This window comes from Sinohyriopsis cumingii, chromosome 17 (genome assembly GCF_028554795.1).
Source record: "Sinohyriopsis cumingii isolate HCF-2022 chromosome 17, ASM2855479v2, whole genome shotgun sequence".
Taxonomy (NCBI): Eukaryota; Metazoa; Mollusca; class Bivalvia; order Unionida; family Unionidae; genus Sinohyriopsis; species Sinohyriopsis cumingii.
The window spans coordinates 34620716-34764894 of NC_142977.1; the positions used below are offsets into that span (position 1 = coordinate 34620716).

A 144179-nucleotide genomic window follows, 5' to 3' on the forward strand; every position below is an offset into this window, starting at 1 on the left:
TAATGGAAAGGATATGAGCCGCGGCGTTTTCTGGACCTGCATGTGTTTGAAACATGTGCTTTCAATTCCGCACCAAAGAGGCAGGTGTTAATTTCAGTAATGAGTGTTCCAAACTCAAGACTGTTAAAGGACTGAAATTCCATCAAGAAAACAATGCCTCTATTTGTTTTCACTTACAACTAGGATGAACTCTCGAAAGATTCTTTTTTCCTACAACATAACTTACATTATTAACCAATCCTGGTCAGCCAAATCCATATATCCTCTATTTTAGGTTCACCCATTTCCAGGCTGGTTCTCATTTTTCCATACAATTAGTACCGTGTGTCCTATAGCAAACCGCCTTTTGAAGGCACGCAGAAGCTGGCGACATGCTATAGTAATTTTTTTTAAAATAATTTTTTAAAGAAGGGAAAGTCAGAATATTTACTAAAATTATCAGTTTTTCAATTGTCGCGAAGGCAAGTCTTGTGTAATAGGCCTCACACTTAAATATACATTTTAAAGCGTGCAAAAAAGAGCAAGGCGATGTAGTTTGCAAGGTATTCATATCTGAATATTTATTTTAAAAATAATGATTTAATAAAAAAATATCGATCTATATTTGTCAGTCTTATGTTACACGGTTAGGCTGGAATGAACAGTAACAGAATAAATAGTGAAAGCAACAAACTCTGAAACATTTAACAAATAATTTATTTCCCTGGACAAATATTGTAACAATGAAGAAAAAACATTAGAACTTACGGTTTTAGGAATCAAATCCAAAATAATCCAAGAAAAACCCAAGAATTAAATTTATGAAGTACTAATAATGAAATATTCTAATGAATTCAAGTTCGAGTCCCGACGAAAAAGCCAAGATGGAAGGCAATAACGTATACTGTATCCTTTGTGATATTGTAAGGTCTACAGTTCTGTGTTATTCACAAACAATAATCCAGTGTTTGAACTTCCCAATAAAATTTAATGAAATGTCTTTGTCTAAGAATTATGTATGAGCACTCATATTTCCAGGGAAAAGAATTAATCGTTTTGAATCCAAATAATTCGAATAAACATTAAAATTTAATTCCCAAACTGGTCACAAACAAACGAACACATTGACATCAAGAGTTTTAAGCCCAAACTAAGAAAAATATCTATAAACAAAGATTAAACAGTAACTTGAAACGCAAAAAAAGTTCCCGGATGAGTGTCAACTTTCCAGAACCTTCGAGAAGTATTCAAGTCTAAAAAACCAGCATGACCTTGACAAATACCAATTATTTTACTCTAAGAAAAAGATAAAAATAAAAAAGTTGTTTATTTGTTTCTGAAATCAAGGTCGGGAACTAGGTCAGCTTTAGGTGTATACAACTGGAGAGTCAAGGTCAAACTATTTTCTGAAAAAATATCAAGTTACATGTAAACAAAACTACATTATTTTGATATATAATGATATTAAAAATTAAAAGATTCTAATACTTACAAACAATAAAACTAAATCGAATATAAATTAAATCAAATCTTGCCAATATCATCAAAACTAGAGCATTTTATACATTTTACCTAGGAGTGGATGGAAAATTTGAAAATGGAAGTACAACTAAAAAAGTTGGAATTAGAGATAAGACGGGTTCAGTTTCAGATAGAGTGATATAGAACTCTTCGATATAAATGGTTCATAATTCTCCATAATAAAATCAAATTGGGGTTTATTAGACCCAACAAATAAATTACTTTCAATACATGACAGTGACCTTGATCTGTTACAAATAAGATAATTCGGAATATATCTGTCATGATTCTGATGCCTAATTTTCAATTTGTAGCAGTCAGAAATAAAGTATCTTTTGTTCTTAGAATAAGTACACGTTGAAAGAAACAAGGATCTTGAGTCAAGCTTATCTGAGGCTTGATTTTTAAAATTTGTGCCAGTTTGAGATTTAGAAGGGTTTGTATTAGGTTTAAATAATTTTCGGCCAGAAGACTGATGAGTGAAGTATTATTTATAAAAGAAACTTTATGAGTTAAGGAATACTCACGAGCAGCACAAGCAGCAGTTTCCAAGGTTTCGATTTCGTGCTTTTCAAGATATATCTTAATGTCATTATGAACACAGTTCTTAAACTCTTCAACCAATGCGAATTGTTTGAGACTTTCGTAATCTTTATTAACCTTTCTAGAAGAGCACCACCTATCCAATTTGAACGAATACGTTCAGTCATTACAGTCAATTAAGTTACCACAAGAGCAAACTCAGTTATAACAACATCAAATTAAGTCATTACAACAGTTAATTCAAGTATATTCAGTTATTACAACGGTAAATACAGTCATTACAACAGTAAATTCAAGTAAATTCAGTCATTACAACAGTAAATCCAGTCCTTACAACAGTAAATACAGTCATTACAACAGTAAATTCAAGTAAATTCAGTCCTTACAACAGTAAATTCAGTCCTTACAACAGTAAATACAGTCATTACAACAGTAAATCCAAGTAAATTCAGTCCTTACAACAGTAACTTCAGTCCTTACAACAGTAAATTCAGTCCTTACAACAGTAAATTCAAGTAAATCGAGTCCTTACAACACTAAATTCAGTCATCACAATCGTAATGATTTATTTTGTCTGCTTTATATTTCTGCATAATTCAACCTTTAAATGTGAAAATCAAACCAGATACGTTATTTTCCAAACATCGGATGTTACTTCACATCTCACTTTCAGCAGAATAAATTTAATGTTTTTCGAGATTGACTAGATATATTTTATATGAAACGTGTCCTGTCCGCTACAGATAAGGCAATTTTTGCGTTTAATACTCGATGAGAAACTATGGCATTTTCAAGTTATTTAACCAGGCGACAGGGTGAACATTGCCAGACAGTAAGGTGATATCCAATGGAACCCACTTTTAACACGTATTTTCAAACATGCGAGTATGTTCTGCGGCAGGTGCATGCTTTGCTGTCGTGTTAACTTTCAAACTAAGCTTTGCAAGGTCTATGACTAGCAATGAAGTGCGGCACACATTAGAACTGTTCTCACTAAAATAATCTGTCGATTCAGATGGAGTGCTTTCCAAGGTCTATGACTAGCAATGAAGAGAGGCACACACTAAGGGGATATCCACTTAGAACGCAAGCAAAAATCTGGCAAAGCTTGAGCCCCCCCCCCCCCCCACCGTACAGATGCGTACTTTTTTAAACACCCCCCACCTGCGTACGTACGCTTGACGTACCCCCCCCCCCATTCTATAGAACGGCCTATGTTTAATCCACGCAGAAACCACAAAGAATTAATAATAGTAACGTGTTTAATAAAACAGATAGTCCACCGACGTTGAATGTCTGGCTGCATCAAAGAAAGAAGCTGCGTAACTTTAAACAGTTTGTCTAGTGTCCGCTAAAATTCAAACGCCGACTGAACCCAGTCGAACAGGTTACGTATCAGACAAATTATTATCGAGGTTTCAGCCCCACGTTTACTATGGGTACGTATATTATCAGTAGAGCCTCCCCGATACGCAGGCGTACGCATTTTGGTTACCCCGTTCCCCCCTCCATGCGTGCGTACTAAATGGACGGCCCCTAACACTGTACTTGTTAAAATAATCTGTCGATTGAGATGCAGCTTTTCCAATGTATATGACTAGCAACGAAGAGCGGCACACACTAACACCATTCTCGCTAAAATAATCTGTCGATTGAGATGGAGCATTTTCCAATGTCTATGTTTAGCAAGAGCGGAACACACTAACAAAGTACTCGCCACAATAATCTTGCGACTGAGATGGAGCGTTTTCCAAGGTCTATGACTTGCATCGAAGAGCGACTCATACTAACACTGTATTTGCTAAAATAATTTGTCAATTGAGATGGAGCCATAGTATCTGGCAGAGTGCTGAGCAGAATTAATGTAGTTTCTAACTTCACTTCAATTTGATGGATAAATCACCACAAGCTGTCATTGTTACTATGTTTTTTGTTATATCTCTGTCATGCGAAGGAGTAATAACAGGGTGTTGAATTATTTATGCAGTTTAGAAGAGTAATGCCAGGGTCTTGACTTACTTATGCAGTGCAGAGTTGAATTACGTATGCAGTATAGAGGAGTAATGTCAGGGTGTTGAATTATTTACGCAGTATAGAGGAGTCATACGAGGGTTTTGAATTACTTATGCAATACAGAAGAGTAATGTCAGGGTTTTTAATCTCTTATGCAGGATAGAGGAGTAATGTCAGAGTGTTTAATTACTTATGTAGTGTAGAGTTGAATTACTTAAGCAATATAGAGGAGTAATACAAGGGTTTTGAATTACTTATGCAGTACAGAGGAGTAATGTCAGGGTGTTGAATTACTTACGCAGTATAGAGGAGTCATACGAAGGTTTTGAATTACTTATGCAATATAGAAGAGTAATGTCAGGGTTTTGAATCTCTTATGCAGGATAGAGGAGTAATGTCAGAGTGTTTAATTACTTATGTAGTGTAGAGTTGAATTACTTATGCAGAATAGAGGAGTAATGTCAGGGTGTTGAATTACTTATGCAATATAGAAGAGTAATGTCAGGGTTTTGAATCTCTTATGCAGTATAGAGGAGTAATGTCAGGGTGTTTAATTACTTATTCAGTATAAAGGAGTAATGTCAGGGTGTTGAATTACTTAAGCAGTATAGAGGAGTAATACGAGGGTTTTGAATTACTTATGCAGTAAAATGGAGCAATGTGAGGGTGTTGAATTACTTATGCAGTATAGAGGAGTAATGTGCGGGTTTTGATTTACTTATGCAGTACAGAGGAGTCATGTCAGGGTTTTGAATTACTTATGCAGTATAGAGAAGTAATGTGAGGGTGTTGAATTACTTATGGAATATAGTAGATTAATGTCAGGGTTTTGAATTACTTATGCCATATGGAGGAGTGATGGCCGGGTGTTGAATTATTTATGCAGTACAGAGGAGTCATACGAGGGTTTTGAATTACTTATGCACTATAGAGGAGTAATGTCAGGGTTTTGAATCACTTATGCAGTATAGAGGAATAATGTCAGGGTGTTTAATTACTTATTCAGTATAAAGGAGTAATGTCAGGGTGTTGAATTACTTAAGCAATATAGAGGAGTAATACAAGGGTTTTGAATTACTTATGCAGTATAGAGGAGTGATGTCCGGGTGTTGAATTATGTATGCAGTATAGAGGAGTCATACGAGGGTTTTGAATTACTTATGCACTATAGAGGAGTAATGTCAGGGTTTTGAATCACGTATGCAGTATAGAGGAGTAATGTCAGGGTACTTAATTACTTATTCAGTATAAAGGAGTAATGTCAGGGTGTTGAATTACTTAAGCAATATAGAGGAGTAATACAAGGGTTTTGAATTACTTATGCAGTATGGAGGAGTAATGTCAGGGTTTTGAATTACGTATACAGTATAGAGGAGTAATGTCAGGGTTTTGAATCACGTATGCAGTATAGAGGAGTAATGTCAGGGTGTTTAATTACTTATGCAGTGTGGAGTTGAATTACTTATGCAGTATAGAGGAATAATGTCAGGGTGTTTAATTACTTAAGCAATATAGAGGAGTAATACAAGGGTTTTGAATTACTTATGCAGTAAAGTGGAGCAATGGGAGGGTGTTGAATTACTTATGTAGTATAGAGCAGTAATGTCAGGGTTTTGAATTACTTATGCAGTATACAGGAGTAATGTCAGGGTATTGAATTAATTATGCAGTATACAGGAGTAATGTCAGGGTATTGAATTAATTATGCAGTAAGGATGAGTAATGTCAGGGTGTGAAGTGTCGAATTTTTAAATGTATTGAACATTAAAGCTGAATGCATTGAGTATTAAAATGTTATCTCATTTAAGCCAGGAAAGTCTTTGTGAATGGTCACTTCGACCTTTCTTCACCACACCCAACCCCTGCATCAGTGTTAAAACTTGAAAGGCTAACATTTATGTTCCAGTGAGATTTGAAGAGGGCATTGTAACGCTGTCCTGAGAAAGTAACACTGAGCTACCAACCATAACCGCTCGATAGGAATCCATGTCAACTTATCATTTTCAAAGGGAAATTGATATACCCCGTACTTCACAGATTCTATGCTGTCTAAATCTGACGGAAGAAATTATTATCTTGGGGAAAATTTAGGAACTGCTGCTTACGATTGGGCAGAACCAATTAGGGCGTACATTTTAGAAGTAATGTGAATTTAAAGTGACGACCTTAGTCGGAATTCTTTAGTCTTAATTTCCTGAAAGAGGCGTAGTTTTGGCTCCGGAGGAAACCTAAAGAGAATAGTGCTTTCCTCGTTAAAAAAGAAAGGGACCAGGTGGCTGTCTTGTGAGAAAAGTCAGGGTTTAGTGCTAGGACGCACACGTTCTGAAAGAAAACAGTATTAAGGAAGAGCTTTCTGGGAGAGAGACGGGACAGTACCGAGACGGAAGTTCGAGACAAAAAGAAGGACGAGGTTAGAATAAAGGACTAGGAAGAACAGGAAGGGACACAGAGTAGAGAATTGGAAGTCGAGGAAATATGAAGACGTTGATACACCCACGGTGAAGGGAGGAAGGTGATACAGATCGGTCGTGGACATTGAGCGCTTTCACCACTCGTTATTATTAGGGAATAAATCCAAATTGGACACTGCTATTAAATTATGTTTACATGATTTAGATTGAATTGGAATTCCCACATTTAATTTGTTCTGCTTAAAGTTGTTATTTTGCCTGTCAAAGGGGGCTCATATTGCTTTATTTCTTCCCAGTATTCTTGCTCAGTTTGCTGTTGAAAATCTATTCTTTTTCCACTCGCACCGGGCTATAACATCGAGGTAGGTCAGCCAAATCCAATTAACCACCCCACTTACCACGAGGACGACGTTACACAGGGTGTTGAATTACTTATGCAGTATAGAGGAGTAATGTTAGAGTTTTAATTACTTATGCAGCATAGATGAGTAATGTCAGGGTGTTAAATTATTTATGCAGAATAGAGGAGTAATAACAGGGTTTTGCATTACTTGTGCAGTATAGAGGAGTAATGTCAGGATGTTGAATTACTTATGCAGTATAAACTTAAATTACTCATGTATTATAGATGAGTAATGTCAGGGTGTCGAATTACTTATACAGTACAGAGGAGCAATGTCAGGGTGTTTATTTACTTATACAGTTTGGATGAGTAATGTCAGGGTTTTGAATTATTTATAAAGCATTGGGGAGCTTGTCAGTGTTTTGAATTACGTATGCCGTAGAGAGTTGAATTACTTATACAAAATAGAGGAGTAATGTCAGGGTGTTGAATTATTTAGGCATTATCGAGGAGTAATAACAGGGTTGTGAAGTACTTACGCAGTAACGATGAGTAATGTCAGGGTTTTGAATTACTTATGCAGTATAGAGGAGTAATGTCAGGGTGTTGAATTACTTATGCAGTATAGAGGAGTAACGTCAGGGTGTTGAATTACTTATGCAGTTCAGAATTGAATTACTTATGCAGTATGTAGGAATAATGTCAGTGTGTTGAATTACTTATGCAGCATAGAGGAGTAACGTAAAGGTGTTAAATTGCTGATGCAGTATGCAGGAGTAATGTATGGGTGTTGGATTATTTATGCAGTATAGAGGAGTAATGTCAGGGTTATGAATTACTTATGCAGTATACAGGAATACTGTCAGGGTGTTGAATTACTTATGCAGTGTAGAGGAGTAATGTCAGGGTGTTGAATTACTTAGGCAGTATAGAAGAATAATGTCTGGGTGTTGAATTATTTATGCAATATAGAAGCGTAATGTCACGGTGTTGAATTATTTATGCGTTAACTATGAGTAATGTCAGGGTGTTGAATTGCTTATTGAGTACAGTGGAGTAATGTGAGGGTGCTCCATTACTTATGCAGTATAGAGGAGTAATGTCAGGGTATTGAATTACTTATGCAGTACCGATGAGTAATGTCAGGGTGTTGAATTGCTTATTGAGTATAGAAGAGTAATGTCAGGATATTGAATTAATTATGCAGTAACGATGAGTAATTCAGTGTGTTGAATTACTTATGCAGCACAGAGGAGTAATATTAGGGTTTTGAATTACTTATGCAGCAGAGTGGAGTAATGTGAGGGTGTGGAATTACTTATGCAGTATAGAGTAATGTGAGGGTGTTGAATTACGTATGCAGTATGGTGGAGTAATGTGAGGGTGTTGAATTACTTATGCAGTATAGAGGAGTAATGTGACGGTGTTGAATTACTTATGCAGTATGGAGGAGTAGTGTGAGGGTGTTCAATTACCTATGCAGTATGGAGGAGTAAAGTGAGGGTGTTGAATTGCTTATGCTGTATAGAGGAGTACGGTCAGGGTGTTGAAATACTTATGCTGTATAGAGGAGTAATGTGAGGGTGTTGAATTACTTATGTAGTATAGAGGAGTAATGTGAGGGTGTTGAATTACCTATGCAGTATAGAGAAGTATTGTCAGGGTGTTGAATTACTTATGCAGTATAGAGGAGTAATGACAGGGTGTTGAAATACTTATGCAGTAACGATGAGTAATGTCAGGGTGTTGATTCAATTATGTTGTATAGAGGAGCAATGTGAGCGAGTTGAATTACCTATGCAGAATAGAGGAGTAATGTCAGTGGTTGAATTGCTTATGGAGTATAGAGGAGTAATGTCAGGGTTTTGAATTACTTATGCAGTATAGAAGAGTAATGTCAGGGTGGTGAATTACTAATGCAGTATAGAGGATTAATGTCAGGGTATTGAATTACGCATGCAAGATGTATCTATCTATCTACATCTCTCTCTCTCTCTTTATATATATATATATATATATATATATATATATATATATATATATATATATATATATATATATGTGTGTGTGTATACATACATACATACATACTCTTATGTTACATGTTTAGGCACTAATAAACATTAATCAGAATTTTAACATGGTGGGACTATATAGCGTCAAGGGAAATTGAACATGGTGGGACTGTCTAGGGACAATGGGGAATTTGTATCGGACCTGTCTAGGGACAATGATGGTAGAGGGCAAAAAACAACAGAGATAGAGACAGATATACACTAGTACAAGCCTGAGATTTATATATAAAGCATTAACAAGACCTGAAATTTTGCTGAGGTGTTCAACAATTTGCATAATTGTAATGATGCTATAAATAGCTATAATCAAGGAAAAGCTCAACGACAAAATGGATGTGACTAAAGGTAACGCTAAAATGACGAAATTGTTCCAGAATAAACATATCCCCGAAAATTAAGTTACAATAGTTTAGACTAAAATGGATAAACTTAGTAACTACTTACAATATCAACTTGTGTGACCATCGTGGATAAACACCCATCTATCTATTTATAGCTATGATCAGCTGAAATTCCTATGAAATCTCACTATGTATTTATAGCTACAACTTGTGGGTTATTCCTTTGGAAAACCCCACTATCGTTTTATAGCCTCAGCTTGAGTGACGTTCCTGTTTATGAACTCTAGTAGATATGTATAGCTAAAACCTGTGGAAAACCCCATATTTATAGTTTCAAAATTTCTAGCGTCAGTGACGTCACTGTACTGGAAACTAGGGGATAAATGACAACAGTGTTGCAAGTGGCTGACCTGAATACACGCTACTGTAGGTAGGTAGAGTGTATTTGATAGGGATAAAGTGAGTTTTATAGGGACAAACAGAGACCAATACATGCACACACACGCACACACAACGTACGCGCGCAGACATACACACACACACACACACACACACACACACACACACACACACACACACAAGGAAGAGGAAAAAAACAACCCCCCAAATATGCTATCAACACAGAGGGAAGCGGAGAAAACCTAAGATATACTATACACACGGAAGGGAGGGAAAACAAACCCAAATATACTATCCATACAAACGTACGCGAACGCGTACAAACCCCAAATACACTATAAACACAACGTCGCTAACGCGTACAAACCCAAAATATACTATTCACACAACGTATGCGAACACACACACACACACACACACACACAGAGGGAAGAGGAAAAAACAAACCCCCAAATATAGCATCAACACAGAGGGAAGCGGAAAAAAACCAAGATATGCTATCCACACGGAAGTGAGGGAAAACAAACCCAAATATACTATCCATACAAACGTACGCGAACGCATACAAACCCAAAATATACTATCCACACAACGTCGCTAACGCATACAAACCCAAAATATACTATCCACACAACGTACGCGAAAACACACACACACACACGCACACACGCCCAGAGGGAAGAGGAAAAAAACAAACCCCAAATATACTATCTACACATGGAAGAGGAAGAATACAAATCCCATACCTACTATTCACACAGAGGTGAGATGTAAAAACATAAACCCCATACATAAAATCCACGTAGAGGGAAGAAGAAGCAAATAATCCAGTATACACTATCCTCAAAGAGGGAAGAGGAAAAAGCGACAATATACTAACCACACAGAGGGAAGAAAAAACCATTATACACTATCCACACGGAGTGAAGAAATAACCCATTATATTTCATCAACACAGAGTGAAGAAGTAAAAGTTTTTTTGAAATCACCTAAGCCCTCAGCTGCAATGATCAACTCTGCCAAACACTTAAACCCCACCCCCACCCCAACACTACAAAACCCATTTAATCCCTTATTTTATGGCATCAGTGTGTGATTTTATGAAACATCAAGACACAAAATGATGGATTAATAGACCAAAACATGATCCAGAGGGATAGAGAGAGGTGAAAGAGCACAATTTCATGAAGTGTGAGTAAAAACAAAACACGCCATCCTTATTATAGAATGTCAAGACCAAGAGACACTTACGTTTTCTTTCTGGTCTATTCTCTTTTAGAAGGTAGTATGAAACTTCACATCAGGCCAACGCATCGGCTCACATTCTCAATTTTTCCATTTCCATGTCTTCACTGGCACAAGTTCTTCCTTATCTTCAATTTCTTCTTCTTCTGAATCCCTCTCCTCTTTTTCGTCTTGTTTCTGTTTCTTCTCTTTCCTCTTAGGGCACTCTGAATCCCAGTGTCCTTTCTCCCGACAACGATAATAGGTATCTTGACTTTTGTTTCTCTTTCTTAGACGAAGCAGGTATTCTGGGGACAAATACCCATTTACCTTTGCAGATATAGCAAACTTCATCAGCACTTCTACACTTTCGTATGACTCTCATCAAATCAACTACCAAAAGAGTAAGTTTTGTTGCCACTTTCGCCTGTGAATTATGCTTTCTTATGACTTTTAGCAAATATTTGACCAGCAGGTCGATCTGTGCTGACTCTTCCGTCTTCTTGATCGTTTGAGAGTGGAATGAATACTCTGACTCTAAGACACTCTCCCTATATACAGGGACCTGCTTCGTATGAAACCTAGTCAAATGTAATTTTGCAATAAGATGAAACGATTTCATTGAGAAAGTAAAAGGCAATGACGTGCCGTGTCGCCTCACACAAGAGCTGAAGTGTGAGCTCAGATCCGTGTCAGCGATTTCGAAGACGACATATCTGAGCTTTAATCAATGCTCTCCACTTGTGCCACAAAACCACAAGTCCTGATTCACGCCAAAAGAAATTTCGTTCGGTCCATAAAAAATAGCATCACATTTGAGAAACGCAAAAACGAACTTCCAGAAAACTGAGAACGACGGCTTACACCTACAACGTGAAATGTATGAGTTCAAGTAGTGCGTGAAACTTCGTCAAATTAAATTTTTATAGTCAAGACGAAACGATCTATTTTCGAAGAAGAAAACAGACACCAAGCGACAATGGCGATCCGTGTCACACAACACTTTTCAAAATGTATTATTAGAGGTTTGTTCTAGCGATCTGCACGGTTAAATTAAATGGTTTACGCCAATGGTTTCTATTTGTAATTAAATTTTTGTACAAACGATATGTATGTAAGCGAAAGCTAACACACACACACACACACACACACGCACATGTTACTACATTGGGTGACAATAGAACGGGCAGTGCTTTAGTCTGGAGTGTTTTGAGAAATGGGCAGACTTAACATTACATTGGAGAGAGAAAGAAAGAATGGTAAAGAAAAACGTAGGTCACCATTTTGGTTTGTTATTTTTTGCGGTATTATAGGACAAAGATAACTAAGACAATCTCACATTCTATGTGAGAAATGTTCATTGTTTTCATTCATTCATCAATTTTATATAAAAAAAAAAGGTATTGTGATATCTATTGTCAACTGACTGCTTAACATTTTGCTGTATATTTCAAATTTAAGAGATGTCCTGTGTTTCGTAGCACACGCGACTAACAATGTTGAAGAGCTTTCACAAATCTAAGGCGGGGAAAAAAGCAGCACCAAAACGCGCTTTGTTCTAGGAGTCACGGTACTAATTCAGTCCCCATAGCAAACCTATGCAAACCCCATGATCTTCAAAGTTCAATAACTTACAGTATTTGAGTACTCATGATCAAACCTATATTTATCAGTATAGATAAAACCTGGATGTCAGCTTCTGTGTAGAGGAAAGGATATGAGCCGCGGCATTTTCTGGACCTGCATTTGTTTGAAACATGTGCTTTCAATTCTGCACCAAAGAGTCAGGTGCTAATTTTAGTAATGAGTGTTCCAAACTCAAGAATTTTAAAGGACTGAAATTCCATCAATAAAACAATGTCTCTATTTTTTTTCACTTACAACTAGGATAAGCTCTCAAAAGATTCTTTTTCCTACAACATAACTTACATTATTAACCAATCCTGGTCAGCCTAACCCATATAAATACTCTATTTTAGGCAGGCTGGTTCCCATTTTTCCATACTATTAGTAAGTGTGTTCTCTATCGACAGCCTAAACTGAGAGAAAATAGGTCGAACATTGGTAAATTTGTTTCTGAACGCATGTTTTGGTTTTAGAATTCAGAGTTAAACATAGGCAGGGTTATACAGTGCAATGACACTCGCTTTATTCTTTTAAAAGTCATGTGTTTGTTGCCTTTCTGAGAAGAAAAAAAAGCGGTAGACCTAATGTTGTAAACTTTTCCGTGACACATTGCGGTGCCAAAATAAGGATAAAGCTAAGATACATGAATTGTCCAAGCTCGTCAACTCAAGATTTTACTTCATCCAGCGATTTACTGATTAAAAAAAAATCATCGTTATACAATTGTTAGGGTGTAAGATTTGGGAAAAAAATGACATGACAAACGGAACAGCTCACCTATTTATGGTAACTACTGATCACATTTTTTGGAGAGGTATCTTCAAAATGAACAAATACTATTAAGATTTCAATAAAAACTACTATAAGAGAGAGAGAGAGAGAGAGAGAGAGAGAGTATGTTATTCCTACTTTTAAAAAGAATTACGACAATTACGTTTGTTTTTTATGGCATATTTTCCCTAAGAAATTTTCAAGGAAACACACATTACACTTAGAAAATAAAATCCATCGGAAAAAATCCACCATTGTAAAATATCACCAGAGTGAACTGCTGACAAATGCGACTAAAACGTACTCACAGAATAGTGCAATTAAACATCATTCCTTGATGAATTTTGCAATAAGACTGACACAATTTCCATGGGATTGCCCATGGTACGATTGTTCGTGCATTAGTTTAATTTTGTAAAATATTTCTTTTTTATAAATAGTCTATAGGATAGACCCAGTAAAGCATGACCATTCTCGTCACTGTGTGAATAGCTACACAAGTCAATTCGAAGTGAACGGGGTAAGAAAATAAGTATAGCCAATGAAATGGTTTACAACGGGTGATGCATTGTTTTGTTCTAAGGCTGTGTGCCAAAAGTGTGTGCGTGTTTTGGAAAATGGTAAAAACTGGATATACAATTTTCTCGTGACACTTATAAAGTGAAGAGTCTGTGCAAGTGTCAAAAGCCAAAGTCATATAACTTTTGTATTTTGTACGGCTTGTAAAGATTTCCACTTTAGAAAATGTGAGGTATCACAAGTTATTATCACAAACAGAAGTGGAACATAGGGGCTTGCAAGAAAGAAAATAACTCAGGCAGTTGGTGTCATCAAGAGTGCTAGAGACGGTACCCGAACTTGCTTGCTTGCTTACTTGAATTAAAGTGATTTTCGCTCCAATGGAGCATGTATCACTGGTTTAATCACGCACCGCGTGATTTTTAATTACTCCTGGGGAAGGAAAGAGAGCCTCATCCCCCAGGCTTTTATGTACTCACAGAGTACTTTTAAATTTAGCCACTCAGGTGTAGGACTAACTAGTCCTTAACAACCTGACTGAAAGGCTTTAAACATGAGTGGGAATAGTCTCACCACACACTCATTTTTTTTAGTTGGATTGAAATGCCTCATGTGTCAACCCAAGCAATATGTAACGCCCGCTACGATTGGTCGGCAACGATGACGTCACATTAGGACACATGGGCGTGTGGCAGGTGGAAATCGTTCCACATTCTGCCACGTGTACGATGTCCGAGCGTGGTAAAGGAGGAAAAAGGTGCTCAGCAAGCCAGCCATGGATGTTAAGTACTCCCCAAAACGCCAGCACGTACTTATTTCAAATCAAGTCGTGTCACCAAAAAAGAAGACGTGTACGACATGGAAATCATTCTCAAACACAGAACCCGTAAAGTGGGCAAACGAAGTGTCAAAGAAGTCAAAGTACGTTGGAAAGGATATACACCCAGTTTTGATTCTTGGATTGGCGCTTTGCAAGTCATCGACTAGAAAAAGAAGTGACCATCATGCCCTTTCACACAGACTCAGCTACTGCGACCACTCCTTCACCCAGTTCTTCTCTGCAAGATTTACAGAAACAACCCTTGTGGGTGTGGTGTGGAGAACGTGTGCCTAAAACGCAAATCGTCTTTTTCTGCGAAATCTTCGTGGTGTATTGTGTCATCGGTGCAGCCATTGCCAATTTGAGTTTGCAACAAGGAGACAAACAATTGTGGACCATTTTATTGAGCAGTTGCATCGGTTACCTGCTTCCCAATCCCTGCCTCAAATTCTCCTCGAACGGGAACAACGGGAACCTTGTGTCCAGTGCCAGTTACCACTCCAACAACAATAACCCCATTTTAGGCTGAGACACTCCACTGACTTCTAGTAACCCCTCGGACAGCCACAGAACTCTGGAATCATGAGTCACACTAACCAATCCTCACTATTTGCCCGTCAGTAAGTCGCATTTGGGCACTGTCAACATTGCTATAAAAGGAGATCTGGGACAAAATATTCCATACTCCAAAGAGTTAGTTACAGTGAAACTCCATTTTCAAAACGGTTCTCTAACGAATTGTAAGTCAAGACAGCGACGAGGGACATTTCCACCCTATAAAATCCAGTCAGATTCGTGTAGAACTTCAGTTTGCTTCAAATCTAACAGAGAGGGTGAACGTCATCCTGTATGCAGAATTTGATAGTACGATAGAAATCAACAGTTTGAGAGAAGTCATTCTAGACTATTAGAAACCATGGAAGACTGTTATCCCTCTTTACCTAGTGGAGAAACTTTGGACATGGAATGTGAGGAGACCATGAAAGAAGAACCTCAAGACAAAGACGAAGAAGTCTCATGATGAAGTCCCGATGGCCAGAACAAGAAGCCCATTTAGTCTCCTGTTTTGCTATAGTCTTAGCAGAAAAAATGAAGGAATTGATCAAGAAAGATTGCTATGGATGTCACAACGATCATCCCAGTCAAATTCAGCACGATAAATGCCTGATGCTGAGTCAAGAAGAAAAATTGGACGAATATCTGGACGAAGCTTGGAGTCTTATCTCGGAAGAAGAAGTGTTGCAACAGTGGTATAAAGGTTTGCGTGAACATTCTTGTCCTCCATTAACAACTCAAGAGATCCATCGCATTGAAGCTCTCTTGGATCAGAGTTGGGAGACGAGGCGAAGAAACCGTTACTTGTCAGACATTTTTAAACAAAAAGTCAGGATCGAATTGATCACTTATCATTACCTGTGAAGAAAAAACCCACACAAAACATGGATACCTGGGAACTTTATTACCTTTTGAACCACAGTTCGTACACTGCTTCTTGGAATCCTGTCGTATGTGCTAAAGATGAACACCTCAAAACCATCAAGCTTATGTGATGAACACGGACGATAGTCATCTCCCAGGAACCCACTGGGTAGCCGTCTACTTTCCTCAAAAAGGATGTGTGGAATATTTTGATTCATATGGAGTGTCTCCTTTGGAAGACGATATCATTGACTTTATGAGAAGAAATGCTCAGACCACCCGATTCAATAATGTGAAATTACAAGGCACAGATTCCTTGGTGTGTGGACAGTACTATGTGTACTTTCTGCATCATCGCATTATGGACTATTCTTTAGAACATTTAGTGACTCATTTTGACCCTCGTTCTTCTTCTAGAAACGACGTGAAAGTAGATCGATGGTTTTGTGACCATTATGCTTATCTTTTGTCTCAAGCTAGGAAACGTAGTGTCCATCAATGGCCTAATGACTTCCAACAGTGGAAATCACAATTTCATTCACAACGTTGTCAGCCATGTCCAAAATAAAGTGTTAGTTAAAAAATGTTTGTGAGTTGAAAAAATGTTTAATGTTAAATTGAATAGTTATTGTTAAAATGGTATAGTTACTTGTTAGTGTTAAGTAATTTTGAATAAAAAATGTTGTGTTTTGAAAAAAAAATGCCTTTGTGGTTTGTTTTGCTATAGGAATCTTGATTCATGCTCTTTGACTTCTTACTATCCCTCTCATGACACTCATTGAACGTTCCGACTCGAAAACCGTGTAGGGATGTTTTCCTTCACGTCCGCGCTTTGACAATAACACCGGGGGCAGTCTCCAGTCTAACCATCCATTGTCGACTCATCCTCCTACGAAGATGTGCTCCAGACTAGCTAAGCTAAACGAGGCCTACGTGAATTTGCATAGGGTTAGACACAGTCTGATACCGAAGCAAGAAGAGATAGAGAATGTGAGAATCCTAAAAGTCACTGAAGACCTGATAGAAGAGCTCTTCAGAGAAGAAATTAAAAAGGAGAAAGAAGAATGGACAGAGAAGTACAGACTTCAGAAACAGCAGAGAGAGCAGCAACAGCAACGGCAGTAGCAACCTGAACCTGACAGAGGCTTTGTCGACTGTCGTATCGATACCAAAGAGTTCTTCTTCTCTTTCCGAAGAAGCAGACCTTATCCTTGAAGAAAGCCTATCGTCAGAGGAGGCCGCCATCTTAGAACCTAAAAGATGGCTATAGCTTCAAGTTCACACAAAAAACCACAAAAAAATTGGGGTCAGAGTTCTCCCCCAATTCTACAGACCAGACTACACTGGATACCCCCTCAGTCAACTGGTAGAAGCCGCTGCTTACAGTGCCGCCCATCATAGCTACTCATTTCCTGATATCAAGAATCATGAGACTAGGAGTCCGGAAAAGATCGTGAGGGCGAAAGAGACACGTGGTACATTCTAGCAGAAAAACAGCCCTTTTTAGGGCTCAAAAAGATTGCCTTTTATTAAATAGGGAACCATATTTGGCTTGGTATCCCTCCTTGACTAAACTATTCTCGAAACAAACTTGACCCATTGGAACACCGCAACAAACTTAACTTGTTAAACCTAACAGTGACAAAACTTGTATATGTCGCTTAGACATATTAATTTAAATAAGACCAGCATGGCTATTTTTATGTACACTAAGTACTAATATTAAATATATACGTTAGGAAGTAGGAAATTTAACAGAATCGTTAGATTTGAACTAATTGCACAGGCGGCTAACACATTATTGGTACTTTTTATTGTCCATTAGCAAAAACTGGACTTGATTTGAAATAAGTACGGGCTGGCGTTTTGGGGAGTACTTAACATCCATGGCTGGCTTGCTGAGCACCTTTTTCCTCCTTTACCACGCTCGGACATCGTACACGTGGCAGAATGTGGAACGATTTCCACCTGCCACACGCCCATGTGTCCTAATGTGACGTCATCGTTGCCGACCAATCGTAGCGGGCGTTACATACTGCTTGGGTTGACACATGAGGCATCTCAATCCAACTAAAAAAAATGAGTGTGTGGTGAGACTATTCCCACTCATGTTTAAAGCCTTTCAGTCAGGTTGTTAAGGACTAGTTAGTCCTACACCTGAGTGGCTAAATTTAAAAGTACTCTGTGAGTACATAAAAGCCTGGGGGATGAGGCTCTCTTTCCTTCCCCAGGAGTAATTAAAAATCACGCGGTGCGTGATTAAACCAGTGATACATGCTCCATTGGAGCGAAAATCACTTTAATTCAAGTAAGCAAGCAAGCAAGTTCGGGTACCGTCTCTAGCACTCTTGATGACACCAACTGCCTGAGTTATTTTCTTTCTTGCAAGCCCCTATGTTCCACTTCTGTTTGTGATAATAACTTGTGATACCTCACATTTTCTAAAGTGGAAATCTTTACAAGCCGTACAAAATACAAAAGTTATATGACTTTGGCTTTTGACACTTGCACAGACTCTTCACTTTATAAGTGTCACGAGAAAATTGTATATCCAGTTTTTACCATTTTCCAAAACACGCACACACTTTTGGCACACAGCCTTAGAACAAAACAATGCATCACCCGTTGTAAACCATTTCATTGGCTATACTTATTTTCTTACCCCGTTCACTTCGAATTGACTTGAGTAGCTATTCACACAGTGACGAGAATGGTCATGCTTTACTGGGTCTATCCTATAGACTATTTATAAAAAAGAAATATTTTACAAAATTAAACTAATGCACGAACAATCGTACCATGGGCAATCCCATGGAAATTGTGTCAGTCTTATTGCAAAATTCATCAAGGAATGATGTTTAATTGCACTATTCTGTGAGTACGTTTTAGTCGCATTTGTCAGCAGTTCACTCTGGTGATATTTTACAATGGTGGATTTTTTCCGATGGATTTTATTTTCTAAGTGTAATGTGTGTTTCCTTGAAAATTTCTTAGGGAAAATATGCCATAAAAAACAAACGTAATTGTCGTAATTCTTTTTAAAAGTAGGAATAACATACTCTCTCTCTCTCTCTCTCTCTCTCTCTCTCTCTCTCTCTTATAGTAGTTTTTATTGAAATCTTAATAGTATTTGTTCATTTTGAAGATACCTCTCCAAAAAATGTGATCAGTAGTTACCATAAATAGGTGAGCTGTTCCGTTTGTCATGTCATTTTTTTCCCAAATCTTACACCCTAACAATTGTATAACGATGATTTTTTTTTAATCAGTAAATCGCTGGATGAAGTAAAATCTTGAGTTGACGAGCTTGGACAATTCATGTATCTTAGCTTTATCCTTATTTTGGCACCGCAATGTGTCACGGAAAAGTTTACAACATTAGGTCTACCGCTTTTGTTTCTTCTCAGAAAGGCAACAAACACATGACTTTTAAAAGAATAAAGCGAGTGTCATTGCACTGTATAACCCTGCCTATGTTAAACTCTGAATTCTAAAACCAAAACATGCGTTCAGAAACAAATTTACCAATGTTCGACCTATTTTCTCTCAGTTTAGGCTGTCGATAGAGAACACACTTACTAATAGTATGGAAAAATGGGAACCAGCCTGCCTAAAATAGAGTATTTATATGGGTTAGGCTGACCAGGATTGGTTAATAATGTAAGTTATGTTGTAGGAAAAAGAATCTTTTGAGAGCTTATCCTAGTTGTAAGTGAAAAAAAATAGAGACATTGTTTTATTGATGGAATTTCAGTCCTTTAACATTCTTGAGTTTGGAACACTCATTACTAAAATTAGCACCTGACTCTTTGGTGCAGAATTGAAAGCACATGTTTCAAACAAATGCAGGTCCAGAAAATGCCGCGGCTCATATCCTTTCCTCTACACAGAAGCTGACATCCAGGTTTTATCTATACTGATAAATATAGGTTTGATCATGAGTACTCAAATACTGTAAGTTATTGAACTTTGAAGATCATGGGGTTTGCATAGGTTTGCTATGGGGACTGAATTAGTACCGTGACTCCTAGAACAAAGCGCGTTTTGGTGCTGCTTTTTTCCCCGCCTTAGATTTGTGAAAGCTCTTCAACATTGTTAGTCGCGTGTGCTACGAAACACAGGACATCTCTTAAATTTGAAATATACAGCAAAATGTTAAGCAGTCAGTTGACAATAGATATCACAATACCTTTTTTTTTTATATAAAATTGATGAATGAATGAAAACAATGAACATTTCTCACATAGAATGTGAGATTGTCTTAGTTATCTTTGTCCTATAATACCGCAAAAAATAACAAACCAAAATGGTGACCTACGTTTTTCTTTACCATTCTTTCTTTCTCTCTCCAATGTAATGTTAAGTCTGCCCATTTCTCAAAACACTCCAGACTAAAGCACTGCCCGTTCTATTGTCACCCAATGTAGTAACATGTGCGTGTGTGTGTGTGTGTGTGTGTGTTAGCTTTCGCTTACATACATATCGTTTGTACAAAAATTTAATTACAAATAGAAACCATTGGCGTAAACCATTTAATTTAACCGTGCAGATCGCTAGAACAAACCTCTAATAATACATTTTGAAAAGTGTTGTGTGACACGGATCGCCATTGTCGCTTGGTGTCTGTTTTCTTCTTCGAAAATAGATCGTTTCGTCTTGACTATAAAAATTTAATTTGACGAAGTTTCACGCACTACTTGAACTCATACATTTCACGTTGTAGGTGTAAGCCGTCGTTCTCAGTTTTCTGGAAGTTCGTTTTTGCGTTTCTCAAATGTGATGCTATTTTTTATGGACCGAACGAAATTTCTTTTGGCGTGAATCAGGACTTGTGGTTTTGTGGCACAAGTGGAGAGCATTGATTAAAGCTCAGATATGTCGTCTTCGAAATCGCTGACACGGATCTGAGCTCACACTTCAGCTCTTGTGTGAGGCGACACGGCACGTCATTGCCTTTTACTTTCTCAATGAAATCGTTTCATCTTATTGCAAAATTACATTTGACTAGGTTTCATACGAAGCAGGTCCCTGTATATAGGGAGAGTGTCTTAGAGTCAGAGTATTCATTCCACTCTCAAACGATCAAGAAGACGGAAGAGTCAGCACAGATCGACCTGCTGGTCAAATATTTGCTAAAAGTCATAAGAAAGCATAATTCACAGGCGAAAGTGGCAACAAAACTTACTCTTTTGGTAGTTGATTTGATGAGAGTCATACGAAAGTGTAGAAGTGCTGATGAAGTTTGCTATATCTGCAAAGGTAAATGGGTATTTGTCCCCAGAATACCTGCTTCGTCTAAGAAAGAGAAACAAAAGTCAAGATACCTATTATCGTTGTCGGGAGAAAGGACACTGGGATTCAGAGTGCCCTAAGAGGAAAGAGAAGAAACAGAAACAAGACGAAAAAGAGGAGAGGGATTCAGAAGAAGAAGAAATTGAAGATAAGGAAGAACTTGTGCCAGTGAAGACATGGAAATGGAAAAATTGAGAATGTGAGCCGATGCGTTGGCCTGATGTGAAGTTTCATACTACCTTCTAAAAGAGAATAGACCAGAAAGAAAACGTAAGTGTCTCTTGGTCTTGACATTCTATAATAAGGATGGCGTGTTTTGTTTTTACTCACACTTCATGAAATTGTGCTCTTTCACCTCTCTCTATCCCTCTGGATCATGTTTTGGTCTATTAATCCATCATTTTGTGTCTTGATGTTTCATAAAATCACACACTGATGCCATAAAATAAGGGATTAAATGGGTTTTGTAGTGTTGGGGTGGGGGTGGGGTTTGATCATTGCAGCTGAGGGCTTAGGTGATTTCAAAAAGACTTTTACTTCTTCACTCTGTGTTGATGAAATATAATGGGTTATTTCTTCACTCTATTTTGATAGTATATATATAAAGGGTTATTTCTTCACTCCGTGTGGATAGTGTATAATGGTTTTTTCTTCCCTCTGTGTGGTTAGTATATTGTCGCTTTTTCCTCTTCCCTCTTTGAGGATAGTGTATATTGGATTATTTGCTTCTTCTTCCTTCTACTTGGATTTTATGTATGGGGTTTATGTTTTTACATCTCACCTCTGTGTGAATAGTAGATATGGGATTTGTATTCTTCCTCTTCCATGTGTAGATAGTATATTTGGGGTTTGTTTTTTTCCTCTTCCCTCTGGGTGTGTGTGTGTGTGTGTGTGTGTGTGTGTTCGCGTACGTTGTGTGGATAGTATATTTTGGGTTTGTATGCGTTAGCGACGTTGTGTGGATAGTATATTTTGGGTTTGTATGCGTTCGCGTACGTTTGTATGGATAGTATATTTGGGTTTGTTTTCCCTCCCTTCCGTGTGGATAGTGTATCTTGTTTTTTTTTCCCGCTTCCCTCTGTGTTGATAGTATATTTGGGGGTTGTTGTTTTTTTCCTCTTCCCTCTGTGTGTGTGTGTGTTCGCATACGTTGTGTGAATAGTTTATTTTGGGTTTGTACGCGTTAGCCACGTTGTGTGGATGGTATATTTGGGGTTTGTATGCGTTCGTGTACGTTTGTATGGATATTATATTTGGGTTTGTTTTCCCTCACTTCCGTGTGGATAGTATATCTTGGGTTTTTTCCGCTTCCCTCTGTGTTGATAGTATATTTGGGGGTTTGTTTTTTTCCTCTTTCCTCTGTGTGTGTGTGTGTGTTCGCATACGTTGTGTGAATAGTATATTTTGGGTTTGTACGCGTTAGCGACGTTGTGTTTATAGTATATTTGGGGTTTGTATGCGTTCGCGTACGTTTGTATGGATAGTATATTTGGGTTTGTTTTCCCTCCCTTCCGTGTCGATAGTATATCTTAGGTTTTTTCCGCTTCCCTCTGTGTTGATAGCGTATTTGGGGGGTTATTTTTTTTCTCTTCCTTGTGTGTGTGCGTGTGTGTGTGTGTGTGTGCGTATGTCTGCGCGCGTACGTTGTGTGTGTGTGTGTGCATGTATTGGTCTCTGTCCCTATAAAACTCACTTTATCCCTATCAAATACACTCTACCTACCTACAGTAGCGTGTATTCAGGTCAGCCACTTGCAACACTGTTGCCATTTATCCCCTAGTTTCCAGTACAGTGACGTCACTGACGCTAGAAATTTTGGGGTTTTCCACAGGTTGTAGCTATACATATCTACTAGAGTTCATAAACAGGAACGTCACTCAAGTTGAGGCTATAAAAAGATAGTGGGGTTTTCCAAAGGAATAACCCACAAGTTGTAGCTATAAATAAATAGTGATATTTCATAGGAATTTCAGCTGATCATAGCTATAAATAGATAGATGGGTGTTTATCCACGATGGTCACACAAGTTGATATTGTAAGTAGTTACTAAGTTTATCCATTTTAGTCTAAACTATTGTAACTTAATTTTCGGGGATATGTTTATTCTGGAACAATTTCGTCATTTTAGCGTTACTTTTAGTCACATCCATTTTGTCTTTGAGCTTTTCCTTGATTATAGTTATTTATAGCATCATTACAATTATGCAAATTTTTGAACACCCCAGCAAAATGTCAGGTCTTGTTAATGCTTTATATATAAATCTCAGGCTTGTACTAGTGTATGTCTGTTTCTGCCTCTGTTGTGTTTGGCCCTCTGCCATCATTGTCCCTAGACAGGTCCGATACAAATTCCCCATTGTCCCTAGACAGTCCCACCATGTTCAGTTTCCCTTGACGCTATATAGTCCCACCATGTTAAAATTCCCTGTGTTAAATTCCCTTGAAGCTATATCGTCCCAGGGTTTTTGCCCATGTTAAATTTACATAGAGGCTAAACAGTCCCAAGATTTTTTCCCATGTTAAATTCCCTTGAGGTTAAACAGTCCCAAGATTTTTGTCCATGTTAAATTCCCTTGAGGCTAAACAGTCCCAGGGGTTTCCGTATTGTTAAATTTCCCATTGAGGCTAAACGGTCCCACTTCACTACTCACGTGATAGATTCAGTTAGTTTCACCTGTCATTTATTCTCAAAAGAACAACACTACAGACACAGAAAACATGCGAACCTGTGTGTGTGTGTGATTTTGGATTTTGAACGTAGCTTTAACAATTTTCCAGTCGTATCGCAACAATGTCTGCTCTGTGGCAGTTTATAGTGATGTCTCGCACTGGGGCACCATTCCGCAGACATAACATCATGTCCTAACCAGTCATATTACCCTGATACCAGGCGAACCAGTCCTAGCACTAACCTCTTGATGCTTAGCTCTAAGCGGGGCAGCTGCTAGTACCATTTTTAAGTCTTTGGTATGACTCTGCCAGTGTTCGAACCCGCGACCTCCCGCTCAAACCACCGGAGCGGTGAAATAAAAGGTAATAAAAACAAAAACGAGCGACCAGTAAAAAAAAGAAGAACAAATATATCAAACAAATAAATTAATCAACCATACCTTCGTACCGCGCATTGCACGACATATACTGAAGAAATTTCTTCGGAACTTGCTAACATTTTCTACGGTGCGCTCGTTTCATCGATGCTCTATTTATGTGTATATGAAAGGTGCATGATGATGTTTATTCTATTTTGTTCATTAAACGGCAATTTTAGCACATTATTATCTATATCATGCCAAAGAATGATAGCTAAGTGCTTTTACCAAGAGCACACAGAGGCAGCCGATCTGGGATGACCTGGGTGGGAATCGACCCTCAGAACCATGAATTACGATTTAATCGCTCTGCGAACTAAGTTACCACGCTCCAAAAATACAGGATGAAAGAAAGAAAAAAAAAAGGATTAATATAACAGCAATTGAGCACATGACAAATCAACACTACACTTTCCTATATCCCGGAGTGTGTAGTTTTGACGGTACCAAGATATGTGATATCTCATTTAGAGTATTATTTTCGTTTATAAAAACAATAACCTTAAAACGTATTAGAGGGTACCTCTTTTTAATATATTCATTGAAATGTATTTAGACTTTGTATGCTCTATTCAGATATAAATGTTACTATAATTTATTTGAAACTTGTACTTTAAAGAGTGACGTGTACAGTGAGGATAACTAATTAGCAGTAAAACGATACACTGAGACTCTAAGTCGACCGTAACATGCCTGGGAATTAACACAGAGCAGCTCAAAATATAGTATCCATGTTCCGCGTGCTTGTTTCTTAAAGATCTACATGTATTTAATATCCAGTTTTTAGTAAGTAAATGTCTACTTCCGTTGCTTCGAATATTTCATTATAGCCACCGTCCCGTAGCCGATAGCATTTGACATAAGTATTGATGAAATTCTTATGTAAGTTAACCATTCTTTCAAATACATCGATAGACTGTGACACTTAATTGTTCTCTCAAATACACGTATAGACTGTGATGCATAATTTAATTTTGAGATAGGTAGACTACGTTCGGCAGAATATTAATGAAGCCTTGCAACTTAATGCAAGCCGTGTTAATGCAGAAATCATTATCAAATGAACTTATCACACTTTTGCTTGCACGAGAGAGAGAGAGAGAGAGAGAGAGAGAGAGATGCATAATATTCTTTAGTATCATCCTGTGAACCATTTACGTCACAAAGCCGTCAGTTGGAATACAATTTGCTTTAACACATTGTCTAGAATAACGAGAGAAGATCTATTGACTTTTAATGAATTATCCGAAATTGGACGCGACTAGAAGAGCTTTACATATTTTAATTTTGAGATAGGTAGACTACCTTCGGCAGAATATCGATGAAGCCTCCTTGCTTAATGCAACCTGTGTTAATGCAGAAATCATTATCAAATGAACTTATCACAAAAGCTGAAGAGAGAGAGAGAGAGAGAGAGAGGGAGAGAGAGAGAGAGAGAGATGTATAATGTTCTTTAGTATCATCCTGTGAACCATTTACGTCATAAAGCCGTCAGTTGTAATATAATTTGCTTTAACACATTTTCTAGAAAAACGAGAGAAGATGTATTGACTTTGAATGAATTATCCGAAATTTGACGCAACTAGAAGAGCTTTGGGATCAATAAATTCATAAAACTAATTATTATCACCCTCATTTTTGATGACTCGTCGTCACCATACAGTTGGGATACAGAATTTGAGCGGCAACCATTAGCATCATTTGAACCTGTCTCTATGGATTTCGTACGTACAATCGTGATGAAGAGTGCACCAGTCATGTGAACTTGATCCAATTCAAACATCACTGCTGCTTGAGTGCTTAGATACAGTATTGCCTTCACTAACTGATGTTTTTAATACCTCTCTCTCATCCGGGGAATTCCCATCATTTTTGAAAACTGCCATTGTAAAGCCTCTGCTAAAGAAACCAACACTAGACCATAACGATTTAAAGAACTACCGCCCAGTTTCTAATCTCCCATTCATATCAAAAATCTTAGAAAAGGTTGTTCTATCCCAGCTTGTATCTCATCTAAATTCAAACAGTCTTTTAAGCAATGTACAATCTGCATATCGCCCTTGCCACAGTACTGAAACTACTCTTCTAAAAGTAGTTAATGACATTATCTCTGCGTTGGATAGCGGAAAGATTACAGTCCTCACCCTCCTTGATTTGTCTGCAGCATTTGACACAATAGACCATGATATATTACTTCACCGTCTCCAGCATGTATTTGGCATTCATGATACAGCCTTACTGTGGTTCAAGTCCTACTTGGTCAACAGGACACAAATTGTATCTGGAAATGGAATACACTCCAGCCCAGTTGATCTATGTTGTGGTGTTCCACAGGGGTCTGTACTTGGACCTGTTCTCTTCATTCTGTACACTCACTCGCTCTCAAGTGTCATAGGTCATCATCCAGTGTCTCACCAACTGTATGCTGATGACACCCAAATATACAAATCTAGCCACCCAACTGAAGTTGATGCTACCATCCAAGGTGTAGAGAGGTGCATTTCTGATGTGAAATCATGGATGACATGTAACAAGCTGCAGATGAATGATGATAAAATTGAGGCCATTCTGCTCACAACACAAAGACTTTCTCATTCACATCCTTTACCTCAAACAATAAATATCAGCAACGCCAACATTCAGTTCACATAATCAGTACGAAACCTAGGTGTTACTCTGGACAGTACTCTCACATTGCACCAACATGTCATGAACATATGCAAGGCTGCATATCTTGAGCTGAGACGCATCAGCTCAATTCGCAAATATCTTTCAGTTGATACCACTAAAACACTTGTGTGTTCATTAGTACTTTCAAGACTGGACTATTGTAACTCAGTTCTGTCTGGTTCATCTCAGTATCTACTCCAGAAACTTCAAAAAGTTCCAAACACAGCTGCTTGGATCATACTTAGAGTACCACGATCAGAGCACACCTCCCCTGCTTTGTACCCTACACTGGCTATCCATTCGATCCAGAATCAAACACAAAATTTGTTCTCTGTGCTACGTTTCACTGTCGGACTCTAGTCCAACATACCTATCTGACCTCACCCATGTGTACACACCAGCAAGATACTTACGCTCCTCTTCTGACAATCGTATACTCATTATTCCCACTATGAAAACAAAGTCATATGGACAGCGTTCTTTTGCATACCAGGGCCCAGCAACGTGGAATGAATTGCCCACTGAACTTCGACACAAAGACACAGTGATCACATTCAAGAGGGCTCTCAAAACTCACTTATTTCGACTGCAAGAACAAACTTAAAAATCTAATAATGTTTCCTACCTGAAATATTCTCAGCATGTTTTTTATTTTTTTAATGTTTTTCTAATTTCATGGTGTTTTTTTTGGTAATAATATTATTATATGTTTTTTATATTATCTTATGGATGTTGTCTAATGTTGTAAAGCGCTTAGAGCTTCTAAAGATTAGGCGCTATACAAAGTCCTCATTATTATTATTATTATTATTATTATTATTATTATATATGCTGAATCCAAAACACGCCAAATTGAGATCTCGCCAACCTGCAAACTCGGCGATGCGACACTTTTCAGAACCACAACCTAGCCGAATGTCAGCTTGTGTCTTGCGCACATTGAAAAGATCTGACCAAGAAAGAAATTCAACAAAAATAACTCTCTCTCTCTCTCTTTCTCTCTCTCTCTCTCTCTCGGGATAGGCGAAACTCATTTGTACATAATGCTCGCAGAGTTAATTGGCTTTTGATGGCTTTTGAGCATACCTTTAATGAAATATTGAATTAAACTCTGCGCAACTAATATGAGACATAGGCAAAGGTATTCATGGAATCTATTGCCAATATTACAAGAATAAAAATGGTATTTTGGGAATATACGAAGGAGGAAAAGAGCGAAATATTGAATGAAAACCACCTTTTTATGGGTGTTATCATAGGTGATCATTTCGATCTCTGTTATGTATATTTAATTTATATTGTGTACCTGACTGTTGTCAAGACCCTATCGTGTTTACGAATTTAGAATATTCTGAAAGCAATATGTTGACAATTTGATTGAAATTTCTACTAGAAATAACCCCCATCTGCGGAATTCCAGGACAATAATGTTGCGTCATAAGTCGGGTGAGAGTGTGTATATAAAAATAAATCTTTGCAAACAAGGTCTTCATTCCTGTTTCTTATCAAACTATGGGAGTGTATGATCAGAGTTTTTAGCTGTATTCAGATATAATTCTAGATGAATGATTTAAATCATTCATTATAAGAGCTCATTGGCTCGATTAAAACATTATCTTGCGACTTTGGTGAATTCTTTCAAAGACTATTGGCACATCAGCACATTCAAGACGGCGGTACATCGGCACATGGATGACTTTTGGAATTGATTCTGTACATTGTAATTGCAGACTTGCGATAGGACATTTAGGGATATTTGTCGCCCATGCGTCGATTTTTAGACCACTCCATTTGCTGTAAAAGACCACTCCATTTGCTGTAAAATATTGCCCTTGGGTTGATTTTTATACCACACCATTTTCTGTAAAATGTTGCCCATGGGATGGTTTCCGAATGGTCTTCTTCGCTAATTATATAAAAAAGTAGACGATCATTAAATAGTCATGACATGCCCTTGGCTACGCGTTTACAATGTATTCGATCTCTTCTTTTCTAATTAAATTTTCCAATCGTACTTGTCTCCTAGTGCTGTGCCATTTTGCTTCGAGGTCCTAACTGTGTTAAATATACATACAAAATTAACATGCACTAAAGACACTTTCGACCTACAGCTGAATGCAGAACACAGGAAAGTGCTTTAGTTTGCCAATTAGTTATGTTGGTAGTTCTTAGAGAGGAATATATATATATATATATATATATATATATATATATATATATATATATATATATATATATCAGAAACATGCGATTGCAACGTCATTGGTTGGCCCCTTAAGGCTCTTCAGTTGGATTTACACGAGGAACTCTAGAAAATACATGTGAAATGATTGCTAATGTTATATTCTTGTTGGTTAGATACCAATTTTTCTTTACATTCTGAAACTCAGCAAGGACACTCTTTAAACGCTATGGAATAGTTGGTTGTACGTGGTATATATTCAACCCCTTTCATACGCAGAATAAATTTGCACTTAGTTTAAGTAAGGCTGCAATTCGACATCGTTCACACCAGGTTAATTCCATGGTCTTGTTTTATTTCTTCTTCATCCAGTTTCTCCTCCTTCACTTCGCTATAATCATTATCGTCGTTGTCTCCTTTTTTCTCTCATTAGTATATTTTCTAAAATGTGGATTAATTTTAGAACACCTTGTTTCATATAATGGACCATGAAATTCTTTTAAAACCTTCTTTTTTTATAAAAAAAAGTCTCTAGATGTTTGTATTTAGTGAAGCTCGAAGTATTCCGTTTGAGTGCTGTTTTATTCACGAAAGTACTAGTTGTTTTGGTATAAATGTCTGTCAGGTGTGGCATGACATTCCGACAGGTGTTTTTGCATGACAGTCTGACGGTGGTTTTGGTGTGACAGCCTGATATGTGTGTTGGAATGACACTCCGACAGGTATTTTGGATTGGCAGTAAAAATATGTTTTGGTATTACAGTGTGACAAGTATCTTGGCATGACAGTCCGAGAGGTATTTTGACATAAACGTCTGACAGTCCTTTTGGTGCGACAGTCTGGCAGGTATTTTTCGTATCACATAAGGTGTTTGTGTATTACAATCTGACATCATGATACACAAACTAAATTTAATTCTTTATTTTGATCAATGAAACTATATAGTGTATAGTCATAACAACATGGGGCAATTTTCAGCTTTTTCTTCGTAAGTGCTAGATAGATATAACAACATGGGACTGTTGTTAGCTTATTACTTAAAGAAGCATTAATACAATTCTAGAAAGACAGCACAATGGGACGATTTAGAAAGACAGCACAGTGGGACAATTTAGAAAGACAGCACAGTGGGACGATTTAGAAAGACAGCGCAGTGGGACGATTTTCAGCCATTGTTCAGAGGTTTTGTGATAAAGCCTAGAAAGGCAAAATCAGACTGTTCTTAGCTGACTGTTCAGGCGAGCAGCGCTAACGTGTATTAGGACAGCAAAATGGGACAGCTTTCAGCTGATATTTCAAAGGAATAGTGACAAACGCTAGAAAGATCCAGCAAAACGGGACAGCTTTCATCTGATATTTCAAAGGAACAGTGATAAAGGCTAGATTGATCCAGCAAAATGGGACAGCTTTCATCTGATATTTCAAAGGAACAGTGATAAAGGCTAGAGAGATCCAGCAAAATGGAACAGCATTCAGCTGATATTTCAAAGGAACAGTGATAAAGGTGAGACAGATCCAGCAAAATGGGACAGCGTTCAGGTGATATTTCAAAGGAACAGTGATAAAGGCTAGACAGATCCAGCAAAACGGGACAGTTTTCAGCTGATATTTCAAAGGAACAGTGATAAAGGCTAGACAGATACAGAAAGATCCCTAGCCGAGTCATATCAAAGTCTTACAAAAATTGGTACTAACAGCTGCCTCACTAGGTGCTTAGAGGTTAGTGTTAGGACTGGTCAACCTGGTATCAGGATAATGTATGAAGGTGGGATATGATGCTACATATCAGCAGCATGATGCCCCAGTACTAGACATCACTATAAACTGCCACACTGCAGACATTGTAGCGATATGACTGAAAAATTGTTAAAGCTACGTTAAAAATCCAAATCACATCATATCACACATCACAAATCCAGCAAAATGGGACAGCTTTCAGTTGATCTTTCATAGGAACAGTGATTAAGGCTAAAAGACATAACAAAATGGGACAATTTTTCTCTGATTCTTCAGGCCAGCAGTGATAATGGGTAAAAAGACATAACAAAATAGGAGAGCTTTTAGCCAATCATTCAAGGTAACATTGATAACAGCTAGAGGACATAACAAAATGGGACAGTGTTCAGCTGATTATTCAAGGAAGGAGCGATATAGGATAGAAAAACAACAAAATCAGACCCTATTGTTATGTGAATTGCAAGGAATTCGAACAGTCTTATCAGGTGTCTAAGAATTCTATTATGATTGCTTGTGATTATCTTTACTTACATTTTCCCTTTCCAGCCATGTCCGAAAAGTTTTTGCTTGAAAACAAATTATCAGTGATTATGTTTTGTAGACTGTACATTTGATTCAACACTGATGTGAATATTGCATTTATATTGTTCAGGAATCCATATGTTTTGACGGGAGCAATTTATACATATGAATATGCTGTTAATTTCAGATTTGAGAAATCTAAATGTTATTTAGTAGGGATATAGTACTTAAATTTCACCGAAAGATGTCAACCGACATGTATTTAAATTAAGCCATGAAACTGAAGAAGAACGTTACAGTTTAAAACTATAAAAGTGCTTGTGTTATGGAGATGATCTTCAGAAGGTCATTGATTAGATTATGGGCACACACACATAAACTCATACAGACAGAGGACGTTAATTTTCACGAACTGAAACTGAAACTTTTACTTAGTGACACACTATATGAAATGAGCTTCGTGTAAACATTTATAATAAAAATAATAAAGGGGAATCAAAATCATGAACCACAACTTTAGTTCAGACATATTGACTTCAAAAGAATTACTTCATTTTCAAGATTTTATTTATTTCATGTTTCAAGCCCTACATAATTTTGCTGACCGCGGAAACTACGTGAATGGGGTCGGAAGTTTTAATTGATTTCACATTGTAAGGGAATTAACTCATTTTAACTTGACTTAGATCTGTGTAGCAATTATTACCTCACCATTATGGCTTATCGGCCAATAATTCGTACTCCTTTCAGTGTGCATATATATATATATATATATATATATATATATATATATATATATATATATATATATATACAGTAAATGAACTCATTTTCAGTCTTGCCATAGAAATATGAAAATTTGGAAGCCAAGGATATCTTCACTGGTCAAGGGTTGCAACTCAACTTTGTTCCATATCAATATTATGTTGAATAAAGTGGATTGTCTACTCTTGGCTAGGAATGATTTTAAACGATTGGATGAAAGTAGTCAATGTGGGAGAGGCATGGTAATTCGCAAAAGATATTAAGATACATACCGTCTGTGAATAGCGTGGATGTTTAAAGGAATATCATACAAAAATAAAAGCACAAGAAGTACCGGTTAAGCCACTTCATTTACATCAGCACCAGTTTTAGTTCGATCCCCATTAAAGACGAGTGTCGCAGTGTGTGAGTGCGTTTTCTTCGATCTTGTCCACGTTTCATACCATCATACGCTCTCACCTAGTTTGTCAAACGTTCTCAGAGTAAGTTGCTTTAATATCTGATATGTTCGTCTCCATATTTATTTAAGAATGCTGGACGGAATCATGGACGTATAGTATGTAGACACAGAAAGGAAAGATAAAGGATATATCTTGACTGAGTCAAATTCAAGTTTGATGTTTGATACATTTAATCTGTCGACCTGTAGTGTGCGAACTTCTGGATTCCGTTTTAAGCTTTGAGTACGAGTATTATGTAGTTTTTTCCCCTGTTTCATGAGAGTAGAATTGGATTCTGAGTGAGTAAGAGTTTACTGTAGTTATTTGTTTCAGAATGGGTTTCACATTCATGTCGTAGACTACAGATGATAGTACCATATTATTAATGTTATAGGTGAATATTCACATTCATGTCGTGGACTACCGATGATAGTACCATATTATTAATGTTATAGATGAATATTCACATTCATGTCGTAGACTACCGATGATAGTACCATATTATTAATGTTAGAGATGAATATTCACATTCATGTCGTAGACTACCAATGATAGTACCATATTATTAATGTTATAGGTGAATATTCACATTCATGTCGTAGACTACCGATGATAGTACCATATTATTAATGTTAGAGATGAATATTCACATTCATGTCGTAGACTACCGATGATAGTACCATATTATTAATGTTAGAGATGAATATTCACATTCATGTCGTAGACTACCGATGATAGTACCATATTATTAATGTTAGAGATGAATATTCACATTCATGTCGTAGACTACCAATGATAGTACCATATTATTAATGTTATAGGTGAATATTCACATTCATGTCGTAGACTACCGATGATAGTACCATATTATTAATGTTAGAGATGAATATTCACATTCATGTCGTACACTACCGATGATAGCACCATATTATTAATGTTAGAGATGAATATTCAAATTCATGTCGTAGACTACCAATGATAGTACCATATTATTAATGTTATAGATGAATATTCACATTCATGTCGTAGACTACCGATGATAGTACCATATTATTAATGTTATAGATGAATATTCACACTTATCCAATTATTTATTTTTTAAAATAGGTCAGAAAGCGAATTATGACATACTTCACATTGTGGGATTTTATGAAAAGCCAGATATTGTAGTTGATTACACTCGAGAGTCGACATAATGCTTCTTTACCGGCAAGCAAACTGACGCTGTGTTTGGGAAAGGTCTTCAAATAGTTATAACTATTTCACAATCCTCATGGATCATACGCTGAAATTAACGTCAAGTAATTTGATAGTTATCCGGTGATTTTAATGCCACAAGTCATGGAGTTCGCTTGTCGGAGCAGAAAATAACAATTTACATGACATATTAACGATAATAGTGTTGAAATTATATTTTGCAGCAAGACGAAGTGTGAATAGCAAGTTTATTTTTCATTTCACTGGTTACAAAATCGCACCAAACTTTTTAAATGCTATTTTCCTCTTCATTTATTCTACTGGGGAGGGGGAAAATGTATTGTCCTATCCATCCTTTCCGTTCCCTGCGTCCATCGTGATTTTCGATTCTGTTAAATTACATTGGAATTCATATATTCTGTTTTAAAAATCTTGGTTAATTTGAAAATTGAATAACGTTATGGACTGAAGCCAAACTGTTTAGGGGGCCTTATATAGAACTATATACTTTTCATCTATATTTGTCAAAATTAGACAGCTATGAAATCTTTAATTTTGAAATTTAGATCTGCATATTGAACCAAGATTTCTTCCATTGTACGGTAATGTCACAATGTTAATGTATTCTGCACGCATTGTAAGTTCTTAACTGCAGTTTATGAAGGCTCCAACAAGAGTTACATTCTAAGATTGATATTACACACGAACATAGGATCATCTGTTAATATTATTTTTCTGCGCAAAGAAATCGCTGTACAAAATTTGGAGAGAGTATGATTTTCAAAAGATTTATTCCTTCCTACAAAATGGAACAATTATTAATGGAATGTACTGAAGTCAGGCATCCACGTGGTAACATTGTTTCTGCTTTCTTCGGATTTTTTTTCCCTCTAAGGTTTAACTGAGCGAACGAATCAATTCATTATGTTAACTCCTTATGCCCAGATGATAAAAAACCTAATATGCTTCACATGCAGTTTTTTTTATTTTATTACGAATCTATGGTCTTAAACCAAGTAAGAAAAAAGAGCGGAAACCAACAAGTTTTGTAAAATTCAACAAATAATTTATTTCCCTGGAACACAAAGTGAAAATTTAAAAATAACTTAGAGTATTGCTAATTACATCCCAAATTGTCCAAACGTTCTATCATCAGTCCTAATGATTTAAGTTCTAATTAAATTCCAGTCGTGATCGAAATAAGATCCAGCACTGAAGGTGCTGATGTGATTGTAGTCTTGAATGTACTAATGCAACAGTGACCCGACGTGTGATGACGTGCTAACATTCTTTTTATTAATCACACTAATATAATCCAAAGTGTCCTTATCTGAATTCATTATAATTCCAAGTTGATGTCTCTGTCCAAAAATATTTTTAAAGAGCACTTTGCATTTCCAGAGAATAATGATTAGAATATACAAATGACTTTTCAGTTTCTGTATTTTGATTAATAATATTCCACTACACCGGTACATACAGCTCTATCCATTTAATTTAAAGTATTATATAAAGTAATTGGATCGGACAGTAGTTAAATCTTATATATCTGATGCATTATCTCACGTTGTTGATCTCGTATTTACCAATAGTATTGGGCTATTTTGGTGAATAAATATGTTTAACAATGTTTAGGTATTGTTACTTTAGCTGGTATACGATACTGATGATTGATAAGGTTTGTAATAGCACAGCGTTATATACAGTGAAAATAATGTGTCAGGTGAAAAAAAGATACGTTTTACTCATGGCTCTCAGTTGCTACAACCAAGTCGGTTCTTGCTGCGCCTATGGCAGAGCTAATCAGTGAAAATGAAATGGTCAGAGAGCTTTCATCAAATCTGATAGGCTGGCGGGATGACCAATAGCCAGGCTGCTCCTCTGTCTCTTTTGAAAACCTGTATGTTTATTCATGATTCATAAAGTCTTGCATCGACTTATTACATCGTAAGTTTCAGAACACACACAAACACAGATGTGTATTTATATATATATATATATATATATATATATATATATATATATATATATATATATATATATATATATATATATATATATATATATATATATATATATATATAAAACCCAGTCAAATTATTTTGAGATTGTCTGAAACCATGGAGATACAATAGCCTACATTCTCTAAGGGCCTTTTTACAATAATTTTTCAAATTTTTTCATTAGCTTATATTTCTTAAAACTGTCCTACCTTTGGCTGTACTATTTCTCCCAATATACCTTCTAATATGGCTCCTATATGCGTCCTTGTCAATCAAAACACAAATGCAGTATATACTTCAGTAATATTTCAAGTTAGTTGACAAGAATCAGTTCTTTATTTCGGCCCTGTGCATGATATTTTACAATAGCACAGGGAAACATCAACACGTAATATAAAAGTAAATAGCAACACTATTTTAAAATCGACAACAATTTGACCGTATTGGCAATGGTTCATGCTAAAGTCTTTTTCATATAAATACTAATTAGTGAAATATAGCCATGTTGCAACAAAAAGCAATTAGTCAATCATTTATAGGTGGCATGAATGAATATTATCTATTGCTAGTAAAGTCAGGCTCCAAACTAAATCCTAGCAGTGGACACTGTATTTACCTGTATTTTCAGTCTGACATTTTAACCGCTCCGGTGGCCTTGTGGTTAGAGCGTCAGCCTCGGATGTGGGAGGTCGTGAGTTCGATGCCCGGCCGAGTCAAACCAAAGACTTACAAAAATAGTACTAACAGCTGCCTCGCTAGACGCTCAGCATTAAGCGGTTAGTGTTAGGACTAGTCGGTCTAATGTCAGGATAATGTGACTGGGTGGGACATTATACTACATGTCTGCGGCATGATGCCCCAGTGCTTGACATCACTATAAACTGCCACACTGTAGATATCGTACCGATATGACTGAAAAATTGTTAAAGCTACGTTAAAAATCCAAATCACACACACACACACACACACACACACACACACACACACACACACACTGACATTTTAATAATTGTCAAATATTGTCACAAAAAAGGTCACATACCGAGCGAATCAAATATCTGCATGAATCTGGCTTGACATTCCATGTTTTCCCCATTTCCAATGACAACAGGACAACATCTGTTGTCAGTTGAAAGGATCTTAAATATGCAACACGATTAACTTTTCTTCTAATCAGACAATAACAACATACCACCAAAATTTAATTTCACACTTGCATGGTTTTTCTTGTTTCACATTTGTATGATTCACGATTAAGCCTTATCGAGCTGTACATTAGTACTTTATGTCTCGCACGACAAACGCGACCTCTCATCTAATACAAACACGACCTCACATCTACTACACACACGACTTCACATCTACTACAAACACGACCTCACATCTAATACAAACACGACCTAACATCTAATACAAACACGACCTCACATCTAACACAAACACGACCTAACATATAATACTAACACGACCTCACATCTAACACAAACACGACCTAACATATAACACAAATACGACCTAACATATAACACAAACACGACCGAACATGTAATACAAACACGACCTCACATCTGCTACAAACACGACCTAACATATAATACAAACACGACCTAACATCTAATACAAGCACGACCTCATATCTAATATAACCACGACCTAACATCAAGTACCAAAAATTATTCCTATTTCAAATTACCAAACAATTGTACCTAAAAATATCCCGAGAATTCGCTGTTAGTAAATTAGTGAGGGTCTCGTTTACGAATTTAACCCATGCAATCATAATGCCTCATGAATGCTGTACATTATGACGTCTGCTCATTGGGATTGGTTAATTGCTTGGGTTAAGAAAAATCTTCCCAACACCGACTCCCCATAATCAACAAATAATCACTAAAATCAAAGAAAGCTTTAAAAAAAAGACGTAAATACAAATTATTCATGCCCCAGGTTTATTACAATATTACAAAGTATTCATGCTCCATGTTTATTACAATATTACAAAGTATTCATACTCCAGGTTTATCACAATATTACAAAGTATTCGTACTCCAGGTCTATTACAATATTACAAAGTATTCATGCTCCATGTTTATTACAATATTACAAAGTATTCATACTCCAGGTTTATCACAATATTACAAAGTATTCGTACTCCAGGTCTATTACAATATTACAAAGTATTCGTACTCCAGGTTTATTACAATATTATAAAGTATTCATGCTCCAGGTTTATTACAATATTACAAAGTATTCATACTCCAGGTCTATTACAATATTACAAACTAGTGATGGTGTAATGCTATTTCATTTTGATTTTAATGTTATCGTATTTTAATAAACGTAAAGGAACGATTGGTTTATTTTCCCAATTGCGTTACTACTGGAACACTCTGGAAGGAGGGGTGTGTTCTTATGGCAAATTGTCTAGAAACGTATCGCTTTAACTGACTCTTCTAAATAAATGACCGGTATCTAATTTTCTAAGCAGGCCAATTAAAATTAGTTGCGTATGTAAATTACCGGCACGTGTATGGACATTAAATCTATCATATACAAAGCTGTATTTTAGCAACATTTGAAGATAATAATGCATGGATTGGATATAATGGTTAGCGTATTGTAACATAATAGCTTGTGCCTATGCAATCTCTCAGTGTCAGATTACGATCAAAAAGAATCCTACGTTATTTTATGCTATCTTGTGTTATCAGAAACAGATGGAGCATCATACAAATATGTGTTCAGTGAGACTTGAAATATGATTTTCACGCTGGCACAGCTTGCGTCTGATATATACTGTCTCTATTTACGTTTGTAATACAGTAATAGTTCGCCTGGGAAATAACTCTATATCTACTCATAATCGTTGTACTTTTATTATATATTTCGCCGCAAAATCTGTCCATTGGAATGGATTTGTTTTCTTGCTCTTTGTCAGTACAATTAATGGCCCCATTACTGCAACAAAAAAAAGAAGTTACGACATTTTACGACAATTTACGTACGACTTTTTGAAAACTTACATTGTATGTACAATGTTTCACCTTATGCAGTTTGTCAAACTCATATGGAAACGAAGATATTTTTTGTTTTGATCTTCTTTAACATCTTTCCTGAGCGGGTTGATAGTCACCATTCCTAGGGTGAGAATAGCTGTACACACATGACAGAACGCTCCAACAGACTTCAAAGAGTAACATCATTAGGCTGCAGATTTTCAGGATTATGAACGTACTTGTAAGGGTTTTAGTTTCAATTCTTACTTGTAAGGGTTTTAGTTTCAATTCTTACTTGTAAGGGTTTTGGTTTCAATTCTTACTTGTAAGGGTTTTGGTTTCAATTCTTACTTGTAAGGGTTTTGGTTTCAATTCTTACTTGTAAGGGTTTTAGTTTCAATTCTTACTTGTAAGGGTTTTAGTTTCAATTCTTACTTGTAAGGGTTTTAGTTTCAATTCTTACTTGTAAGGGTTTTGGTTTCAATTCTTACTTGTAAGGGTTTTAGTTTCAATTCTTACTTGTAAGGGTTTTAGTTTCAATTCTTACTTGTAAGGGTTTTAGTTTCAATTCTTACTTGTAAGGGTTTTAGTTTCAATTCTTACTTGTAAGGGTTTTGGTTTCAATTCTTACTTGTAAGGGTTTTGGTTTCAATTCTTACTTGTACGGGTTTTAGTTTCAATTCTTACTTGTCAGTGTTTTAGTTTCAATTCTTACTTGTAAGGGTTTTAGTTTCAATTCTTACTTGTAAGGGTTTTGGTTTCAATTCTTACTTGTAAGGGTTTTGGTTTCAATTCTTACTTGTAAGGGTTTTAGTTTCAATTCTTACTTGTAAGGGTTTTGGTTTCAATTCTTACTTGTAAGGGTTTTAGTTTCAATTCTTACTTGTAAGGGTTTTAGTTTCAATTCTTACTTGTAAGGGTTTTGGTTTCAATTCTTACTTGTAAGGGTTTTAGTTTCAATTCTTACTTGTAAGGGTTTTAGTTTCAATTCTTACTTGTAAGGGTTTTAGTTTCAATTCTTACTTGCAAGGGAATTAGTTACTTGAGTAGCTGTTATTTCTTCTTTTCACAAACATGAATTATTTTTACTCATTCTGTTTATGTCTACATTATTTACTAGACCAGTCTGGTCAAATTCAAGATTTTTAAATAACCGTAAAAGACAGCGGAATGATTAAATTTAAGACCAGTCTGAATCTTTTCATTTATATTTCTGTGATGATTTTAACACAAGAATACATTTACAATGTTTTATTTTATTCACATATTTATTAAGCTCGTCATGAAATCTACTATAATATTGGAACTTGTCATGATACTTTGATGAGTATTTGGGCTTTACTTGACAATACTCTAAGTTCTTTTAAAGTTTCATTTGTGTTATAGGGGAAAACAGTCTTTGAATTTTACAAGTATTAGGGACTCACAGGAAATTAATAAGTAAGAGGAAAAAATGAAATAAGGTATTCTGAACTGTCACCAACTGTGATTTGGAAAGGACCGGAAACAGTCAGGTTATGCTAACATGCTGGCAGTTTGGGTTCGATCAGTCACTTAATCCTATGATGGAATTAGTTTCATCGGCATCACAGAATGACTAATTACATTTCGCATAAATTTTAGTAATTCTGTTTCTAAAAGAAAGTATATCATTCGAATGTCGTGGTCAATTTCATTTTGTTTATGTAATTGATTAAAGTGTTATATTTTACATACGATCTCGTGTTGTTCTATTTTATGTATTTTTTTCAGATCTCAGTTATTCTATCCACTAATTTCATGTTATATATGTTACTAATTACTCAATCCGGACAATAATACCTTGGTTGATCATCTCCTAGATAATGATAACCAGAGGTGAGGGATCATATCGCCCTGAACGCCTTAAAAGTAACATTTCGGTCTTATAATATGAGTTACAATGGTACGCACACAACCAACGTTTTGATTGGGAAGTATAGCGTAAGTTCAGTAACGGTTGTACCATTATCAGTGTACAAAAATACAAAGCCACATCCTTCTATTTACAGAAGGCCTGTAGCACTTGTAGAATAACTGGATGCAGACAGCACGAATTATTTGCGCCGAAATTAGAAACTCATTAACTTTCATGAAACTCCACCAGAATTGTGAGAGATCGGAAATCACTACATGTAACTGACGTATGCCGTGAATCGATGCAAGCAGCTCCACAATGAAAACACTTGGTGATGTATGCAAAATACTGTGGAGAATTTCCGGTTGGGAAATCATGTATTAAATTTTAATAACAAAGCCCGTTTTCACTCTCTCCGGTTGTCGAAGCGATACATTTAGTGTCAACAGTTGGAATTTTCTCAGATTGTGACGATGAATAAATGTTTACTTAGTTAGGATGGTGGTTTTTTTTTTTTTTTTTTTTTTTGTTAGGATATAAAGTGCCGTCTTATTCGGGTTTTTATAGGTGGGATTGTTCGATAAAATAGTTAACACAAAGTGGTAAGATTAATCGGTTACAATCAAGGAGGCCGTTTGTCCTTGAGGGGACTTAAACAGTGGTCTTAGTGATCGGCTCCAAGTTTGAAACGTATAATTTTCTAACTTTGTATCTTTCAGATAGTAATGACGAAATGATCATGAAAAGGTACACTCGGATAGCAAAACATATAATTGTAGATCGGTCATTACGCCAGTTCCTGCATTAGACTTAAAGTTTCGAATGGGAAACCTCCTGCATAATTGGATATATAAATTTTAAATGGGAAATCTCTTACGTAATTTGTTATATAAATCCGTAAAGCTGTAGAATAACCATATACAGTAATATACGCAATTCTTTTAGAGAGCTGAGACAATATGTCCATTGCTAGTCTTCTCTGCCTGTCTACAAATGCCGGCCAATCTCCGCCTACAAGTCAGTTATACCATTTACCAATAACGACCTGTCTCTGCAAATACGTCAGTCATACTATTTACCAATATCTTCCCTTCTCTACGCAAACGTCAGTCATACTATTTACTAATATCGACCTGTCTCTGCCTACAAGTCAGTCATACTATTTACCAATCTCGGCCTGTCTCTATACATCCGTTAGTCATACTATTTACTAATATCGGCCTGTCTCTGCCTACAAGTCAGTCATACTATTTACCAATCTCGGCCTGTCTCTACACATCCGTTAGTCATACTATTTACTAATATCGACCTGTCTCTGCCTACAAGTCAGTCATACTATTTACCAATCTCGGCCTGTCTCTATACATCCGTTAGTCATACTATTTACCAATCTCGGCCTGTCTCTACACATCCGTTAGTAATACTATTTACTAATAACGGCCTGTCTCTGCCTACAAGTCGATCATACTGTTTACCAATCTCGGCCTGTCTCTACACATCCGTTAGTCATACTATTTACTAACATCGGCCTGTCTCTGCCTACAAGTCAATCATTATATTTACTAATCCACGCCTGTCTGCAGAAGACTCATTACCTGCAACACTGAATGATCTGGACAGGCAATGTTTATTTTGAAATTTGAGGGCAGTAATATCTTGTATATTGCAAGAACATCTGCTTTGTTTTCCCTTCTGACATAAATATAATGGATCTACCCCTAAATAAATATTTCCCTAACTGAAATAAAAGGCAAGTGTTGTTATATAATAGCACATCATTCTTCTAAAACGTACGTGTTGTTGTACAGTATCGCATTATTCATATAAAACGTGTACGTGTTGTTGTACTATATCGCATTATTCATATAAAACGTGTACCTGTTGTTGTACAATATCGCATTATTCATATAAAACGTGGTACGTGTTGTTGTACTATATCGCATTATTCATATAAAGCGTGTGCGTGTTTTTGTACTACATCGCATTATTCATATAAAACGAACTTATTGTTGGCCTATATAGCATTATTCTTATAAAACGTATGCGTTGTTGTACTACATCACAGTATTCATATAAAACGAATGTGTTGTTGGCCTATGTATCATTATTCTTATAAAACGTACGTGTTGTTGTACTATATCGCATAATTCATATACAACGTACGTGTAGTTGGCCTGTTTAGCATTATTCTTATAAAACGTACGTGTTGTTGGCCTATATATCGTTTTTCATATAAAACGTACATGTTGTTGGCCTATATAGCTTTATTCATATAAAACGTACGTGTTGTTGTACTATATCGCATAAGTCATATACAACGTACATGTTGTTGGCCTGTATACCATTATTCATATAAAACGTACGTGTTATTGTACTATATCGCATAATTCATATACAACGTACGTGTTGTTGGCCTATATATCGTTATTCATATAAAACGTACATGTTGTTGGCCTATATAGCTTTATTCATATAAAACGTACGTGTTATTGTACTATATCGCATAATTCATATAAAAAGTACATGTTGTTGGCCTGTATACCATTATTCATATAAAAAACGTACGTGTTGTTGGCCTATATAGCATTATTCATATAAAACGTACGTGTTATTGTACTCTATCGCATTATTCATATAAAACTTACGTGTTATTTGCCTATATAGCATTATTCATATAAAACGAACGTGTTGTTAGCATATATAGCAGTATTGATATAAAATGTACCTGTTGGTGGCCTATATAGCATTATTCATATAAAACGTATGTGTTGTTGTACTACATCGCATTATTCATATAAAACGAATGTGTTGTTGGTCTATATAGCATTATTCATATAAAACCGCACGTGTTTTAGTTCTATATCGCATTATTCCTATAAAACATTCCTGTTGTTGTACTATATCGCATTATTCTTATATCAGCCATATTGAACTAATTTACTACATCTAAAAATAAACTGAGAGGTACATTGTCCAGTGGCAATTTATTTGGCTGTAGTCAGAGGCGGTGTTAGGAGTATGCGGGGCCTAGGGCCAACCATGACCGCGCGGGGCCAGATTATCGGTATCTCGATTGGCGCACGAATGTAATTTTTCAATTATTCATTAAAAAAAGTTCCTGTTTTTTAACTGTTGTTTACAATCTAAATAAGATAAACGTGACATAGAAAGTTGTTTATGTTTTGACAGAAATACTACTCTAACCATGTAAACGTTAATTTACTGCCGCGGTCGGAGCAAAACTTCCGAAAAATTCCAATTGAAGAAGTTAAATTCTTGGCTTCGATTCCCGTAGGAAACAAATATCCAGATATTCTTTAGCTTTGAGCGAGGCGCAAATTTTGTCAGGATTCTAATGAAAGAGCCTTTATCAGTTCCACCACATTCTCCAATTTTCGATAACCAACCTCTACGGATGAAAAAGCTAGTACAGTGCAACAACACTCACCTGTTTTGTTGTCAAAATTATATACCGGAACTCAATGTTTTGTTGTCAAAATTATATACCGGAACTCAATGTTTTGTTTAGCATAACCAGCTCTAGTGATTGTATTGGTTCGCTGACGATATGCATGCCATGTCTACAAATCTAGGTGGGGGCCTGAGTGGCCGAGTGGTCTAAAGCGCTCACCGTTACGGATCACTGCCATATCACTTCTGTCTGCATTGGTTCGAGTCCAAGGCTCGGAAAGCGTGGGTACGTGGGAAAGCCTGCCAGTAGCTTCTCGTGGGTCGGTGGTATTTCCCTGGGTTTTCCAGGGTTCTTCCTCCACCAGTTATACTGGCCGCCATGTATAGCCTATCTTTTGCTGAAAAATGGCGCTAAACCATAGAACAACAACAACAACAACAAATATAGGTGTGCTTTTCATCACATAAATTAAATATTATTATATAGAATTAAAGTATGGCTATTAATAAAATAGATTATAAGTCTGCCAAGAACAACGAACGATGCAAATACACCTGATGAACTCCCCCACGCGCGATAGTTGTAAATATTATTGCATTCCAGATGTCAAGGTTCTTTCTAGCGTTACTAACAGTCCTATTATGTAAAGTTATGCATTTTGAGTTAAGAAATAAAGAAAGAAAGAACGCTGGCTTGATTTCATTGAACAAAAACATCCTTTCTCAATTCATATTGTAATTGTACCCCCTGCTGAAAAGAAATGTGTACTTGTCATGTGACGACAGATGTCCTCGTTGTTTATATATATATATATATATATATATATATATATATATATATATATATGTGTGTGTGTGTGTGTGTGTGTGTGTGTGTGTGTGTGTGTATGTATGTATGTATGTATGTATGATCATCATCTGTCTGGAACTTCATGCGAGATTAATAGATTAATAATAATTTATTACATGCCATTGAGCAAAGAAAACCCAGACGGGGAGGAGTTCCCATATTATTATATTCGTGCTTTGTCCCAAATGCATAAGCTGTGTCGATACCAGACACAATGGAGACAATACAGTGGTGATTAACAGTCCACATTTAATAACAATTTGTTATGTTACAGTATCGCTGTACGTTTCATTTCCCGGAGACAAATAAGTGCAAACGAGCGTTTCCCCTGGTTCCAATATCATCCGTTGCAGCTGTGACTTCGATGATAAAAACGTCTCTTGAGCATTATTTATTGTGACACAAACCAATTTATTTATAACACGCATTTTTCCCAAAAGAGCATCAACATGCCGCTTATGTTTATGCAATATAGCCACAAACCGGCATTGTCAATCGTATTGTTTAAAAACAAATACTTTAAAACTTCCCCTAATCTAGGGATCAAAGTATTTGCCGTTTTGTATAGCGTATTTTTTGTTGCTAGGAGTACAAGACATAATTCTGTTGTTTAATCATATACATACATACATACATACATACTTTCTTTTTATCCATGGAGAAAGCAATAAAATTAGAGAAAGTACGCAAACGTTTCTTCTAAAAATAGCCCAAATAATTTACATGCCGTTTTTTTAATACCTATTTGGCAAAAAATGAGATTAAAGTCTTAAATGCAAATTAAATTTGTTGATATTGTCAAGAGTATATGTGATGTGCATGCTGGTCAAGAGTATATGGGATGTACATGCTGGTCGAGAGTATATGGGATGTACATGCTGGTCAAGAGTATATGGGATGTGCATGTTGGTCAAGAGTATATGTGATGTGCATGTTGGTCAAGAGTATATGTGATGTGCATGCTGGTCAAGAGTATATGGGATGTGCATGCTGGTCAAGAGTATATATGCTATGCATGCTGGTCAAGAGTATATGGGATGTGCATGCTGGTCAAGAGTATATGGGATGTACATGCTGGTCAAGAGTATATGTGATGTGCATGCTGGTCAAGAGTATATGGGATGTGCATGCTGGTCAAGAGTATATGAGATGTGCATGCTGGTCAAGAGTATATGGGATGTGCATGTTGGTCAAGAGTATATGTGATGTGCATGCTGGTCAAGAGTATATGGGATGTGCATGCTGGTCAAGAGTATATGTGATGTGCATGCTGGTCAAGAGTATATGGGATGTGCATGCTGATCAAGAGTATATGGGATGTGCATGCTGGTCAAGAGTATATGTGATGTGCATGCTGGTCAAGAGTATATGGGATGTGCATGCTGGTCAAGAGTATATGGGATGTGCATGCTGGTCAAGAGTATATGGGATGTGCATGCTGGTCAAGAGTATATGGGATGTGCATGCTGGTCAAGAGTATATGTGATGTGCATGTTGGTCAAGAGTATATGTGATGTGCATGCTGGTCAAGAGTATATGGGATGTGCATGTTGGTCAAGAGTATATGGGATGTGCATGCTGGTCAAGAGTATATGGGATGTGCATGCTGGTCAAGAGTATATGTGATGTGCATGCTGGTCAAGAGTATATGTGATGTGCATGCTGGTCAAGAGTATATGTGATGTACATGCTGGTCGAGAGTATATGGGATGTGCATGCTGGTCAAGAGTATATGTGATGTACATGCTGGTCGAGAGTATATGGGATGTACATGCTGGTCAAGAGTATATGGGATGTGCATGCTGGTCAAGAGTATATGTGATGTACATGCTGGTCGAGAGTATATGGGATGTGCATGATGGTCAAGAGTACACGTGCTGTACTCGGAGACACGATTAAGAACAATACTTTCTGAGATATAATTCATTTGTTGCAACTTTCCTATTTAAATGTACGTGACAGTTTCAACCTATATTATGCAAACTATCAACGAGTATTGAAAAATACTTCGTCGGTAAATTTCATCATATTCCACAGCAATTGACGTTTTCTTCCTGCTAATTAAGGTTTCCAAGAATGGTTGAGCTTTGCTTTAGGAACCGAACAAGCCGTTTGAAACTGGTGGTCATCTATATCAGCAACGGTCGACTGTTTCAGTAACCACCATTTATTTTAGAAGTTAAGTAACCTATCTCAAATGTAGAGACACTTCTAAAGAGTCGAACTTAGGAAATAATATCTTTGCCCGGTACGACAGAAAGAGATAAACAACTGTCATGCGAATTTAAATCTGGATTTACATAAAAAAATACAAACCGAGCATTCGAATGGCAATCTAAAGCGATAAACTTATTATCGCAATTTATATGCTACACAATTTACTCAACCTTTAGCATATATCGTGGACTCACCCTTTCAAACTTTAATACGTAAAAGAGAAGAAAAAATAGGTAGGGTCATTCTGTAATGGGGTGAATGGGGATAGGAATAAACTACACAATTTTTGGAATGTCGAATCACAAAACAACACACCATAAAATGCTTATTGTGTTCCAAGTAGAAATAAAGTGCACAGCATTTGAATTTTTGTATAGTTATGCTACAGTTAAACAGCCGTAAACGGGAATTTTGGGTTCCAAATATTATCGGAATCCTTTTCAAAGAAACTGTAAACTATAGAAAACTAAACCTCTCCTTTACTGCCCATGTAGATGCTATTATAATTTTCTCTGTTGAGAAGTATCGGTATTTGGAATTCGTGCTACACGCCATTACAAGGTAAAACATTATTCGAGTCTATATAGTTCAGTGAAGAGAAAACCTGGAAATAATACATAGGACAACCATAATCGAAAAGCAAACCGTCAATTACATTTTTGATTTTCTAAAGTTTTTATTAAACCATATGGGTCATTTAGGATAATTCTGATAAATATTGAACATTTCAAATATACTAAATACATGATAGGTCAAACAGAAACAAAGATACTTTTTGACGTAAGGCTAAGTCGGGCCATTGCTATATTAGTGTCAACATTTCCACTTTGTTTACCTCGGTATCTTCATGGTATAACAGTGTCATTCATCCATCCCAAGATGTGTGTTTAACATACGGGTTCTAAGTTTTTGGTTTTGGAAGGGAGGAATTCTCAGAATACCAAATATAACCAGAAATTAGAGAGTTCGATGGATCCATTGTTTATCGCGATTTGAGAAAAACATGTAAGTGAAACATTGATGTCATGGCTGAACATATAGAGAAATAATTGACAAAAAATAATTAGAAAATGTATGCGAATCGATGAATAGGCATATGTGTATACTTGGAGAGTACTTCATCAATACTTTAAGGTTTAAGTTGAAGCATTCAGTTTGAACAATTGGTTAGTGTTCCTTGAAGTGTATTGTATCTGGAAAATGATAAAATAACATAGCTTTCTCGCGTACATGCCTTCATAACCAAATTCAAAGTTGCCTTTTTCTCCAAACTTAGATTTTATTTGATGAAAATGAAACTGGAATTTGGCAGATGGGTCCAACCATATTTTTCCGCGTTAAAAAGCTTTACTTAAGTTTTTATTTAAATATAGTCAGATGTTTATGATATTTTTTCTAGTTTGCGTGATCATTGTACAATACCCGTATCGTCAATATATCATCTCTCAGCTTCCAGCTATCTGCGAATACATCACCGTATATTACTTGGCGCGAGAAAGTAATGAACTATTCAGGATATCTGGCCGTGTTTTGACGGTCAACTAATGTTTTTGAATGTTTTGGGAGTTTTTTCGTTTATTTTTTCAACTCGTTTTTAAATGTCTCAGTGAACGAACCGTATGTGAAATGTTTATTTTTCAACTAAACATGGGTGAATGTCTTTGTTGAACTAACTGTTTGTTAAAAATCTTTATGTGAACTGTGTAAATATGGTCCAGAAGTTGAGAAAGTTGTCCAATTAGAAAACAATGTGATACTGGTTTCAAAACGTTCCTTGCTGCGTGACAAGGTATTCCATCGCTGTATGTATTCCAGTTAATATATACCAAGGTTCTTTATGAACAATAATTGTCTACATGGCGTGTCATGTGTTTATTATAAATTTCTAGCAAAGTAAAACCAGCAGGATAAAATGAATACTTCGTCATTATCATCAACATAGTTAATTTATGAAACTTTAAATCCAAAGCAAAACAATAGCAACGTGTACGACATTTTCTATCAAAACTCACTTAGTATTACCTTATGTTTAACCAATCTTCATAAGAACATTTATCTCCCTCCCCAACAGCAGGGTTACTTGTCTACGGAATCCTTTGGCTGTAAAAGTCATTCTCGTGTCTTGCATGAAACAACAGTTCCAAATTAAATTAGAAACGAGACAATTGGCAGAGAAAGTGCTGTAATGTTTTATTCATTCATGAGCTATACAATACTAATATTGGGGACTTCGTAAGATATATATATATATATATATATATATATATATATATATATATATATATATATATATATATATATATATATATATATAGAGAGAGAGAGAGAGAGAGAGAGAGAGAGAGAGAGAGAGAGAGAGGGAGAGAGAGAGATAGATGCACACATGCGACTTTTGAAGAGATAGGATAAATTATGTGATTTTACAATAGATCAAACATTAACAAAAAAACCGAAAAGAGCAAAATTGTATGAATAAATAAATATTAGTAAGGAGTAAAATCTGAAAAGAAAAACATTATTTCAAATAAATGTGTTATGAATTATATCTCTGTGTATCTACAATTATAGGCATTGTGCTACTTTTATAACATAAATTTTTTATTCCTGTATTCATGTCGTATCAACGGTAGAAAAAAAGTAACTTGTTAATTCAATTCCTAACCCCTATATCGAGATGTTTTCTCAGTGAAGCAAAATACAAAAAGGTAAGTAATCAGCTCGTCTCCGAAGGTTGATTAATAACGGGCACCTGTATCTAAGATTACCTCTGACATATAGGTAAAATGTTTTAGCAACGCCATAAAGATGGTACATCTAATTAGATGTCAGCATTATCTCTGATAAGTTCGTAAATAGCTGAATTCAGAAACACAGTTAACAAGGGGTGCCTAATTATGCTGCCGTTTTTCATAAATTTCATCCTTCTTCCAATGTAATTAATGTTTGGAAGGAAGGAAAATATTTATCAAAAAAATGCTATATGACATAAACCGTTCTTTGAAATAATCAAGATGTTAGCTTTAAACTACGCTCAAGAATTTTGTTTGGAATTTGTTTTGATTAGGGAGTGCTCCAAAAGTAATGATGTGCTATTCTCGACAAATTCCGTTAGTGACTATCTAATAGCAACAACATTCGCACGTGGCCGACAAATCGATTCGAACTGGAATGAAGAGAGGATCTGAAACGTAAAAGCGTGAATTAGATACAAAAATAAAACTCGGGTCGGGTGAATATTGGTGATCAGCTGGGACGCTGGAATAAAGAAGTCCAAAGCGAAGGGGTAACATGGTTGAAGACAAACCCAGCTGTTGTGGATTTACATATTTATTGGTAAGCATACGACACGGACATGTAAAAAATAATATACGTAAGTTATGCCTTTAAAGAAAAAATACCAAGCCGAGTATTGGGCAATATCAAAAGCAAAATGAGATTAGCTTATCAGATTATGATAATCTACCCATTCCGAATAAGGATGGTATTGTCTTCTTATATTTGAAACAGTAACGTCATCAAATCTTGTGTTCCGTCTTTCGACAAAAATCGGTTGACCGACGGATGTAGCCGATCAACAATGAGCAATAGGTCAAATAACGGAACTTATTTGCCTATTGATCGAAACTTACCTTAAAATATAACTTTTTAAGTATTCTTCTAAGATCTATTAAAAAGGGACACAATCTAAAGATTAACTATGATAAGTACGTAAAGAATTGGACATAGACGTTCCGCTAACAAGGGACACCAAAATTCTACATAAAGATTCGCTCTGATACGTATGTAAATAACAGAACTCAGACGTTCCGTTAGCAAGGGACACCCAATTCTCTCTGAAGATATACGTAAAGTGTTTCGATTACACAGGTGTTCACAGATTCACGTACATAACCATCTGATGTTTTCATTTGTGACCAACGCCATCTTTCCATTAACACGTGACATAGCCCAGTCAAAATGAATGCATTAACACGTGACACAGCCGGTCAAAATGAATGCATTTGAACATGCCGATTACAGCAAAAGAAAATCGTACTACATACTTGAATGTATAACACACAAAGAAGCAATATTATAATCATAATATTTGAGACAAATGAGACCACTTATAAAATTGGTACTAGCAGCAAGGAGGCTTGGAGCTCAGCACTAGACGTTAGTGATAGAAGTGGTGGGTCTGGTGTCAGGATAATGTGACTGGGTGCAACATGATGCCACATGTCTGCGGCATGATGCCCCAGTACTAGACATCACTATAAACTGCCACACAGCAGACATCGTAGCAATATGACTCCAATTGTTAAAGCTACGTTACACACACACACACACACACACACACACACACACACACACGCAGGCACGCTCGAGACAAATGTGTCCGCTGCAGTCAGAATTTATCAGAAAGTCTCGACTGCAGAAAGGTACGATTTTCAAAGCTTCATACTAATTAATTTCTTAATGAATTTTAAATCGTTATAAAGACGAAGTATTGGCAATCATGACATTATTCAAAAATAAAAAATCCAGTCAATCGCTATCAACACGTTCTTCACTATTTATTACAATAACATAATAACACACCATGTTCACCATTCTCACCATGTTAATCATGTTTACCATGTTCACCAAGTTCACCCAAATTAATTATTTTAAGGATTCCAAATAGAACATGGAACTTGATATCTGCTGAAAAAAATTAAACCCCAACCAAGCTAAAACATAAACAGTAATTATTGCTTTTTTCCGATTTATCATTTTACTGTATCATTAAGTTGGAATAATCGGAAACAAATGGTCAGCCACACATTTTTAATCATGATTGAAAACATATTTAATTTAATTACTGGAGAATCCCCTTTAAAAAAATTGATTCTATCGAAGGGACTGAATGACTTTTCTCACTAGTCTTGGAATAGTGACTGTGGAAAATTGAAGCAAAAGGTATTGACAACTCCCCATTCATCTCATATAGTCCATTTTGATTTGTTCAAGCTGCGTACAATCCCAATTGACATCAACAGCTGTGATCTGCTTGCACGTAACTATTCTTCTGTTAAAAAATAATTAGACGCCTTTGGTCCATAGGATAAAAAGTATATGATTGGTCTGGAACATATCATTGGACGTGTGCAAAATAAATTTAACATCAAACCGTTAGGGGAGTAATCATTTGTGGTCATTGTCCGGATATTAGACTTCACATTTTAACTGCATGTAAAGAACTTGTATATGGAAGTGGTCTTCATTTTTTTAAATTATAAATGTACCTCATACATCTGGCGTATTTTTAAACTTTTTAAAGCAAGTGGTAAGAGAGGGTAGATTTTCGTGCTTATAGATAGAATAACAGTGATCTTCTAGAAGCATCGTACATAATAATACAACATAAAACGGACCTCAATATCTAATGAAACTGAAAGTAAAACCCCACAAAAAGCGAACCCAAAAATTACCAACAGACAGTCCCCATAACACCACATAGCATAGATGGTAAGATGTATAATAGGATATATATGGACGGACGGACAGATAGATAGATAGATAGATAGATAGATAGATAGATAGATACTGTTAAGTACCACATGATGAAGGACTATCCTAATACACCCTTCTGCATGTCGTAAGAGGTGACTAAATTAAACAGGGCAATTAGGCCTATTTGTCGTGGATGACGGTCAGTGTTTATATACCAACTGAAATGTTCCTAAACTTCTTTTTTTTTTCTTCTAGAAAAGTGAAGTTTGTATAAAATGAATTCGACTTTGCATTTCACGGATTTTACCCATTTTTGCCTTTGTCTCTAAAATATTTATATTACTTTTTGGAATGCTTATCTTTTATCGGCCCTATATAACTAAGGTTGAGTTGGTGCGCCGTTAAATCCATTTATTCACATTTGCAATAAAAATCACCGTGAAACTCGCCTAGCACTACAATCCAGGAACACGTTCAGTACACAGGGGCTAGTTTCGTTGCTTACAATTTACCTACCATACATGTACTGTAGCTATTGTATAGTGCATGAATGACAGGTAAATTGTAAGCAACGATACAAGCCCCTGTGCTTCTGTAGCGTTCCTTAAGATGCTACCGACCGAGACTAACCCGGGGTGAACCGATAAAGAACGAAAAGTAATTTTAAAAAAATGTAAATGTTTGGTAACTTACAATTCTAAGTGAATTGGATCAAAATAAAACAAAGTAATTTTGTTAATTGTTGTTGTTGATATTCTTCTTCTTCTTCTTCTTATTATTATTATTATTATTGTTATTATTATTATTATTATTATTATTATTGTTATTATTATTATTATTATTATTATTAGTATTATTATTAAGCATGAGAGTACAACATCGTCATAACCCATTTTCTTTACTAACTTCTTAAAGCATAACTTTATCAGGATTTAAGTTTTAGTACAAATTCTATGATCTCGTACTCGATGAAGATACGTTTCTCAACGTATGCTTACCGTTCTTTGTGGATTGCATTGAATTTGGTCAAAGGAATTTGGTTCTTCGAACAGATATCACCCGTTAAAGCAGAAACAACAACTTTTGAACATTTCTAAGATAAACTTCTGCTATTATTGTTTTCTCCTTCTGATTTCATTTCTTCGTTATCTAACTATTGTGCAAATTTTCCCCTGATAATCAAACATGTAAATATATGCACTAAAGGTTTTCTTCCGGCTGTCGTGTTATGTGGGTATCTTACTAATTGTTATACATACATATATATATATATATATATATATATATATATATATATATATATATATATATATATATATATATATATATATATATATGTATGTATGTGTGTGTGTGTGTATTTTTTTACCAGGACATTAACGTTCAATGTTTTTATTATTTTCCAGTGTGACTATCCACATCTTTGTAACAGCCAGTGACTAGACTGGAGTCCAGTTGAACTTGTTTATGCTGATAAGAGACTCCTACTAGAATATTGTAGCATCGACCCGCCTTTTTAAAGAACCAGATTAAGTATTGAGCTGCATCATGAGCAATAGCGCCAGCGACATCAACCTTGGATATTTAATATCAATCAACCTCGTGTTCATTACAGTCATCATTTCGCTCTTGTTGGTGTTGATGTATTTGCTTTGCTTTAAGCGAAATGGACTGAATTGGTTCCAAAATCTTTTGATTGACGAAGCTACTAGAAGGTTGAGTGATACAGAGGGACATCTTCAAATATCAGTGGAAGCTGAAGATATAGCAGACGACAAACACGGTGGTCAAGACTACGGAACACGTGGTGTGTCACATTGTCAACAAGCTAGTAGTATACAGGTTTTCGGTATTTCCATTAAACATGTGTTGCAAAACCTGAGAAAAAACATCATTAGGATTACCGATCTTGGTCAAAAAGATACTCAAAGGAAAACTGAATGGATTTACTGTTCTCGCAAGACTATGGGCTCCAGCCCTAGCTCCCCAGCCTATGAACCCGACGAAACGTTTTGGGTACCCCCAAATGTGATCGAGCGAAAGAGGGCAAAGAGCCTTGTACCAACTGTATCCCGCAATGACAGCGAAGAAGGTAAGCGCTTTTAATTATTCTTCCTCGTTTGTCGGCTAGCTTTTTGTTTTGATTTTGTTTGTTGCAGATTTAACAAGAATGTAGATTATGTAAAACATATCTGAGTAAGAAAGTCCCATATAAAATAAATAAAATAATAAATAAACACTATACAGTTGCAGAAATGACCCTCCCTCCACCAAAATAACTATTCTTTAAAGTAAGACAACATTCAACATTAGCACTTCGTGCGCTTTTATTTTCTTAGTGCATTTATAGCTCTGGTGTATCGGCCGCCAGCAGGAAATATAACATAAACAAAAGACAGAACATGTTTTTTCGTTTTTAAATTTAGCTTACCCAAATATGCATTAGCGTGATTTTCAGTTGTATAGGCAGTTCCAGAAAAATTATTATTGCATATATTCAAATTTGCATTCATTTTCCCTCGGCGTTTTATTGGCTAAAACAACAAAACTAAACGCATATTATACACAAACTCTGCCAATGGTATATTAGAAAACAACAATAGCAAAGTTTATTTAAAGGGCCCCGAGTGACCGAGTGGTCTAAGGCGCTCTCCTTTACGGATCACTGCCATGTTTCCTCTGTCTGCGTGGGTTCGAGTCTAGGATTCAACCAATGTGGGAATGTGAGACAGCTTGCCAGTAGCTTTTCGTGGGTCGGTGATTCTTCCCGGGGTTTTCCCGTGTTCTTCCTCCACCATTAATACTGGCCGCCATACATAGCCTATCGTGTGCTGAAAAATAACGTTAACCCCACAACAACAACAAAAACAACAACAACAACATTTAAAGAGCGCATTGCATCTGTCGAATAAAACCTTTGACCTAAAAACTGCACAAAACACACAGAAACACTTTATAATTCGATGCATGTATAGGCGTTGTAATTTATACAAATTTTCTACTAAGCAATTTTTTTTATATACATAAAACGTACATCTTCACGAATACAAACAACTCAAACAGGAGTATTTTACACCTGTCATCCTAAATTGTGCAGGAAAAATTTGAATATCAGCGAAGAAAAGTTATGACATCAAAGTGATGAAAATACGTTATTATTTTTGCGTAAAATCTTTACCCTGTACTACAGATTAAAACGGAACAGCTACACTTTTTAACATTTATACCTGATAATCAAAGTAACATATTGGATACTCTGGCGCAGTTTTTTTTATCAATACATTCCATTGTTGCGTAATTTATTGTATGCATTCTACGAGACTAGAGCGGTATATTAGTTTGCGAGTTTTCATTTTCTTTGCAGTCATGGTCTGCAAAAATAATGATTGCGACCAGCATCAAGTCTAATTTATACAACCATATACTGTAACAAGCAATGAGATTTGTAAGGAAAAGACTCCACAGCGTGACCAAGAGCAAACTATTAAATTCAACCTCACCCAAGAGCAAACTTCTACATTCAACCACGCTCAATAACAAACTATTAAATTCAACCACGACAAAAAGAACTAACTCTTAAAATCAACCATACTCTAGAGCAAACTATCAAAATCAACAACGCCCAAGAGCAAACTTTTAATTCAGCCACGACAAACAGCAAACTATTAAATTCAACCGCGATCAAGAGCAAATTATTAAATTCAACCACGACAAGAGCAAACTATTAAATTCAACCACGACAAGAGCAAATTATTAAATTATCCACGCACAAGAGCAAACTGTTAAATTCAACCACGCCCAAGAGCAAACTAATAAAATCAACCACGCCAAAAGAGCAAACCAATAAATTCGACCACGACAAGAGCAAACTATTTAATTATCCACGCACAAGAGCAAACTGTTAAACTGAACCACGCCCAAGAGCAAACTAATAAAATGAACTACGCTAAAAGAGCAAACTATTAAATTGAACCACGACAAGAGCAAACTATTAAATTATCCACGCCCATGTGCAAACTATTAAATTCAAACACGTCCAAGGGCAAACTAATACATTAAACCACGTCCAAGAGTAAACTATTACATTCAACCACGCACAAGAGCAAACGTCTGAATTCGAACCCGCTCAAGTGCTAAGTACTAAATTCAACCACAACAAAGAGCTATCTATTAATTTCAAAAACTATAAAAATCAGCCACGACAAACAGCAAACTATTAATCTCAACCACACCCAAGTGCAAACTATTAAAGCCAACCACACGCATGGGCAAACTAATAAATCAAACCACGCCCAGGAGCAAACTATTAACTTCAACCAAACCCAAGAGCAAGCTATTAAAGTCAACCACACGCATGGGCAAACTAATAAATCCAACCACGCCCAAAAGAACACTTCTAAATTCAATCCCGCTCAAGAGCAAACTATTAAATTCAAACACGACAAAAAGCTAACTTTTAATTCAACTTCGATCAAAAGCAAATTATTAAATTCAACCACGCCCAGGACCAAACAAGAGCAAATTAGTAAATTCAACCATGACAAAGTGCAAACTATGAAAGTCAACCCCACCCAAAAGCAAACTTCTAAATTCAACCCAGCCCAAGAGCAAATTATTGAATTCAACCACGCCCAAGAGCAAACTATTAAATTCAACCACGCCTCAGAAAAAACCTTTAATTCAACCACGCCCAACAGCAAAATATTAAATTCAACCACGTCCAAGAGCAAACATTTAAATTCAGCCACGACAAAGTGCAAACTAATAAATTCAACCACGCTCAAGAGCAAACTATTAAATTAACCACGCACAGGCGCAAACTATTCAATTCAACCACGCCCAAGAGCAAACTAATACATTCAACCCACACCCAATAGCAGACATTTAAATTCATCCACGCCCAAGAGCAAACTATTAAATTCAACCACGCCTAAGAGCAAACCATTAAATTCAACCAGTTCAAGAGCAAACTATGAAATTCAACCACGCCAAGACCAAACTATTAAATTCAGCCACGTTCAAGAGTAAACTTTTAAATTCAACCACACCCAAGAGCAAACTATTAAATTCAACCACACCCAAGAGCAAACTATTGAATTCAACTACGCTCAATAGAAAACTTTTAAATTCAACAACGCCCACTCATATACAGTTCGTTGCTGTATAGATAGGGTCTCTTCACTTCAAATTTGAAGCATACTACACGACACATTAAATGTATTGCTATTGTAATTGACAGTGGTTGATACAGTTTAGATCAATACTATGCGATGTAAAATTTACGGAATGTTGTCGTCTAAAGCAGACTATCACACATATTTACAAATCAATTCTTCTCGAATGTCTACAAGTTTTATTTTTTTGTTTTAGGTTGTATGCTGCAGATTACATAGTTTTCAATCTCACTGAAACTGAAATGAACCTTTTTAACGCAGATAATTTTCTTTGCAGACATAATAAAACCAGAAAGTATACATTTAAAAATGTAATGGAACAAAGCGCATGAGCTCAATCGCCTATTAGCAATGCAATCAGAACCAAGCTTTGATAGGAATATCAGCAAAAAGAATCACATGCATTTTTATTAAAGACTTTGATTTTATGTTCTGCCTTCTTTATATCAAATGACCATTTGAATTAAATATACAAAATGCATTTCATAGTTCAAGTTATTTGTGTACATACGTCGGTAAAGTGATCGTCAGTAATCCAATACCAATCTAAGACACGTATTCAGGTTTACAATTGTGTAATGCCTATAACGTTCTGCAAACATAATTGATGTAAGAGACTGAAGTGGAATGCATATTTCCTGGTGAATATGTGTCCAACGCGAACAAACTGAAATGAAGCTAAATTTTATTGATTTTCTAGAATTTAGGGTTTAGATGACTTTTGAATGTTAATCTCCTCAATACGTTATTCCTCTGTCGCAATAATCAGAATTGTCAAGGTACGGAAGATCAGAGATAATAGAAACAACACCCATGACACACCTGTGTAAAAATATTAAAATTGATTCCATGGGTCAAGACTCTGGCAATTTATTGTTTTTTTTTTCTTCAATGTTGATCCATATATCAATGATTCAAAAGGATCAATGAAGCAGAAATATGAAAGAGAAAATGTGAACTTTATGTTTAGCGTTAGTTGCGGTCAATGCATATCGATTGCTGTTGATGAAGTGTTACTGTATATCAGGCTATTGGCACGCTATTGAAATTGACGAAGTACTTTCGTATGGTAGGTTATTTGTACACTGTTAAAATTGATGAAGTATTACCATATATTTGGCTATTTGCACGCTGTTAAAATTGACGAAGTACTACCATATGATAGACTATTTTCACACTGTTAAAATTGATGAAGCATTACCGTATAATAGGCTATTGGTACGCGGTTATAATTTAGAGCTTCCGATACTACAATGTTTCTGCAGTTGTTTTTACATTCACACTACTGTTTATTGCGGAGTGTATATTTCATCTGGCCTTAACTTTGTATGCAATTTCCAAGGATGTTTCTCTTCCAAGAACGACTATTAATGGGAATATTTATAAAATAAAATATCGGACCAAAATCTCGGCAGTATAGTATATGTGGGTATGTGACAAAGCTTGCTAGTAGCATCCCTTGGGTTGGTTGTTCTTCCCGGATTCTTCCTCCATTAGATATACTAGCGTTAAACCCACACAACCGAAACAAACCAATTAGTTGTACTCTGTTGAGGACATTGCCGGAGAATGGGGGTGTTGGGAGGAGAGCAATTGCTCCCGGGCGCGATGCGAACGGGGCTCCGTTTCTTGAAGCCGATTGGTTAACAGGGTAATTCTTGCAAAACTTATACTTAGAAGAAGGGGGGGGGGGGAACTGGCCTAAGAACTGTTCTCGGTGGCATAGTAGGTGTGCCGTTAAAAATATTTACCCGCTAGCACAATACCTGATTGAGGAACTGAGAAAAAAAGAAAATACTCTATGTCTGAAATGTTTGTTTTCGTCTTCTTTTACCAGTTTTGATAGCTAATTTTATCTATCTGATTTTAAAATACTTGTTCTGAAAATTACAAAATACATGAATGAGTGACGGAATTGATTCCAGATCATTGTCGTCATTATTGTCATCATAAAAATGACGCTAAAGATGATATCTGCATCTGCTATTATATCTTTTTTTACTCAATTATATTTATCAACATGTGACTTTGATGTATTTTACAAGTATTTTCTACAGTATATCCAAGAATGATGGCGTAAATAATTTCGACAGTCTTTGAAAAAGATATAAATTAAAGTGATTCCATCTTCTCTAATGCCACACACCCTTACTACGTGCAGATTATCGATAGCTGTATGTGCTAACCTGTCTTATATCATCACACCTTTTTCTTTTTATCTGCATACACTAACACATTGTTTATCTTAAAGTGCATTTGGTTTGATTTTATTTATTGGGGGTTGGGGTTGTGCTTCATCTTGGCCTTACTTTATTTAACCAAGGAAAAGATATCAGTGCTGAGCTACAACCTGACCTTTCCATTGAATTCCTGCCGGAATCGGAAACTAACATGTGCTAAATCTAAATACAGACTCGGGCTAATGACGATCAATTTCGATCCGATCGAGAAAAAGCACACAACTTTAACGACCAATGTCAGCTTTCCCTAGAGACTTGATATTTATGACATTAAGGTTTTCTTATCAAAGTGGTACAAAACCTATAATGGCTGATAGAAGTAACCAAATGTTATTAACCGTTGCACTTCATATGAGAAATTGAAGTGTTTTCTCCGTAACGTACCTTGTATTAAAGAGAACAGGTTTGGATACCTTCATTGCTTTTTGTGTTATCTCAGATGGTCCACTTTCTCGTCTAGACCTACAGAATTATTGAGGCTTCATATCAAAAGAAGTAAAATATAAATATTTATTCAAGTAAAGCCTTTTATAAATGTTCAGGTGTTACGTGCATAAATATCTTTGTGGCTTCATTTTGACTTTTAAATTAGAATGTGTTATGTTTTTGACCGAACTTGGAATTGTTAGCCCCCAAATGATGTCCTGGTTTTATCACCACGATATAACTAGAATTTGTCTTTCCACGAAGCGATGGTTATTGTGTTTCATTGCAATTTTAATTAACATGTGTAAGGTGTTATTCTGCAATATGACGAAATGCACAATCGACTGCTATTAGGCATACGTCAATTTTGACAGTTATCATCGTATTCAAATGAAAGATAAAATAACAGCAGCAACAACCAGGGCCGACAAGAGGATGGTGGCAACCGGGAATATGTCCGGGTCGAACACTACTTTTTAATTTTTATAAAGAAAACGTTTGTTTGAACAAGAGCTAGGAGAGGCACGGGTGTCTCTTACCCCAGGGCCAGTGATCGCTCTCTACTGCCCTGTAAGCAACTCAAATCTGCTCTAGTCCTATTTCAAACAAACTTAGCTAATTGTTAGCTATGTAAATAGCCATGAGTGGATGTGAATGGATATTGTATCAATGTGATTTTTATCCCTCAATAACACATAAGAACTGTCAGCACCAAAGAAATTAGTCGTCTGGTGATCTCAGCAATCGACAATTGGTAAAAATTGACCAACGGATGGAAGAGCAACTATTTCACTAAATCAGACAACTACTACTATCCTTTAGTCAGTCAAAAATAAGCGTGGACGACAAAATTCAATAGAGGTTTTCTGCCTAATAATGGTAAGGGGTAAGATATTATTTGAATCAGTAATGAGTTGAAATTGAAATCTTGCTTCTTCCAAACGAATTCATTCTTCTTCCTGTATCGATCATGGTGTGTTCTCTACGTCAGATAATTGTTATCACGTGGTAATATTTGAGACAAACCGCTGAGGTAATGTAATTTTGTAAAACTAATTCAAAATATAATAACTTTCGTTTTTGCTACGAAAAAGTACAAAACGCCAAAAATCTTCAGTCTAAATCCAAATCTGACCCGAATAGTTTTAAAATATTATTCAGATGTTGGTTCCACTAGTGAATGATAGTATCATGACTAATATGTAAGAAATGCGAATTAGAATTAGAGGTTTGCAGGTTTACCGGTATATCGGTGTACCGCAGTATCGTTTTCCAGTGGTACGTACTATGATACTTTTTCACGGTACCGGTACGTCGGTACTTTCCGTCGGTAAGGGTTGTAAGGAAATTCCCGAGAAGTTTGCTAGAGCATGAAATATAATAACGTATTTTCGTTATTCACGACAAAGCAGTTCAAATAATTATCTTGTTTTTGACAAAAGCAGTTGCATCTGTCACAAATTAATGGCGACTATTACAAATATAATTATATTTATGATCCTTTAATCACATGTTTGACACATGTCATGTATGCCGACGCAGTGACCAAATGTGATGTTGTGTATCATATTCTGGCCAAATCCAACTTTATGGAAATATTTCGGATTAAACAGCATATCATGTTTTAGTTATTTACCTCGTATGTGAATGTGTTAAGTACATGTATTCCGTTGTAAGACTGTGAATCATCCTAGGCTTTTATTTTATGTCTGAACTTTACGTCATTTCTCAAGTCCACTAACTATTTTCTCGTTTGTTAAGTGTTTTACGTTTACTGGTTCTCTCTGATAAATATCTTGACAGGGTGTTAACATCCCACTCAAAATCTCCCTGGTTGACACCCCACTCAAAGTTGCCTTGGCTATTGTATCAGTAGTGCAGGCAGCAAATTAAAGGCTTCAGCATCAAAACTTCCTATTTTTATCAGCGGGCTATCTAGTCTCAGCATGATGATTTCTACAGTATCAGCTAGAGGCAAGTTTAATCATCCCACCCTTGTTTCAGCTTTTTGATTACAACTTATACAACAATTAATATACACGTAGCAAAGGCTTCTACAATCAGGTACTGGCCTTTTTTTTGGTGGGGGGGGGGGGAAAGGGGTGCGATTTTCTTTTTCTGAGCTGAAATATTTTCATTTCTTTTATGTCAAGATAATTTATGTTTTCAAAACTATGCCATGTATATAACACTGTGTTGTTTTGGTAAAAGTAAGAGCAAACTTTTTTCCAGCTAGTAACTGGAGGGAATTAAAGAAAAAGTGTCAGGCACTTGCTTGAAAACGTTGAATTGTTGTTTTCTGCAATAATCGTGGTACGTTCAAAAATACCGCGGTACAGATTTTTCCATGGCAGCCAGCCCTAATTAGAATATGAAGTCAAATTCAATAGGATTTTGATGAGGGCTACGTGCAGATTTCTAGTCCATCGAAGGTAAAGAATAATTCTTATTTTTTCAATGACAGTGTAGATAAAATCGAAATCTCTTGGTGAGACCTTTCTATTTAACTTATTGAACATTTTACGAATGTTGACCAGGAAGTGACTGCTGTGAAGTGGGCAGTTGATGATGATCGATAGAGATTATAATATGTTGCATTAATGTGGGAGTTAATTAATTCATCAGCTGTTTAAATACACCAAAAATAATTTGAAGCTCAAAAAAGATGTTGCAAGATGGGCCCAGCATTGCTGATACTTTCCAACAACATACTCAGGTTGTAATCACTAAACAGGTAATCACACATATGAAAAGAGTGACCTGAGATTCTTGAAAGGGATTGTCAGATGACATCAAACGCGGATTTACATTATGAAAAGAGCAGATACCAGAAATCGCTCAATGTATCTGGGCTATCAAGAAATGCAAAAGATCAGGTCATTCATTGCATGTTCCTGACCATCCTATTGTAACCAGACATTCTCATACCTCCAACGTCTTGTTACAAGTTGTGGAACACTACCGAACCTACCTTCCGCGCTAAGGTAGCCGAGGTATCCACTTACTCCATGAAAGACTACCTGTACGAACGCATTAAAACTTTTGCCACATTCTCTAAGCAGCCCTAATTTAGCATAAAGTGATATTCTGCTAAATCCCATTATGAAAGGTGCTGATGCATAGAGGATTTAAAAATCGTCATGCTGTATGAAGTGCAGTTGTCAAATATATGAACAAAGTATTCCAAACAACCGGATAGCAGAGGACATTTAATAACTGAATATTCAGACTGAGTATGAGTGTAAAGGAGCATGCTCTCTACACTGATTGGATTCATTGACGTACTATTTTGCTAATGAGGAACGTCGTTGTAAAAAGCAGTAATTTAATAACATTTTAAGTACTTTCATATACTCCAAAAATATTTAATGGATCATCAAAATCACCCCCATTCCATATATATATATATATATATATATATATATATATATATATATATATATATATATATATATATATATATATACTTTCTGCTTGTTGCAATTTATATACTGTACTTAAAAGATTTTGTGTGACACATTGAACTAGAGAGGTTGGTGACCATTTGGTGACTATGATCAAACTTTTACTGATAGTTAGAAATACCATCCGAGGAGAACGTTGATTACAGACTGCAAATAGTTTGCAATTATACTTCTACATAATGATAACTTTGATGAAAGTGTTATTATTGTTGCGATTATAGCAAAACCTCTGTACAGACCAACAACTCTACAAGTTCAACAGCATTTTGCAATGGAAACGTGAGGTCTGCATGCCAATGCAGTCATTCGGTTTGGAGATTTGTTTCAACAGCTACCTAGACTTTCGTGCATAGTCCTTGCCAATGAAATAACATCGGTTATGTTTGCATACACCGCCATCTCGCTTGACATGTCGCAGAAAAACAGCCAATAAACGAAATACTTGTAAACGATATCCTGGATACAATGATGAAACAGATGAATGCATACATAGCTTATGCTACCGCGTCCAGTTCATTCTTTCAAAGACGGTCAAAGTCCTAATCTCACTTCACGCAGAGCTGCTCGTGCTCATTACTTCTAACTTAGCGAAAAAGGCAGTAGGAACTTATACGGCCTTCTCCGTCATGTCATGAAAGAAACCTCAAATGTAATTCGCCGCGACAGAGAACTATTTTGAAAACAACTTTCGTTCAGATGGCACAACATGAATATGTTGGTTGAAAGAGACAGAGTCACAAACAACTGAACAGTGTCTTAATCAGGCGAAGCGCCGAACCAATCAAAGTTATGAACGTTTCTTCAACTATACCCGAGCTTTTTTCTGGAAGTGTCTTGCCCAAGGAAGTACCACAGTATCTATATACGATATCGTAGCCTCAGCTTGATTTGTTGTGCCTGAGGCCTCGAACTGATCCCATATCATGTAATGGAGCAAAACAAATCACCACTTAAGTCAGAAAAACAAATAGTGTAGAAATCTACTACATACGTATAATCATGCTGTGAAAGAAGTTTGGCTTATTTTGAATTTAATAAGCCCTTACGCGATCCAAAAAATTGGTATGGTTATACTAACCTCACCGTGTCCGCCATGACAGATAACGCGAGACTTTCGCCGTGACCCCATTTCTATACAAGGCTTGCCAGACCATATTTGGATATTCTACTCTATATTATTGTCAATCTAGTGGTGAATAATGGTTTCTTGGTGGAATTTCAAAGTTGCCGATAAACTGTATTTAATTTTAATGCGCAGAATTTCTGACTGAGACCGCGCCATATTTTTACTACGATTTCTTTACGTTTCCAAATAAGGCCTCAAAGTCCTTATATGGCACACAAACAGACGAGGCTGAAAACGGAAGTAATCATTATTTGAACTAATATGGCAGACGATCTAAGCGAAAATATTGGATAAGAAAGGTAAACGAGATTTTACAACTATTTCTACAACGATTTTCGATACTTCCGGTATTAAATAAGAGGACTACTCAATTTATTTCATTATATACAAGGAATATGTTCAAATTGTTGATATGAAGCTAAAAGAGCGCCGGGTGTAAATTACACCCGGGTCACTCTATTGACACATATATGCTCTTGTTAGTACCCCGTCCACGAGGTAGGAGTAGGGGTACTAATATTAGTACTACACAGTATCCGGTGGTTTCATTAGATCCCGCACCCTTTCGGTCACGAGATAGGCAAGCTAGCTACTGAGCTACCGTGTCTGCTGCATCTATATATTATCTCTAACTATATGCAAAAGGGTGCATTGGGCTTGTTCTACACTCGTGAGCACACAGGGATATTTTTGCTTTAGAATGAAAACCCATAACGCAAAAAAACTCTCTCTCTCTCTCTCTCTCTCTCTCTCTCTCCTATTCTTTACTAAGATGGAATCAAGAACCTTCAGAGCTGAATGGAACTGTGTACGTACTTGTTTCATATAACATCTATTTATATATCTGTGTAAGTGTAATACGTGATGAAACATCTGTGTAACTTTGGTGTTCAGAATTCAATATTAATACTTGAAAATGCCATTTCAGGATTGGAGGTCGTTATACAGGCGAGCAAAAGCTATTTTAGTATTTGAAGTAAAACACATATCAAGATTAATACTGCCGCTTCTCACTCTTTAATCATGGAGAAATATAGATCAACGTTCCTACTGTTGTATAGTGTATCATACTAGACCAAGTGATGATGCGCTCTACGGAACGCGGAACACTTCGGATATCAACAGTGGACGACGTAATTATACTTGTTCGTTTTCCAAATAGCAATTTGTTTGGTTTTGTTTTTAATAAAAACTTTTCTTTTATCTTATAAGTAGCTAATCCAGGAATGATGCTGTCTAGACGACCGTGATGTAGGAGACAGATGGGACATCCTAGAACACAATCTTTAGCTTCGGAACATTCAATATCCTCAACCAAGAGTGCGTTAAGTCTAACAAAATAAACGATAGTCTTTATATATCGTCAGATTAATTCTAGCGCAGGATGTTACCTCGTGTTAATTAGATACAGTTTCTGGCACAAATGTCCTACTGTATATCAATGCCTATGTCAGAATGCAGTGAAGTGATATTGATTTGCAAAAGGAGGTCATAGGTTGAAGTCTAGCCTCCCAATGTGCCGTAGTTATTGGTTACTCTCACTTTTTTTTCCCCTGCAGATATCTAACTTGCGTCCAAAATGTGCTTGTTTTGCATAGTGCAAGGTTTATTTGTTGAACTTTTATTCTTGTACCTCTGTCTTTGTCGTGGTGTGATTCCTTAACCGCAGGCCTTCACTGCAGCAGACGACCCTTTTTTTCTCCAAATGATCTATTTGGTCTATGTTCCAGATATACGACTACAGTATAGTCCGTAAGTTCATAAATACACCATAAATGACAGTGGCGGTCAATTGGTTCCAAGATAATATACGACGCGTTCTTATTTATAATTATTACAAGCTTGCTTAGCCATATAACTTCTGCATTAACTGACTTTTATTATTATATCACTGCCATTTCAGTGACCTTAGGTGTAAAAATATATTTACAACAAAACTAATAGGGAGAATTTCAAATTACATTTTTTAATAAGATCTAAGGCTTTGAAATTTTCAATACTATTAGTTTGCAAATGCCTCATTGTTTCCGGTCGAACAAAGGGTAGCATAATCTTATACACATAAAATGAATCTCACTGTATTAAAAGCAAGTAAAGTAAAGGTGGTTACCAGATTTTTAACATTACATTTCCCAAAATATTCTTTCCTGCCATGTGGGAATATTTTCTTATATTCCGGCAATTGGTTATATCTTTTAGGGTTATTATAAATATAATACATTATTTTGCAATGCGACCTCAAAGGACATTTAGTTCATTAAAATACACAAATACTGTCGTAAAAGGAATATGTGAACAAACTTTAGCTGAACATATGAACCAGCGAGTGTCCACAGGTACATACACGCAGTGACTTCCTGTAGCTACATGTACCGCGTGTCGAGGCTATCAAAGGTGATTAAACCTAACTTTCCTCACACAAAAGGCCGCTTGTAACATCTTCAATATTCATGATTGAAACACTTTTAAATCAGACTCTCTCTCCTTCTCTCTGTGTGTGTATGTATCTCAGAAGTAACTCCATTCCATAAAGTATACTGATTACAACTCCCTTTAAGACACGTCCAAATAGGCTTCATTACTTGTACTTGTCAAGTAAACGGCTTTGCAGTTGCCATAAAAATATCTCTCAAAGACTGATAACTTTTTGTCGGAAAAATCCCAAGCAAAGAATCTTTACCAGTTTCAACTGTAATTTATTCTCATCCGTGTCGGCGAGTAAATATTAGCGCGTGCAAGCAATTCATTCCAAGTATGGCACATTTTAAAGAGCCCTACGGGTTTACTTTGTTCCAGCAAGGGAAAAGGTAATCGATTGACATATGTGATTCTTGAAAACCACGAACCATTAATAGCTGGGGGACACATCCAGGAACCAAACCAAATTTGTTTTATGTTTTGAAACATATTAGGAACAAAATGGGGAAACGTGTTTCACGGACGGAAATTGGAAATGATTCAAGCAGCTGAGTGAAATGTCGATTGAAGTAAACACCGATGCCTTAATTTTCAACGATAAGGTAGTGTAATTGTTCATTCCACCGTTATCTTGATTTCGCTTGTCAAATGACTTCTCAGGCATGGAACAAAAATTCATTGATGACACTGAAACTGAACCGTCAAAACCTTGCAACTTTTTCCATTTGAATGTATTCCTCAATTATCTTGATAAAGCAAAGACAAATTATTCTGAAGAGACACGGATATTGTCGATGTTTTAGAATAAGCGAAATCCGCAACTACACTGAGAACTATATCGACAATGTTTTAGTATTATGTAGTAATTATGTTAATGACCCTTGCCAATCAACATTGCTTTTTTACTAATGTTAATTGAATGCGTTTTATTTGTTAATTGAAATTTGTATTATCATATAAATAGGTTTTCATATAAATTTATTTCCAGTTTAAGAAGCTGATGTTACTATTAGTTGGTTGCAATAAAACAAAACAATTAATGTAGTATGAATGGTTCATTTGGGACTGGCTTGAAACAGCCCACACCATATTAATGCCATTATAGTATTCCTGTGTTGGTCATTAAAGTGAAAGACTGGATCTCATATCTGAATGGATATAACTTGCAAAGCGAAAATCTTAAAGATATCAATAAATAATTCCGTCATGAGAGAGTTAGGTTTAGTCGAAAACTAAACCCATAACCATATCAAGAATCTTTGGACAATCCGATTTCAGATAATGTTGAAAAGAAGTTATACAAATGTTGAAAACAGGCATATCAAGTCATATTAGTTTAAGTTCGTGAAAAAATGGAGCTGTTTTTGAAATAGCTTCTGACTATATTTACGTTCTGATGAGATGAATACATAACCAACCAGTCTTAAGATTTCTTCGAATCATCAGATTAATAGTGCTAATTCTCTCTTTACTCAACATTAAAAAAGCCGAATACTTTTGCCAGTTTCTGCTTTTATTTCAAACAGATTTCGATTTTTAAAAATAATATTTCGCCAGATAATGGTATAATCAGTGAAGAAACGTTTATATTATTGCACATGAATGCGAAGGACAACAGCTATATCCTCGAGTCGAAAATCAAACCATATTCATACGTCAATGTCTCTTATTGACTGTTAATTGGTGTAATACCCAAGCGTCTTGTTTCCTTTTTAAGTCTCATTTTAGGGGATAGACATGCCTCGAAAGGTTCCAACTGCATCAGTTTCGCGGCTTTAGAGGGTAAACGTTCTGTCGCCTTCCAAGTTGTAGTATTTTCCTAGCACACACACAGAAAACCATCTCTTTTATAGTTGGTAATGGTTTGATGTCCAATCTTTTTCAATTTGTTTTCATTTACTTCAAATCCGTTGAACTATTTATTTAGTTTTTAATTGTTACAAATTTTGACATTTAAATGTAATAAAAGCAAAAAATCACAAAGGAAGGAAATTAAGACGTTTCTACATGTGATTTATGGACTAATGTAAAACTCGTACAAAATAATACATTCTTACCAAGAACTCACAAACTGCATCTGTATGTCAAGCTGATATTGCCTGTAATGTTTATTTCAAGATACCAGGAGAGAAGAATGTTCTTTTAGCTCGGATAAAAAACAAGTTGTGATCTTTATATATGTCCATGTGTGTGATTTGTATTTTTAACGTAGCTTTACCAATTTTCAGCCACATCGCTGCGATAGCTGTAGTGTGGCAGTTTATAGTGATGTATAGAATTGGGATATCATGCCTCAGATATGTGGCATCATGTGCCGCCCAGTCACATTATCCTCACACCAGACCGACCAGTTCTAACACTAACCTCTTAAGGACACACGGTACTAAAAACATGGAAAAATGGGAACCAGCCCGGAAATGGGTGAACGTAAAATAGAGTATATATGGGTTTGGCTGACCAGGATTGGTTAATAATGTATGCTATGTTTTAGGAAAAAGAATCTTTTGAGAGCTTATCCTAGTTGTGAGTAAAAAAAGATAGAGACATTGTTTTACGATGGAATTTGAGTCCTTTTACAGTCTTGAGTTTGGAACACTCATTACTAAAATTAGCGCCTGACTCTTTGGTGCGGAATTGAAAGCACATGTTTCAAACACATGCAGGTTCAGAAAATGCCGCGGTTCATATCCTTTCCTCAACACAGAAGCTGACATCCAGGTTTCATCTGTACTGATAAATATAGGTTTGATCATGATCGCTCAAAACTTTTAAGTTATTGAATTTTTAATGTCATGGTGCTTGCATAGGTTTACTATGGGAATTGAATTAGTACCGTGAGTCCTTAATGCTGACTGCCTCTCAAAGCAGCTGCTAGTACCATTTTTAGAAATCTTTGGTATGACTCGACCAGAGTTCTAACCCGCGACCTAAGCAGACGTTCTAACCACCTTCGCCCCCGGAGCGGTTTGTGACCTTCACTCTCTCACTCTATTATTCATACCACGAGAAACTAGTTGACACATTTGAAATCAGAATGGTAATTTGACAATTCACTGAAAACAAAACCCACATTCACTTTAGAAATACAAAAAGGACAATTTCGTTTAAGTAAATTGTGCTTACCACTTGTTAAACCTAAATCGGAAGCAGACATGGATGTCACAGAATCTACCTATCAACAATGACTTGGCTTTCAAGACGTGGACTTTACAGTCTCACCATATCACAATGACATGGCGAAACGAAAATAAGCCAATAAGTAAGGCAAAATCTTCAGCAATTGGCACATTATCAAATTTCCATCGTCACACGAGGTCTTAAGCTATGCGGGTTTAGCTGATGGATATATGGTTAAAATGACGGTATGTGTCTTCCATTATTTTTCTATTAAACATTTTGAAATTACTCGAATATGTTACTTGCATGTTTCTTTGATATCTACGTATCATTCTGTAATATGTTTTTTTTTTTCGTGAAAAGGGCTTTTGCGTCGAAGACAACGGCGGAGGGTAGGTTCATAATTGCATAGGTAACACCGCTTATCATAACAAAGTTCATATGTTGGTAGTTGTTCTGACGAGGCAAAGCAATTAAAGTTGGATATCAATAAGTTTTACTATTTCTAATTTATTTTCTGGCAAAAGGTTATGTCACTCACAAATAAAAATAAAAATAGAATTATTCGTTAGAGAGCATATTGTGCATTAAGTTCCATGAGGTATCGAAAATGATTGACCATGATGGTAAGAAAGTAAGAACTGACTGAAGACCACTTTAATTTGTTCCTAGCATAAATTTACACCTGCACATTATAATATACCCGAGTCTGTTCTTTAGCAATGAACACTTTATGACGATCAACCGACTCTTCAATTCTCTCCATTGCAAAATAATTTGGCTATCATGGAAGATGTTAATTTCAGGTTCATCTTTTGACTTGCTGTCAGATCTGCCCAATCATAATTAAGAAAGCGAGATAATTTCCTAATTTTCATTGTCAGAAGGGGCTGTTAACGATTTAATTGCCTGCCAAACCATAATTAATATTTTGAAGAAGAAAAGTTCAACAAAAAATTACCACAATGTCCCAAAATGTTCTTACGGCACATTTTCGCTGCAAATATTAAATAATTGTAAGTAATTAACATGAATTTGTTCTCTTATCAGGTCGCAGAAAGTAAGTTCACGTACATTTCTCGCACTTTCAATTCTCTATTGATTTTTGTGTCACAAGATAATAACCAAACATGTGCCGTTTCTTCTAGACTTTAATCTATGTCAGAGAGTCTTAAAGATAAGCAAATTTTGCAACATACTGTCGTCACTGTCAGTACACGAGTCCTTATTAATCATATTTTTTTTTTATAATTGCTTGCAAGCAAAAAGCCGTGTATTAGGTCTAATGTAATATGAGGCTTACGCAGACATCTCTTTGAATATAATACTACGCACAACATTTTATCAATAACCGTGACTAGCCGTGAGATATCACAAACAAAATCCAGACGCAGTATTGATATACAGTCGGACATTTGTGTCCAATCAGTGCAGTTAGAAATCAACATTTTTTAAATCTGGAAATAGTGTAATGTCATATTTTGAATGGCCGAAAGAGTTTCCAAAGAAGCAGGTGGAGCAGATGGAGAATATTTGTTGGATTATTCTGCCGCAAAATTTTATGTTTACCCAATCATAAACTCCGGTAGATTCGAATTTTTTAAATAAATAATACGTCTTTAATCTACGGCAGGTTGGTGCTAAAATGCAATAAATAGTTTTCTAGTATATGATTGCTTAACTGATGAGTTATCTCAAGCATGAGAGCTGGCTTCACAGGTGGCATAGGTCGTGCGTTTCTAGTTGTAAGGAAACAAGGCAACAGCTGGTATATAACGGTAACAGTTGTGATAGATGAATTTAGCAGCCCAGAAAAATAAGATTTATGCAGAAGACACAATATGATACATAAAATATATTATTTTATATTGATATTACTTCTGTTATATGGCATCTTAAAATTGGCTTAAGATAGTGACTTTGAATGTAGTAGACTCAAAGCTGATCTAAACAAACTACTGATGCAAGTTAGAAGACATTGCATTTTAATACCACGCAACTAGAATAGAGCTTATCAGTGTAACCTGGTGTTATGACTATAAAACTAAGAAAAAGAAAGGAGCAAAAGCATGTTTATTAAAATCAACAAATAAATCTATTTTTCTAAGTTACAAAATAAAACTTCAGAGGAACTTACAGTATTTTGAATTAAATCCCAAATAATCATAACAGTTATATCGCAGGTCCAAACGTATAGAGTGCTCCAAATGAATTCCAGTTGGAATATGCTGATGTACTGATGGTTTTGAATGTGTTACTGTGCAACATACTGATGATATAATCCAGGATGGCTTTCAATGACTTCAAAATAACCCCAAATAGTGATTGTGTCCAAAATGTCAAAAAGCACTTCCTAATTCCAATGAATAATTTTAAATAATTGTTCCTCCAAAGAGATTCCTACACACATCAGTAAATAGTTTTATAGACTGAAGTTAATGGAGAAATGAAATAAGTTTGTTGACAGCAACTTTATATAAAAATGGAACACACAAAAAATTACTTGGATGTGAACAAGAAATTCTCTTCCAAAACGTTCTAAATTGCTCAAACAAATTGACCTTTTACTCAAACATCAGTAAACAACCAATTTATAACTTACAAACATGACAAAAAGCAGCTATACACCAAAGCTTTATCCTAAATCTTGGACAAAGGTCAAGCACACAATGTAAATTACATAACACCGTATTAAGAACTAATTGCTTGAAAACAGTAATCAAATTCAACTTCATGATAAGAAATGAAATAAAACAACATAGTATAATCTATTAATCATAGTTTGGGGCATGACATTATTTCGTGCTGAGGAATGAAAACTGCCGTCGCAATTGTGAAAGTTAAATGTTACAGACCAGAAAAAAAACAAACCCATACACCTCTACGCCACCTCGCCTCGTGGGAAACAAAGAAAACAATATTTTATACACAATAAATTTGCGATCAGTAATAGTATTCCTGCAGTATTATCTAGTCCCACATAAAACGAATCTCCATATATGTAGTAAAGTCGCAGTCAGTAATATATGTCTGTTTGAAACTGAAATTGTGCGCATAGTTGTTTGTGTAATACTGGTCGTTTTCTTTACCTCGCGAGCGTTGATATAAATCTCAAGAGTAATCAGTAGAATGATAATAGGAGTTTTGCTTGTTACCGATCTTGGTCGGAGTCTTGTACCCACATGACCTTCCTCTGGCATGTGCGTTTCATGGTATCGTGGAATGGCATGCATGTACATGTGACGTGAGGGCGAAGTCACGTGGTTTGATGGAAGGCTTCAAATTAGATCAGTAACAAAAATGTTAAACTGTTCTTGTCATAACGACTGGAGAAAAAGAAGTTTATTTTGCGGAATTATTGTAGAATATTATAATGCGATGGGCAGAAATCATTTGATAGATGGGAGGTTGGGATATGGGTGGTTCGTATCGGCCTTATTTTAGCATAGGTGTGATGATCTTCGTTTTGTAAGTTAAATTTTCTTGAATAAGTTTTCTTCTGTCGACTTGGGATGGTAGCAATAATATTTTTATTAGCACAATTGTCAAACAGCTGCTTCTATAATTTACATTTTTTACATGTTCTTGCATATCTTTGTTCATAGTACAACGCGTGTTGGTTCTATCCGTCAAAGACTTTGTAGTTCATTAAAAAATTACTGATTTGAATGTTTTTCTTTTATAATTCACAGTTTCTAGTTAGAACGCTATAGAAGAGAGAGAGAGAGAGAGAGAGAGAGAGAGAGAGAGAGAGAGAGAGAGAATATTTTGTATCCTTGCCAAAAGCATCACAAAGATGCAATCCATATATCACTATTGTACAGTAATTTTCCCGAAGAGGATATTTAAAATAAGTTCTTCCGTCATGCCATCTTAATATGCGAAGCATATTTAATGTATTCCTGTAAGAGCAATCCCCATTGATTCCACAAGTCTTAGATGTTAATTTCGTGTGCAGAATTGCCAGACTATTTACAAGTTATTTGTTGTATAGCCCTGTCATGTCTGATTTACAGAAAACCTGAATTCTATTGATGGGAAATGACTACTTCCTTTAAACGATACTGCGAGCAAAGTTGCTGTTTTGGGTTTAAGCCATTTCTCAGTGTAAGATAGGATGTACATGGCGGGCAGTATGATTGGTGGAGGTAGAACCAGGGAAAATCCATGTAAAACCCACCGACCCATGGGAATCTAAGCTTTCGCACATATCCACATTTGCTGAGCCCGAGACTTGAACTCACGCAGACAAAGATGCCACAGCAGTTATCAGTAAAGGCAAGTTTTTTTTATACCACGTGGTCCCAAGACCCAAGCAAAGTAGAGACTAGTGTCAGGAACTCAGGAACCCGATCGCTGCAATGCATTAGAGACGAGTTGGCCGGCAAGACAATTCAGTTGGAAAGTGCTTCTGAATGACTCATAGGTCATCGTAGTGATATTAAATATTGACAATAGTTTTGACTAGTACTTACAATTTAGGACAATCGCATCGTAGGAAAATGTGCCAATTGATATATGTGAAATAAATTTAATTTGATATTGTCACAGAATATCAGACACTGTCAGCCTCTACGTCATTTAGGAATCGTTATTCCTCGTAACTCTTCTATCTTAGGTCAGGTCGGCTTATGGGTTCGTCCTACTTCTGTCGCAAATCTCGCGCAGTGTGTTGTCTGTCGCCTGTCTTTTGTCGTCTATCGTATGTACTTCACCATTTGCTAGGTTTAACGTTCCAAAAACCATTTACAAAAATAAAGGTCCTTCATGAATCCGCCACCAATGCTCATCTGCAATAAAACATTGCTGTTCTTGGCGAACATAGAATATTCATTTAATGATAACCGAAACATTTGAACAAGTATAGTGCATTTGGCATACGCACTTTTTCATTAAGGTTTTCAAGTGAAAAAAAAATGTCTAAACTCCATTAAATATGACCACATTTACTAGAATTGTGTTTTACAACGAAATTGTCTTAAAAAACTTCATATAGTAAATTAACAAATTTGAAAGGTATTCTTGTCTAATGTAAAGAATCTTCAAATATGTACAAATAAGCAGTCTGCGGTTACCTACTGCCTCTGTCGCTAAGTTTAATAAAACTTTGAAAGGACAGTTTAGCTTAAACACAACATTCTGGCACTAAGAGCTTCCTATTATATGCCAATTATGCAAATCAGTCGTTAGGTATGAACACGTGTACTAAATACATAAAAGCGCTTAAATGATGTTTGTTCCAAACTCCCAAGCAGATTTCTTTTTTCGTTTAACAGAAAATCATTTATCGATTTACGACTCTAAGGCGAACACTAACAAGTTTTTGTAAAATTCAACTAATAATTTATTTATTTATATAACACAGTAACAATTTAAAAATAACTTACCCTTTTTTGAAATAATTCCCAAAAAGTCCTGAACGTTCTAGCACAGGTCCAAACGTATGGAGGTCTGAATGAATTCCAGTGGTGTTCTAAATGAATTCCAATTTTGAAAGTGCTGTTTTACCGATGACACGGGATAATCCTGATTTGCTAAAAGTCTTGATGAATTCACAATAATCCCAAGATAGCGAATTAGTCTGAAACGTATTAATGAGCACTTTGTAATTTCAGTGAATAATTTAATGAGATATACAGCATTTATATACCTCTCCACCTGAAATATGTCGAAATAATTATTTTGCAAAATAGCCTGTCAACTTAATGGAATTTTCCATCAAATTTGTAAAAAGGGCCAAATATATTTAACTCACTTTAAGGAGACCACCCTTGAAAGGGCAGGTACACCATGTTTTTCCCAGGGGAATGCCAATATCCTGAGCTTATATCCAAGTAAACATGTTTACCTTCAAATAATAATAATATTATTATATAATCGGAAATCATAGACAATTTATCTGCCTCTATTCAAACTGGATTGTAATGAAATATTAGCCATTAACCATAGCCTTCATTGAGTATGATCACTACGAACATGTTATAAAGTTAGTGTGCAGTGCCCATTGTTATATTATTAGGTCTAACGCAATAATGTCTATCTCTTGCAGCGCAGCGTTATTTAAGTATTAGCCCAGGAATGATCTGGTATTATTATGATATTAAGCACCAAGGATAGTTTTCTTCAGTTTGTATATTTGTAGTGGCGAAGAACTAACTTTTGTGAAAATACATTTATTGTATCTGACATCACCTGCTGTGAGAGTGGGAACAGGTTAATCAAGAGATCATTTACATTCAAAGCATGTGTTATGGTCTGCAGTTATAATTCATGCAGTATTGACAGGAAGGACATAAACTCTGTTGTGGTCTGCATTTATATTTCATGCAGTGTTGACAGGAAGGACATATATTCTGTTGTGGTCTGCATTTATATTTCATGCAGTGTTGACAGGAAGAAAAACAAAGACTGTGACATGATCAGTATAGACAGGAAGAACAAAGACTGTGATATGTACTGATTTATAATCCATGCAGTATATACATGAAGGACAAAGACTGTGATATGGTCAGTATAGAGAGGAAGAAAAACCAAGACTGTGATATGGTCAGTACAGATAGGAAGAAAAACAAAGACTGTGATATGGTCAGTATAGACTGGAAGAAAAACAGGTCAATATAGACAGGAAGAACAAAAACTGTGGCATTGTCAGTATAGACAGGAAGAACAAAGACTGTGATATGGTCAGTATAGAGAGTAAGAAAAACAAAGACTGATATGGTCAGTATAGACAGGAAGGATAAAGAATGTAATATGGTCAGTATAGACAGGAAGGATAAAGAATGTAATATGGTCAGTATAGACATGGTGAACAAAGACTGTGATATGGTCAGTATAGGTAGGAAGGACAAATACTGTGATATGGACTGCATTTATAATCCATGCAGTATAGACAGGAAGGACAAAGACTGACATGGTCAGTATAGACAGGAAGGACAAATACTGATATGGTCAGTATAGACAGGAAAGACAAATACTGTGATATGGACTGCATTTATAATCCATGCAGTATAGACAGGAAGGACAAAGACTGACAGGGTCAGTATAGACAGGAAGGACAAATACTGATATGGTCAGTATAGACAGGAAAGACAAAGACTGTGATATGGACTTCTTTTATAATCCATGCAGTGTTGACAGGAAGGACAAAGACTGACATGGTCAGTATATACAGGAAGAACAAAGACTGTGATATGGTCAGTATAGACAGGAAGGACAAAGACTGTGATATGGTCAGTATAGACAGGAATGACAAAGACTGTAATATGGTCAGTATAGACAGGAATGACAAAGACTGTGATATGGACTTCTTTTATAATCCATGCAGTGTTGACAGGAAGGACAAAGACTGTAATATGGTCAGTATAGACAGGAAGAACAAAGACTGTGATATGGTCAGTATAGACAGGAATGACAAAGACTGTAATATGGTCAGTATAGACAGGAAGAACAAAGACTGTGATATGGTCAGTATAGACAGAAAGGACAAAGACTGTAATATGGTCAGTATAGACAGGAAGGACAATGACCGTGATACGGTCAGTATAGACAGGAAGGAGAAAGACTGACATGGTCAGTATAGACAGGAATGACAAAGACTGTGATATGGTCAGTATAGACAGGAAGAACAAAGACTGTAATATGGTCAGTATAGACAGGAAGAACAAAGACTGTGATATGGTCAGTATAGACAGGAAGGACAAAGACTGTAATATGGTCAGTATAGACAGGAAGGACAATGACCGTGATACGGTCAGTATAGACAGGAAGGAGAAAGAATTGGCTCCAAATGCGATAGTAGACAAATTATGTATCACATACATATGAGTACCTTTAATTTACTGTAATAATTAGCTGATCCACTCCTTTACTCTCGTCCTTATTTTTTAAATATTTTTTTCGGTTAAAGAATACTTTTGCATAAATTATTGTGTTCTCTGATTAATCTCTCCTAGAAATGGTTTGCAAAAGATTCTTTACAATAGCTTGCGCTGATGCTCGAGATCCTGCGTTATTGTATCTACTTTTGCGAGATAAAACAAACGAGATGCCAGTCTAGTCGCTGTTGTTATTGACTGCACACACATGTTGAATAAAATAGGCGGGTATAATCATTGTGCAATGTACTGGTGTAACCATCAAAGGGGTAAAGTTAATAACACTTGTGTATTTTATCTATTTCCTGAACAGTGGAATCTGTTTCAGGTTAGAACCCATAATGTTTCTTTGCATGACACAAATTTTTTGTTATAGTACAAAAATAAAACAAGTATGAACAGCTATTAGTTTTTAAAAAATTCTCATTACTGAACCAAAATTGAACCTGAAATACTTTTAATGACCTCAAAATAAATAACGTTTTCAAAAATATTTTTGTAACATACATTTACATAAAAAACATGAACAATAAAACAAAATGCAATTTCGTCTTTTAATATTGACCTTAGTCAACATAACATTTTTGGTACTAACTTCATATATATATATATATATATATATATATATATATATATATATATATATATATATATATATATATAGTATGTATTTAATGGAAATAGAGACAAACTATTGTCATATTGGAATGCATGATATAAGAGGTAATGGAAATGTATGTAATTTAAATAAAAACAAGATTGGCAAAATGGAATGAATGTTATTTATTATTTCTAGAATTGGATAGTATCGTGATTAGGTATTGTGTTATTTAGACAACGATATCAAAGCCTCAGCGATATGATCTTTCAGTTTTAATCCAAGCTTTGCAAGATTAAGAAAAAGGTACAAAGTCCTGACGTAAAGTGTCCACTTGTCTACGACTTTGAAACACTTTCAAGACAGAGGGACAGACAGACAACTATTCATGACTTTTCATCTGTCTGTTTACGAATTGAAAGATAAGGAGCTGTACAAAACTTTAGGTATAGAGACCTAGCAAATCAGTATTTAACAAGTATGAAACGACGCCGAAAGATCGCACAAACAAGAGTTAAGAATTTTTTTTTATCTCTGTGGAATGCAGTAAGCAGAGGTCGCATGATCAGAGTATAATGTGCACAAGGAAATTGAATAATATTTTCTTTATCAAAATATTTGAAGTCATCCATAACTTATTATGGTATATTCTACATGCATTAAAATGTAATGACGATGCCTTTTTAAAATGCTTTTTCACATAAACTGTCTGATCAAATTTATTAAGAAGTAAGAACTCAGATTTGGTAATAATTTTGCATCCTTTTTATTTTTGTTTCAATAAAAATTGTCAAAACAAATTTTTCAAGAGAGAACGGAGGGATTTGCAACTTTTCTGTTCGCAAGGAAATCTAATCCGGGCAGTGATATTTCTCGATATATGTATTTCCTTAAAAATCCAGTTTAGCTTTTAAAGGACAAGATATAAAGCCTTAAAAGTCAACCCATGCCTGCTCAATAGAAATAGACTAGTCATGCTTTATTTAGATTATCTAACCAACATTAGATGTTCATTGCCCCAAATTGTTTAAACGATACAGTTTCGTTCTTACTAAAGTTAAACAAAGAATTGAATACAGCAACGCCTTTAAGCCTTTTGGAAAGACGATGATTGTTAATGTGGTTTGAGACTTGAAGTTGTAGTATATAAAAGCCCGTCTAGACAGGTCTGACGGCAATCATTCCATGGTCTTCATTTTATTCTAAAAAAAAACCAATGATGATATGGTATACGACTCAATCGGATAATACAGAAACTGTGTTTCCTCAAACATTTATTCAGTTAAATGACTCGTTATGACTTACGGTTGGCGACACACTGTTTCAGAACACCGCCGGTCTAGTAAAAGTGTAATTGTATGCAATTATCTATTTCAATACTTCATGCTTAACTTTAGCAAATGGGGCAATATCCTGCGATTATTTTTTTCGACTGTATCTGTCAAATATGACACACAAAATTTAATCCCCATGTGATAAGTGTCCATTAAACTTGCTATTTGATTTTTATCATCTCTTGGAAATTAAAGTATGAAACCGAGATTCTTTATTAAAGATTATTCTCTGTATAATGTAGATTAATGGAAGTATGTTTATTTTATTTTAAGATATTTTAATTCGGAGAGATCACGTGCGGTTATTCTGATAATCCGACGTTTCGTTACCGAATTAGTTACGTAACTGAATCAAGACACAAATATGTTGTGTTTTTAAAAAGAATAGGAAAAAATTAGTTCATGTCATATTCCTTGATTTAAAAAAAAGTCAAAAATAAAAACCAATCCCCACCTGTTCTCAAATTTGTTTTCTTTAGTATCAACATTTCTTGCATTTATTTTGAATTTTTTGGAAAATCAAACAAATGCGCAATAAGTACAGATACTGGGTACAATATATTTCATATAAACAAATGACATTCAAGGGAGTCTGCAAACTCTGTTATTTAATTTACATATTAGCACGTTGTTTTTATCAGCTAATAATTCGTACTTGTTAATAAATACATAATTATTCCTGTCATATACATTGGATTGGCCGCCTTTATATCATATGATTGAGCAGTCTCCACTTAAAAATTCGTCTGATGTATTGTCATGTAACATTCACGTTGTTATTTTTTTCATTTTTAAAACAAGCTATAAGCTTGTGATGGCGTGAACTTAAGAAAATACATCAATGTCTTCTTATGTAGGCAGATTTTTGCTAGAAAAATTCTGGTACGATGGTTTATCAAATACAAATGTGAGTCTGAAATAGGAAGCGGACGTCCAGTATGGTAACACTATATAACAAGGTGTCGTTATTCAAAACAAGTTGCCTAACTAGATATTGTCAAGTGTTGAGCCTCATACCAAACTTGTTTTTCTGTCCAAACTTGTTTTTCTGTTATTAATCTATCATAAGAACGATCTGTGAGGTCTTGTGATTTGCTGTTTTCAATGTAAATATCAGGCCTCTGTAATCGTAATCTGCGTCAGGATTTTCCACTCTTTTTGTCATCGATCAAAGTCTTTATTTAGCTTATCGAAAGTTATCATAGAGACCACCAGAGCTAATATACGTGTCGCGTACTGATTGCTTTAGATTCCTTAGCATTTAGGTTTGGTACTGGATATAATATGTAGCCCAATGTTTCCTACTCATATCACTTAATTTAGCTCAGCTTTCTGTTGGCGAAAGTGGCTGTTCATCAGAATTGTATGGCCTCACAGCATGAACATCTTATGTACATAAACTTAGAGCTGAAGGGGAATGGAAGTCAGCAAAATGAAGATTACAGAAAGAATGTCATGTCTCACTGGTAGTTTATAGTTACGTCTCACTAAGTCTCACTAAGTCTTGGTATTAATGGGTCTAAACGCGAAGCTTCAAAATCTTCCATTATTTTACCTTTGGTCTTACTTGATAAAGACAGATGATATACAGAGTTCAAACTATCTTGCATGCATGGCCTTACTTGATAAAGACAGATGATATACAGTGTTCAACCTATCTTGCATGCATGGCCTTACTTGATGAAAACAGATGATATAAAGAGTTCAAACTATCTTGCATGCATGGCCTTACTTGATGAAGACAGATGATATAAAGAGTTCAAACTATCTTGCATGCATGGCCTTACTTGATGAAGACAGATGATATAAAGAGTTCAAACTATCTTGCATGCATGGCCTTACTTGATAAAGACAGATGATATACAGTGTTCAACCTATCTTGCATGCATGGCCTTACTTGATAAAGACAGATGATATAAAGAGTTCAAACTACCTTGCATGCATGGCCTTACTTGATGAAGACAGATGATATAAAGAGTTCAAACTATCTTGCATGCATGGCCTTACTTGATGAAGACAGATGATATAAAGAGTTCAAACTATCTTGCATGCATGGCCTTACTTGATAAAGACAGATGATATAAAGAGTTCAAACTACCTTGCATGCATGGCCTCACTTGATGAAGACAGATGATATAAAGAGTTCAAACTATCTTGCATGCATGGCCTTACTTGATGAAGACAGATGATATAAAGAGTTCAAACTATCTTGCATGCATGGCCTTACTTGATGAAAACAGATGATATAAAGAGTTCAAACTATCTTGCATGCATGGCCTTACTTGATGAAGACAGATGATATAAAGAGTTCAAACTATCTTGCATGCATGGCCTTACTTGATAAAGACAGATGATATAAAGAGTTCAAACTATCTTGCATGCATGGCCTTACTTGATAAAGACAGATGATATAAAGAGTTCAAACTATCTTGCATGCATGGCCTTACTTGATAAAGACAGATGATATAAAGAGTTCAAACTATCTTGCATGCATGGCCTTACTTGATGAAAACAGATGATATAAAGAGTTCAAACTATCTTGCATGCATGGCCTTACTTGATGAAGACAGATGATATAAAGAGTTCAAACTATCTTGCATGCATGGCCTTACTTGATAAAGACAGATGATATAAAGAGTTCAAACTATCTTGCATGCATGGCCTTACTTGATGAAAACAGATGATATAAAGAGTTCAAACTATCTTGCATGCATGGCCTTACTTGATAAAGACAGATGATATAAAGAGTTCAAACTATCTTGCATGCATGGCCTTACTTGATAAAGACAGATGATATAAAGAGTTCAAACTATCTTGCATGCATGGCCTTACTTGATGAAGACAGATGATATAAAGAGTTCAAACTATCTTGCATGCATGGCCTTACTTGATGAAAACAGATGATATAAAGAGTTCAAACTATCTTGCATGCATGGCCTTACTTGATGAAGACAGATGATATAAAGAGTTCAAACTATCTTGCATGCATGGCCTTACTTGATAAAGACAGATGATATAAAGAGTTCAAACTATCTTGCATGCATGGCCTTACTTGATAAAGACAGATGATATAAAGAGTTCAAACTATCTTGCATGCATGGCCTTACTTGATAAAGACAGATGATATAAAGAGTTCAAACTATCTTGCATGCATGGCCTTACTTGATGAAGACAGATGATATAAAGAGTTCAAACTATCTTGCATGCATGGCCTTACTTGATAAAGACAGATGATATAAAGAGTTCAAACTATCTTGCATGCATAATATCATAGTATGCTACATTCAACTTTGTCATTTGCAACACGAATGTAATACCAATTTAAGAACCAGACGTGATGCTAGTTTACGTTGTATTTAGAGATTTCAAATAAATTATGTCTTGGTTTCATTACGATTCGATTTGTAGAATTTTAATTTCAAGACTGTGATAATAACTTAAATACATACAAATGTGCATCAGTGTAGGGTCGTACATTATATCTGATTTATCTAGATAACATAATCAGAGGTGCAGACGGTTTTACAAACAAATTGCAGGCAATACTGAAAAATATTCAAGCAAAGAAATTAGGTCAATTGGTAATTGGTAACTGCGCCATAACAGTTTCCAAAAGTTTCGAGTTAATCAAACTCTTCGTTTGGCGAAGAAACAACTTACATAAACAAACAAAGGTGTAGAGAAAACGCGCATAATTACATATTTAAATTATATGGGTAATCTACAAAATACATCAAAAGAGATAGAAGTAACAGCTGATCCATAGGCATATAGTAAAAAAGAAAGATGTTTTTTAAAAGTTAATGTTTATAAACAAATTTTATTACAATAATGAAAACAGCAGTGATCTTATATTTAAATTTAAAAATAGTACCAGATGTAAGATATTTCTACGCTTTACTGGTAGCGATATATTTAGTATACACACTGTATCTCTAACATTATTTCATCGGGACGAATCGGACATATTGTCATTCTCCTTACTGATGAAACCTTGCATGTTACATCAATCAGACTCATTTTCGACCCTGCACTGATGAAACTTTGCATGTTAATATATCTTAATCAATAGTTTCTTTCCGATCGGTCACCATGGTTTATCTCTATTCGGGGCAGATAACTCCCATGGGCAATCCACGAAAAATTCTCTACAGTGTCGGTTACTCCAAATGTGTTACTTTTGAAGAAAGGATTCCTAGTTAAGAGAAAGCACTTTCTTTTCTCTTGTTTGCCATGGTGGATATAAATTTTGTTTAAATCATTAAGCTTCAAAGTATCCTCTTCAGATTCTGTTCGTTTGTTTTCTGAATAGATACTTTTAATCTTGGTTCATCTAAATGTTTCCGAAGTCTAATCTTCCTGTGGAAAAGAGGTGACACCTGTCAAGCCGAACCTTGACTTAAGTTGCTAGACCTTTTACACGGTGACTGTTTAATGAATAGCTCTTATATCAATTATGTGATGAAATTTGTCAGTGCTCTTGACATGAAAACGGCAAATAAGGCGAAGTGAAACGAATACATTCATCTCGACCCAATTACAGTAGCTTTCATCATTGCAGTTCTAGACGAGTTGTGTAAAATTGCAATCATTGCTGTCGATAACACAACATATTTAGGTTAATACTATGACTGATATGTCGCTTGAAGTTCGTTCCACTTTCATGGCATATTCTCTGACCACGATCTTTATAAGTATTGTACCCATAGCCCATAAAACTCAGATCCATTCCATTCATTTTATTCACCAATCTCAACGTTTTCAACGGGCTATTTTTTTCTAACATGTTACCTTTTGTTAATTCCATAAAAACTTGATCTGGCAAAGATATGCAAGTAGAACTTACATTTCTGCATCGCCTATATAAGTATCGGGTTGCTAAATTTTGGGTGAATACCGGGGCAGGCTAAGATAGTGCTATTCTTTGCAATCAAGGCCATCTTATTCTTTTAAATATTGTAGTAGTCATGGCCGAATATGCACGAATTAAAAGATTATTTACAGTTGCAATTAATGATTTTATTTATATTTGAAATAAAGTTATACTCAGTAAAACACTAATAAAATAAATCTACGTGCATCCAAAAATGACATTATTGTTTCCATGATTTGTTGTATTCCTATTTTTCTGTAGTCTCATATTGTACCATTCCTCACCAATTCAATTAGAAAGTCACTAAATATAAATTCACTGCATCCGTATTATCCGTGTTCGATGTATCCGTGTCTGTACGAACAGTGGCTGCAATATTGTTATCATTACTAGTATTATTATTATTATTCCTCCTGAGAAGTTGATATCACCTTTAGTATGTTGATAAATATTAAGACTGCTAACAAATACAGTATGTATTTTGTAAGTGCCCGTGATTGTTTCGTTACCCTTTTATTCTTACGTTTAAAGGAGCACTAGTACACAACATAAAGAAACACAAGGTTCCATAAAACTTTCGGAAATTGTAGTCCTAGTAAAACACATTTTTCTGACCCATAAAGTGTCAAACGTTTGATCATTCATAAATAATCGAAATCGAACGTTCAGATTTTGAGAAGTATAGGGCATCATTTTTAAGTTTATAAATAGCACACATGAATAAAGGTATACGTATTCGAAAAAAATATTACTGTTACCTGAAAGCTGATGATTCCATGCAAAACATTATCGTGACGAAAACCTAAATCCCAGATGAGGAATTGTGTTTTGTGGAAAAACCGTCTGTACAGATGGGATTAGTTTCATAAAGGTGACGGAGAAAGAATATATTAGTTGAAAGTACGACAGATAAAACGGAGCAACATGCTTCCGATATATGGATGACTTGAAGATGAACACAAAAAAAGAAGGGCGTCTCAAAAAAATTATCTACAATCAACGCTCGATTATTAATGATGTAGTTAATATCATGACTTTGAATCGATGTTTGCAGCAGATTTCAATCACAGTGATTGGTTTAAGCACATTAAGGATTGACGAATTTATATACTTCGATGTAATGGATAAATTACATTTAAAACCAGTGTAAAACAGAAATAATAATAATAATAATAATAATAATAATAATAATAATAATAATCATTTAACTTTAACATTGTGTGGATTATGTCTGTCGGTCTGCCTGTCTGTCTGTCTGTCTCTTCCTGCATGTCTGTTTGTTAGCAATTTATGTCATACACTATTAAAGACACAAACTTTAAATTTTTGGATAAAACCCAGTGTAGTCTTTAGACAAACATAGTGTTTTAGTCTTTTCCTTGTAACTCTTGGGCTGAGATCAGTTATTGGAAATTGATTATGTTTGTTAAAATCTAAAGATTTAGTCTTGTAGGAAGAGATCTGAAGTAAGTTTGTGTCATCGTCAGTGCCATACTGGATTCTTTCAAAGTATACTTCATTAACCTCAATCAAATTAACTGCATTTCTTGAAAGTTGTTGTTGTTGTTGGGTTTAACGCCATTTTTCAGCACGCGATTGCTATACATGGCGGCCAGTATTAACGGTGGAGGAAGAACCCGGAAAACCCGGGAAAGAACCACCGACCCACGAGAAGCTACTGGCAAGCTTTCTCACATGCCCACATTAGCCGAATCCGAGACTCGAACCCACGCAGACAGCGGTGAGATGGCAGTGATCCGTAACGGAGAACGCTTTAGACCACTCGGCCACTCGTGGCCCCCTTTTCGTGAAAGTAGTCAAGAGTTTCGACATGTTGGAAACATTTCCTTTTATACTTCTGTGTCAATAACATGGTGGTATATGGGATTTACTTTGTTCATCTAGGTGAGGGGGTTAGTTAATCTGTCTTCGATGTCCAGAGAGAGAGAGAGAGAGAGAGAGAGAGAGAGAGAGAGAGAGAGAGAGAGAGATGTGATGACGTAAACTTTCAAACATTTCCACTTTGAGATGACATCCATGTTCCAATTACATGAGAAATTTACTTGTTTATCCACTCCTCTAAATCTGCGTATAACAAGTGCTTTTCTTCCATTAGAATGCATAACAATGTATGTAAAATATTTCATTTGTACGAGTCTATGCTCTTAAAATACGTAACAGAAAAGAGCGAAAAGCACCAAGCTTCGTAAAATCCGCAAATAATTTATTTCCCTAAAATACAAAGTAAAAATGAAAAAGAACATACGCTTTTGCGAATCGTCCCAAAATAATCCTAGAATTACAGACATAAGTCAGTGACTAGAGCGGCCGCCATGGATGCGGGAGAGCGTGGGTTCGAACCCAGGCCGAGCCATGCCAAAGACTTATAAAAAGTGGTACTAACAGCTGCCTCTCTGGGCACTCAGCATTTAAGAGGTTAGTGTTAGGACTGATCAGCCTGGTATCAGGATAATGCGGGGCATGGTGGACATGATCGATCGATACGGTAATCAAAGGATGATCTGGTTATTTACATTGTAAGCACATGCTAATCCGAAGTTCACCCCGACTGACAGTTTAAGGTTAATAAGTGAAGCTGTATTAGAGTTTCAGCAATGACATCGAAGGCAGATTAACCCACTCACATATATGAACCAAGTAATTCCAATATACCTCCTCCTTATTGACATGAAAGTATAACAGGAATTATTGAATGGTTTTTGTTTGAAGCTTTCAGTAGGTTATTGTATGGTATTTGTGATACCTGAGTTCATCAGATTACTTGGTATTAAGATTCATTAATACTCGATTAGTTAATGTTCCTTTGAAACGCCTTTATTTTGCTCGTATCAACATAACTCCAGTCATTATTCCTATGCTAACAACGTGTATCTCTGTTTTATCTGTAGTAAAATCTGCTATTTATTCTTACGCTGTCACCTTGATGAAACTAATCCCACCTGCAAAGATGGTTTTTCCGCAAAAGCCAATTCTTTTTCTGGGATGTGGGTCTTCGTTACGATTATATACATGGAATCAGCATCTTCTACGGTCACAGACGCAGTTGTTTGAATAGGTATACATATCCCTGTGCACTATTTATAAACCTAAAAACGACGTTCGAAGCTTTTCAAAATCTGAAAGTTTGATCGATTTTTTTCCAAGGTAGCCCTATCCTAAATGCACTTAGTCGCTTCCTTACTAATTCATCTTAGTGGATGTTTTAAGCTAATACGCCCGTCATATGTCATCTAATGATAGTGTGAATGAGATTTGCTAAGATCATCAAGTCTTTACTAGCTGACAGACTATATAATTAGACAAGCTTTTACCAGGCTGCTGTGCTAGGAAACGTAATTAGCGCAGTCTATGTTTGGAATTCCCTCGATCCTTCAATTATTAATATCCATTATGTTGCTCTCCGGCAAGATGTCAGCATTAGCACTGATAACAGAAACCTTTAGTAGTTGGAAGTCAAACAATTTCGGAATAATCTCGAATATTGTCACATTACTAAAAAGAAATATAAACACCTATTCAATTCAGTCAAGGATGAAAAATAATCAATCTTTTAATTTTGAATTTAAACATAGCACTTAATCTCTATTGACCTTTCAGTATCCATGTGGAGATAAGATGCATTTTTAATATGTTAATTCATTCATGTGATTGTTACATTTTTTAGCACAGCCAGTTATCATACTTGCAAAATTGCTATAAAATGACACATAAAGAACTTTCTCGGCAATCGATTTGGTAAGTTGTTCCCTAGTTTGCAATAGAGCTTGCAAAATAACACACCCACTGAAGGACAATTTATCAAGTTTGCAACAAGTGAAACTAAACATTGACCTTAAGTTTATACTTGAGTTCCATACTGTTTCAGTCTTGGTTACGGGTAATCAAGAAGAGAAAAAATATAGTTATAAGGGACAGCGGGTTTTCCTCAAGACTATATTTGTAAAACAAAAGAAAAAAGGTACAAATGCTCAGGAACGATTGATTTCACGCAAATTAAAACAACGTATCTGAGTGTAAGTTTCATTATTGCAGGTGTTTTCTTATCATTTTAAAGTGTGAAATAACAAACCAGGATAATTTTCACCTTTACACCATTTCTTCTTTATATTTGGTGATTTTCAATTATTTTAAGGACACATTAACAAAATCAAATGAAGAGCATTCTGTTTGAAGGTAAATTCCTGTTTTTCCATTTATAAATGTTGCATGAGGGACAACAGATACCTATCCTGTGTTGTTTCCTATCTTTTGATTCAGTTGAAATGATTATATTATTACCGGTATAATCTAGCTACAAATAATACCAGCAACAACGTTGCTCTAAAGCAATGAAACATGACTTAATAAACAAAGTTCTAGTTTATCATCATGCAAAGTTCATTCTTAAATTGGCGGCAACAATAAAGATGCAAGCCGAGTGATCAAAACCTGAAACTGATGAAAGCTGGCAATTCAAAATCAAGGGATAAACTGTCACATCGGAACTGAGTGTTCGAGTTCCTGACAACAGTTTAACACTTGGGTTTATGTTGCCCTGTCTCCAGCATGCAAGTGTTGCATAATAAGGGACCGCATTGCAACTGACAAATATGTTACCGTACATTAAATCAACAGTTGTAGCCGATATACCAGTTGGGTAAGTGCGTCTTCAGATTACGTCCCTGTACGTGCTCTCCGTCCAAAAAGATAATAAAAAAAGCACAAATCGCCACTTCCGGGGAGCAATTCCCAACAATGGTTAGTGTACCAAGTTCAAGTGTAAAAAGAGGCATTGCTGCTCTGTTTGTTTTCTTATTTCCACGACAGTAGCCTCTGGCATGAAATATGTAAATTAAAGAATTTCATAAAGATGATGTATTTTAATGTAAAAACTTTTATCAATTTATTGAACAGTTAATGAATTATAGAGACTTAATACTTATGTTACTTTGCTATCTATAATATTAACCGTGACTCATTTTGACTTGACGGAAAATCATGATACTTGATCTGAAACATGTAAAATGCGTAAGTCATTCGTGTTAGCCTGGAAATTCCATACAAAACGGCTCAACTCAATATACGCGAATTGGTCCTTCACGCGAGTGTCTGCTCAATATATGATTCACAAACACCGGTCTCTCCAAATATGAGTGAATTCTCTTTAGGGAGACGTAATGTTCAACTTATTAAGTGCGTAAGCATTCGGTTACCTAGATCTCCAGTTTACGAAAATGTGAAATATGCTTAGGGCTAAGTAGACGCTCGCGCATTTCCGTAAAAAAATCGTGTCATCTGTATCGGCTTTATCATAATAGGTTGTATTGTGTCTAGTTTCAGATATGGATGATAGCCAAGTAAAGAAACAAGAAAGATGTGCTAATTGGACCGAAAAGGAGAAAGTGTTAGTGGAGAGTGTGCTGGAAAGAGAGTGTGTATTATTTGGAAATACAAGGCAGATAATTGTGATAATTAGGCTCATGTCTTCTACCTTAAAATTTAGGGGGTGTCAAAATACGAAACTATCCAGTGTGACTTAAGGAGACGCTCGCACATTTCCGTAAACAATCGTGTCGTCTGTATCGGCTTTATGATAATAGGGTGTATTGTGTGTAATATAAGATATGGATGATAGACAAGTGAAGAAACAAAAAAAAAAAAAAAAAAAAAAAAAAAAAAAAAAAAAAAAAAAAATGCTAATTGGACCGAAAAGGAGAAAGTTATGTTGGTGGAGATTGTGCTGAAAAGAGATTGTGTATTGTTTAGAAAGTTTAAAGCATGCGGGAATGAAAGGAGAGTGAGCGCAAAAGATAAAGGGTTGGCGTGGGAAGAGGTGACTGTGGCCCTTAATGTGTAAATATCTACCATATCAAAAAAGTATTTTTCATACAATATATATTTTCAAGAAAATTATATTTATTACTTCAGTCTAGCATGTTCATGTTAACCTACACATAATAGTTGTAACTGGTGTAAATTTTCTATTGTCATGCTGATACCTAAATTAATACCTTAAATATAAAATGAACAAATAAATTGATCACAGATTAAACTTGACAAAATGTTGTCATTGTTTTTTGTGACAAACAAAATATTAAAATAATTTTAAAAAAATCAATAATGCAGTTCACACGACATATAACTTGTTGTTTCATAATGTACTGATCATAATTGTGATAGTTATTTACCAATTTAAAATCTATGACAAAAAATTAAAATTTCTCAATTATATCAGTATTATTACTATTAATAATTCTTCTGATCAAAATCTAAATATTCAGTTTATTATGTATATTTGTTTTAAAATCTTTCTATTTTTAATTTCATTATATGTCAGAATAATGTAGTTCTGTTTACTAGGAACTCATACTTTCTCCAGAAAATAGTTTGACCTTGACTGTTCATTTTAGTAAACACATAAGTCTGACCCTGTTCCAGACTTTAATTCAAAATTATTAACAGCCACGTGAGCAAGTTATTTTTAATTTATTTTTATTGTGGGAATAATAAGCTTAAGATCGTTGCTGTATTGAATACGTGACCCTAGGCTTGTAAATAGCTTTAGTGAAGTAAACAACCTTTTCTCTCGGAGTAAAATGATTGGTTTTTTTCAAGGTCATACTGCGGCTACATACTTTTTATATTTAAACATGATCACGTGATCCTCTATTTCGCAATTCAGGCATTTCCGAAATTGTGCATTAGTTAGTTTTAATAGTGATGTTTATAGAAAATTTAGTCAGTTTGGGCTTAAAACGCTTGATGCAAAGTCGTTTCCTTCTGTTGAAGCCCGTTTTCGAGTCATATCTGAACTTTTGTGTGCTCATACAGAATTATTAAACAAAGACATTTCTTCTAAAAAAAATTTGGATTTCCAAAACTGAGGATTATTTATTGTGTTTCTACAAGGAACTTTCGACAACAACATTGGACAGGATACAGCATACTTCATCGCCTTCCATATTGGATTCTTCGTCGGGACTCTAACTTGAAATCAGTAGAACATTTCAATATTAGGACTTCTAAAATTTTATTCTTGGATTATTCTTGGATTATTTTTGCATTTGATTCTTAAAACCGTATTTTCTTATTTTTGTTTTCATTTTTACAGTAATTTTTCAGGGAAATACATTATTTTTTAAATTTCTTAAAGCTTGTTGTTTTCACTCTTTATTGTGCTACTGTTTATTCGAGCCTAAACACGTAACATTAGAATGTAAAAAATTTCAATGAAACGTTTATATTGTCAAATTTAATTATTATCACCTACTCAGTACAAATAACTAAACTATAACTAACTATGTTGCTTCCAGTGTCTCATCTGAACCAACGATCACTCTGCAGTGTAAAACACAATATGAAAATGCAAAACAAATGGGTAATTATATATCATCAAAATGTTTAAGTTGATTGTCACTTCATTTACAAAGTACGCACATGTTGGCTGACTTTGATGATGAACATGTACATTTTAAATATATAAATGTAGAGTGATTGCTGTTTGAAATATTAAAACTTTAACAATTCTTTACAGTCCCATTGCACTGTGAATTATAATTATAATTCCTGTAAAAATATTCCTGAATATACCAATCTGCATCAATATCACTTACAAAAAAAAAAAAAAAAAAAAAAAAATTTCACATGCAAGCGATACAGCAATCAGTACTACTTGTATATAAATCAGGCAAAAATAATGGCCTTACATGTACTTCGTATGTTTAATTCTTTAAATTATCTTAGCATAAACATAAGTATATACGTGCATTTAATAACTTTTCATAATAAATAATTTTCCGATTACATTTTTCAGCCTAGAAAAAATGTATGCCTGGCGAAAGCAAAAAACAGGTGGTGGGCGAAAAGCAGCAACTCCACCACCTTTACAAGAGTTGATTATAAATCAAATTAGTGATCGCCCACAAATGAGGGACCTGCCTTTTTTGGTTTAGATACAGAGGGTAGCACCACCATGTTGATGATATATATTTCTTGATGTAATAAAACCTCATCAAAAACATCTATGTTCCTTTAATACCATATCCAGGATATATAAATATATTACATGATTGGTAACACTATACTCTATCGAACTCACATGTCATAAATAGTTCATTTCAGAAACAACGAAGCCAAAATTATTAACATTACTGATATAATTGCAAATTTAAATATTTATTTAAAATTGTAATGTAAGAAATAAATTTCATCATCTTCAATTTACAATAATCATGACGAGTAAACACAGTACTCAAATTTGAATAATACTTGCATGAAACTTTATGAACTCTACTTGTCAATTTTTCAGATAAAAATATTGAATCCTTGTTAAAAAATACTACATCTCTTGCAGAGGTCTCTTGTATGTCAGTAATGTTATAAATTAGTTTTATTTCATGATCCTTTGAAAGGAGAAGGGAAATGACACAATCTGAACAATGTAGAATGAAATGCATATAAATTGTATCTATAGAAACCATAAATTACCCATCACTGGAATAGAGGACTTAAAGGAATATATAGTTTGTTATTATCGGATAGTTCTATAACAAAACAATCCCCAAACAATATAATGAGATTTTTGAGCCTTAAAATTGTAGAGTTAACCAACAAGTCCTTATCTGCTATTGTGGGAGTGGTGTTATGATGTAGAATGTTGCTTTCATCATTAATAAATAACGTAGGTTGCAGTTTTGCATAAAGAAATATAACTCCATTCGCACAGAGTAAAAATTTAGATAGTTATCATTATGTGATGGTACACAATTCTTTCAGAAGAGCATGTGATTTCTTGGACTAGATACTATTTATTTCTGTCTTTCATGCCATGTTTAGAAATGTTGTAATGCAAACTATCGCTTCATTAGCCAAATATTAGACAATTTACCGCTGATCAAAACCCCTCACCCTATTTATTGTCTTCGACATAGCAGTAATACGATTTCACTACTCTAACATCACATGGCAGTTGAAATAATTTTTCGGTACTTGACCGATTAGTCTACCTCAGTGTTGTCCAGCCCGGTACTTGACCGATTAGTCTACCTCAGTGTTGTCCAGCCCGGTACTTGACCGATTAGTCTGCCTCAGTGTTGTCCAGCCCGCTGATTTTAAATGGCCCGCCAGAGCTCGAGCAGCTATATAGTCGTTGCTTTTACAGTTTTCTGCTGCGGCCCTCGGCTTCAAGAAAAACATTTTTCAGTGGCCCATGGTGTCAAAAAGGTTGGGCAGCACTGGTCTACCTTAATGTCCTTACAATTAGATAGTTACTCTGCATAATTAGGGAATGTTTAAGACTTTAAACAAACGTTCATTTTAATACTTATTTCAGCATACCTGATACTTTATATGAATAAAAGATATTAATTGTTACTGAGTTTCTTCTGTTAATATGATGATGGTGTGGCAAACGTTTGCCTAGGTATAGCACTATAAACTTTATGCCGAATTTCATAGTTACGAGTTCTTCTTCCCCGCGAAAGTGGCCGATGGTCGCTTGCTGCAAGAATGATAAATCTACAGTTACTTTTTAAGGGATGTAAATCATGTTTAACGAACTAGCCTATAGTACTTATATATATGAAATAATTTGGAATCGCTTCATGGTGACAAGATGTTTCTCTGACAAATGCCGCACGCCTGTTCCTGGATAAGTCACACGGTTCTGGCAAGATTCAGCTATGGGGTATTTCTATGCCGTGGATAATATACACGTTTATAGCAACATTCACCTATGGGGTATTTCTATTCTGTGGATAAGCAACACGTTTCTAACAACATTTACATATGGGGTACTTCTATGGTGCAGGCAAGATAAACCATTTCAAATATTGTGGCACCGATGGATCTTCCTCGTTTAAGTTTGCAATCCCTCCTCAATCCAACTCAGAACCGATAAAACGAACGTATAATGTGTGTCTGCTAGATACGGTTCAGAACAGACAAAATTTTATTTTACTTGCACACACGGATGTGCTGATGTGGCGGGTTTGAAATAAAGACTCATTTTGCGTCTACTGTCCAACTAGAAAGCATATAAGTTATTATCATGCTATTGTATTGATTTTTCATTAGGACTGGATCCGTGATACTTTTAATTTAGAACATGTTTGAAGGTGGATATCATAATCATTACAATTGCATGATAATGAAATTTTGATGGCGAGAATACATTGTTATGTATATTTAATTTGCTTTGCTTTTAGCGATTTTTGTATTCATTATTAATTTGATTTTGGACTTGACCTTGTCCAAAATCAAGTTCATTTTCTAAGTGACCAAAATCATGGATTTGGGGTTTGTAAACAACATGTTTATCTCAATATGAGTCCGGAACATTACAAATTTCCCATGAAATGCCGGGTCTACATGTTGTTTACCACATTTTCTATCATAATTTTATTGACAGACCTTCAAATTATAACTGAGACTTTTTCTTGTAAACATTTGTAACCTTCCAGAATGAAACTTTCCATTAGGTAATAGGTTTTGTGTTTTTAATATAAAATGCAAATTGTGACCTGAGGTCAAGTAGAGGCCTGTATAATCTTGTTTATCGAGACATTGTTCATTCGTACTGTACAATCTGAGCAGAATCGGTAGTATTATTGTTGCATCTAATATTTCTTTAGGCTGGAATTTTTTGATTCAAATTATTTCATTCAATAATTCTTCTCTGGAAATACAAAGTGCTGAAAAATAACATTCGTGGAAATAGAGACTTGGACTTTTAGTGAAATTCAAATCAGGATATATTCTGGAATTTTCTTATTCTTATTTAACACAAGACTGTTGGCACATCACTAAGACATAGGTCATCACAGGAACATCAACACTTCCAGTATTGGATTTACTTTGAAATACTACTAAAGTGTATTTGAACTTTAATCATTAGGACTTGACGTAGCAATTTTATGCTTATTTTGATTTAATTCGCAATTACCTTAATTTCATTTTACATTTTTCACTTTGTATTCTAGGGAAATAAATGATTTGTTGAATTTTACAAAAACGTTTTGATTTTCTCTCTTTGGCATTGTTTTGTTTACGACCATATAGTCATAATAACATGTACAGTTTGCTTTGCCAGCTTTCGAGTACATATTTGATAGGTTATTCACAGCAGCATGTGGTCAGTGACAACTGACAGTTGCATCGTTCTGCTTGAATCCTGGTTTGCTTAGAAATCACGATATTCTAAATTATTTACACGCTAAACAATCTGCTCTACTTGCACGGAATTTCTGGAATTGTCTCTCCTCCATCCAGTCTCCCACTTTATATACTTGTCTCTTGGACATGTTTTGCAAGGATTTAAATTTTTTTTTCGTTTGGAGAGACACAAAATCAAGTCTGGATTCGAGAGGAAATTGAGTTTAAGCATATTTTCCTAATGTCTAACTTTGATGAAGATTAATTCACAGTTAAATAAAACCAAGCTGATAAGTCTTTAAGATAAGAAGGAATAATCTAGTGTAGCTCGTCTTCAATCTCGTTGCATTTGAAATACATGCTTCAACGATTCCTTATGAATAAACCTGCTGGATAGCGTTTCAGTGCTTCTTGTTCCTACCCCATTTATACATGCTCTGAGTCATTGCAAAATAGTCATTCATTTGCCAGATAGATATTTCTGCCACCTTTGCCGAAGATGAGCAAAGTATAGTCATGATCTCTGTAAGCAACAAAATTCGTCTCCATGCAAACAAATGCAGAAAGTTCTAGGCAGATCTGATTTCTCCTGGGAACTTGCATGCATATACATGTGAAATTGTTTATTAGTTTTCAAGATATTGCTGCGACAGCATTGCTTCATATTCAGATAGAAAGGCGCAGGACCATTGTCCGCTCATGACTCTGATATTTGTGCTGTTTATGGATCTATTGAGTTGTCCTTGACCTTGAATGAGGAGAATTTAAAGTAAGATAACGTATTATACAGCTAGCTGTAAGAGAGATCCGCAAGGAATATTTCGTTACCATGGTCACGGTATTTGTCGCTGACACAGATCCTACTGATTAAGGAACCTGTTTAAGAGACAGACTGTTTACTGCCAAAAATAATGAGCATGCACTAACTTGAAAAATTCGATCACGTTTTGTGGCAAATGTCTTCTGGCGCAAGCCATATAACTGAGGTTTTACATAATGAGATGTGCATTCGCTACATATGGATATATCTTAATTTTGATATATCTACATATGGATATATCTACATATGGATATATATACTATGGATATATCTACATATGGATATATCTACATATGGATATGTCTACATATGGATATATCTACATATGGATATATCTACTATGGATATATCTATATATGGATATATATACTATGGATATATCTACATATGGATATATCTACATATGGATATGTCTACATATGGATATATCTACATATAGATATATCTACTATGGACATATCTGCTATGGATATATCTACATATTGATATATCTACTATGGATATATCTACATATGGATATATCTACATCTGGATATATCTGCAGACGGATATATCTACTATGGATATATCTACTATGGATATATCTACATATGGATATATCTACTATGGATATATCTACATATGGATATATATACTATGGATATATCTACTATGGGTATATCTACATATGGATATATCTACAAATGGATATGTCTACTATGGATATATCTACATATGGATATATCTACTATGGATATATCTACTATGGACATATCTGCTATGGATATATCTACATATTGATATATCTTCTATGGACATATCTGCCTTGGATGTATCTACTATGGATATATGTATATATGGATATATCTACTATGGATATATCTATATATGGATATATCTACTATGGATATATCCATATATGGATATATCTACTATGGATATATCTACATATGGATATATTTACTATTGATATATCTACGTATGGTATATCTGCTATGGATATATCTACTATTGATATATCTACTATGGATATATCTACATATGGTATATCTACTATGGATATATCTACATATGGATATATCTACCATGGATATATCTGCTATGGATATATCTACTATGGATATATTTATATATGGATATATCTGCTATGGATATATCTACATATGGATATATCTACTATGGATATATCTACGTATGGTATATCTACTATGGATATATCTACTATGGATATATCTACATATGGATATATTTACTATTGATATATCTACGTATGGTATATCTACTATGGATATATCTACTATTGATATATCTACTATGGATATATCTACATATGGATGTAAATCTTATATGGATATATCTACATATGGATATATCTACTATGGATATATCTGCTATGGATATATCTACATATGGATATATTTATATATGGATATATCTGCTATGGATATATCTACATATGGATATATCTACATATGGATATATCTACTATGGATATATCTACGTATGGTATATCTACTATGGATATATCTACTATCGATATATCTACATGTGGATATATGTACTATGGATATATCTACATATGGGTATATCTACTATGGATATATCTACTATGGTTATATCTAATATCGATATATCTACATGTGGATATATCTACTATGGATATATCTACATATGGATATATCTACTATGGATATATCTACGTATGGTATATCTACTATGGATATATCTACTATGGATATATCTACATATGGATATATCTACTATGGATATATCTACTATGGATATATCTACATATGGATATATCTACTATAGATATATATATTTTCAACAAGGAGCCATCATCATTACCTGATGCTTTTTGTTTATGCCTAACGGCGATTGTAGAATGGAACATATTTTGTTGCTGCTTTCCGACAGTATCTCCATCCATACTACATTTTAGCACAATAATGCAGAAATATATTGATGCACACAAATAAGCAAATGAAAATGAAATGTTGCATACCTGTCTGCATGCATATGCACATGATCCAATTATATTTTTAGAGCATTTAAGAAAAGTGTGAAGTTTCAAAATTTATTTTTAAAAATCTTTTAATTTAATAATTTCTAGCATATCTACTTTACGTACTCCAAAGGAACTTGTGAAGCCTGTCTCCATCCATATTTACAAATATCATTTTTATTTTAATGTCATTCGAATGAAAATTGTTACATTGTAATTGGTTTTAGGCACACTTGAATTTTATCATTTTCAGGTTGTAGTTGGGAGCACTCGGGTCTACATTCGATTTTCTCTGATGTTTATTCAGGCAAATAGAACGGCACCCGGTCATTACACTAAATTGTAATATCTGTTTGCCTCTCTTGACACTCGGTAATGTAGCTGGCAACAGACATTTAATGTTCCTTAATGTTACAGTGGATTATTTTCATGGGGTTGATCAAAGACACAGCTGCGACGATCGATTATTTGAACTTCTTGGTTTCATTATATTCTCTTGTTATGTAGCGAAGGTCGCTGTTAGCATTGAGTGCTTGTTCTTCATGTCGATGCTTGTTAGTTCTCATATAAGTATATGTTTTTAAAGAAGTTGAATAACGATGGACTCGCAGTAATTCGCTCTTAGCTGTATTTCCGGACCGGTTCGACGGAAGCCATGACACCTTCATCAATTTGCCGATATAGCATTCTCTTTTGAGCAGTTCATGAATGCTAAATTGGGGCACGTCTAATTTTAAGATGGTTAATTCTTAGGTGTGGCGGCCATAGTGAAACAAGTTACTTCAATAATCAGTCAATTTGATGGTTTCATTAAAAGTGGTTGAATAAATGCATATTGAATAGGATAGGCAGGAGAAGCACAACACACGGTATTTGCGTCAGTGTTTTGTGCATGCCATGGCTAGTGTAAAGAAAAAATAACACCTCCAACGTCTTTTACTGCTTGACACCAGACTACATAGTGTGTACGTATAGCTTTATCCATGAGTCATCTCCATCGGAACAAAATGTCCCGTTTGCGCTCGACAAACTTAAAACCGCTGCACAGGTTAGGATGGAAAGCGTTGCAGTTAATGTTATTATGATTATTTGTAAAGAATCCTGAGCTGATGATGAAAATCAGAGAGTGCTTACTAGTTTGTGTATGTACAATATGATTGTAGTCATAGATCATGTGATACAATACAGGCTGGATTAAAGATGGACCGTCCTCATCCTTGTTCTATACTAGAGAACACTATCATGCATCTGTAAGAATGTGAGAAGTTCTTTTGCAAAAGATTTTACGAGATACAATGGAATGAACAGAAAAGAAAACCCACTGTATTCCCTACTGTATTATTATTCCTCATAGTATTTACATCTTAGAAGAAAACAGGAATTGGCACGACAATGACGCATTTCAGTATTTTGACAAGTTAGCAATCACTTTATACATTTGCATTTGCTTCCTTCAAATGGTTCTTTAAACCCATTTGTTTAAATTCGATTTTGATGATAGCTCATTTCTTTTGATATATATTTGCTTTACTCTTGTTAATTTTCAAGAAAAATCAAGAAAGGCTGTTACCAGAGATGATATTGGTTCTTCTAGACAGTACCATTGAAAATATTATGACTTGTAAACGTGTGATGTGTTTATAAAGAACGCCTTTGTCTTTCCTTCCTTACAGGACTCTGCTACAAATTCATTTAAAATATCTGTTATCCGAAGTTCTGTGCAGGAAGGGTATCTGTCCAGTAATTCCGATGATGATTTTCCATTTTAATAATATGAACAATCTACACACACACACACACGTACACACACACATATATATATATATATATATATATATATATATATATATATATATATATATATATATATATATATATATATATATATATGCTGTAACACATGCTATTCTGCATGATTCATAACAATCCCCCCCCCCCAAATATAAACTTCACACATATGCAGATTATGTTTTACATGTTTTCAATATGCTAAAGGCATTGGAAGAAAAACAATGATATCGAATGGTTATATATATATATATATATATATATATATATATATATATATATATATATATATATATATATATATATATATATATGTGTGTGTGTGTGTGTGTATGTGTGTGTGTGTGTGTGTGTGTGTGTAAAGGAACGGTAATTTCAATTTTATGTTTAAATAGCACACAAACATGACTGAATCTACACAAAATGGTTAGTAAGAACACGAACAACCGTTTATACTTATATGATTTAAGATCGAGAAAGACCCTTGGACATCTGGTCCTTTTTAATGCATATTTAATGTTTAACCATCTATAACAGTTTAACCGCTAGATCACGGTAATTTCGAACACGAATCACTGACCTTTATGTTGAGGCTGTTTTCATGTAATTTCTTTTTTTTACGACTGTTTTACTACTTTGACCAAGCGAAATGATGTCTGTATGATACTATTTGGACAAATTGATGTCTGTATAATACCATTTGGACGTCTGAGATTTGTGACCTTTAGATCAATGCAACAATCATTTTCACTGGGTTGGCATTGTTTTGTAAGTAAAGGTTTTTCATGTCTGTTTGGAAAGTAAATTGTTTGGAGATGCTGCAACGAAGTTCTTGAGGAAGAGTTATAATTAGGGGAATGTTTTCCTGTAGTCACATGGTTTAATAATATGTTCAATTGTTGTTTGATAGCTGCTTTGCAATTTATTCGAAAAACAGAATTTAAATAATGTACAATTTAGAACATGTGCACACCCGTGTAAAAGCTTTATTTGCTCGTTCTATTAATATAAATAGGTTTTAGGCACGTCTGACATATTTTAATAACAAAAACGAAAAGCGAAAAATACAAACTCAGCACATGCAAAATTGTTATGTTGGTTGAATTATCAGGCATTATGAAACTTTCCGATGAACTCTGACAAATCTTCATCCGTCAGAATGTATATATAATGTTTTTAGACCAGTATGGATATTATATATTATCAGCACAAGATATACGTCATTTTCTCTACAAATTGAAAATCAAACATGTAGAGATCGTACGTGCATTTACTATGGAATAAAAATAAACATGTATCCATCGCACGTACATTTACTATGGAATAAAAATAAACGTATGTTGTACATTCCATTTGGGCAACATATCGAGTGATTGATGGCAAACTATTCAAACATGGTCATGCTTGATGCGATTGTCATGGTACATGAGACATGTTTGATGTAATTTTCATGGTACATAAGACACGTTTGATGTAAAGTTCTTGGTATATGAGACATGTTTGATGAAATTTGTATCGTACATAATACATGTTTGATGTAATTTTCATGGTATATGAGACATGTTTAATGTAATTTCCATGGTACATAATACATGCTTGATGTTTGATGTAATGTTCATGGTACATATGACAAGTTGGATGTAAATTTCATGGTACATGAAACATGTTTTTTTTGGTAATTTTCATGGTACAAAATACAAGCTTGATGAAATACTAATGGTAAAATATAAAAGTTTGATATAATTGTCACGGTATATAAGACAAGTTTGATATCAGTCATGTAACATGAGGTTTGTTTGATGCAATTTTCATGATACATAAGACATGTTTGATGTAATTTGCATGGTACATGAGCCATGTTTGACGTAATTTCCATGGTACATAATACATGCTTGATGTTTGATGTAATTTCCATGGTACATAATACATGCTTGATGTTTGATGTAATTTCCATGGTACATAATACATGCTTGATGCATTTTTCATGGTACATGAGACATGTTTGATGTGATTGTCATGGTACATAAGACAGGTTTGATATAATTTTCATGGTATATAATACATGCTTGATGTAATTTTCATGGTACATAAGACAGATTTGATGTGATTTTCATGGTACATGAGACATGTTTGATGTGATTTGCATGGCACATAAGACAGGTATGATGTGATTTTCATGGTATATGAGACATGTTTGATGTGATTTTCATGGTCATGAGACATGTTTGATGTGATTTTCATGGTACATGAGACATGTTTGATGTGATTTTTATGGTACATAAGACAGGTTTGATGTGATTTTCATGGTACATGAGACATGTCTGATGTAATTTTCATGGTACATAAGACAGGTATGATGTGATTTTCATGGTACATGAGACATGTTTGATGTGATTTTCATGGTACATGAGATATGTTTGATGTGATTTCCATGGTATATAAGACAGGTTTGATGTGATTTTCATGGTACATGAGACATGTTTGATCTAATTTTCATGGTACATGAGACAGGTTTGATGTGATTTTCATGGTACATAAGATGATTCTACACAATATATGCCTTTGAACAGCTTATAACAATCGCTACATCCAAGCACATTAGTTTTAAATTATTCTCTAGAAGTTAAAACTAAGCATTAAATAATTTCTGTTCATCATTAGAAAACAATAACTAACTTAAGGACCTGTTATTTTAATTTTCAGAAGCCAGTTCTGGTACAACAACTCCTGCCTCTCACGGTGGAATTCGGAATCTTACACATTCCTTTCCATCGGCCCCTCTTCTAAACGACGGGCTTCCAACTATGACTTCACGACCTCGCAGAGCATCAATGCAGGATGCGATAGACTTCCGAAAACTTGATTCTAAGCTATATGACAGGAAGGTCAGTGCAAACATAAATCTTCAGAATCGTGTCGCAAAGAATATTAGTTTAAAAGAAGCATTCTTTCGAAACAAATTGCATACACATATGTAGGTTTAACCAATTCCAAATGGAATATATGCATGAAGATTGGATTGCTGCAAAAGGCTTTAGTTAAAGTTACTATTCTTTATGAAATAACTTGTTTCAAAAGGTTAATATTCTGTATGAAATAAGTTGTTGTAAAAGGCTTTAGTTAAGGTTACTATTGTGTATGAAATAACTTGTTGTAAAAGGCTTTAGTTATGGTTACTATTGTGTATGAAATAACTTGCTGTAAAAGGCTTTAGTTATGATAAATATTCTGTATGAAATAACTTGTCATAAAAGGCTTTAGTTAAGGTTACTATTCTGTATGAAATAACATGTTGTAAAAGGCTTTAGTTAAGGTTACTACTCTACGAAATAACTTGTTGTAAAAGGCTTTAGTTAAGGTTACTATTCTGTATGAAATAACTTGTTGTAAAAGGCTTTAGTTAAGGTTACTATTCTGTATGAAATAACATGTTGTAAAAGGCTTTAGTTAAGGTTACTATTCTGTATGAAATAACTTGTTTGAGACTGAACAAATGTGTTACTCAGTGATATTGCTCGACAGCCACAAAATATCAAATTCGAATAATGATATATCTTCTGTTAATTGCGAATTTTAAAATATTTTATCTTCTTTAAGTTTCAAGTTTATATTGCATAAATTATTATACCCTTTGCCTGAAATATTATATCGACATGGTAACTACTAATTGCTAAAAATATTATATCGACATGGTAACTACTAATTGCTAAAACTATTATATCGACATAGTAACTACTAATTGCCTAAAATATTATATCGACATGGTAACTACTAATTGCCTAAAATATTATATCGACATGGTAACTACTAATTGCCAGTGTTTGATTGTTTAATATGAAATCCTTCATTTATGTTATACACAAGAATCCCTACTTGGTACATCTATAGAATGTTGATAGAGGCAAAGAAATTAAAATTTAGCAAAACGAAAATCTCTTTTAAGAAATGGGAGAAATTACTAAGAATATGGTTATTATGTTCTAGTACCTTCAGCGGCAACATTCAGTAAGCAGCATTGAAGAGGAGAACCTCGGTGCTGTAAAATTCAGCGTGGGATACAATCCAGAGACACACCTTCTCACGGTTCACGTTATAGAGGCCCGGGATCTCCATTCGCGAGATTTCAGCGGGACTGCAGACCCTTATTGCATAGTGTCTCTTCTGCCACTCAAAAGGACGTTACAGAGTAAAGTTCACAGAAAGACTGTAAACCCAGTGTTCGACGAGGAATTCGTTTTTTACGTTCTACCTCATAGCCTGTCATCTGTTACCGTCGAAATATCAATGTTTGACGATGATCAATTTTCAAGGTTTGAGAGCATTGGACAAACAAGACTTGCGATAGGAAACATTGACTTAGATCAGAAGCATGTCATCTGGAAACCTTTGGCTGAAGTCAACCCTACGAAGATCGAGAATGTATGTCTGCATTCGGAATACAAGTTATTTATTTTCAACGTGCAGTAGTGATAGCATTTACCTTTTATGTTATGTTACAAGACACGTGTCTCTAAATTATCAGTGGAAAATATTTTCATGAGTAAAAGCTAAACTTTAAATAAGTACTTTATATCTTTATATTTTAAAACTTCAAAATTAAATGTGCGATCACTTGCAGTTTTGACTACTTAAAGTTTAAATTGTTCAGTTTAATTTCTTCCGTAGCACAATTAAACAAGACGAAAGATCTAAGAGTGTGGAAGCACAAGTAAGTAAGACAACAGAAGTAAGATTTAGATAGAAAGTCATTAAGTGTCATTGAGCCTATTTTGTTTGCAGCTCAGATGTATTTCCTTTAAGGTAAAGCTGGAAACTGAAAAATAAACAACCCCAAACAAATATTACAGGCCATCGTTCGGTGACCTTGCTTCAAATAAATCATTGGATATACCACATAAAACTCTGTAATTAAAAAAATAAATAAATAAATAAATAAATAGTGCTTAGCGTTCTGAATTTCATACACATTAGTAATTTAATTACCTCCTTGCAGAAAGATCTTGGTGAACTGATAGTCTCCCTTGGGTACCTTTCAACTGCGGAGAGGTTGACTATCGTGGTTATGAAGGCCAGAAACTTACAGCATTTAGAACAGGGCAAGATTACTATGGGTAACATACATCTTCATTATTTCAATCTGATGTATAATGGATGACCTAATTCTCACTCGTGCGAATGAGAAATCTTCCTGTTTTCCTAACCTCGCTTTTCCTGTTTCAGTTTGGCTATCACAATCCTGTTGTCTCAGTCATGGTGCCCACGCGTTAGAAACTACTTTTGAAAAGAGCCCATTGTTGTCTTCTGCTGTGCCTGACGGAGTTGTAATAAAATCCAACAGACAACAATAACAACACACATTCATATATATATATATATATATATATATATATATATATATATATATATATATTCACTCATACAGCAACTTAAGGTCTCTCCAACTTTGACAACACCATAAAAAACTAGCGAAGTGATAACATTGTATTGTCATGAGTGACGAACCACGATTGACAATAGTAAACATCTCCACGTAAAGAATTAAATATATTCTTTTTATTACACATTTTTAAAAGCAAGAGACATCAGTTTGCATCGATGTTTTCAATTTTGTGCCAACCCGATTAACAATTACATTGCAACATCAATAAAAGGAAGTTCCTAAATTTTACAGTATGTTTTGGGACAGTGACGTTTTATAAATTAATCATTAACATTCCATGCATCAAAGAGTGTGTTTTGTCAACGTAATGAATGTATTGGTACGATAATAAAGAGCTTTGTAAAGACATTTTGTTTGACACATTTCATGCTCTGACTGATATCATTTGGGTGTGGTAGTTCTAATCTAGAGCCACAGAGTAGTTGTATTTTACAGACCTCTGAGTTAACTTCTTCAAACAACAGTTTGTAATGCTTGTGAGTTTACTTGAAAAAGATTCTCGTTCTTTTTGTTGTTTTGTTTTACATTCATATGTTAGTTTTGGTGTGGCTTTCACCAGCATGATGTCTAGTTTGGTAACCGCTATATCTAGTTTTCAATTATCAATTAACTTCAATTTACAATCAGTACTAATCATAGCCCCATTTATATATCATTTTCAAATACGATGCTAATTGCTAATTTAAAACGTTTAGTACTGTGATTAATCAGGAGGAATTTTGTTTTTTAAAACGCATACCGTTTGTTGTAGAGGGTAACATATATGCAGTACGTATGACTGTCACATACTAATAAGGTCAACCACTGACGGTTGCCTTGATTCACTTAGAAAGCTAGTTATAACAATACTTGGTCTACTTGTTAGCTGTTTGGAGTTGATCTTCAGACATGTTCTGATGGCACCTCCGTGATCGTCTAATTATACTATAGGCTCTACAGTTGGTACATTTTAAGATCTGTACATCGTGATGTGAAGGGAGAGGAAAGCGAGGGAAAGAGCGAAAGAGCAGAAGAAGAAGGAAATTTATATAGACCTAATACTCATTTATATATATGGCCTACTTTGTGCACACATGTGCTGCTCAGAATGACGTGGCGGAGTATAATAGATTCAAATACATATTTATAATTTCTGTTGATTTTTTATCACATATTTATTGTTCGTTAAGATTATATATATATATATATATATATATATATATATATATATATATATATATATATATATATATATATATATATATATATATGCATGAAATGTGTACAGAGGTTGACGTATCAAACAATAACCATCATTCAGTCGGCCTACAAAGGTATTCATGGTTTAGGAATAATTCTATTCTGATATTCCTATATTAACATTCTGTACAGAGGTCAATGTGTTAGGTTTCTCAGGTATTGACCCATTTTGGGGCGACAAAAATAATTACGAATGTAAACCTATAATTCTTCATCAGTTATACCATGGATATTTGCCGAAATTTGATGCAAGACTTGTAGAGCAGAACTTTAATCCTTAAGTGTTCAGAATGTACTGTTACTAATACGCATTTTAAAGGTGTCTGCAAAGTAATGTTAAGGATATATCGATCCTGAGTTTGCTTTAGTAACATGCCATTCGACATACAATGCATGCCATACATAGCACACTTGTACTATAGAAATATGTCAATAATATTTTGAATCGTCAATGCTGATAATGTCTCTATGACACGCTCAACCTATCAGCTATCGGGTAATCTCCACTACGTAATGAAATATTTCTGTTATACTATGGTAATACAACCTACCACACACTCTGATGTAATATAGTAATACAATCTACCACACACTCTGATGTAATATAGTAATACAACCTACCACACACTTTGCTGGAATATAATAATACAACCTACCACCCACTCTGATGTAACTTACTAATACAACCTACCACACACTCTGTTGTAATATATTAATACAATCTACCACGCACTCTGATGTAATATACTAATACAACATACCACCTACTCTGATGTAGTATAGTAATACAACCTACCACACACTATGTTGGAATATATTATTACAACCTACCACCCACTCTGATGTATTATACTAATACAACATACCACCTACTCTGATGTAATATAGTAATACAACCTACCACACACTCTGATGTAATATAGTAATACAACCTACCACACACTCTGATGTAATATAGTAATACAACATACCACACACTCTGATGTAATAGTAATACAACCTACCACACATTCTGATGTAATATAGTAATACAACCTACCACCCACACGGATGTAATATACTAATACAAACTACCACACACTCATTTCAGCGGACTGCTTAAATGAAGTTTCTGAATTAAAAATAACTACTGCTGACTCAAGTAATTATTCTTTGATGTGAGTATTTACCTATTTGTGCATTACTCAGTATGGTCTCACCTGAAACTATATAGGTATCGATGTTATTGAGAATGCTCAGCCTTCACAAAACTACACTACCGAAATCGCAGCAAATTTGTTACAACGAGTACAAATCTCCTTGTAAGTGTTATAGTACATGATCATCCTGTGTTTCAAACCTGTTTTCTTTATTTGTAGATCCGTATGTTAAGGTGACTGTAGCATACGGCTGTAAGAGACAAAAGAAAAAGAAGACATCAACTAAACATAACACGACATCCCCTGTTTGGAACGAGGCCTTAACGTTTAATCTTGACAAGGCACATTTAGAAAATATTTGTGTTGACTTCACAGTGTGCCATGACAATAAAATCGGGAGAGACGACGAAGTTATTGGGAGACTTAGGATCTCACGGGAGTCCGAGGGAGACGAGAAAATTCATTGGGATGAGATGGTCAGCTGTAGAAGTGCTGTTGCCAGATGGCACACGTTGACTTCATAACTCATTCTCTGGGACAGAAAATATGTCTATAACTTTTTGGTGTTACGTTTACAACATCGTTCAATCATATTTGTACTATAAATGAGAGACAAGAACAGATCGAAAAGTCTGTACATACAAATCTTGTACAGACACTGGTACGATACAGCAAAATGGACACCTAACATACTGTGAAAGTCTATTTTTGGACATTGTGATTAACAAATATATTCACACTCACGAACACAAAGTTATACGTAACAAAATAGATAAAACAAACGTTCGATGAAAACTCGGTAGAGCATTTCAGATGAATTTAGGTGATCCATAAGTTTTCAATGAAAACTCTCTTTTATGTAGCAATAATAATTCAGAATCTGTCGCGTGTCATGTTCTAATAAATGGAGACAAATGCTTGCCGTCAGACACTTTTTGTGATGAATGAAATTTCTGATTATATTTATGAGTATACTGATCAAATTGTTCATTTCCACTGATATATAATAAGTAACGGAATCATAAATAAATCAATGTTTTATAGCTGACTCGCTTGATTGGCTACTTATATCCCATATTTTCGCGTCGACTACTGATTACAAATGCATTTTGAGATTCAAGAAAGGAATATTTGATTCACATTATTCTTTTTTTACATATTTAATTTAAAAAATGTATACTTGTCATATTGGGGTGCTATTGTACCCTTCATTTGTTTGTTTTAATACAAACAATATATTGAATGCTTAGTATACAAATAAACAACGTGTGTTACAAAGAGGTTATGCGCTGAATGTTACGACAGTGATACTTTGATGCAATAGACTGTTTTTGTATAACATTGTTTTCCTTGAAATTATATCGATATATTTGTATATAACCATATATCAGATGGTTTTGTCTTGCATTCGGATAAACTGCACAATCCCTAATAACGTATCTCTGATTTAAAGCATATGAAAAGTTGTGTGCTAATGAATTAATTGCAAGCAAGTTTAAATCTAGGTGATTTTGAAAATTAATTAAACATCATTCATTATAACTTTTAACTTTGCACGCTCTTCTAATAAGAAGTCTTTTTTTACGTTATTAATGTAGATAGGTTATGCCAATATATGAAATGTAGTAATCCATTAATATATACATGTTATGCCAATATATGAGATGTAGTACTTCAATAATGTATACATGTTATGCCAATATATGAGATGTAGTACTTCAATAATGTATACATGTTATGCCAATATATGAGATGTAGTACTTCATTAATATAGACATGTTATGCCAGTATATGAGATGTAGTACTTCATTAATGTATACATGTTATGCCAATATATGAGATGTAGTACTTCAATAATGTATACATGTTATGCCAATATATGAGATGTAGTACTTCATTAATATAGACATGTTATGCCAATATATGAAATGTAGTACTTCATTAATGTATACATGTTATGCCAATATATGAGATGTAGTACTTCATTAATGTATACATGTTATGCCAGTATATGAGATGTAGTACTTCAATAATGTAGATATGTTATGCCAGTATATGAGATGAGTACTTTGTTAATGTAGATATGTTATGCAAGTATACGAGATGTAGTACTTCATTAATGTAGACATGTTATGCCAATATATGAGATGTAGTACTTCAATAATGTAGATATGTTATGCCAGTATATGAGATGTAGTACTTCAATAATGTAGATATGTTATGCCAATATAGAAGATGCCGGTCCGACAATATTAATAAGACCAGGTTTCTTCAAACCCAGATCATGTATTCATCGAGCCAAAAATGAATGTACTTATGTATTTTAAAGATAAACTAAATAAATATGTCAAAATGTTGCAAAAAATGTCTGTGTTTGATAGATTCCGCATGTCTATTATATGTTGTTGTTTTTTAATCATTCAATTATATGTAAATACTCGCTCTATGATGCCTTAAAAAAGTCTTCCTGGATTTTAAAATCTCATGTGAAATGTATTATCTGCCTAATGACTGTAACACGTCATACAATTATACTACTACTACTAATGCTACTACTACTACTAATATAAAAATATAAAATATAAATATAAAAACATAATATATAATTTCAAAGATACGAAAAAGCTCCACACAGATATCAGGGCACAAATGAGTAGGAAATATAAATAGTCTGAGAGACATTTAAACACACAAATGCATATGACATAAATCATGCAAATAAAAAAGTATGTTAATCTCCGCATCACTGATTACTATATACACGAATCATAAAGATAGAAGTCAAAAAGTGACAAATACGGTACAATAAAATCCATGTATGGACCACATGAAAATAAGTTTGTATATATACAACAAGTACCCTCAAAAGTACGGTTCCAGCCATATGGTGACGACGACAGTCTCACGTAAGTAGATGCGGGAGGTCGTAGGTTCGATCACCGGCCGATTCATACCAAAGCCTTACACAAATGGTGCTAACAGCTGCCTCGCTTGGCGCTCAACATTACGAGGTCGGCCTGGTGTCCAGATAATGTGACCTGGTTGGACATCGTGCTACATGTCTCCGGCATGATTCCCCAGTGCATGACATTACTATAAACTGCCACACTGCAGACATCGTAGCGATATGACTGAAAAAATTATTAAAGCTACGTTAAAAATCCAAGTCACACACAGACACACAGACACACACACACACTCACGTAAGTAGAACGATGCCATAGACAGAACGTAACGGGCTAGTTGTGTCATCAAATTATACTTATTTAAGCTGTCATCATTTTCCATGAAGCATTTAATGGTTTATATACGTTCATTAAAATCTACACAAATCTGACCATCCACTGTTTTCAAACATAAATCAGTCTAACTTTGTATACACTGGAGATTGAGGTTCTTGACAAAAAGTAAACAAGAATTCATTCATGTTACATCATTGATTTTCATGGAACTATGTCATAATTATGTACGCATTGAGGTAATACCCTGTCTCGTACCTGCAATATTAACACAGTTATATCTTATGTACATGCCTGCACTACTTATGCACGTGCATGGAACCCTTTCAACTATTTTCCTGATGATTTTATACTGCATTTACATAAATATTAGCAATTTCTCAGAACCCGGATATAATATAACATATGTATAGATCTATGGTAACTTTCTTAATACAGTATGATAATCTTTGGCATGTGCTTTTGCAATTGTTCTGTTTACAACCAATCGAATTGTTTATAAATCACCAGTAATGCAAAGATGATATATACAGACTGTCCTTTTCACAACCGTTACCAACCTGTCTTAGTGACTGTGGAACATAGAAAATGATCAACGACATTATTATATATGTCGTGACCATGAATAGGACAACTGTATAAATACAAGGCAGACATTTAGATGATTACACCATGAATAGGACAACTGTATAAATACAAGACAAACATTTAGATAATTACACCGTTAATAGGACAACTGTAAAAATACAAGGCAGACATTTAGATAATTACACCATGAAAAGGACAACTGTATAAATACAAGGCAGACATTTAGATAATTACACCGTTAATAGGACAACTGTATAAATTACAAGGTAGACATTTAGATAATTGCACCATGGGCAACTGTATAAATACAAGGTAGACATTTAGATAATTACACCGTTAATAGGGCAACTGTATAAATTACAAGGTAGACATTTAGATTATTGCACCATGAATAGGACAACTGTATAAATTACAAGGTAGACATTTAGATAATTGCACCATGAATAGGACAACTGTATAAATACAAGGCAGACATTTAGATAATTACACCGTTAATAGGACAACTGTATAAATTACAAGGTAGACATTTAGATAATTGCGCCATGAATAGGACAACTGTATAAATACAAGGTAGACATTTAGATAATTACACCGTTAATAGGACAACTGTATAAATTACAAGGTAGACATTTAGATAATTGTACCATGAATAGGACAACTGTATAAATTACAAGGTAGACATTTAGATAATTACACCATGAATAGGACAACTGTATAAATTACAAGGTAGACATTTAGATAATTACACCGTTAATAGGACAACTGTATAAATTACAAGGTAGACATTTAGATAATTGCACCATGAATAGGACAACTGTATAAATTACAAGGTAGATATTTAGATAATTACACCGTTAATAGGACAACTGTATAAATTACAAGGTAGACATTTAGATAATTACACCATGAACAGGACAACTGTATAAATTACAAGGTAGACATTTAAATAATTACACCATGAATAGGACAACTGTATAAATTACAAGTAGACATTTAGATAATTACACCATGAACAGGACAACTGTATAAATTACAAGGTAGATATTTAGATAATTACACCTTTAATAGGACAACTGTATAAATTACAAGGTAGACATTTAGATAATTACACCATGAACAGGACAACTGTATAAATTACAAGGTAGACATTTAGATAATTACACCGTTAATAGGACAACTGTATAAATTACAAGGTAGACATTTAGATAGTTGCACCATGAATAGGACAACTGTATAAATACAAGGTAGACATTTAGATAATTACACCGTTAATAGGACAACTGTATAAATACACATTGCAATGCAAGTGCTAATATAATAGACCATCTAATGAAAGGACATGCTAATCTGCATGATTCTTAAAGCACCCCCACCCCGAAAAAAGATAACTTCACACATATGCAGATCATGTTTTACATGTTTTCAATATGCTAAAGGCATCGGGAAAAAATATCGAAATCGAAATATGGACAGCGTGTATGGCAATGTAGATTTGAAAGAGACTTTGTTAGCTGACTTCTTCAGTGCCCGCCAGAAAGAGGACGAAGGTATTTCTACATGGAGTTGTAGGTTCAAAGATTTGTTGAACAAAACCGTCCAAAAAGGGTTAGTGAAGACCAGTGAGACAAATGATATTCTAAATGCTATACTGTGGACAGGACTTAAAAAGACACTTAATGATGTGTCTGGCCATACGTTTGACTCACTCAAGACATTTGACGAATTGAGAGTAGCACTTCGTCGTATTGAATCTGAACACAGGCAACGGGAAGATGAGCTAAAACGCACCAAGAGAACTACCCATCTTAATATAGCTTCAACTTCAACCACATCACAAAACAAGGAGCTTAGTGAATTGAGGGATTTTGTCCAGCAGCTGTCACATAAAGTGAAGATGCTTAAGGAGCATTCAGCATCTCACGTATCCATCAACCAGCAACACTATAGCAATCGATTTAGGACAGATAATAGTGATGAGAGGTGAGACCGAATATGCTGACGCTGCGGGAAAATCGGACACATTGCTTCTGCTTTTCGTATTCGACTAGATCATTCGAAACGGGATTTAAACTTCACGAGGCCTATGGCTGGGGGCAAGCAGTAGGCTTTCCAAGGGGTTGCCCCCGATAAGCATAAAATAACTGACACTATAGAGCTAGTAGGACAAGCTAATGAGGTTTCTGTTGTCATCAATGATATTAGAGTAAATTCACTGATTGATACCGGATCGATCGTTTCAACAGTTAGCCCGACATTGTATAACAAGAATATGAAGACGACTCCGATTGAACCCATTACAGACCTTTTGAATGTTGAATGTGCCAATGGAGAGACATTACCATATAATAGCTACATAGAAGTTGAAATAGAAAATAACATTATGCCAAATGTGGAAAGACAACGTTGTCTAATGCTAGTCGTGCCAGACAGCAACTACAATAGTCGTGTTCCTGTGTTACTAGTTACAAACTACTTAATGTATGCTCTAGAGGAATGCATAAGGGAGCATGGACAATATTTCTACAGACAGATCGATTGCCAACTCCGTGGTATTTGACATTCAGATATTTGACCTTGCGAGAAAAGGAGTTAGAAAAGAGAAACGTTTGTCTAGGTGTTTTGAAGAGCGCAGAGTCACATGATTTTATTGTAGAAAGCAATAGCAATGTGATATTGCGAACCTTCGTTGATAAAGAGGTACATGTTCATTCAAAATGTGTTCTGCTTCACAATTCAGTGATGTCCACAGTAAATGAAGACATAGATATTTCCCCAGGTCTGGTGACTTACAAATACACGAGGAATGGTATGATAGAAGTTCATGTGTCAAACGTGACTGCCAGGAAAATTAGTATTCCGCCTAGAGCTATTTTGTGAGTTGCAACCAGTGTCTGTGGCTGATATAGAAGCAGATGTGGTTGGAAGGGAGCGAGTAGATGGCCGGTATCGCTTAACCGACTTGAAGCAGCTGTTCCGTTTTTTTAGTGCCGTTTTCATATTTGTGCTTGTTGCCTGTTTTCATCTTCGTTATTGCGTTCATTATGTATTGGCTGTTAAATTCGTATGTGTTTCTTCATCTCCTTGTTTTGGAAACGAGAATAATTATACTTTTTCTCAGCTGTCTTGGTCCAATGTTTTTGAACAAACCGCCATCACGTGATACTCGCCAGTCAACCCGTTTATACTACGATGGACCCTCATTAATTGCTTTAAATGTTCACTCCTTGGCTCTCCACACTACATTGAGCTCTAGACTAAACGAACTGGGACTACATTCATCATTACCTAAATGTAAACAGAAGCGAAAAAAGAAACGTTGTTTCAAAGCTGGCCGGCGTGGAACAGGAAGAAGAATTCCAGTTATCTCCCTTATTTCGGCACAACCATTGAAAAAGTTTTCGACCGTTAATTTAGATAACCTAATTCAAATCCCAATTAATTCGTCTAACTTTGTGTTAACTATACAAGAAGCACCTCTGCGCATTGCCTTTTTCAATGCCCAGTCAGTAGGACCACCGTAAAAGCGCACAGAAAGAGTTAATTTTATCAACGACCAAAAAATGTTGACATATTTTTTGTGACAGAAACATGGCTAAAAACATCAGGCGATGAACTCAAGTGTGCGGATATACCACCCACTGTTTACTCCATTAAGTCGTTCCCCCGTAATTCTCGTTTGAACTAGTCCAAACCACACTCACACTGGAGCAAAGGTCAGTCCGTTTTTTCTGCCTATACCGCCCTCCTCCTAGTAGAACAAACTAGCTGGCTGACTCTCTCTTTTTGGAGCAGTTTCCGAATCTCCTGGACTATGGAAATTCGATGGGTGGCAACCTGAGTATTCTTGGAGATTTCAACTTTCACTTTGACTGTCCTGGAAACTCAAATACATCAAAACTCATAGATTCCATTAATGTTTTCAACCTCAAACAGTCAGTTAACCAACCCACCCATAAACATGGTCACATTTTAGGCTGGATTCTTCATAGACCTGATGATGACATTCTACGGTCCTCCCAGGTATCCCATGACCTTGAATCAGATCACCTCTGCATTATATGCCATCTTGACGTATCAGTCCCTAACCCTCCACCTTTATCTGCTACTAAGAGAAACCTCCGTATGATAAATAGAAACAAACTAACGCACGACATCCAAGCAAACCTAACAACTTGCTTACCTTCTACCGCAGAACAACTCGATAACTGTCTCCGTTCATTACTTGACAAACATGCCCCAGCTACCAAGTGCAGAATATCAATTCAAACGTGTTCTCCATGGTATAGCAGTGTTAGGGACCAGCTTCGCACTGCTAAAAGAGACCGCCGTAAAGCTGAGAGGCTCGGGCTTTCCACCAGACTCACTATTCATAAGCAAATCTATGAAGTTGCTAAGAAGAATGCCACAGATATAGTCCATGCAGTGAAATCAGCCCAGTACACTACTAAGATCATGGAAAGTTCAAGCTGCAAAGAGCTCTTCGAGATTACTAACAAGTTAATGTCAAGGAAAAAATCAACACCACTTCCAACTACCTTCTCTCCAGTCGACCTTCTGGACATGTTTGCAAATTTCTTCCGTGACAAAGTACAAACCATTAGAGATAAGCTTGACACCACAATTTCAATTGACTCGTCGTCACCATACAGTTGGGATACAGAATTTGAGCGGCAACCATTAGCAGCATTTGAACCTGTCTCTAGGGATTTCGTACGTACAATCGTGATGAAGAGTGCACCAAAGTCATGTGAACTTAATCCAGTTCCAACATCACTGCTGCATGAGTGCTTAGATCCAGTATTGCCTTCACTAACTGATGTTATTAATACCTCTCTCTTATCTGGGGAATTCCCATCATTTTTCAAAACTGCCATTGTAAAGTCTCTGCTGAAGAAACCAACACTAGACCATAACGATTTAAAGAACTACCGCCTAGTTTCTAATCTCCCTTTCATTTCAAAAATTTTAGAAAAGGTTGTTCTATCCCAACTTGTATCTCATCTAAATTCAAATAGTCTTTTTAGCAATGTATTATCTGCATATCGCCTTTGCCACAGTACTGAAACAACTCTTCTAAAAGTAGTTAATGACATTCTCTCTGCATTGGATAGTGGAAAGATTACAGTCCTCACCCTCCTTGATTTGTCTGCAGCATTTGACACAATAGACCATGATATATTACCTCACCGTCTCCAGCATGTATTTGGCATTCATGATACAGCCTTACTGTGGTTCAAGTCCTACTTGGTCAACAGGACACAAAATGTATCTGCAAATGGAATACACTCCAGCCCAGTTGATCTATGTTGTGGTGTTCCACAGGGGTCTGTTCTTGGACCTGTTCTCTTCATTCTGTACACTCACTCGCTCTCAAGTGTCATAGATCATCATCCAGTGTCTCACCAATTGTACGCCGATGACACCCAAATATACAAATCTAGCCATCCAACCGAAGTTGATGCTACCATCCAAGGTGTAGAGAGGTGCATTTCTGATGTAAAATCATGGATGACTTGTAACAAACTGCAGATGAATGATGATAAAACTGAGGCCATTCTGATCACAACACAAAGACTTTCTCATTCACATCCTTTACCTCAAACAATAAATATCAGCAACGCCAACATTAAATTCACACAATCAGGACGAAACCATGGTGTTACTCTGGACAATACTCTCACATTGCTCCAACATGTCTTGAACATATGCAAGGCTGCATATCTTGAGCTAAGACGCATCAGCTCAATTCGCAAATATCTTTCAGCTGATGCCACTAAAACACTTGTGTGTTCATTAGTACTTTCAAGACTGGACTATTGTAACTCAATTCTGTCTCAATATCTACTCCAGAAACTTCAAAAAGTTAAAAAAAACAGCTGCTCGGATCGTACTTAGAGTACCAGGATCAGAGCACACCTCCACGCTGCTTTGTACCCTACACTGGCTATCCATTCGATCCAGAATCAAACACAACATTTGTTCTCTGTGCTACATTTCACTGTCGGACTCTAGTCCAACATACCTGTCTGACCTCACCCATGTGTACACACCATCAAGATACTTATGCTCCTCTTCTGACAATCGTATACACATTATTCCCACTATGAAAACAAAGTCATATGGACAGCGTTCTTTTGCATACCAGGGCCCAGCAACGTGGAATAAATAGCCCACTGAACTTCGACACAAAGACACAGTGATCCCATTCAAGAGTGCTCTCAAAACTCACTTATTTCGACTGCAAGAACAAACTTAACGACCTAATAATGTTTCCTACCTGAAATATTCTCAACATGTTTTATATTTTTTAATGTTTTTCTAATTTCGTTTTGTTTGTTTTTGTAATAATATTATTATGTTTCTTATCTTATAGGTGTTGTCTAATGTTGTAAAGCGCTTAGAGCTTCTAAAGATTAGGCGCTGTACAAAGTCCTCATTATTATTATTATTATTATTATTATTATTATTATTATTATTATTATTATTGACATCACTTCGGATAAACTGTCCAAGGATGATCCACAAAAAGGAATAGATCTTATAAAGAAATTCGAAGACATCTGTTCCAGAAGTGAAACAGATTTGAGATTTACGGCAGCTATAAAGCATCGCATCAATCTGATCGACGAAACACCTTTTAAACAAAGATATCGTCGGATACCCCCTTCCATGTACTTTTAGGTGAATGATCACTTTCGCCGGTTACTTGCTAGTAGTGTGATTCGTAAAATCACATAGTCCTTGGACCAGCAATGTTGTTTTACAGAGGATGAAGGATGGAAAACTTCGACTGTGCGTTGATTTTCGGCAGTTGAATAAGATGATGATTAAGGATTCATATGCCTTGTCCAGAATTGAAGATTATCCTGGACTGTTTGGCTGGATCCTAAATGTTTTACAGCGCTGGATATGAAGTCGGGCTATCATCAAAATGAATTAAATGAATTTCATAAGGCGAGGGTCCACTAGGTTTCTACGAGTTTAGGAGACTACCCATGGGGCTTCGCAATGCACCATCTACGTATCAAAGATTGATGAAAGAGTGACTCGGAGATATGCATCTGACTAGCTGCGTGATCTATCTATATGAAATCATCATTTTCGGTAAAAGGTATGAAGAAGATTTAAAAAATCTGGAAAAGGTCCTAACAAGGCTTAGAGAGTGCGGTTTGAAGTTGTCCTCAAAGAAGTGCCAATTCTTCAAGGAAAGGGTCATGTATGTCGGCGATACTGTATCAGAGGCAGGTGTTGATGCCGACCCAGCCAAGATTGATAAGATCATAAACTGGCCAGCTCCACACAGCCCTGAGGAAGTGAGATAGTTTTGGGATTTGCTTGCTATTACCGCAAGTGTGTGAAGAACTTCTCGAAGATAGCTATACCATTATCAGATTTAATGCCAAGCAATGAAAGCATCAGAAGAACATTTTACACATATATGGAAGAGGGGACCGAAACAGGAGAAGCCTTTCAACAGCTGAAGGATGCTCTTTCTTCACCACCTATTCTAGGCAACGTTGTCAGGTGACAACCTTTCGCGCTGCACACAGATGCCAGTCAACACGGCCTTGGTGCGGTTCTGTATTAGATTCAAGATGGCATCAAGCGAGTAATCAGCTTTGCAAGCAGAGAGTTAACAAAAAGTGAGCGAAATTATTCAGCGCATCGACTGGAATTTCTAGCATTAAAATGGGCAATTCTGAGAAATTCAATGATTACCTTTATGGACCGTACTTTACTGTGTACACTGACAATAATCCGCTCACGTATATCCTTACATCAGTGAAACTTGATGCCGATGGTTAGCTGCTCTAGCCGCTTACAACTATGTTATCATTTACAGAGCCGGATCGATGAATTCGGATGCGGACGGTCTATCTCGGTTGCCTTGTGTAGAGAGCAGGAGCAGCACCAAGGATATGAATACTATTACCAAAGAGACCTTATACGCTCTATGTAATTTAGCTAGTGCTCAACCATTTGTTGAAAGTCTTTATCTGTCTGTAGATGTTGTTGACGACATTGACTGTGGTTCTGAAATTGCCACAAGCATTTTTTCGGACCTCCGACAATTTATGCCAGCGAAGAGGTGTGCTATACCGGAGGGCATGTGCTGATGCTCATGATCAACTACGGCTGGTACTTTCCAAGTCTCACTGTGAGGACGCTATGCACTACTTACATGATGATTGCGGTCATTTAGGTCGAGACAAGACAATTTCACTCCTCAGGGATATATTCTATTGGTCACTAATGGCAATAGATGTGGAAATATGCTTAGGAAAACGTCAATGGATGTTCGAGCACCACTCGTCAAGATAGTGACCACACAGCCATTGAAACTCGTTTGCATCTATTTTCTGGCTCAAGATGTCCAAAGGAGGCTACCAAAATATACTGGTTATTATAGATCACTTTATCAGGTATGCACAGGCCATTCCGACAAGAAACCAGACAGCCAGGACTACAGCTGAGTATCTGTTTAATAGTTTTATAGTGCAGTATGGTATGTCTCAGCGATTACATTCAAACTAGGGTGCAAACTTTGAAAGTAAGGTCATCAAGGAATTATGTCAAATTACTGGATTAAAGAAGTCTCGCACGACACCCTATCATCCAATGGGCAATGGTATGTATGAGAGATGGAATAGGACGCTGCTAGATATGTGGGTAACTCTCAACCCAGATCAGAAAAGGGATTGGAAGATCTATTTAGGACCATTGATTCATTCATATACAAGTACGCGCCATGAGTCTACAGGCCGGACTCAATTCGTGTTGATGTTTGGAAGAGAGACACGTCTAGCTATTGCTCTCGCAGTTGGATTAGACAATGGTAGTGGATAGGGGAATTTGTCAATTTATATCAAATAGTGGTAGTGGATAGGGGAATTTGTCCATTTCTATCAAATCTCTTCGGAACTGATTGGAAGGATCGTATAAGCTAGCCACATGTCTTGAGGGAAAATCTCAAGAAAAATACACATATGACACGAAAGCAAGAGCTGCAACTCTTCAGCCTCGGGATAGGGTTCTTGTAAAGATTTTGGCATTTGATGGAAACCACAAAATTGCTGATCGCTGGGAGACTAATGTTTACATTGTGGAATCCCATCAAAACCCGGATATCCCAGTATACGTTGTACGATCAGAAAATGACACAGGAACCAAACGCACTTGTCATAGGAATTTTCTGCTTCCTATTGGCCCATTGCCAATTCAAGCGAGAAATTCTAACAAGAATAATTTCAGGGAAACAGATTCAGACCAGATGGTTCCGAAACGGCAGATACGGGAGATATGTCTGTCAGGAACAGTGTTGAAGATGATTTAGCCATCGAAAATTGAATTACAGACTCCTCCAGTGAGATTCTTTGAGTAGATGATGAAACCTCTTCAAAGCAAGATGATGATAATCGCAGTATCGGAGGAGAGTTGGTTTCAGCTTGTTCAGCAGATGATGATGGGAAGAGTTGTCATATTGCTGAATTCTGGAACTCTGAATCCAGAAGATACTGTGATCAACATTGATAATGACTCTGCAGAACCAGGTCACACCAGGGTTGAGAGCCCCAGTAACGTAGTAGTTACTAATAAGTTACGAACAAAGAAGAGTTCCTTTCCTGTTCCAGCACGACGACGTTCTAGTTGAGTGATAAAATCACCTTCATGGATGACCGCTGTAGATTATGCGATGTTCCAAGCCGTTAATGAGCCAGACTGGCTAACAGAAGTCCGTATCTTCCAGTGATTGCACACAAACGGAGTTTTTAACAGTATGCCTGATACCATTTCCAAAGCCATAATTTTCATCACGATGGATACTCCTAAATGATGAGGACATCATTTAAATGTGTGGAGAGAAGAGTGTAGCAGGAGCATATATTTTATAATTTTATATATTCATGATTTAATTAGGCAGAATTAAGTATTTTATTCTTTTTAGTAATTCGTGTTTATTGATGAATGAAATGATGTCATCACTTGCAATTACTGTGTTATCCTCATTTTACACATATTTAGATGGATAATTAATAAATATATGGCATAGTAATTTATTCGTATTGAATATACTGTAAACAGAATCAATGTATTCATGCAGAACAATAATGCACTGATGACTGCATCTTTTATAGTTGTAGTAAATGTATTATTATTGTATTTGCAAGGTGTAACAAAGCAGAAGAAATGTATTTATCTCCATTTACCAACCTCGTACACAATAAAACCCAATTTCTTATAGCAAATACTGGACTTGTATCGTCTATTCTGTCAGCAGAAGGCAAGTGCTGTAACACATGCTATTCTGCATGATTCTTAACAACCCCCTCCCCCAAAGATAAACTTCACACATATGCAGATTATGTTTTACATGTTTTCAATATGCTAAATGCATTGGAAGAAAAACAATGATATCGAATGGTTATATATATATATATATATATATATATATATATATATATATATATATATATATATATATATATATATATATATATATATATATATATATATATATATATATATATATATATATATATATATGTGTGTGTGTGTGTGTGTGTGTGTGTGTGTTTCTAGCGTGATGTACTTTGTACTTGCACAAATACAGCAAGAGCATGGAAAAGAATGATCTCTAATTTGCAGAATTTATTTCCAAATGACCCCAGCATGCTAAAATTAAAGCCCTTTTCTGTACTTTGTAAGCACTTATCTCATCGCCCTGTTATATTTTAAGACCATCAGCGCCAGACTAGTGAAGCCTTATTTGCAATTTTTTTCTCGCAGCAGATCCTTTCACATCACCACAGTAGAGTTACGAGTTTTATGACGATCCAATGTCAGCCGAATTAGTACCGACGTAAATGATTTACCGCCTGTGGCTGGGCAATTTATAAAGCAGAAAGGTATTACGTGCGAAACTTTCATGGATGTCTTTGCACTGATATGAATATTTGTATCAGTCTGATTTGCAGGCAGACAACAGTGTAAGCGTTTTCTTCAGTTCAGATTCTAATAAACCTAGCGTATCTTATGATTATTTGTTGATAATGGGACTTGGGTGTTGGGAATATATTTCTCAGCCCGAATAATTAGCCACTTTCTAAGAGCGGATATCATAATGTACTCACGAGACTATATTGATAGTATGGATACATTTCGTAAAATGGATCCTCCTAATATCTTAATATAGATCTTATCTGGATATTTTAATAATACGTTTTTAGTAATTTGAGATAGGAATAATGATTTGTATTGGTTGCTTGGGTCGTGTTTTGGTTGCATAGCATGAAGTGCTAGTATTCAGCTAGGAAAGAAGTACCTGTGAATGATACAAATATGAAAATAAAAACCATGCCATTGCAAAATTAGAGATTCGTGATGCGTGGTCATTAGGTGATTAGTTAAACATTATTAATAAAATTTGCACGTTCACGAACTTTTCTGTTCAAGTGGACTGTTGTCTTGAGGTCTCGGAAATACAGGAAAATGGACTTCAAATTGGACAATGGACTTCAAAACGAGCTCACGCAGGTATTTGCTTCGCTCGGCAGTGAACCTGAACGTGTAACAATGTATCTTGAATCACATTTGCCATTTATTACTTTGCAACTGATCTAGCATTAAATTTTGAGTAGTTATTGGATTTGTAATATGTATTGGGATTTCGTTTGAGGCAATCGGAGGCCCAACCTAACCTAATATTGGTCTTAAAGGGCTGCGAACTACTGTCATATGGCTCTTTTTTTAATAACAAAAATGGGTTTAAACAAACATTTACTCCTTAGCTAATTATACAGCAAAACATGTCTTATTTGCATCTACGCTATGATGATTGTTTAGAGTCTTGAATTCTGTGTTATATATTTTGTTGGTTGGTAGCTAGGTTAGGCCATACATTATGTGTGCAGATATGAATTCTGCCCAGATTAGACCTGGTCAGCATTCATTGGTTGCTACTTAGGCACGTTACTTGACTCCAATTGCCTCGCCAATATATAACCTTAAATGTGTTGATGTTCCATTAATTACCAACCAAACAGTCAACCAACCAACCAATTAAATGACAAATGTTTATATGGAATTTTGTAATAGAGAATTGTAGTTTTGTTATTCTGTTAACGCATACAAGACTTTTATCGCACGGCTCAAGTAGAAGTTTTGACATTATGTAATGTTAAGGTATCCTGATCCATATGTGACGTCTATTAAATTTTTGACCACATTCTTGGAGCCGGCAGGCCTAGCGTTGGTCTAGACCTCTGAAAGGCTTTAAATTTGGCCAAAGGACTAGGAGAACAAGTACAACTCTTTTAGTTCGTAACAAAAATCGATCCTGTTGTACTTAACTAAAAATCTGTATGTTGCTTTCGATTTGAAATAATGTTGATAAATGCGGAGTTCCATCTCTAGCACAAAATTTCATAAATGCCCATTAGATGGACAGTTTAAAAATTCATAGATAATTTTGGTGTGCTGTCAAAGTTTACGTATCGCGTATTAGGATATATTTATATTATAAAATTGTATCCGTTAACGTAAACAGGTCTATTGAAGTCATAATGTTATCTCTAGTGAATAGTGAAAGGTATCTGTTAACGTACACAGGTCTACTTATGTCATAAAGTTTGTATCTTATAAATAGCGAAATAACCACCGAACTCCCAATTCTTTCTTTATTTTCATTTTTTTTTTGTTTTTGTTTTTGGTACTTGCCGCGGTCTATATTCTCGGATATTATTAAACTGATAAATACTACCATACATATTGGTACAAACGCTCTCTGGCAAATTTTATGTATAACAGACATGGTAGATTTATTGTCCTAAAAACTAATTTGAAGGCCATTAAACAAATACATATTAAAAGTATTATAATGTCAACAATATATGTCATCTCTGTGGAAAACTACAAAGACATGAATAGTCATCACATACCTGGATAGTATAGATGTTCTAGTATATGCACATTGTACATAATATTTGAAATATCCAAAATATATTCGAACATTTACTCATAATTTGTATGACTCTCATCCCATCATAAAAGTCATAGTTTAAATGAATCGTATCACATAGTGATTTACATTTTATAATGTTTAGTAAAAATTTTATAGCTATTGGTTTTGATAAAAGGGACGAAAGCCCCAAAAGTTACAAAGAGATTTTTTTTATTATATAAAAGAACAATAAGATTCATAAACTGGCCAATCACTAGAGTAGCTTGCTACTGTTGTAAAAGATCATACTGTCACAAAGAGCAGATAAACATTTTGGGAAAATGAAACCAGATTTGGAGAAAAAGATAAATAACCACATTAAAATATTTTTTTTTAAAATTTGAAATATTGAATCAAAATTAAGTCGCGAAACTTTAATAAATATGTCAGGATCAGAAATTAGCACTTGTATGCATATTTATTTTGCACTGTTTGTTAGTTTTTTTATTCACTACCTGCAATGGGGTATGTAATATTCCATTTTATAGCTGACCTTGTCCAAAACCATGTTCATTGTATACCTGCCAAGAATCATTGACCTTTTAAAAATTGTTAAAACAACTAATGCATATTTCATCTTTCTATGTGAATGTAGGTTAAATATTAGAATGATTATTTTAATCTGAGTCAAGGATATTACGTTCATCATGGTCTTAAGCATACTTTTACTAACAGGCCTCCTAACTAAAACTTAGATAGAAATGAACTTTTGACTCCCATCCAGATACTTCTGTTATGTCTTAACAATATAATCTTGTCAACTGAATTTTTTTTTAAATTTATTCTTCCTTGAACATCTGGTCAGAAATAAATCATTTTTGTGTTCAGTATTTTGATATGGGCGAATGTTTGTAAAACTCAAACTATTCTTTTATGGAAATACAAAGTACTATATAATACTCTTGCAAAGAGGCATAACCTTGGAATTATAATGAATTCAGACCATGAAACCTTTAACTATATTACTGTGAATCAACAAAAGACTGTTGACACATCGTTATATATTATTAGTACATTATTACATTCGAGACTACAGGCCACTACATACACGTCAACAACATCATAATTGGATTTTATTTGAAATGCCACTTTTGATTTTCACTCTTTCTATTACGTATTTTAAGAACATGGATCCTTAACAGCACAAAGTATTACTAATTTGTTAAATCTGTCACGAAACATTTGATCTAAATTCACATGGTGATATTTCCGAATACTTCGTACAGATATAACGACACTTTAATGGTATGTGATGTTTAAAACGAATCTATAACTGTATGTGTGACTATTTACAAACAGAGCCCATCACATTATTTCAGTGCATTAGCCCTAGCTCATGACGTTGGTTTTACAATACGTTGAGGCAGAATTGCTATCGGATTATGACAAAGATTTTAATGAACAAATCTGAAGTATGAGAAATATGATACATTATAGACGTGTTAAAGCAAATTATACAACGATGAACAAACAAAGATAATGAAGAACATTAAGAAGGTCAAGGTCATATAATATGTGGCTATACGTAAACAAGTTGCATGACTCAACCATGTACCTCTCTCACGATGCAAACATTAAGTGGAGAGAGGAAGAAAAAAGGGCAAATTTAAAGTAAAGCTAATATCTGAAAACGAATATGCACTTTGAAGGATTCTATAAGTCTGTTTCGAAGTAGCTACATATTTCTAAGAGAAGAGCCTCACAGCACCCTGATTAATGTTACGATAAATAAGATTGCTCTTTTACCCTATGATGAAAGACGTTATTACCTTGATAAAACGAGTATTTTACTTAATAGCTATTTGATTAACTAACTGGTGAATCTCCATCTATCATGTAATCAAAGGGGTTTTCCAGCCTGGTTAAAAATATATGTCTGTTGTTTTCATTTATAATAATTGCTCGCACTACGTCATTGTCATTAAATAGATATTCCGTGTACTTTCATCTTGTGAATGAAGGACTAATGTGAATCGAACATTCTCACGAGAATCTTTTATTAAAGAGACATCCTTTTATGCCATCACCCATAAATATATATGTTGAGTTGTCTGCTTTCTTCACATAATATAAATTACCATAATCGTCGATCAAAGTAATGAAGTTTCATGTATAAAGTAATAACTATTTCTAGCCATTTATCCAGGTTATTACCACTATTTAACACATTTAAATCGCTATCAATTAAAGGCTATTTTCTGCTGGAAGTTTTTTGTATATAAGCATTGAATAAATAATTATAATAAAATCAAAGACGTTTTTATATTTTTCAATTCAAATCTAGCGTATACGTTGTCTTTCTGCAATTTATAAAGGCATATTATGAGAGTCATTTATTCATTGCTTCATAGGTTTTTCCAAATCATGTAAGATATTAGATTTACGCTGTTTCTTCTGAATATATACCCGTGCGCCAAAACAAAAAAATATATACATGTTGTGTGCATACGCGTTTCGGTTTCTGCCAATCATGTTACGCGTTTGATAGCTGATAATTTCTGTCGTGTTACATGCAGTTCATTGCTTAGTAAGTCCAGCCATAAAAAAGTGAGTGTCATTATAAAGTTTGTTTTACACTAATGTTACTAATATGAGCAGTTTTGTTGCTCATTGCAGAAGACATTAGTTGGTACTCTAACATGCTGATCCAACCTATAAAACATTAAGTAAACCTTTCATATTAATTGTTATTTCTAAACTTGACAGACTGAACTGTTTTTAGCGTGAGTGTCTCTGTCAAGAACCCTTTTCAACTCCTTTGTGGTGAATTCAGTATATATTTGTTAGGGTTATATAAGCAACAAAATCGAGAATTCTACCCCTTGTTTAGTTTAATGTTTAATATATTTATTATAGAATTTCTTCGCTCATGTCTCAGTGATATGTATAGTAATACCAACAATAACACACACTACACCTGCAATAAACACATACTCTCATCTGTCGTTAGATGGTTGGAAACAGTGCACAATGTTCAGACTGCCAAGGCTTTCTCTAGTGTTAATATCTTCTGGATTACTAGAAGAACACAGTCAAAAGCTGTGTGAGAATTACTTAAATGGTGTGCCAATAATCCTTGCTGCCTTAATTTGTAATTCGTGTCAAGTATATTTGTCTTTATTTCGTATAACTTAACATTGTTTTATGCAATGTTCAGATAGTTCACCATCAAATGAACTGAACAGAATGTCAAAGATAATGATAGCAATTACTCCTCTGATTATTACTGGTGCTCTTGCCATTCAACGATAGTAAATGTGTATAATGTGGGTAATCTCTAAACGTAGATCTAGACTATTATTACCAGCTTCTCTGACTGAAAACAGCATAATGCCGTCCTTTATTTACCATGTATCTACCTATAACGTCTGAAACACCAATACATAAATAATTATCTGTCAGAAATTCAACATAAATTTCAAAACTAATGTGAGACTTTGAAATTAAATTATTAGTTCCTGAAAGTTAAATACTTTCAAATAGGTTTTTTTTCTTCAAAAGAATAATGCAATTTGTATGCCTTTGCATTTTCATATTTAATTTATATTCTGTTAGCAACTCCTGTGTTTACGCTTAAAGGATAATAAATATCAGCCCTACCTCTTCAAACCAAAAAAGAACATTTTCCAGTAAATACTGTTTTTAATTAAATTTATTTATTTAGATTGTAACTGTTATATAAAATTAATTCAGTAGATCTTTTTATAGATCCCACACTATTAAATCCTATCTTAGATTGTCCTTCAACACGAATGTAACTTGACCTCTCGTTAGGCATTGTGGCTTCGCTATTTTAATAACGAGAATTTTTGTGTAACAGTCTTTAGCCAGTATGATATTCTTGCAGATCTTTTTTTTTGTATTCATTACCCCGCCGTAACTTATTTCATCATTTCTTTTTTGTTTGTTTTACCCAGCATTGCATGAATTTTATTAAAATTATTTATAATGTGGTAAAAACCTATTTTTGTTACAAAAAGTTTTTGAAATATTGTAGTAAGATTTTGTGATAGCTTGTCTTGTTGAACTTGACTGCATAATAGCTTGTCGTGTTGAATTTGATTGAATACACTCTTGTCTTGTTGAACTTAATTGCATACACTCTTGTCTTGTTGAACTTAATTGCATACACTCTTGTCTTGTTGAACGTAATTGCATATAAGCTGGTCTTATTGAACTTGATTGCATACTAGTTTGTCTTGAAACAAAAGTGTGCAAGGTTGCACAAAACCCTGACAGATTTAGAGGTAAATGAAGTCGAACATTAGTGACCGTTGCAAGTTCTAGAATATAGTATAACTTAACTAAAAAAAACCAGCAAGAGGTTTGACAGGTATCATTGGTAGTGTAAGAAGCTGACCCTTAACGTCAGCCGGAAATATCATTTCCTTAAGAGCTTATAAAAAGTCATACATTAATCAGCTTTTCCTCTGCAATTGTACGGGCTTATGAATAGTAACAACAAAGAGAATTACTAGCACCTTAAAACGTAAAACGTACCTGTAATCATTGACCTACTAATAAATACCTGTTTATTTCTTTCATGATCAATAATAACCATTGAACTACTCTAAGTCATAAGCAGTTGAGGTAAATTAAGGTAAAAACAGTTACTGGTTCATTACTTTATGATTCCACCAGTGACAAATCATAATGTTGGTGAGATATACAATCGTTTATTGCCCGACGTGTTTTCTTGAACGTTTCCAGATCATTATTGCATCACAATCACGTGAGTTTTAATAATGTGAAAGAAACATTTGTATAATAAACTGAATAGGAAGATTTAAGAACACTTAAATGTGTGTAAGGCGACTTAATATGATCTGGATTAACTCTCCTTACTTCCACCAGGATAACTTATATTTAATTTACTTTCAATTTGTACGAAATCACCCTCAAACCCAATATAAACTAAACAAACGTTTTGGAGTCAATATGCTGAGGCGAGGAAAATGAAACGTATAAATAGGAGAAAGAATCTATAAGAGAAGTGAGGTTCAATCGAATCAGCCAACCCTAGTAAAGTTTTAACGATATTATGTTGAAATGTATACAACTAAACATTTCCATATTCACGGACGTAGTTTAAAATGTTATTACTGCAACAAAGATGATAAAATTACTCAATTGTGGTATTGTAAGGTCACAAACAAAAGCAAGAAAGGGATTCCAGATACGCACTCTGTAGATGTTGTTCTTTAAGGAATCCGCTTATTGGGGAAGAATATGAGTGTATTTGAACGACTTACACTTATTCAATAATTGCACATTTAAGAACGTATTTTACAGATCAATTCAATACAGCTATATCCACCAATGCGTTAAAATACATATTGACACAAAATACTATATCTGACAGTCTTGAATTATTATTCCAACAAAAGAAAAATTTACTGCACCAGACTTAAATTCAATAATTTGTTAAGATTAATAATAGCTAATTTGCACATAGTTAATTGCTTAATTGACAAGTCTTATAAAGCAATATACATCATCGATACCAATTTGGACAAAATTGTGATTGTTTCAGTTGGCATTATAAAATTGTCCTTCATAAATTAAACCGTATAAGAGCTTAAGTCTTATATCAGTAGAATGCAACGCCAAATAAACACATATCGTACTAACACATCGCGTACTAACACATCACGTACTAACACATCGCGTACCATCTGCCCGACTAAATATACTGCATATATTATACAAAAGGTTTTTCGGCTATAGTCTATGCACATTTAAAATGGTATATTGTAATAGCTGACATATCGATAAGTACAAGCAAAATTGATGTATCCAAACAGAATTAAGACGGTGGTCCTATTTGTAGCTTAATAATATATGTAACAACATGCTGTATGAAAACGTTACAACTATTTCTAACGGTAAATGATTTTTACCAACTTGTCTCAGATATTTAAAATACCTATAAAAGCTACAGCATATCAGGAATTCAACAGTTACTATTTCTGTTTAATATTGTTGGTTCTCTTCGCTCGGTCTCCAACAACATACCTTTTTCTTTTTCTTTCCCTTGTTTTGTAGCAGCAGTTAGTACTGTTTTTCGCTTTGCAATGTCTCACATGTGTAAGTAACATAGCTACACAAACAATAATTTCAAAGTTGCATCAAGACTTTCTTTCAAATAGTACCATTCCTTCCTTTAGATCTTTTGTTGCTATGTTATCTCTTTTCTATGTTCTTGTCAGTTTGTCCCAGACACCTATGTATTTTCCCAATTGTATTGAGATATATTTTGAAAATCAAATAATCTCTTCGATTTGATTCTATGTCCTGAATTAGGTCAAACTGTCCAATATTTTTTTTGCAGGTTTAATTTATTTTTCCGCTGCTTGTGCACATGGCGTTGCTACGTTCGGTCTGATTTAGCTTCGCTTTCTACAACCGTATTTTCAACTGTCATCATAAATAAAAGATTATATTTAGATTTGCCTCTTTTCATTGGTTGTTGTTTGTACATACATATAAATGTGTTTTGTTTGTGTTGTAGTCAATTCTTGATTGTGGGTTCAGTAATAAAGATAAAATGCAACCCATACTTATCTTCACCAGTCTGAAATACTGTAATAGCTGGTGTTGCATGCCATTTCTATACCCGGATGTACTTGCTGTAGAAGATATCACCTTTATACACAGAGAAATTATGAAACATAACATTTGTATACTCAGACATGCTAGATAGTACACAAGATTTTTAAACTCAGACGGTCTATAGAACATGGAAATTTTAAACCCAGACATACTATAGAACATGGCAATTTTAAACTCAGACATACTATAGAACATGAAATTTTTATGCTCAAAAATACTATAGAACACGGCAATTTCATATTCAGAGATACTATAGAACATGGAATTTTTTATCCTCCGACATACGATAGAACCTTCCATTTTATACTCAGACATAATATTGAACCTCGAATTTTTATCCTATGACATATTATAAGCATAATATTTTTATCCTCAGACATACTATAGAACCTCGCAATTGTATACTCTGACATACTAACGGACATAGCATTTTTATACATAGACATATTATAAAACATAACATTTTTAGACTCAGACATGCAATATAGTACATCAGAATTTTCAACTTAGACCTACTATATAGAACATGGCAATTGTAAAACCAGACATACTATAGAACATAGCAATTTTAAACTCAGACATACCATAGAACATGGCATTTTTATGCTCAAGCATACTATAGAACATGGGACGTTTATATTCAGCGATACTATAGAACATGGAAATTTTATACTCAGACATACTATAGAACATGGAATTATTTATCCTCAGGTATACTATAGAAACTCGCATTTTTATACTCAGAAATACTACAGAACCTCGTATTTTTATACTCAAACATATTATAGAGAATGGCAATTTTATACTCAGACATACTATAGAACCTATCATTTTTTATCCTCAGACATATTATAGGACATCTCATTTTTATATTCAGACACCCTAACAGGCATAGAAGAAGCAAAGTTTATCAATAATTAGAACAAGGAAAATTGTGTTGATCTCATTTTCACAGACCACAATGACGTGAATAGCGGTAGAACAAATGCTGTCTCAAACAATAGTAATTTACTTTATTTATGATTATTAACATTGCAATGTTGATGAAGCATTTTCAGGTTTTATCTCTTCTCCTCCTACTTTGAGTTCGTTGACTGGTGAGAAAAACCTCCCATGAAAACTTGATAAATTATTAACATACATACAAGTCTTTCTAAACTGTAATTTTTGTTATTGTCTCGAATCGCAGTTTGATGCGTCTGCCGAACCATATAAAAATGTGAGACATATTTAACGTCCTTTCGATCGAAATAACTGTTTACACCGAAAAATCTAACGCCAAAAAGTATTGATCTGAAAGAAAAGCACTCGATTTATCTTGTTTGACGATCACGCTATCTTATCGCTTGAAAACTTTAAAGTTAATAGTTTGTTACTCTTTAAACCATTTAAATAGGTATTCCTTCTTAAACATCTAGAACAACAGATTCACAGTTTTTCTTTACCTCTTTATTCCAGGGCAAAGTTTAATGCCTCTTAAGCACGTAAACCCGGAAAAGAAGAAAATTACAAAGAGAAGCATTATTGCACAATAAATGGATTTTAGCAACTTAAAGTCCCATTTGTAAATCGCGAAGTAAAAATCTATACTATTTAGATGATGTCACTCAATGATATAAAACATTACTAGTCCCAGTATATAAACAGATGGCATAAAACTTCAGACGAATACTAATCAAAATAAGTTAATGCATTTTGAATTGTTCTTAAAGGGCTCATTTAAAGCAATACCAATACATATTAAGAGATGACTAATACCAAGGATGGTCATATCTGAGACTTGATTTAGTATATTGAAGAGCTATGTATCAGTTATGTGCATTTTGAATTATTCTTAAAGGGCTCATTTAAAACAATACCAGTACATATAAATAGATTACATATAACCAGGATGGTCATATCTGAGACTTAATTTAACATATTGAAAAGTTATGTATCAATTGTTATGTGCAGTAGTTATCTCAGGACCGATTCTATAGAGGTGATTCTATAATCAATCTTTCTATACAAAACATCACGAGCGTGTAATTACTGTAGTTTTAGTTTCAGGATTATCATAGAGTGTAGTGTCTACTTTGTTAGGGCTTTACACTGGTGACTGCGACAAGCTTTTTCTGCCTCCCTTCTGAAAATTGTCACTTATTATTTATCTGTCCATTGGAAACAAAATGTTTCCAACTGTTTGGGTAATTGAAGCAACATAATTTGGTTTATCAGTCGCATTTTGACTTGATATTACTACTTTTTGCTTTGTTCTTTTCCTTGTTACTTTCTTTGTTCCCTCTGTTTGTCATCTTTGTTTCTTTGTGGATATATAATTTCATTTGCTGCTACGGTTCATGCAAGTTATGAAGATTATTTGTAGGCGAATTATATGTAAAAGCCAAGACGATTAATGGACAATCTCTGTTTAAGTTTGGACAAATAAATGGACACAAACAGTGCCTGAAAATATTGTATCAACGTACCATCCACTAAAAATATACTTACACTGTAATTGTTACAAGGAAGGTGAAAACTTTGTTAAATTAAAGACATGGAGATATTAATATCGAATTGTTTTTAACCTCTGTGTGCAGGTTGGATGGGGTGAGTTGCAACGTGGCATTTTAGATACTCTTTTGGCTATATATTATGTCAAGAAAATTGAGCTATGAGACTGTCCCTTAAATTGAGCGTTTTCGTCAAACACACACACACACACACACACACACACACACACACACACACATATATATATATATAATCTTTTAATGGTACTTTTCGTATGCCAGGTCAAATTGAACTTTATCTTTTAGTTCTGGAATTTGACAAGTGTACATACTTTACAATCACATCTAATAACTGTGTGACGAACATTTTTATCTGAAGATCGTGTGCTGAACTTCTAGGAGGAATATTCCTTGTGGAAATAGGTTAAGTTAGTATACACTGAAATGATGTTAACGTGTGTTTGTGTGTGTTCATTTTTTTTCTTTAAGTCTATCAACTATTGTTTGGATATCTATCAGTTAAAATGGATTTGAGATATGTAACACGCCTGTATTTTCCAGTTACGTGATCGTGATCTCTTACTTTGTAGTTGTCAACGGCAGGGCCTTTCACAAAGTTCTGAGCGAAAGCAGATTTGGCATCAACGTACTATTTAGCAAGCAATATATTCGTCAATTTCATGTACACTATAGTAGGACGTGAATATGGACAGAACCTCTGGATATTAATTTCCTCTTGATGGACATTAGATATTAGTGTAATTATTTGTTTTTATTCGTTAGTGAATATCATTTTGCCATCATATCTTGGTCTCAGGTCTTCATAGACAGATTCTAAAATAGGTCATAAATATTAGTAAAGTGTTGCAATACAGTCTGTCCCTCTGTAAATCACGGACTCATACTCCACTTGAGTTTGACTAATGGATACATGGTAAGGATATAATCCTAATGGTGTATTTTGCTGTTTTTATTGATCATGACGTGTTTGATTTATGTCTGCAGTTACTATTGGCTTAATAATGCTTTCAAAATAACTATATAAAGCATAATGGACATTTTGTTCACTTTGGTGTTTTTTTATACATATAACTACATAAACGTTTTCTAACATTATGATTTTTATGTTAGCTATTTTATTGCGTAATATCATTTTTTCGATTAATTGTCGGTCAGAAAAGGTAACAGACATTAAAGAATGACACGTACTTAATTTCGGTATTTATAATCATCCTAATATGTTACTATTGTAATGTTACATAGCATACGTAAGACCTATATGTACCAATACTCTTAATAACTCTTATTATGACCATATTGGATTAATCAAAATAATGAAAAGATTTTGCAATAAAGTAAGCATATAAATTTCAGATTAGTGTTTTTTAAAATAGCTTGTTGATTATGTCCTGTAGTATTTGTGGTAAAATATTGGAATCTGATACCAACTAATGACAAAAAAGTTACGTTTGAGAGACTCTCGGGGATGGAAAATGTTAGCATCGGAATGTACTGCAGTTCTATGCCAGTAGGCATATTTAAACGGCAGAGCAAGTGTGGCATAATGAATAGGCAATATATTCTAACTTGATGTTAGAGTCAACGAAAATGTTATGACACTATCACAAAAGGGGTGCATTTGATGCAATATTTATGCAGCTTGAACTCGAGTACAAGGAGAAGCATTGTGACGTCATAATAAGAAAACGAACTAGAAAAAAATACAAAATAAGAAAGTAACCAAATGGAAAACTACATGAAATGAATATTAATTTTTTGCATTTTTTTGTAAAACTAGAACGTCTGAACTATTTTGCTATGTAACACGTACTAAAAATCGGATGTGATTAAAGATGGCTTGGTTTATTTAAATAAGTATTTAATAGAGTTACAAATATATACGGGCCACAAGGAGGGTCAATGCTATTTTCGATACTCAAAAGTACGAGGAGCACTTGGGGTTCATACTAGAAGTCCATTTATTTAACATGGGAATGGCACTTGGGGGTCAAATAATTTATAAGGTCAAAAGTGTTCATGGGGTCAAAAGTGAACAGTGCTACAAGTGGCTGATCTCAGTAAGGTGAGAACTTAGTAACAGTGTTTGAGTTGACGCGCTATAGAAACGTATATGTTAAATATATATAGGGTTATAAGTGTTCATGGGGACAAACAATACATACACATACAAATACTTACACAACATGAAGACAGAACAGTTTTGTTGGAGGCAATATTCAAAGACTATATCCAGGCAAATTAGTGGCCCGTTGCTTTTCATCTACGTTTTCCCTGCTTTCCAGAACTTCCACCATTTCCTCACATTTTGCAGGAAATTAACATTTTCTTCCTCTGGAGATCCAGTCAGGATGCCCCAACCTCAAGACTTATCATATACCTTCTTTATTTTTCTTCTCATTTTCTTTTTCCTTCCTCTACTTATCCAATAAGGGTTTCATATTTTCCTTTACACGACACCGTAGAGAATGCTCGTTGCCCATTAGAGGGCAGCATCTTCCTTTCTCATTCTGGCATTTATGTAACATCAAGCGCCTACTTGCTGAAGATGCTGTCCATGTCCACCAGGATGTCTATTGCGACTTGCATCTTTTCTGTCATACTTTCCTCTTCTTAGATTGACGGTGAATAGTACGACTGACAAACTCTTCGCTTTATATTCGTTAGGCGCGAACGTGAATGAATCTATTCGTTCACACAAACAACATTAAATCTTAACGAGATGGTATAGCGAATGTTAAAGAAATTATCGTTCAACTTTTTTTTATATACAAACAAACTCACTATTACATACAAACCCATTTAAACTTACTCAAGAATGGAAACTTGTTTTACGGACAGTGAGGCTCCCACTGTTTCCACTGTTGCTCCAACTCCATAGTCCAGTTCTTAATTTGAGGGACAGCGACCATCTGGTGTAGCGGTTGGCAATGTGTGATTTCATTTAAAGTTTCGTCTTGCAGGCCTGGACATTATGAATTGAGGCAATATCTTCTTTCCTTTTTCTCCTCTTCTTTCTTTCTTCTTCCTCTTTTTCTCGTCCATATACTATACTACAAAAACAAAACAAGCACATACAATCACCATTGTAACAATCACACACTATCACACAAACAAGTTGAAGAAGTATTTAAAGAAAAAACTATTAAACCCTCACATACAAAACACTCAAAAGGAGTTAGATTTTTTAACTAGGGGGAAAAGACAAAGACACACATACAAACACCAATCCACAAACATTCAAGATAAAATATTTTGACATTTGGCCAGTCTCGCTTCTGTAAAAGGCTGTTTTGTTTTGGCAATCACATAACGTTTGCCACGTCTTTCGGCATCTTTCCCACACGATTAGGCCTCATTCTTTGGAAAGGGGAGGAACCCACCTTGGTGTCAACTCGACAGTCTACAAATCGCCTCTTTCCTGTTGCTGCTGACTCTCATCTTTCTTTTGCTTCATCCTCTGTTGTAGTCTATATATCTCTGTTGACTTTTAACCTTCTTGTTTCTCTTCTTCATGAAATATCTCTTCTATCAGGTCTTGAGCCATTTTATCATATTGGCATACTCAATTTTCCCTGGTTCTAACCAGACCTTGCCTGACACGATGTAAATGAACATCGGTTTCGTTAAGTTTATCTAATTTTGAAAGCATCTTACTGGCTGACTAGTCAACAGGAGAGCTAGCGCACTGCTTGATATGCCTCAAGTACGAACGCAGTGGAGTACCTCCTTCAATCTGAGAACGAAACGAAATAGAGAGGGATGAAAGAGCATATATTCATAAATTGTGAAAACAACAGCATAAACCAGTTATAAAAATTTAACATATTTATTCATAGCAAGAAATATTTCAAATGCGAATCATCTAGACGACATTGTTTCAACGAGTAACATATTTACAACCATGTGATACTCTTTATAGAAAGAGTCACTAAATGTTCCAGGGGATTCCCAAGACTGTGTTGATAAAGGAAATACACACAGTATTGTCCAAACATCACGAAATCTGTTCCATGTAGTTTCACATTTTTGAAATCGATCGATACTGTATTTCTTCTCATAATGTCAACGATGTCGTCTTTCAAAGTCGGCAATCCATAATAATCAAATTATTTCACACTGTGTACGTTGGTAAGGTAGACAGCTACCCAGTGTGTTCCTGTTCGATGACTATCGTCGGTGTTGATGGCACAGGCTTTGAAGTTTTAAGGTTGTGATGAGATAGTTCAACTTTAGCACAAACGACATCATTCCAAGAATCTGAGCATCAGAAGGTAATCATTTTCTCAGGTATTCATATTTACGTTCACAGGTAATAATAAGTTATCTATTTAATGTTGACATTTTCTTTGAATGTGCCTGTAATGTAAGTGGCTCTACGCTTCGTCTCCTTAAGATGGTAAGAGAGCTTCGATGTGTTCGATCTCCATAGAAGTCAATGGAAAGGAGGAATATGTCACGGAATGGTGTAAATGTTATTCATTAAATACATGTACTCGGGTTTCGTTTTTTCGCTGTACAACGATACCCGAGGGTGATTATGTATATGGTCGATTGTATTTCGAAATCGTGAGTACGATTCGTCCTATGCCACACGTGCAAGGTGCTTTCGATACGGCAAAACGAAAAGTCTAAACGTATAAATACTTTACTGTATGAAAAGGGTCTTGACAACACTAATGGTTTTGTCAGCAAGCGGCCTGCTTAAAAGATTCGCACAACTCCAGCTGTAGTGCTGTCTGAGGGTAGGAATATCCGGGGTGCCCGGTGTTTGTCTGAGGGTAGGAATATCCGGGGTGTCCGGTGTTGTCTGAAGGTAGAAATATCCGGGTGTCCGGTGTTGCCTGAGGTTAGGAATATCCGGGGTGTCCGGTGTTGTCTGAGTGTAGAAACGTCCGTTTGTTCGGAGCGTTTAAGGTGCCGGAGTGTCTAATGTCTAGTGTCCGGAGTGTCTAATGTCAAGAGTGACTAAGGTGACCCAGCTGTAGAGCCATCAAAGGACCAGGGTGTCCGGAGAGTCTAAAATTTGGAGTGACAGGAGGGTCTAATGTTCCGAGTGGTCATAGTATTCCGAGGGTCCGGAGTCTTTGGCAGTTGTGAAATTGATTCGTAGGAGCTGTAGAGCGGATATGGTGCACGGGTAACGGAGTGTATCTCCGTACATGTATTTTATTAGCTGATGGCTAATTTTGGGTTAGTAAGACCCAGTGTATCATTCAGGACTGGACAGATAGATGGTATATCCGTTCTTGTGTTTAGCAACATAATTTCGCTTCCTGAGCGAATACATTTTTATTATGAGTAAAAAGCTTACATCGTTTACTATTTGAGTGAACTATATTCATCTTTCCATTATTGAATCATTTGTGAATCATTTATCCTGTGTTTTTTTGTGTTACTGAACTAATTTATTCGTATTTTTATTTCCATCTTTGAATCTGTACGTTTTTTTAAAAATAAATCCAATATCTGGATTATAAATACGCACACATCTTCATAATCTACTGCTCATATAAATCACCACATTAAACCATATATATATGTGTCGTCAAAACGTGTTCTGTTGTCAATCCGAAATATCCCACCCGGTTATCTTGTTATAGAATAGTCACAAAATTCATTACAGCACGTATGCTGCACATTTTCTTGGAGAGAAGACCCACAGCATCAGCCAGATGTTCTTACTATTTTGCTTCTTGGATCATCATCGTGCATTTTATCGTGCTGAATCTGATTTGGATGATTGTTTTGGCAGGCATAATATTCTTCGTAGCGCAAAGCTGTAATTGTTTTCAACCAGGTGCTTATCAACCCATTAGATAAAGTGTTCTAGTTCTGGCCATATTGACATCATGCCTGTCTCTTTTTTGTTTTTGTTCTGGCTCAAAGACATCCTTCTCCCACGTCTACAAAGAGGTTCCGTATGTCAAAGAGATTATGTATTCTTCCACAGCTTCTAATAGTCTTGAATCACTTCTCTCAAAGCATGGTCAAAGTGTATTCACCGTGTTGGCTAGAGATTCTGCAAACTGAAGTTCTACACGAAGTTGACTTGATTTTAGAACTGAACTGTTTTAGTAGATAACACAAGTACTTTACTTCGCATAGATGGTTTTCTTGAAGCGATCCTAGCTCTTGTAAACGTATTTTCGTTATCCTCAACTCTTCCTTTGGAACGTTTTTATTAATGTCACCTTGTAAGTCTCAGCATCCAATGCCTTTTGATGTTCTGGTAGTGGATCATCGTCTAAGCATATGAACACTTTTAAAAGAATTAATCCTGTCAGAACAGTCAGGTACCAGAAGGTAAAACATTAGTGTTGAAAGGATGCAATTTTTCTTTCCGTTTAACTTGTATCTTGACGAATTATTTGTAAATATGTTCTCTCAACTCCATGGTAAACTATGCATATTCCATTGTAGAGCATCTATGAATATATTACATGTGACCGACTAAAGGAACGTAGTAACAGTTCGAAGATCATCGATCACGTTCCAGTTAAGCAGAATCTGTTTGTTCTAACTCGTGAAGTGACACACCATAGCTTAAATACATGACATTATCTCATTATCCAAAGTAAATATATCCAACTCTTGCTAATTATGTGGGTGCAGGGCTAGCCAAAAAATTTAGGCCATTTCACTTTTAACGTTTGGAATCGACTTTCAAAGTCGCAGTAACCAGGTTAAACAATAGGCAACATGTATTCTTTGACGGTTGTATTTCGTTGAGGATGTTGTGCAAGGGCATGTATGATATCCATAGGGTGTTAAACGCATGACATAACGTTAAATATGAAAACTACTGACGAGGCAAGTTTCACGGTAATAAATTTCATCATTATGCATCAATCTGTTGGTGCATGACGGCATCGCTTTTTATACCATGCCGTATTGAATAGAGGATGTTGCAGAGTATGGAATAGATGCGAAATCAAGGCACAACATCGCATTCAAGTTTATCACTGAACTTAAATCCCTCGTTCGCTTCTGTGAAATCAAATCGTTCTCATGTTTCTAGCACAGCATTTGTTGTCAAAATGATACGTCGGTCTTGGATGTCTTCTGTAAGGTAAAGTGAAGTTGTTTGCTTCTGATAGACGATTTGATACGTTTTGTTTCTTCAAATGGGCGACCTATGATTTCGTGAGTTGTTTATTGTACAATCTTGTGCTGATCGTATATAGTAACTAGAACGTGTTGATCTTCGCAAGGCTGCAAAGTTTTTTCAGCATGCCAACGTTGACCACGTGGCTTGTTCGATTGTTATCGTCAATACATTGACCTTGCAGTCGGTGTGTAATGCTCTTCATTTGTTTCGGTATTCGTAACTGTAATGTTTAGAACCGCCGCTTGAAAAACTATTAATCTCCGTCCATGCGCTTAACGACTGCCTTCGATCTCTGGGTGAGGACGATTACGGCGATGAATGTAGGACACGATATCCTAATAATTATAAGGCTTCGTACAATTTTAAGCGAGCGCTAGCCGTGACATATGCAGAAACGATGACATTTCCAAATTTCGTAGGCCAGTACAAACTCTGGTTCTTCCTCGTAATTAACTAGGATCAGATCATTACCAACAATATAACTGTGTTTCATTTACTTCCTTTTGTTATAAATTATGTCGTAGTAATGACAAAGATCTACCAAGTAGACCGTCTTGGGTAAATACGTTCGTTGTGATAATTTTCCCCACAAGCAATTCAACATGACTTTCGCAAACGAGCGTCTTCCTTCATTTTTTTTTCGACATGGTCTAAAGCGATGCCTTCCTTAGAACATTATACCTGTTTTAATTTGTCATGATATGGCACCACGAGGAATAACAGCCGGTGATCTTTGAGTTGTCTTCCTTTTAGTACTTTTCTGTTTTGGGACAGTGTCAAACATTTTACACTTCTAATACCTGGTATCCCAGATCCATAGCGCGAAATAATTCCACGCTGAACAAAGTTTCTGTCCAACAGCGTCCTACTGGGGAGCGATGGCAAGGTTGGTCTTAGTTACAGGTTTTGGAACATGTGTGACACAAGGGAAACATCTTTGGCAATGGTAAGGTATGACAGGATGGTACACTTGGGTGGGATGATTGACTTTGCATTTGATCAATCCTTCGTATGTTTCTCCTGTCGATGTGCTCTGTCAACATTTGTGGCTATCCTGCTGCAAAGTGGCTATAGTTACACATCCAAGGATACAGCTAAGAAACCTCTAGGTGTTTGATTTCTTCTCCTTTCTCCTTGTCCATCACGTATGTGGCATTCTTTCGTTCTATATATCAACTATCGCGTTGGTGTCAGGAGCATGCATTGGCGATAGTACAGGTTTCCTTCAAAGGATCGAGCACTCCGTGTCCCATAAAAAATTGTCGAACCTTTCCACAACAGTGTCGTAATATGTCCGCGTTGGAGTGAAAATACTTTAACATTCTTTTCTGAATGTCGAACGGGTCCAAAGCATACGAGCAGTACCAAACATAGAAAGCCTCTCTTTGTTCAGAACGCATCTTGTCGGGGTCGTAATAGCGTGCGTCAAGTAAATCTGATAGGCGTGCGTACTGATTGGTTTCAGTATTGAAAAAGTGAGAAAACATCCTTTGGCCAGTCCTATAATTTGAAACGTCGTAAGCATTGGATTCAAAGGCATGGCCAAATAACTCAAGTTATATTTAACCTGTTCTTGTTCCACTTTCATGTAGATGAGATTGGATCCGTTCATGGTGACTTGGTTGAGTCGGTGCATTGTTCTAAATAATATTTCAGAAGTTATTGTCAATAGTATCCACATAAATTATGAGCCATCACCGTGGCAAAGCGAGGGCAATCTTCGTAACGTTGAGTGTCCTCTTGGCTCCACGTGTCGTCGATGGGGTCTAAGATACATTGGGCGAAATTGAGAAATTTGTTAGGTCCTCGGAAGATTTTATCATATCTTCCTTGAATCTTGCTACAGTGTAGACAATAAGAAATATTCTTTGATATACGTATCGCACGCTTGATGAGCCACTCAGATATTACGAATGCGAATGACGATCTCTTGCATGCATTCAAAAAACAAGAAATGAAATACTTTTCTTTTTCATCCTCCGCTTTTGTTTTTTATTTTTGAACGTAGCAATCATGTTCCAAGTCCAGTTTCGTGACAAATCGTTTCTTTTGTCACGAAACGTGCGCTATATAATTATTGGTGTGTACGAGATGTCCGTAAGTTAAGCACAATCTCAGTAGTAGGTATGTACTTTTCTGCTGTGAGACTTGGGTCATGCGATGTTGTTAGTAACACATAGAGCTG

At 35.3% G+C, this 144179-nt stretch overlaps 2 protein-coding genes across 2 annotated transcripts; both read left to right on the forward strand.

Annotated features, from left to right (window-relative positions):
* The first annotated feature begins 50451 nt into the window (after window positions 1-50451).
* LOC149778408 (synaptotagmin-1-like) lies at window positions 50452-111299 on the forward strand. Its single transcript, XM_089939227.1, has 6 exons — window positions 50452-50584; window positions 54159-54818; window positions 103820-104001; window positions 105101-105535; window positions 106110-106227; window positions 109154-111299. The coding sequence occupies exons 2-6, from the start codon at window positions 54275-54277 to the stop codon at window positions 109456-109458; spliced, it is 1584 nt and encodes a 527-aa protein (XP_089795353.1). The 5' UTR covers window positions 50452-50584; window positions 54159-54274; the 3' UTR covers window positions 109459-111299.
* A 10126-nt stretch (window positions 111300-121425) lies between these two features.
* On the forward strand, window positions 121426-122095 carry LOC149778409 (uncharacterized). The gene is made up of 2 exons (XM_089938338.1): window positions 121426-121597; window positions 121695-122095. Exons 1-2 carry the CDS (start codon window positions 121426-121428, stop codon window positions 122093-122095), a joined length of 573 nt encoding a protein of 190 aa, XP_089794464.1.
* Window positions 122096-144179: the final 22084 nt, after the last annotated feature.

Coding starts and splice junctions, on each gene's coding strand:
- LOC149778408 (XM_089939227.1), top strand. CDS start 54,275: ATGAGCAATAGCGCCAGCGACATCAACCTTGGATATTTAATATCAATC. Junction 104,002..105,100: donor CTAAGCTATATGACAGGAAG/GTCAGTGCAAAC, acceptor ATTATGTTCTAG/TACCTTCAGCGGCAACATTC. Junction 106,228..109,153: donor ACAGGGCAAGATTACTATGG/GTAACATACATC, acceptor CTTTATTTGTAG/ATCCGTATGTTAAGGTGACT.
- LOC149778409 (XM_089938338.1), top strand. CDS start 121,426: ATGTGGGTAACTCTCAACCCAGATCAGAAAAGGGATTGGAAGATCTAT. Junction 121,598..121,694: donor CGCAGTTGGATTAGACAATG/GTAGTGGATAGG, acceptor ACTGATTGGAAG/GATCGTATAAGCTAGCCACA.